Raw genomic sequence first — 114,326 nt, 5'->3', positions numbered from 1 at the left:
TATTGTAATCGCATGTAACCTAAATAGTAATTTTGCATAAGAATACACCTACATTTGGAAAGAGTCCTGTAGGACAACCATAGATCTACTGTATTCGAGCAATACAGCAATGCATGGGACCAAATAAAAACCAAAAGCAAGGAGTCCACAAGTAATTGATTGCTCGTGTTGATGTCCAGTGACACTTACTTAGGAAGATATATCGTATTGCAGCATTAGCAAAACGTAAAGAGATTTTTATTGTAAACTTCACCAGGAATCTACCAAGCACTACATGGATATCAAATACATTTCTTCTCTGACTAAAGCATTTCTCTGACAATGATAATAGGGCTTTAGTCATCACCCCATCCCAAGAGTCAATAGAGCTTTATGATTACCAGTAGCTTGAGCATCAGCGTGAGTGATACATTATTTTATGAAAATGACAATTAATATGATCAAAGAAGTTGCCAAAGAAGAGAAAAAAATAAAAGCCTTCACTGTAGTGACTGAAGCTCTCTCAAAACATATTTAAGAGAAGAGAGTATTTCAATGAGCTCAAAAGGTTTGTCTTTTAGCTCTGTTGCTGCGTGCATCTCCATTTGTCGTAGTGCAGCCATGTTGGTTATTTGTGAAAATTTAGAGCTTACCAGACATCTTTACCAGTGCACTACTGTCTTTGTAGCGTTCAGGTTCTTGTAGATGGTCCAGTATACAAGAAGGTCTGACATTTAAATTTTGGGGGATTAACCTCTAGCAATTCCTGGTAAGAAACTTTTTAACAACTCAACCTTGCCGCATCTGCACAGAAAGAGATCTTTCGAGACTTCCTTAAACACCTGAACAATTGTAATACAGCGGTTAATTTAGCAAAAAAAAAAGTATATTTTTCATTATAAATTTATACTTATATCGAATCTATACTTCAACGTCCAGCATGCTCTTAGTTTCACACATAACCTTGATGTTAGAATAGGTTAACCACCAAGAAAAGATAAAAAATTACCCGAAGAAAGTGTTACTTAGCTATCACAGTTGAAGATTAATCTCTTAAAATAACTCAAGTATTAATTTCAGCCTTAACTGTTACACTTCCGTCAGGGACCATCAGTGGCGTTTCTATGATTTTTCAGTTTTGGGGCGGAAATATTAATATTTTCATGTCGGTTGGAGTACCAAGATACAAAAATATTAAAAAATCGTAAAAGAATATATTTCAAATGTTGGGGGGATTTTGGGGGGCAGAGCTATTCATTCATGGTTTCCCACCTGCATTGAGGAAGGTAAGTCCTTTTTATTTTAATACATCTGTAGTGCACCGTAAACCAACCCTTTAATAAATATATTGATTCTGCTTCATCTTGTTCATACATTTCATAAAGAACGTTAATTTTGATTATTTAATTACTAGGTCCATACAGATTTGTTAACAGTCCCTCTTTCAACAGAGGTAGAGGTATTTCTGATGGTATTTAGAAATTAGTTAAAGACACACACATTTATTTTAAAATGCTTTACTAGAATAAATTTAAGGGAAACCAAAAGACGTATGGGAAAGGGTTGAGTGAAAGGAATTTAACACATTTATACGTAAACATAGCATTAATTCAAATTGTTTATCGGATCAAACACTGCTTTTCTCAAATAAATCCTCTCAATTACCTAGCGGTATATCTACGGTTTTATACTACTAGAAACCGGGTTTCATTACCCGTGGTGGGCAGAGTACAGATAGCCCTTTGTTTAGCCTTGTGCTGAACTATAAAGCAACAACTTAAATAAATTTAATTTTGCTCAGTACTAACCTAACATAATAATAATATTATCAACAAACTCATATATAAACTAATAAAATAATACAATATGAATATGAAGATTCAGTCGCTGCATGTTAGGAATCTATAGTACTTACAGCACGTGACCGTTTGTCGTAATCATTTCGAAATAATGACTAGATTATCAAATTTACTTGCTATAGATGAAGCATTGATATTATCAAAAAATAAATTTTGTCATCCCAAATAATAATTCACATTAAGAAGTCAGAGATGAAAGTAAGATTTCAAATGAACGCAGATCATGGGTTGGAAAATAGACCTATTTGAAATGGACATTACTTTTGAGATATTTGCTAATACTAATGAACAAAAGTTAAGTTATTTGAAAAAGCAAATATTTTCATTTCGAGAACATTTTTCAAAAGATTTGTCTTTTTCACTCACTTTTAATGATCTCTCCAATGGCTCAGCAATACGTCTGCGATTTTTAACAATAAAAAATCATGTTTCGATTCTCGTAATGGGCACATGAGAGATAACCCATTGTTTAGCTTTGCACCTAACAAAAGTATATAATTTTTAAGGGCGGGAACTTAGTTAGAAAGTGAGGGCTCTGAAAAGACTTGAACTGTTGCCAGAATTATTTTATGACTTTTAATTAATTATTATCATTTAATTTTAAATTTTCTCTGTTTTACTACCATTGATAAAAAAGCATAATTTGTCAGTTTGATATGTTTAACCAAAATCATCGAACACGCGCCCGATCTCGTGTCAACGGTGAACGTGAATATTAGGCCTAATGGCTCAAACTATACTTTTACAGTACATTCGCGTTTTTCAAATGTTGCGTTCACAGTATCTGATTCATGCGCTTATCCATAGGCCTACGAAACTTGCAATGTGAGCCAACGAGTAGTTGTAGCCAGTGACTGGCGTCAAAGGACGGAAACAAGAAACTTATTGGTTTAAAAGGTTGGAACATGCGATTTAACATAGTTTATTTTGGTATTGTTTCGAATTCGAGCAACTCCTACTAAAAGTCTGAGGGTCCCGGTTTCTAATCCTCGTCGCACTGAACATGCTCGCCCTTTCAGCCATGGGGGCGTTATAATGTGACTGTCAATCCCACTATTCGTTGGTAAAATAGTAGCCCAAGAGTTGGCGGTGGGTGGTGATGACTAGCTAACTGCCTTCCCTCTAGTCTTACACTGCTAAATTAGGGATGGCTAGCGTAGATAGCCTTCGTGTAGCTTTGCGCGAAATTAAAAAACAAACAAACAAACTTTCAGAAGTGAAAGGAAGAATTATTATGACATTAAGAATAACCCCACTACTGACTACTTATGGTTGAGTTTGCATGTCTGATGTGGGTCTGTGTTCAGTTGTGTTATTCGCAACCTGGGAGGGTCAGATACTGACTAGACTTTTTCCTTGCTTATTTACTGCTTTTGCTTTTACTAATAAATTGTATATAATCACTAGATCGAGGCTCAGACGTCAAGTTAAAGTACATTTATTCTATTACTCTCTTCAGGACTATGTGCATGAATGTTAAAGTGTTAATTTGATTTTGTAATAATACTTCATTCATGAGTGTATATTATGTTTCTTGACTGTTGTGAAAAGTAAATTGATGTAGTCTTGTTGATTTACAGGGTTTTTAATACTCACTGATGAAATCAGTAATATTGTTTTTGGCTGCTTCCATTATAAGATTTTCTGTATTTGTGAATAAAGTTACTAGTGCTTTTGTGATACATCTGGGTGCGAGATATATGATGGATGAGTATTCATTTTATTTGCTTTTTAGGTTAGGGTGTTTTTCATGGTTCTTTTCAGTTGTAGCTGTATTCCTTTGTTTGACTGAGATATTTGGTTATTATGTGGTTGTGTATGGATTGATATTACATAAGTATATGTAATTATGGTCTGTGTTGTTGGTGTCAATAGATGTGGTGTTTTTGTAATTGATTTTTTCTGTGTTGTTTGTTTCTATGTGTCGTGTATTTGTTTCTGTAGTTTGGATATCACGGTGTATGTTGCATTTCTATTTTGATGTACTTGTATTTTGGACATCCTTTGTAATTTGCGGTGTGATGTTGCTTACAATTACAACAAAACATTTTCGTGTTCCTTTGAGTAAATCGAATTACAATTGTCTCCACCACATCCTGGGAGGGATTTACAGACTACTGAATCATTCTTTGGTGGTTTTGGTTAATTCTGTGTTTTACAGATGCACCAACAATATTAATGTTTAGTCTTTATATTTTATTTTTCTATTGTCACGTACTCTACATCTTGCACCTTTACTTCTTATATATGTATACATATACTGCTAGCCAAAATCTTAAGGCCAATGAACATAAAAAGAAAATATACATTTTGCATTGTTAGACTCAACCACTTATTTCAGTAGAGCTTCGAAAGATGACAATAAGAATAGGGAAAATAAAAATAAAAAACTTTTTTGCATTTAATAGGGAAAATATGAACACTATGAAATTAGTCTAAATACTAGCTGGTCAAAAGTTTAAGACCATACCAAAAATAAGTCCTAAACAGGGTAGGAAATGCCCAACAAGAGGTCTCAGTAGTGAGTTGCACGGCCGTCAATGCGAATAACTTCAAATATTCGCTTTGGCATGGTCGATATAAGCGTTTGCAGAAGGCTGGCTGGAATGTTATTCCAAGTGGTGAAGATGGCTTCACTGTTTGGAATTGATGTCCATTTCTATAGACTTCCCTTGCCATCCACTCCCAAACATTCGCCATGAAAAAGTCCCTTGTCCTGCGGGCATTGTGGATTGCAGCATTTTTTTGCTGAAAGATCCAGTCATTTCCACACAAGCGAGGGCTTTGAGTCAATAAGGATGCTTTCTCCAATATGCCAGATCATGATCGAACCTCCTCTACTGTGTCGTGTAGAAAATGTCTCCGATGGGATATCCTTATCGTGTCAGTAACGTTGGAAGCCATCTGGACCATACAGGTTAAAGTTTTTCTCATCAGAGAACAAAACCTTCTTCCACTTTTCTACGTCCCATGTTTGGTGCTTCTCAGCAATGTTTAATCGAGTTGTTTCGTGGTGTGGAAGGATGCGTGGCTTTTGAAGATGTTTACGGATTTCAAAGCCTTTCTCTCGTAGATGCCGTCTTATTGTTCTTGAGCTGCATTCTGCGTCCGTAAGGGCCTTTAATCTGGTTTGACGATCGGCTGGAAATTTTCTTGGGCCGACCACTTGAAATTCTCGTTCCGTATCTCTCAGGGTCTTTTAAGAAATTTGCAACAGCAGTTTTGCTGCACCCAATCTCACCAGCGATGGCATGTTGAGAGAGACCTTGCTTTTGAAGCTCGACAATTCTGCCACGTTCAAACTCTGTCAACTTTTAGCCTTTGCCATGTTTTTACCCAATGTAATACAGGAGATGTCAGTGGGAGATGTTGACAACACTAATGCTTGAACATAAATGACTAAATTTCGTTACGTGTTTACCGATTAACGCTTCGTTTCAGTATGGTCTTAAACTTTTGACCAGCTGGTATTTAGGCTAATTTCATAGTGTTCACATTTTCCCTATTAAATGCTAAAAATGTTTTTATTTTTTATTTTCCCTTTTTTTATTGTCATATTTCGAAGTTCTACTCAAATAAGTGATTGAGTCTAACAACGCAAAATGCATATTTTTTCTTTTATGTTCATTGGCCTTAAGATTTTGGCCAGCAGTGTGTATATTCTAAGAACTCAGTTACGTTAAAAGTGACCTTTATAATAAGACTGAAAATTCTGTGGTAAAATATTTTTATCGCTGTAAATTATATATCTTACTATTTTTCCTTTTTCGTTTCAAAAAATAATATTAAAAATTGTACTTTGTATTGTTTTTAATGTGGTTTTTCACACGAGAAATCGATATTCTGATATTATGCTACAAAGAATCTTATAAATATTTATTGCAGAGTAGAGGATATAGTAAACCATTCGGCTAAATTCAACACAAATATTTATGTCAGCCTACCCTTTCGTCGCATAAAAGTACACGCAGCATGTGTTCCAATCTCTTCGGGACAGCTAGCACGTTTAGTCTAATTTGTAGAGGCAAAAATAGAATATTAACTTTTATGTAAAGGATTCATTATATTATTATGAAAGTCAGAACGAAAGGTCTAGAGATTGAAGAGCATAATAAGACTGGTGGTAAGTTATGTGATCTATTTTTATTAAAATATTTCGCTTATGTTTTCAGACTTTAGAGCCACGTATTTGTCCGTCAATCTGTTCGTGTCCCAGATGTTCAGATTTTCCAAATTATCATCAAAAATAGTATTTTATGTAATTATGTATTGTAGACTGTTATGTGGTAGTTTAGATTTTTCAAATTATCACGACTAGATTTTTTTCTGCCAGTGATACAATTCTTTCTTACGTATTTAGAACTACCAATAAGCTCATTGTTGCTTTATTAAATTACCCATGTAAGTCCAACCTGCAAATTTTACCACATTTTCTCATGTTATAGCATTAATTACCCTCGTCTCCGGTGGGGGGAAGGGGTATTGTAATCAGGTCGGTGTTTGTTTTCTCTCGCGTATCGCGAAAACTTGTATACCGATGTACACGAAAATCTAAAATTTGGAAGGCCAATGTGGGACACTCCTCCCCAAATGTGGCCCAAATATCGAAATGGAGCGGCGGAACGAGGACTGATTGTTCTTGTTGACACTACGATTATATTATTCATATTTTTCTTTTTTGTTATTAACGTTAACGTAGATTTATACTAAATCGAGAATGTATAACATAAAAATTATTTTAAGGATACTTTATTTTTTTGAGTAACGGGACAAATATCAACTTTAGTGAATTAGACATTGTGTTGACATTTCTTGTTTAATAGTTTATTTGAAGGTATATGGGTCAGACGTACCCTTTCAGCTAACATTTCCGGACTGCTAGTCTGAGGGTACATTTGGATCACATACTAATCGATAATATAAAAGTAACCCAAGAATTGACAGTGGATACTGTTAACTAACTGTCCTTATAGTCTATCATGTGAAAAGTGGACCATCTTTATGCACAGATAACACTTGTGTAGCTTTACGCGAAAAACCCTTAAATTATTCTATTTTTTGATAATATAAAACATTTTTAACATGAAGAATGCAAGGTTACAGCAGTTTTATATCTCGATAGAATCGTACAATACAACGTTAAAACAAAAGTTTTATGCTCGTGTGGGAGTTTCATGTATACTCAATGTTGCAATTTTCTATATGTTGTTTTGTAGTATTGTAAATATTATTTGTAACAGCAGACTTCAGCTCAAAGGATATTGTGTAAACTTACCGATGTGTCGAAGATTATATAGATATTGATGGTGATAACATTACTAGGATGTTTTAAGTACATCTATCCAGCTTTTTTTTGTAACAGAACAAAATGCAACATTTAATAACACTGTACTGTTTATCTGAATTCCGATATTGCGTATGCGGTGCTTAGAGAGAATTAAAATGATTTCTATGTACACGTTTCACGATCGTTGTACTGGCGGTTTATTGAAAATTTTCCTGTCGATGCTACTGTAAAATCCTCGGAAGCCGATCACATTCTTCGGGTCATATTATGGGCAACTGCTATACAACCCTGCGGGCACGCCATTACTGAAATATCTGTGTTTGTTGTTTTTGATCGCAAATGATGAAAAAGAAATGAATTCGAACATATATAAGTTTTAAACGATCCACTCGAGAAATAAACGAATTTTGATGGACAGTTTACGAAATACATATATAGCTGACAGCTGAGAATGTTGGGAACATTTTGTAATCTGCATTTTATAGCGACCTCAGCAAATCCTTTCCAAGTACTTTACATCTCTGGGTGGATATTTGTACAGTTCAGAATGAAGTTTTTATTGTATTGTGGTTACTGCGTTTATACTACCTATTAACACTGGAAATAATTCTTTTTAAAATTTCACTGCACTTAAGTGTTTTTATAGAAGGTTGTGATGTACAACATATTTTGTCTTTTTATCCTCTTAGCTTCTAGACAGTCTGTGGCAACTAGATGAGTGGGGAATATTCTGCTCTGTGGTTCATCGCCATTGAGATGCGGTCAGATAAGGATTGTTGTGGTAGTATGTGTTTTATTGTGTTTGGGACGTAATGAGGAGTATTAATAAGATCCTTAGGCGGCTGTTTCATTGGCTCTCGTTGATGCCACTATTCAATCAGTAGGGAAGAGAGATGCCACTGGTGGATGATGTTCGCCAACAGCAGCTGTTTTGTCAGTGAGCAAAATGGCAAAACCAAACTGGTGAAGGTAATGATCTGTGGTGTAGCTTGAGTCTCTCCAAGACGAGAGGCCCATTATTTGGATAATCATAGGCATTAATGGGACCAGTAGTCGTCCTGAACGATTTTATGAAGTAACATAAATACCATGACGTTTCATGTCTTAGGAACATTGGTCTAACACTTACTTGAATGTATGGATTCCTGTGCCGGCCTGCTTTTACATTAAGTACTGTTATGCCAGGTATAAAATATGAGTCTGAGAATGAGAGGCTTAAGCCAAGATCACAGGCATATGGAGAAAAGCAAAGTAGCTCTCACCTCTTGACTTCCAAGGAATAGATGAACGAGGACTTGAACTGTTTCTTCAAGCAATTTCAGTGCTTGGGACAAATGGACTGTGGAGCAGGTGATGCCAATACTTTACTCTAAATTTGAACTTGCAAGTCGTTGATGCTCTCAATTCTGGGATATAGTCACCACTGAAGTATATGAAGACTTGGACCTAGGAGAAACTAAGCTATCCATTGATAAACTTTGAGAGCTTTAATGTATATACAGATGATATGCACAAGAAAACATGAAAACATCCTAATGGACAAGTCTATAGAGGGATTCCTGAACAATCTTATACAGCAACGTCTAAGAATAAGAGATATTCTAACTTCCTCTGAGTCAGTGTCAGCTGCAATGATATTGGAAATGGTTACCTTGAATAAGTCTGAAGAAGGATAAATGCAGCTGCCGTGTTTGTCCTTATGCCAGACTATTCTGCACAAGTAAGTGATATTTGTTAGTTTCTGATTTTATAGAGGAAACCAATAGCTGCTAATACGTTTTGACATTGCGATACAGCAATATTAATATAGGCTACCGTGTTTCTGTCATGATGCTTACATTTATAATGCCTTCAACTGGATGTCACTTGGGAAGAAATAAACGAAGTACATATTTCGAGTATGGGAAGCTGAGTCACTGTTGGATGAACTGCTTTTACCTTGCCATACAACAAAATAGGTTGAACAGATAGTTTTGCTCAACCACTGCTTTTATTTCCACTCCAGAAAAATAATGTAAATTGAGTTGATGAGGTGCAGTAGACAGCTTGTACTGTAGGGTATGATGGCTCTCTGAATATTGGTACATCCCCATCAAAATATATGGGCGAGAAATAAAGTTCCTTGTTTACAAAGGAATAACCAGGACACTGGCAGGTCTTGCCAAGCATCAAATAGTCTGAGCAAAGCCAGCACTGCAATTAATAAAGAATTCGTTATTAGAAATGCTGACAGACTAAACGTGATTGGAAAAGCATATATCTAACTATATCTAGGTTTTGTGAGCCACATGGCAATTGTAATTATTGCTTCGGTTCAGGCATATACATTCTGCGAATCTTCTTCAGAAGTTAAAAGTAAGTTATGCCTGTGCATCCAGAGAACTGAGCTTTTGTAGAAAGACACCTTATTCTTGTTATAACTGACCCACAAAACAGTAGACAGAATGAGAGTACGAGGATGGAGAAATCATCATATCTCAGTATATGCAGGCCATATTTCATGGTTTACTATGAATAATGTCAACTGTGTTATCACTATGTAATGCAGCTGTATAACCAATGAATTGTTTGTTTTCAAGAAAGCAGGTAGCTTGGTGAGTGATCTGCCTGAATATGGATGCACTCTCATTGATGGCCTGCAATTATGAGCAGTTGGCCATTCATCTTCCAACGAGATTTGACACTAAGAAACATTAAGCAAAACAGCAGTCCCAGAGTCACATTCATCATGCTTGGTTCACAAACAAGCAGTAGACTGACGACATATCTGAGGTCACTGTTTGAGAACTATATAAGATGTCTGGCTTAAACTCAATGACTGGCTGTCAGTGAGCAGTTGGGTAAAAGTCTTATGTATTAGTGAGACTAGATGGTCGATTGAGTCAAACAAACATTGCTTGTCGCTATAGGATGTTAGTTCAAATAAATAACTGCTACAGAGCCTTCCCTGGAGCACTGGGAATGTCGTAAGCTCTCAGATAGAGTAGATATTAGATGATGTGATCATGCAACCCTTAGATTATCACAGATAAGAATGGCATATGCTGGTTCTGTTTCGATTTCTGATGGGAAAATGCTGATAGATGGTTGTCTGGATGCATTGGAAGGTCAAAAGTGGTTCACCATTCTATCTTCGCTTCTGCATATTGGCAGAAGCACCATATACCTGTGGTGGGCACAACGCAGATAGCCCATTGTGTGACTTTGTGATTAATTCCAATCAATCGCCAATATAGCAGTCAATCCCATTGTTTAGTGCTGGTTTTCCAATGCGTTTTACATTTAAGATTATTGTTTTTTGTTCAGTTCGTCTGTTCGTCGCACTTACTGTTGTAACAGGCAAAAACAAAATTACTCAGTATGATGCGATATATATATTGTTCCCATCGGTCGTGACGATATAAACATGTCGATAATTGGACAGTTACAGTGTAAAGTATACGAAACTAAAGCGTAATTATCTTTTGCTCAAGTGTTAAAAACTAAACTTGGAAATTGTAAAGTATTAAGTGCAATTCTTGATGACGAGAAACTTGAAATAAAAATGTATCTCAGAACGGCTGGTATGGGTATTAACACTTTTATTGAATGATAAGGAGAGAACAACATTTCGACCTTCCTACGTCATCTTCAGGTTTCTTAAGATACATTATTAAGTGTACTTTTTTTGATTTTAATATAACCAATTTGAGGAAGAATAAGTGTGAAGTTACAAGTCTATCATGGGGAAACCATTAGGTTCATGTAGGATCGTCCTTGAGAAGGTAAATATTATAACTTAATAAGATGTTCAACAAGAAGCATGACTTTTCTTTTAGGTGGTGGATATTATCACGTAGTAATTGAAACAAACAGGTGTTTATTAATTTGGTGCATAAACTACGTAAATGTTGGAAAATATTGATAAAAGTGAATGTGTGTATGAAGATTTCTGGTATATCTCGTTTGCATCCACAGTGGTACAGCGGTAAATCTTTAGGTTTGTAACATTAGAAACCAAGTTTCGATACCCGTAATGGGTACAGCACATATAGCCCATGGTGTTGGTTTGTACTGTACTTAACCATAAACAAACAAACGATCTAATTAGTTTAATACGAAAGGCTAACCCGAGTGCATGGTGCTCCAAAACGTGTACTGAAGTTGATAATAATAGTGTTATTATGGTTTCTATCGAGTGTTATTTTTTATTCAGTAAAAGTAATCCAAAGACCACTCAACTGATTGGTAGTGAGTTATTTATTTATTACGCGAATGTAACGTGTAAAGTCAACAAATTACGTTAGTTCATAGGCCTAACTCACAAATAAAACTTGACATTCACTTACATGATAAATTTTCTCTCGTATGTACAATACAGTCCAAAACTGGTTGAATGAAATACTGAATGATCGGTCATAAAACGGCAGCATTCACTAACTAACTTATCAGTTCACTCTGAATCATAGTTCACTAATTAAATTGCTTATGCTTTTAGGTATTACAATAGTATCCTCCAAACCTTCTGAAAAATTACACACGTTGGATGAGATCTAAACATTCAAGAAATCTCTAGATGGCATAAGTCATAATTACGTCATGCTACACTTAATCTAGTAAACAAAACATCTTTATAAAATATAAATTGAAATACTAAAAACATGATCCACAACTATAGTATGACAGTGCAGCAGTCTTAAGTTTTATATACAATTGATTATTGAAACGTCATTTACAAGAGCAAATCGTTTGACAAACCGCCGATACAGAGCGAGATTGTTTGTTTGTTTTGAATTTCGCACAAAGCTACTCGAGGGCTAATTGTGCTAGCCGTCCGTAATTTAGCAGTGTAAGACTAGAGGGAAGGCAGCTAGTCATTTCCACCCACCGCCAACTCTTGGGCTACTCTTTTACCAACGAATAGTGAGATTGACCGTCACATTATAACGCCTCACGGCGTGTAATTTTTATCAGTATTATTTATCTAGCATCATATAGTAATTTGGGTAAGGAATTTTAAATGGTATATTACTTATTTATTTTTAAAATTTGCTTTATTGATAAGCAAATTTCCCTCAATTAATTTTCTCATAATTCAGAAAAACTGATAAACAATAAGAATCTCCTGGACAAACTAACTTTGTAATATGAGTAGAAAACCTGTAAAACTTTTTAAAACTAGATTTAATTATGTGCAAGTATTAAAGCATATGAAATTTAAGAAATGCAACGAAATTATCTAAATTGATACATATTTAGTTTATGAATTATTAATGGAAGCTTGTTATATGTAGTTATGTGAAATATTATGTAGTATTTGTGTATGATAAAACAATAGATCAAAGCTACAGGCACGGGTGATTAAACAATGAAGAACGTTTTAATACATTCAGGACTTGTCGCTTACATTTTCTTGTTCGATGCCTGTGTAACAGTTAGCGGCCCAAAAATCGTAAAGGGAACATCCAAAAATATATAAATGTTCTTGGTTGGGGTTTTACGATACAAAGCACTAGGGCTATATTCGCATATGTTCTTGCTGTGATTTGCTTCTTTTGAATTTAGCACAAAGCTACACGAGGACTATCTGCGCTAGCCGTCCCTAATTTGGCAGTATAAGACAAGAGAGAAGGCAGCTAATTATCACTATCCACTGCCAGCTCTTGGGCTACTCTTTTACCAAGGAATAATGGGATTGACCGTCACATTATAACGCTCCCACGGCTGAAATGGCGAGCATATTTGGTGTAACGGGGATTCGAACCCGCGACTCTCGGATTACTAGTCCGAGTGCCTTAACCATCTGGATATGCTGGGTCCCACAACATCTGAAGGTAACCTATTCCTGAGGCCAGTCACCCAATTCGAAAAATAAAATTGTCTTAACTGAAGATGGCTTCTACGTTGCCAGAATATATACTGCTCAAAAAAATTAAAGGAACAAGTACATATTTCAGTATATTTTTGTCATAACTAAATTTATGTATGAAAAACATATCCGTTCGTCTACAAGTGTATTTTTAAGCTTGCGAGTGAAATTTGAAGCAACTCAAACGAAACTCACCCCACTCAACAAGAATAACACAACTCAAGGTACCCTATACAAGGTTGTTACATGAAACTATGCATTCTTCATTAATTGTCGAAACAAACACCACTCTTGCGGCTCGTTTTGTCAGTGTGTACCTTCATCTTGTATACTCAAGCAGTCAGGCGCCATCTGACAGAGAACGAGGTGGCCAGGGCGGTCCAGATGCTGGAGGATGGCACAGCGTGTCGGTGTGTCACCAAGCGTCTTCAGTCGATTTGGCAACGCGACCAGGAGACCAGGTCAAAGCCGTCATCGCTGCACAACAGCCAGAGAGGAGCGCTACATCGTGACTACCTCTGTGCGTGACAGGTTAGCTACGGCTCGGTCATTGCGAAATGACCTTCAGCATTCCACTGGAACCCGTGTGTCGACCTAAACAATTCGCAGTCGTCTGCAGGAAGGACGCCTTGGGGCCAGACGGCTTGCAAGAGGTATTATTCTGACAGCGCGACACAGTACAGCCAGGTTCTTGTTTGCTCATCAGCATCTGAACTGAGAACTTCGTCAATGGGCTACCGTGCTGTGGACAGACGAGAGCAGCTTCACTGTGTCTCGTGATTATGGACGTGCGAGAGTGTGTAGATGGCGAGGAGAGCGATTTTCTGTCTGTAACATTGTACATGTCGACGCTTATGGAGGAGGTTCTGTAATGGTCTGAGCAGGCATATGCCGTATGGACTTACTTATACTCGACAGGGGGTGCTCTGAACGCACGACGATATATAAAATAAAAATACTATGACAACACCTCGGGAAATCCCAGGTACCATTTTAAAAACTCTTTCCAACAGTTCAATGTCTTTCCTAAGGTAAGTAGCTCAAGACTGAAAACAATACTCCAATGACGTAATGAAATTTATATAACCAGTTGTTTTCAATTTTTCATAATGATTATTTTCTCAGGCTTTTAGAAAATCCAAAAACAATGAAAAATATCTTCATATCATGGGTACTTCGCATCGAAAAGATCAGGGTTCTAACTCACCCCCCCAATAAAAAACAACAAAAAAACCGCATTTCTGTATCCACTACTGACAGGCACGTGTTCAAGTACGTGACGTAGCTCTCGCATGCCTGACAGATTTCGTCATTTTCGTGCTACGTGCATTTCTAGTCTGTCAATAATATTATATTTAAGGGAAATTGTGTTTATGTCAGAAGAAAGAGAATGAAATCATTCTCTATCACCCCAGTTGGGACTGGACGTTTCTAGCGCCCCCTTGTTTAAACTGGAAACCTGCTGCGATTTTTGGTTTGGTTTTTGTGTATATGTCTCAGTGACGTTTTTTTTCTGTAATATGTTTTCAGATTTTTTTTAAACACCGAAAATCCATTGTTGATGTGGAAATGCATGTTCGTTTTTATATTTTTAACGTGGTGGTCTTAGAGCTGCAGCTCCACCAGCCACCGCCTTAATTAGTTTGGCATTGCTAACAGTGCTCGAGTTCAGTTTAGAATACGGTTTATTTCTGTTAAACTGCAGTTTATATGAATATTTTTTTCAGTCACAACAAATTTATTTGGTTTAATTTTGTTTCCCCAGTGGCAAAGCGGTATTTCTGGGGACTCGCACAGCTAGAAACCGGTTTTGGATATCTGTGATGGGCAGAGCAAAGATAGCCCATTGTGTGGCTTTGTGCTTAATTCCAAACAAACAAACAAACGTTTAACTTTGACAATAGTTCGTTGCCACTACTAAAACTATCAGCTACTGTTTCTTTGATTCTTCATAAATAAAGTATTCGTTTTTGCATGTCTATAAACCACTTTGTCTCTTTCAGTCCGTTTACGACATAGCACTAAACGTATCCTTTCACACACTAAATGTAAAAACAAAATCACTATACGAGTTCTTATACATCCTAGATCCGCGATACTGTTGGTAGCGGTCATAGGTAACTAAATGTTTGCCCTGTTTCTTCCGTGGCCCGGCATGGCTAGGGTGGGTTAAGGCGTTCGATTCGTAATCCGAGGGTCGCGGGTTCGAATCCCGATCGCACCAAACATGCTCGTCCTTTCAGCCGTGGGGGCATTATAAAGGCACGATGAATTCCACTATTCGTTGATAAAAGAGTAGCCCAAGAGTTGGCGGTGGGTGGTGATGACTAGCTGCCCTCCCTCTAGTCTTACACTGCTCGTGTAGCTTTGCTCGAAATTCAAAAACAAACAAACAGACTGTCTCTTCCGAATTGCAGATAAGCACTTGACTGAAGTGATGTACATGTGTAACGGCAGCGTACGTAAAATATATAAACATTTTGAATGTCGCACACAATACCCTGTACCCATGAATTGATTAATAATGTAAAGCGTAAGTGCTTCATCTCAGTAACTTAATGGTAATTAAGTCTGTCGGCTTATGATGTTAGAAAGCGGGCTTTGATTTTCATGGTGGGCGAAGCATTGTGTAGTTTTGCCCTTAACAACAAAACAGAATTTAAGTACTATCTTGAGGAAAGCTTACAAAAATCGGTGCAACTGCATATTTTAAAAAACTGGATTCTGTAAGAGTAGAAAAAAACAAGCTATTAAAAAAAATTCATTGCGATTAATTCTTCTAATGTTGTTTTTGACGAACAGCGTTCTATATTCTCAAGACGACTAGTATAGGTATTAAAACTTCAGTCACAGTAAAGTACAGAACAACGTTCCGGCCTTCTTAGGTCATCTTCAGGTTAACAAAAAGAGTTTGATAATACATTTTTACTTCAAGTGGGTTTCTCGTCATCATGAACAGCATTCTGTTTATTGCTTATGATAGCTGTAGTCTTGACGGGTGCAATGTAGAAGTGAACAGGTGTTTTCTCTGTAACACGCGTACACAATTTCATCTTGTACCAGACGTTTATACACTATATAAGAATAAGCGTAGCTACATTTTTACAGTACACTGCTACTTCGAATATTGCGTTCAACCAGTTTTAGTGTATTAGAACTGGACCAATCTGTTATTTACTGTGTTTTGACAAACCAGTAACAGGTAATGAAGCGTCTAGAAAATGAAGAGCTTAGTTCTCAAACGGCACTGACCGACAACAGGAATACAGAGCGAACAGAAGATTATGGTAAACAATGTTTTCCTTCTTAATTATAACAGCAGATAGCCAGATGTGGCTTTGGTAAAAAAAAAAGACACACACCCTTAATTATGAATATGTATTTAGATGATTATGTAATGATCCATATGTACAACAACAATTATTTATGTTTCACTTCAATTGTTTTTAGTAAACTTCTATGTATTGTTGTTTTTACTGCAATAAATAGCAAATTTACTGCAATAAATAGACGTAATGATTAAAGAGAACTTGTAATTATTTGCTAGTCAAAATGTAACATATTTTTGAAGCTCATTTTATGGTAATTTTTAGTTTTTTTAATCTTTTGTTCATACAGAAAAATTTGATTTTATCAAATTTCGTGTAAGAACCAAACCTTCTTTAGTACGCATATGTCTGGTGACGAAAGTGATGTTTGTTCAGCGGTTCGGCCCTAGGATATACGTATTTTCAGAATTAGGTTGATTTATTTATTGATTTTTACTGCCACTGTTAGGTAAAGATGGAAGGATTATATGAATTCCAGTCAATGTGTGCACTTGGGGTGAAAGTTTCAAAAACAAAGGATATAACCGAAGATAAAAACGGGACATAACCTTTGTGTTTATTGGATGGCTATAACTGATTGCATTTTCAGAGCTTATTTTTGTAATCCCACGTACGGCAAAGCGTTTATAAAATGCATAAAAAGTTTGTTTGTTTTGGAATTTCGCACAAAGCTACTCGAGGGCTATCTAGTCGTCCCTAATTTAGCAGTGTAAGACTAGAGGGAAGGCAGCTAGTCATCACCACCCACCACCAACTCTTGGGCTACTCTTTTACCAACGAATAGTGGGATTGACCGAACATTATAACGCCCCCACGGCTGGGAGGGCGAGCATGTTTGGCGCGACTCCGGCGCGAACCCGCGACCCTCAGATTACGAAGCGCACGCCTTAACGCGCTAGGCCATGCCAGGCCCTTTAAAATATAAATTAATTTCTAGTATGTGTGTTTGTGCTTTCTTATAGCAAAGCCACACCGGGATATCTGCTGAGCCCACCGAGGGGAATTGAACCCTGATTTTAGAGTTGCATAAAAAGTAAATCGATTTCAAATACAGAACAATATCCAACTATTACTATAATAATGATATGTAATTTTATTTTTTATAACAAAAAGTAAGTAAAAGAGTTTTGTTCAAAAATTGCCATTATTCAAAAAAGAACTTTGTAATTTTGTATGCAACCAATTTTATTTGTGCTTGAATTTTATTACTCGTGGGATATCGCAGAACATCGTGGGACATACAATTGCAATATGTTTAATGTCTAAGGATAGTCAATATTCTTGATGAAGAGAAACCCATTTGAAATAAAAATGTATCTCAGAATGGCTGGTGTGGGTATTAACACTTTTATTGATAAGCAGAGAACAACGTTTCTACCTTCCCAGCTCATCTTCAGGTTAACCTCTCTTTGGTAAAATATTATTCTGATAGATAATTATTATAAATGTTATATTAAAGTAAAATAAATTTTCTTGGAAATGTGTAAGTGCTGTATAAGTATCTTATAAAGAAGTTATCAAACAATATGTATAAATAATTTCATGAGGAATGAGCTATCTGGGAGTTATCCTGGTACTTAATGAATTTTGGAGATGCCTGTTTTATTCTTTCACCATGGATTAACATTCTGATGTCCTAAATTAAACTTCTAAGGCAAATACAGATTGTAAGTGAAGTCAGTAAGAGATGAAGTTGATATTTCTTCTTGTGTTTTAATAGGAAGAGGTTATTATATAAGTATTAGTATAATATTAATTAATTTTATGCTTTAAATGTTTTTCTCAACAGTAATTGTTGTTTATGTTTTCCATTTATTATGGTTTTTCTCTTCAGTATTAATTTGGATATTCTAGTGATAGTTAATTTACTTTAGAAAACTCAAAGTTCCATAAAAACTAGTAATGTGTTTTTGTAAATCTATATTTTGAACTTGCATTAATTTAGTGATATGTTTGTTTCATTTTATATGTAAGGTTTCTTATTTGTAGCTTTTAATAATTTTTATTCAACATTGGATACTACTCTGAGAAATAATTGTCAGTTTTTCTCTTCAGTAGCTTATATTTTTTTAATTTTGATGATTTTCAAAAGAAAATTTAATTATACACTTTGCAATTTAAATAAACACCCATTTGGAAATAACAACAAGAATTACTTATATCTAAAAATGATTATTTATTAATGTTCATGTGAATATAGTAATAATCCTGTTTTAATGTTAAAAACCCATAATTCACCATAGAAGCATCTTTTTTTTATATGTATTTGTGCATATATACAAATCGAAGCCAAAATGATCATAATGAGACTTTTTTGGTTTGTCCATTACCATTCCTTGCCATAGCCATTAAATCACAGTGGAAAATATCTGTGGTCTTAGCTTTCATAAGCACATCTATCAGATTGGCTTCAAATGCAAGTCTCAAAACTAGTTAGAAACTGTGGAGAATCAGTTCAACACTAGGAGTTGAGTGCTTAAGCCTACAGTGTCTCAATTCCTACTGTCTTTTGCTGTCTGCCACTTGTGGGAAGACATTCACTTTCAGTCTTTATACCATTCTGTATTTTTACAGTTTTAAGACTTCCAATGTCCACCCTTTCAGTAAGTATAACTTATTACAAAATAATGTTAACAAGGCAATTATTCAAATATTTAGATACAGAACTAACTTTCTGGTAGAAATAAACCACCCCATTTCTATTTTTGTAAGACTCTCAACCTCTTTATGTGAACAACCCCCATTATAGCTTATATATATACACACATGTTTGCTACTACATTAATCTTTTATTTGTTTAATATCTGACATATATATTTATGTGATATTTCTTGCCTTATGATTTTTGTAAATTTTTCACAGGAAAGTCTTTTGAATATGATCCTGAATTTAAGGGACCCATTAAAAATAGGTAAGTGACAAAATATCTAGATTATTTCTGGCTTTTTGCTTAGTATTATGGTATGCAGGTAGTGTTTCCCAACTCCCTTAGCTAATACAGAAATTCTGTATATATTGGATATGTAATCTTAATGTGGAGTATTGGTCAAGGAGACCATAAGCTATAACTAAATTATTAATTACTTGAAGTCAGTTAACTTGCAATTACATTGTAGGGAGGTTATAACAAATTTGTTGCTGGTACCATATTTGTTCTTGCAGTGCATCTGTTTTTCATTTGATGAGCATGTTTGCCTGTGATCTACTGAACTCTGGTGTTATTGAGTTGAAGTTTAGCATGTGCGAAAATGGTATTTTTAGGAGCTTATGGACTTATAAACTAAGAGGAATAATTAGGTGGTGAGGAGTAGGAGCTTTCAGGAGGTTGGTTCTCATAGAGAACAACAGAGGAAAAATGAAGTCCTGGTGGTGTTCTGTAATTAAGGGCAGTCAGCTATCCAGCTTCATGCTGGAATGATTATCACCATAGAAGAGAATGGAGGTAAATGATACTAGTGGTGTTACTTCTGTTGCATTATGTTTTAAAACAAGTATTTGCTTGTTTACATTACTGAAATGGAGTACCTATAGGCCCTTCAAAGATTGAAGTGGTTTGAAACTGGCCTCAATCCTTCATGAAATGAGAATCTTGCAGGTGCCTTAATTTCTTATCACATTAATAATTCTATATGACCAACTGTGCACCTTTTAAGTAGACCTAGGAGTTTAAATAAATGTTTCTGCATCCAAAACAAACTTTAATGAATGCCTCAGTGCCTGCGTATATCTGTGACAGGACTGTTGAATATCAGTATTGGAATTGAATTAAGTTATCACAGATGCAGGTTGGAGTTAAACATATGATGAACTGCTATATTTCCTTAATTAGGAAGGTGAGTTTGGAGAATTATTTTGTTTTTTTAGATTTTAATATAGTTATTAATTTACAACAATTAGTTCTGAAGTAAAAGTTTCCAACACACACACTTGTGTACCTAAGTTGTTTGTGCATCAAATAAACACTTTTTTTAGGTGTTTTACATTGTGTTCAATCTCTTTCTTTGCTTAAAACTCTGTTGAGGCAAGATAATTCAAATTTTTGCTCCACAACATATTTTCTTGCAAATCTTCCATTATTCTGCAGTTCCTAACAATTTGGTCAAAGTGAATCAGTAAACCTGACAATATCACAGTATGTTAAGCTTTGGTATTAAGTGAAGTGCTCCAACAGCATTGTCATATGGTACATGAGATCAGTGGTCAAGATACTGATATGCTTCTTTTACTAAAAGCCTGTAATATAGGGCCAGTAAAGAAAGATTGGTAAAAACATTGTTATTAATCTAATTGTGATGTAATATAACTCAAATTACTGCTGTGAAAATATCATGTTTTGTCAAGATAAGGCTATATACACCGTAATAATTGATATATTGTTATGACTGACATGAGTATTGGTTTGACTTAAAATTGGCTGAGGCTTTGTGGTATTGAGTGAAAGGTCTTGTTAGCAGTAACATGAGGAGCACAAAGTGCACTGTTCAAAATGCTCTCATGATTTTTCCAACAAGACACCTGCAGTACAGGTATGATAAAGAAATGCTTGATGACAGTTATTATCAGTAAAAAAGAAATCCAATAAAATATATACTTTGAAGCACTGTGATTGTGAAGAAATGTACATTTTCCGAAAGCTCTCAGATTATTATTATTATTTCTTGTGTTAATTTTTTCCTTCTGCTAATACTATATGTTTTTGAACATTATAAATGTTTACAATTATTATTATTAATATTACTAAGATGTAATCTTCCACAAACTACCAATCACTAGATAAAATTCACCCACATAAGTCATCATGTATCATTGGACCAATATAAATGTTTCTAAAATATTATTTCATTTTTTTGTTTCTCTTCCAGGAGCTGTACAGACATCATATGCCTGCTTTTGTTCCTTGCATTTTGGGGTGGTTGGATTGCTTTAGCAGTAATTGGTATGTACTAGATTCTTCAAATTTTAATGTAGTTAACGTTTTCGCTTTCTAAGAGCTTTCACAATTTAGTCAGTTTTGATTTACTGTTATATATCACTAAGAAAGACACAAAATGCAGTCAAAAGGCAAGAGATATTTATTTTTGTATTTTAAGGTGGTGTTTTTTTGTGTTAGTGTATACTATGTATAGTTTTACATGTATTTTTGTTTTGTAATCAAAAGAATTGTATTCAAATAATAGAATAACTGGTATATGTAAAATTCATTTTATGTTTACCAAACATAGTATATATTATGCATAGCTTTACATGTATTTTTATTTCCAAATCAAAACCTTGATATTCAAATAATAAAAATAACTGGTATATGCAAAATTATTTTATGTTTACCAACTCAGTATGAAGCATATGTTTGACTTTTTGTACAATATTCTAATAACTGAAAACAAAGGAAACTATTGAATGAAATACATTATATTTTTGAAAGCTTATTGATATGAACTATACAACTTCAAACATATTTTTGTGTACAAGTGATGTTGATATTATATGAACATGATTAAATAAAGATCATGAAATAGTGTAAAAAATAGTACAGGTTTGTTTAGGTCTAAGCATGGCCTGATGGATCATGGGCCAGCTTGGAATATCTTGGCTAGGAGATCAAAACTCCTCACACTTCAACTGTGGGGGTATTATAATGTGATGATCAATTGTACTATTCTTTGGTAAAAAGTAGCCTAAGGGTCTGGCAGTGGGTATATTGACTAATGATGCTTCTTCTAGTATGTCATTTCAAAATCAAGGATGGCTAAAACAGGTAATTCTGGAGTAGAGTTTATAGATCATCTCTATGTTCAGGCATCCACTTAACATTTAGGAGACAGTCATATTACTATAGTGACACTAGAGACAACCTTATACTGCAGATGTAAATATTTTACATTGCTGTTAATAGAAAATGGTTTGAACCATCTCCAAAACTTTCTTGAATGTTAAATCTTCCTTCTAAAACAATCTTATTTGGATTCTGTCATCACTTATACCACAAACTAGTCTGTCTCTCAGCTTTTGCATTAATTTTCTCAACTCTGCCATGTTACTCTGTAGCAATCTAATCATCTTTTTGGTTTCAGTGTAAAATTAATTATCGACAACTTACTCTATTTCCTTGACTTTCTTCTCCCCAGGCTTCTGAGAGCATAGCAATTTCTCATTAAACTATAGGTTTGAGCATCCAGTCCAGTTAGTAAAATAGCTTCCTTTTTACCACCATCGTTAATACCACTAACTGTAAAAATAAAATAAATAAAAGTGAGAATTCCGTAGTATTCTAACTAGCTTTGTGTTTTGGTATTAAAAGAAGTAACTGTTCCTACCTTGCTACCATTTCTATTCTCTGGGTGACCCCTGTCAGTAGTAGTATTTTTAGCTTCAGTAGACTTTTTTCTTTTGTTATTGAATAATTCAACTTGCTTGTCCCACCTAGAATATAAATCTTAAGTTACATTTATCCTTGTTACCACATGTTATATCATATCTGATTAATTCAAAGAGTTATTCTTTTGTGAGAATTAATTTTTATTGTGTATTCAGTACAGTGCAACTATTTCATCATTCTTTCACTCCTCAAAGACTAACACTTTGTTCTTTGTACTGCTACTTAGTGGTAATTTCTGTAAAGTGCCTTTAATGCTAGGACAAAATATTATATAGTTAAACTGAATATCTTGAGAATTGGTTAGTTTGCATGATCAAATCACATCTTGTATATTCAATAGCAAGATAATTAACTTCTTATTTTTTGGGTATTTAAGTAATCTCTGTGAAAATAATATGTACTAAATTAAAATTACTGCAGCTCTTTAACTACCATTACCTTTTGCATCAGAAGCTGTTTTGGAAAATATACTTTCAAAACAACTACATTATGGTGCTGCTAATTAGATTACATTCTTAGGTGTGTATACAAAAATCTCATTGAGTGTTTTATTGAGTGATAGTTTTAAAGCTATGAAACAACTTTCAGATAAATAAATTTTTTTCATCATTATAGCATTTCAACGAGGTGATCCAAAACAGTTGATTTTCCCTACAGATTGGCAAGGCCGAATATGTGGTGTAGGAGAAATGTCGTAAGTATAATTTTCTGATTTTTTGAAACTTACTTGAAGGTTATGTTGTTATTTTACAAATCATTTTCAGAATTTAAAAATAAAAACAATACATTTCTTTCCTAGTGTAGTATTTTCGGATAGCAGTGCTTTCCCTTAAGAATGACCAGATATGTCCACTGAATAAAAGATTTATCAGTTATTTACAGTGAAATAGTTCTGTATTCTGTAACTAGCTAGGCTTGTGAGAAATAAAAATAAAATGATGTGAATGAATAATGCTAATAATCTTTATATGAACAACACAGTAGCAATGTACTTTCCATAACATATTCCAGTCACCTTTACTGGAGAGTTGGCCCTGAGGTTGTTTCTTGCTCACTCAATTAAAATCTTGTACCACACTGAATAAATCTAATGCTTCATACTTAATTCATTGTCAGACTTACTTTGAGTGACTAGTACTACCCATGTGACTGGTCTTTCTAAGTGAAATGTGAGGCCATGACCCCTCACCATGGGATCACCCAGCTGAAAATGAGAAAAATAATTGTCTAACTTCATTTACTACAGATAACTTTGCAGGGTCTTTACCATAGGAAAACAGAAAGATACTATTCTAGTTGAATGAAACAAAATAATAGGTAGCTATAGCAAAAGTAACTTAATGACTGACTGGTTTGACCAACATGTTACTTAGCAACTGTATACTTGCACTAATAATTTCTGGAAAATTCCTTTATTAATAAAATAAAAGAGGTAGTGATCACTTGATATGCTCCATACATATAACGGTGGAAAACAAGTAAAATAATGAGTAAGAGATTTTTTGTGGTAATGTGATTAAGGTAATAAAATTGCTCAAAATATGTACATCTTATCAAATTTGACAGTTGGTGAAAGTGCACTGCCAGCATACTGATATTTTCAGACAGATATTTCTAAAATTCTGTATTTTGTATGCAAGTTATTCTAATTTGGATATATGTGTAAAAATGTTCAGAGAGTATTAACAAAATTTTAGAGCATTGGTGATAGTAAAGTAGAGTCTGTACAAAATTTTAACCATAGTTGATTATGTTGTATTCATTTTGAAAGTGTTAAACTTGTTGGTTTGGCACTGTTTACTTCTGTTCCAAGCCTGTGATTGATCAAACTACACACTATTCATAAAATATTCATTAATTTAAAAAAAAGTAAAATAGCTGTAAAACTTTGAAAGTAATTTTTTATAGTGGTTTAAAAGATTATTTCTCTTTAGTTGTGTTGTTTGAAATGTTTTAATCATAAGAATGTTTTCTCTCAGAGCTTTTAGAAAGGAATTGCTAATAAATAACATTTTGTTTAACAATTATAAGCTGAAAATCATTTTACTTGCACTGTGTTAGTCATTAAAATACTTTTCTTATTTATTGTAAAATAACCTATTATGTAGCACAATATACATGTAAAATTATTGTAAAAGTAGTTGAGATTTATAAAATATCATAGGACATGTATCATCTTCTCGTGATATTAAATTATGAACATCAGATATTAGAGATGCTAAAAATATTACTGTTTTAGTTACTGAAGTTTAATTAATTTTTTCTTGGAAAATGTTAGTTTTTATTATTATTACTTATTTATTTAGAGGTTTGACATTTGTTTTGACTAGAGCTATGATTATTTTGTGGTTTATTTATTAAATATTTGTATCATCAAAATAGTGGAAAGCCCTATCTCTATTTCTTTGACTTGACAAAGTGTATTGATCTTGGTTCAGTTTTACTGAGTGGCTGTCCAACACCTCAAGTAAGTAGTATCAATAGATTTTTTTAAATCTTATCATTAATTGTGAGCCAGTAATTAAAAAAAAAACAAATAAAAAAGACTTACTATATGTGTAAAATGGCTGGTAATGAAAACATGAAATGTTTTTAAAAGAATGTTTGATTAATTTCTCCCATAACATCCCCTAACTGATGCTTACTCTAAAATAGTTTATTAAGTACAAGAGAAAATCTAAAAATATTTCCCATAATACCTTAAGCCTTTGCAGATAGGTCACAGGTAAAGGCATGCCATTATGTTTGTTGACTTGTATTTAAAATTTTATTGAAGTACTATTTCATGAATCTACATCAGTAAGTTTGGTATCAAACTGTAGATTATAATTCATTATAATTATTATTCATTATTCAATTTATTAATTTTTTAAACGGAAATATTAAAAAAACACATTTAAATGCCAATTTTTGTGTGTCATTTGGTATACTGAATGCAGAACTACTTCAAATGAGATTTGTGTGATGTCAAAATACTAAGTCTAGTTTCATACAAATTAGGAACTAAAATTATCAACAATAACAAGCTAGAATATAAAAAATGAACCTTGTATATTTTCATTTTTCTGGGATATAGCTTATTTATAGTGTTAAACACAGTGGCCTCATTCATCTCTTTTCATTTTTGGAAATGGTCCCTTATATATATTTGTATATATGACATGTGAATAACCAGTCAGAAGCTGAGAATGTCTCCCTTGTGGCTTTCTCAGCCATTTTCATTGCTAGTATGCCATCTTGTTCTTTTGAAACAAGATTTCAAGGAGATGGGTTGCATCTTTAGTGTTTGAAGTCTCATATTTTTTAGACCAAAATATAGCTTGGTTACTAAACTTTATAAACTATATTTTAAATTCTTTGATAAAGTTATTTATGTTTTTTAGTTATTAAAATGTACATATAAAACCTACAAAAAATTATTTCATTTCACATCTTCCACATGCAAAATTTCATAAGGCTTAGCAAGCAGTGAGAAGCAGCAATCAGGTACAAAGGCTGTAGCTCAGTGGTTCCCAACCTTTCTTATGCCCTGCATCCCTAAAAAATTTTAGCATGTTCTTGCACCCCTCACAGTAATTATTTATTTAAGAATAAAGGTGAAGGTAGCCAAAAAAAATGTTATCTCGCACCCCTGGTTGGGAACCACTGCTGTAGTTGGAAGAGATAATTGTTTGTTTTACTTTTTTTATTATTATTATTCTATATTTTAAGAAAAATTTAATAACTTATTTCTCAATACTAATAATCTACATACATATGTAATATATAATAATTGAAATGTGAGTGTATATCACAAAACACTAGTCTACTAAAACATAGCAAAGACAGGTCACTTTGTAAAGACTAAAGGTCAGTTTTATATTATTGAATAAGCTAGCACAAGTGGAAATGTGCCATGTTCTAACTTCTGTACTGTTAGCCAGTCATGTCTGAAAGGTCAATATAATAAAAATAATAAATATATATAAATGTATAATGTTATGAGATTTAAACTATTTATTCCAAACATTTACAACTTTGTGTGATGCTCTGTTGTCATTCTAGAAAAAGAAGCATAATTTGTATTTATTTCTTAATAACTTATGGTAGTGGTTATGAGATAGGTCACTTCTACTAAATACATACAGAGATTCATAAGTGAAAATAACATAAAATATAAAGTTTTTCTCATAAAATATTTGATAACTGTTTGGACATTATAAAGATTTTTATGTGCAAAATTTCTGATGCATAAAAGTATTTTTAATCTTGAAGAGAAAATTACTTTGCATGATGGACAGGCAACATTCAAATAAGAAAAGCATGAAAAAAAGATTGCTTAACAAACCTTAATACTTAATAAAAATTATGATATTATGTGCATGAAAGTATTGTAATATTTACTGATAACATACCAGATTCTATAAACATACAATTATTAATTTAAAACTATAACAAGCACAAAATGGTTACAAGGCTGTTTCTAGAAAGAGTTAAGAGAACTATGTTTATTTATCTTGTATTCATGTTCAGATGAACATCAAGTTGTGGCTGGAATATATTTTTCATTAAGTAATATATTATAAAGTTATTTAACAAAACTAAAAGATTATTAAGGAAAATCTTTGTTCTTATACTGTGGTATACAACTTGGAATGTTTTACTGTGCAGCAGTTTATTTTTACAAACCTGAAGTGCTTTAAAACTTTAATGTCTTTTTCTTCAGAATTTCTTGTGGTTTGATTGAAAACACTAAATCTGGACAGTAAGATAACAGAAGATTTTCCTGAAAGAAAGCTGAGTGAGAATTAGAATTTGATTCCACTTGTTTCTACAAAGCTTTTTTCAGGCTTATATGTAACTCCATTAGCTAAAGCTCATTCAGGTGTCTCAGACACAAAATGTAATGTCAGGCTATTAAGAAAAATCTTTGTCCTTAACTCCAGTGAACCTTTATTAATGCTCTCTCTACCCGTATCAGTTGTTTTTAAATATATAATGTCAGATGGTTTGACTAATATATTTGAATTTGGAAGGTTGTACCCCCATAACTGAAAAAGTGATTTAGAAATTTACTTAATGCACTCTTCATATTTTATAAAGATCTAAAACTGACATAAGTGCCATAAAATACTGCAATAAATCAATTTTCAGAAATTGTTGAAAGCATGTTTTAGAAGGTATCTTTTGTCATGATTGGCTAGTAATTGATAATCCAATGATATGTAAACACCAAAATGCTTAGCTGCTTAAAATTTTGGTATTATTAAAATAAGATTTTGATCTATGCTTACATCATTATTGTTTCACATAATACAGGGTGTTCGGAAAGTTACTGTGCACTTATATGTTTATTGAGATGTGGAACGGGTGTATCTGGGAATTTTTCAGCAAATCGCTGTCACACCACATCTGTGTATCTACCACCTTCTCGGAATACGTGTTTGATGAGCCATACACGTTCTTCAGTTGTTAAAACCATATTGGGATCTAAATCTGAAATATAATAACATATGATTACAAAACTGCACAGTGACTTTTCAAACACCCTGTACATTCAATTTATTTTCATAGATATTTAGTTATAAATACATTTTGTTAATATAATCACCTAGTCAGTTAAATTTTTAACAACGTCCTTTTACTTTTTAACTGTTAGGTTAAGAGGATAATAACTATTTCTTAATATATGATCAGCAGAGCACATATTAATTTTTGTATCTGATTTAACTTTATATGTGTATAATAATGAATTCAAATTATTTAATTCTTACTCATATTCAGTGTAATATTTTAACATATTACAGTTCCTGTCTAAAACAGACTGGCATTATATCATAGCTGAGTGATTAATGCAATTTGCTGATTGATTAATTACAGGGCTCGTTGATCAATTGCATTAAATTAATCAAACTGTGCCTGAAAGAATGTACATTTGGACTTTATAAGGAGCTCACAAGTTTTTTTGAAAAATAAGCAGTGTGTTAGGTTATCATAACTGAATTTTTGATAATAATGCATAAGAAGAAATCATTAAAATACACCAATTTGAGTGAAACAGTGGTAAGTCTAAAGACTTGCAAGCTAAAATATGGGTTTGATTCCCTGTGATGAACACTGCAAATAGCCTAATGTGGACTTGCTATAAAACAAAGAAACACTATTCTGAAGTTTTGACATTAACAGCCACTCTGTTTAAAGTGCATTAGGACCAGAAAATTATTGGTACTAATTGTAAATAATAATAAGCTAATATTAGGTTGTCCAGAAATAAATTTTGGAATTCTCACAATAACATTTCAAAGCTGGATATTGAGTAACTTATCGTTGGTTGGTTGGTTTAATCCAACGTTTGTCACTTACAAGGTGTCTTAATTGTCTGCTATTTCAACTCTATTCAGAGTAAGCTTTGTAACCCCCAAGGCAGTATGGACAAGAAGGACTTTCACTTGATTTTACTCTACTACTCCAAACTTGGATGAAAAGCTACAGAAACTACACAGAACATCAACCAGGCAATCAGCCATAGATTTGTTACTGAATGTACACTTCAGCATTGGTTCCAGAGGTTTCTTCAAGGAGATGAAAGTCTTGAAGACCACAAAGGTCATGGAAGGAAGCCCTCTTTAGATGAAAACACATTAAGGGTAATAGTTGAGACAGACCCTTGCACAACAAATGTGAGCTTGCAGAAGAGCAACATACAAGCAAATCAAGCATTGCCAAGTACCTGAGTGTGATTGAAAGATGAAAAAGTTGGATTAGTGGGTTCTGCATGAGCTGGCTGAAAATAAACAAAATCAGCATTATGAGACCTGTCGAGGATGATGCTCCAAAAATTGAAAGAATTGTGAATCGATGTTCTGCCTTATCCACCTTATTCCTCATTTTTTTCAAGCACTTTGACAACTTTTTGAACAATAAATGCTTTCAAAACCAAGCAGCTGCAGAAGAATATTTTAGGGAGTTCATTGACCATAGAAACTCTGATTTATACAGCAGGGGCATAAACAGCATCATTACATGTTGGCAAAAGTGTGTTGAAGCAAATGGTGCTTACTTTGATTAAAGCAAGCTCTACAACACTGGTTGATATTTTTCCAAACTTCACAGTTCAAAAATGACATTTCTGGACAGCCTAATAGTAGTTCACTTTTATGTGTCCATCAAGCACAGTTAATTATATTAAGAATTAGTGTTGCAAGTTCTTTGCATGAACACAATAAATTTATGGAAGGTATGTTTGATTTTATTTTACAAAACAGTGATTTTACCAGGATTTATTGCATTTTATGTGAATATTTATAACTTTCCTAATGGTTTGAAAAAACAGACAATTCCAATCAAGCAAGATGAAACTACATGGCTAGCAGTTCCTTATTTATCTGTCTGTATTTTTTTACAATGCTCTCATTATGTTATTAAAATTTACAGCTTTGAATTTTAATTTTCTATTAGCAAATTTTACAGTATTGTATTTTATACATTATGGATAACTATGTTAGTGAGAAGGTAAATTTTTAAGAAAATATTTATTTTGTAATAGTTAACATACATTTTTAACTGGTTATTAGTTGAAACTGATACACACACACTCACAAACTTATGCATATTTATTGTCTTCAACATATAACTGTAAACTGTGGAGATCAGATTGCAAACTACTTTATTGAAGCTATAGATAAATTCCACTTTATTTGTCTGTTTTAGCTCAGTTTTGTCATCTAATGTATGAGTTCACAAACTTTCTTAGCACAAAGCTGCATAAACATTCCATATCATGACTGAACCCACTTACCTCAAACTCAGTGAATCATCAGATACTAAGTACTTTAATAGCATTGTGTATTTTGCATATTTACTAGAGCCTTCATGACACTGCTGTGGCTCCCCAGTTTGGGAATCCAGATTCTATTATACTGTTAATAAGTATCTTCCAACCTTTTATTACACTATATTGCCCACTATTACAAATCATCTTTTACATATCAGCTTAAGTGGCTTTTTTTATTTATTGTAATTCATTTTTATGCACAGCCCTCTAGTTTCATTATTAGTATGATATATGAATATGCAATTCATTTCTGTCTTTATGTAATACTGTAGTAGTGATTCTGTTTACTTACAGGTTTCACCAAAAATGTGGTTGAGAAAGTTAATTTTCTTCTAGTTGCTTTGTTTATTTCTTAGTCTTGAGTACTTAATACCTGTCCTGTCTAGAAGGATATAAACAGCAGTATTGTTCAGTGGTCATTCAGGTGATATTTTGTTGGAATGAGAATAACCAGCCACATGGGCAGCACTAGTATAAAAAAAAAGAAAAAAGTGAAGTTTTTTGTAAACTAAGGAATGAAGGAATGAGTCAGTCTGGTTTGCAGTCTTGAAAGTTAAGCAGTTTCAAGAGAGAGCCAGTAAAAGCAGAAGTTTGTCATTTAGGAAAAGCAAACACATGCATTGTGTTTAAATGTGTCATATTGAAACTTGTTTATTTTCTAATTGTCCTTGTATCCAGTCTTGCTATTTCTTTCAATATCAAAATTAATCAAAATTTAGAATTACTTTATAATCGGTATCATGACTGAATTGGTTGTTTCTAAGTGGACCAATCCCATCTTTCAAAGGTGAATTCAGTTTCACCTGAACATACTACAGAGGGAATAGGAAGGAGAAAATGTTTTGGTACCAGGACCATATTGTGGAGTGTGCTATATATTTTGAAGTGTGTGCTGATATTTACTCATATTCTCATGTGCTGTATGTTTAAACAAAAGACTTTACACTTTAAAAAAAAGAAGACATTTCACAAATAGAAGGACCCATGATTAAGAAGAAGAATTGGCTACCAAGGGGAAATGGTTGTTGAAGAAAGTGTTGGGTCCTCTCTTAGATGTAGAAGTTTTGTAGCTGGTGTAAAGATCTAGGACTTCTGTCCCACTACACCAAGTCAGAAGAGCCACTGGTGTCTGGTGCACTTAGAACATCTGTCCATACTCTTTTTCTGAAGATTAACCTTAGTATAGGGGAAGCTGGAAGAGTGAGGGTTTTAGCATAGTGCCACATCTTGTGAGTTTGAAATTGATTAGGGCTGTCTGTGTATGATTCTCAGATTTATTCTAGCTAAAGTGAGTCAACCCTTTCTTTGTTTGAAGGTGCTTAAGAACATTGCAGAGAGACTAGAGGTGCCAGTGTTGGATCTTGTCTGCCAACATGTATTAGCACACTAGCAAGTAAGATAGTGAATAGTGAAGTGGATAGACCATGGGGCAATGATTAACTTCTCTGAACTAGGATGCATACAACCATACAGAACCCGGAGCTATGAAGATTCATTGGGTGAACTGTCAAGTACATTTTATCATTCTACCATTAGAGCAGGAGCTTACCACTCATCAGAGTGTTTTGGTTCTTGAGAGCACTTAGAGTGCTGTGCTTATCATGTCAAAGACATCTCAGTCAGTTGATGACCTGAGAGCCATGAAGGAGAGGGGTCTGTCCATGGTCACAGTTCTCCATAAATGAGTTAAAGCAGGTCACCCCAACTACATTTGTGGTCACAGGAAAGGACAATTTTGAATTTTTTTTTAGTGTTTCAAGCACTTAACTGCATAGAATGGTTGGACTCAAGAACAAGCTGTATAATACCTGATTCCAAGTTTAAACAGTCAGTTCATCTTTAGACTCTATCAAGCATTTGAGTGAAGAGTAATTGTGGAATTGTAGAACTTTGAGATAATCATTACTGAGTTGTTCAATCCATTTGGCTAAATTGAAGGATCATAAGATGAATACCATGGAAATCTTAATTCTTTATATAAATAATTTGTGCTACCAACTTTGGGAAGTGCAACAAACAACTTGCACAAAAGAGTGTAGTGGTAAGCCCAGCTCTCTCAAGGCTGGATAAGTTTTATGTGCCAGTCAGAGTTGATACAAAAATGGCCAGAACACTGGTAGATGTTATGACACTTTAAGTGAAGATTTCTGAACAATCAACATGAACCTCCTTTTGGAAAATGAATATAAACAAGATATTAATGGGAGAGGTCATACTCTAACTATGTCTAGGAGATTTTGTTTACAAAAGGAAGGTACTTATAGCTGATCTTGGTTCTTGCATTGGTATCCTATCAGTCAGTTTTGCCTGTGCAACCAGATAACTGTTGTTCTGTAATAGAGTTATCCACTGTCAGCTTGATTGACCTCAGGAACAGAGGACTGCATGCTTATATTTAGGAGAGGATGTACTCCTATGTACATAAATGGTGTCCTGTGGTTTACTTCAGTGAATGTTTTACTTGTCAATGCCAGGTAACAAAGTTATAGAGTTACCAATGAAATATGCTATTTCTTGTTCCAAAAACAAGCAACATCAGCATGCACATTCTATGGGGATTGAAATCACTGTACTGTTTTGTAATTATGGATGGTCAGAAATCATTGACATGGTAATCAAAGTAACCAATGGTAGCAGTAATGTTAGAGTTGTATCTTTTCCACTGTATCCCAAAGTAAACACAAGGATGTCAACATATCTGAAGTTCCTAGTTGAGGATTATTCAGACTATTTAAATTCAATGAATCAACAGCAATTCACTGACTTGGCAGAAAAGAATGATACTTTTATTGGACTAGGTGGATGATTTGGTTAAGTAAAAGTCACATGTTACTTAGATACATGTGATGCATATCTAATGAAACAGTTGCAAACAAACTTCACTAGAGCACTAAGGATGCAGGCATCAGTGTGGTATAGCAGATGTGAAAGAATTAAAACAAACAGGCTTTAGAGAGTGCTTTGTAATCTTTTGTAGTGACTATCAGGCAGAAGAAAGATACAGCCATGCTGTCTGTTGATTAATAATATGTGAACATGGTAACTTGTATTAACTCATTTCAGTTATTGCAAACAGAAAAAATCTGCATTAAAAGGGGATTCATTGGTTCCACATACTAGCAAGTTAATTTGATGCCAAGAGCAGTCTTGAGACTGCTCTCTGAATAAGGAAGAGATTGTAAGAGTTTTAATTTTTAAAAGGAGCTTACAATAATGGGATTGCTTTGGGAGAAATGCATGATATATGTTGATGATATATCGTTTAGTTACATGTTTAAGTATGTGCCTAAGAACCTAAAAATGGTATTCCGTCATATAAAAAGGACAGGCATGAAACTGAGACTAAGAAAATGTTTGTTCATTCACATAGAAGTGGAATTTATTTTTTACACTACATAGGTGTTATCAAAAAATAAGCAACTCTACAATATTGGACTCTGCCTGTAACTGAGTGAGATGTCTGTAGTTTTGTGTTGTACATAAGGAGTGAGGAATATCAACAAGCGATACCAATCTGTGATATGTGCTTTAATAAAAGCCTCAGTGTTAGCAGTGGTAAGACAAGACATATGTCTTCAAAACACCACTGTCAGTAAAAGTGGAAATGAAGCAGTGCTGTTACACTAGTAAGATGAAATAGAGTGTATGGTTGCTTATCCTAATCATATATTCATGACTTGTGAATTCAGATACTATATGATGAAGAAAGAACAACTTGCAGTTGTGGTTTTCAAAAAGCAATTTTGGCTGTGTTTTTATTTGAAAAAGCTCACTGTTTGAGTGGATAGTGTGTTAATGAAGTGGTTGATGAACTTTGTAAACATTAAAGGGATAATAACATGCTGGATAATAGTGTTGCATGAGTATGATTTAATCATACATTATTGCCTTGGCCCACAATATGGAAACATAAATAGATTGTCATGCCAAGTGTGAAAAACCCTATCTATTTGTTGAATATCCTGATTCTGGACACCCTATGGCAGTTAAGATAATTTTTACCACAATGATGACAAGCCATATATATTAGGAGATTCCACTAGTGGGTGGATGCCACAGTTATAATTTTCAGAGCTCAGAAAGAGTAATTGACAGTGCTAGATGTAATATAAGTGGTCCTTGTTGTGCAGCTAGGTAAAGTATGATTGGTTGAAACTGAAGAATGTAGCATAGGTATGTCTGACCTGTGGCACCTATATAACTAGTTATGAGTACAGGAAGATGTGCTTTAACTTTGTTATTTGATGAATATGCAGTGGCTTTCAGCTTGTGTTTTAGCTTTTGGTCCTCAGAGAATGAGAAAATTTTACACACACCTAACAGCAAAGACTGGATGGATCCAAGGTGTTGCATCTATTTATGCTAACATTTGACAGTGGTTCTTATAGCTGCTTATGAGTCAAGACATTCAGTACACCTACAGTACATTTTTGGATGCGGAGAAGACACGCACTTTGCCTTGTCACCTACAGTTTGATAGTTTAAAGAAATGGTTATCAGACTTTCAAGTATATGCCTGTTAAGTTTGTTAACCCTGACTGAACCAGCAGGGACAAACACTTTTATCATGATATTATATCATTCAACTGAACAACATATTGACATTTATTATGGCTGAAAAGTGTTGCTCCCTGTAGAAATTATGTATAGTTCTTCATCTAGAATGGGTGTTCTCCAGTATTCACAAAAATGTGTAGAATGGTTTAGATGTGCAGTTGTTGATGCACACACATAAACAACAGCTAAGAAAGGCAACAGTTCAACACTAAAGATGCCATAATAGATGGGGTAGAATAGATATACAAAAGTGGAGATTAGGCTGGGCCAGATTCTGGAGGCAGTTGTTAGGTACTAAAAACAATTCAGCTCAAAAGTTGTTACAATCCTTCCTTTCTAGCTATTGTGTGGTACTGTATGCTACACGTTACATGATTACCTCTTGAATTCAAAGTTTAGTAAGTTCAATGATTAAAAGATTAATGGCATAGAAAAGGCTTTCTTACCCTTCCTGTCTAAGCTATCAAGATATTTTCTACTCATCAGGTATGAGCTACACTAGTTGAGTAACACCCAAAAGCATGTAATATGTGCAAGTCAGCTGCATTCCATACCTGTATGATGAAATACTTTGACCACACTTGGAAAAAAAGTAAATGACAATAAAACCATTGTTTTATCCCACTACAAATCCAAAAGTAAATGAGGAAGTAGATGAAATTACTTATCTAGCTATTCAGAGTAAGTCAGATTAGGAAGTGTTGGATATAGAGGTGAAGTCTGCAGAACAAGCAACAGTGAATGTCAAGTTGACATGACTGGGATTAAAACTGATTATTATTCAGCCAGGACAGTTGTGGTAGTGATCCCAGTAAGAATATTAATCCTGACTTACAAGAATTTTAGTTTGACTGAATTTTGCCTCGTCTCTACCCATTTTTATACAAGATTTTATTTCCTCTGCTTATAAAAGTGCAGAGATGGCCTTTCATTGATCAAAAGAGATAAGGCTATTAGTGCTAAGAGAGAGTAATATTTCACACAGTGATGTAATTACAAGAAAAGGAAACCAATATTTTTGTGCAAATTTCAGACTTAGCTTTCTTTATGATGGTTCTGCAGAGATTTAGTTAGGAGGAAGAAAAGCCTAAAATTTAGTGAATGATCCAGTAGAGGCAATCATTTAATTGTTTACTCAGATATGCACACTTGTGTTTTATTGTGTTTGTAACAAAGCTTGCTCTCATTGCCCTTAAAAATGTGTCCAATCTGTATTTTTCACATAAAATAATAAAAACTCAGCTGAGCTTTCAGATTTAGGTAACTTAGCAAATTTCCTGTGTAAATTTTCTGTTACTAGCAAATCTCTCCTATACTTCTTGAGAAATCAGATTATCTAAGAATACTACAACATTACCATAGTTACAGTATTAACCTTCTCTTATATGTGTATTCTTTAAATATTCAATAGAATTCATGCTTGAATAAAGTTTAACAAAATTACTCTAATTATTAATATGAAAAGCATGTAACAGAAACTGTACTTACTAGAAAGCAGTCTTGGTTGTTATAAGAAGACATAGTTATGGCTGACCCTCTGTATATATTGGAGTAATATATAACGTTTCATGATGTAACTGGTCATTCATAGATTTATGAGATGTAATAACTAACTGAAGTTCAACCTTAGTGTTTATATGTTTCAATTACAAGGAAGTTCTTGTTTGTGTTGTGCATATGAACTGCATTAAACTTTTGGTAGTCACAGTAATTGCAACTAAACAGTGCATGAGCTATTCTTTGTGGAAGATTCTCAGAATATTTATCAGGAATTTCATTACATGTACATAATCATTCTCCACTGGCCAAGGATGACTTGGTGGATGAGGCTTTGCTCATTACAAGAGGAGGTGGATAGTAGGGTCCATGTGGCTAAATTGTGTAAAAAGCATCAAAGCTGATACTCAACTTGTAACTGGAAGAAGATCTTTAAGAAAAGATGTTAGTGAATTATAACAGCTGAAAGTAATGATTGGCATCACCTAATTCAGTATGGCTCATAGGTATAAACCAGTTTTGCACTTTTTAACCCATTCTTGACCAACTTTGCTGGAGGATGTTTGTGTAATTTTCAAAGAGCGTGTTGTCTATTGTTACAGGAATGGTAACAGAGGGCAGTACAGCTAAAAAGTATTTGCCAAGCATAGACCTAACAAGGCTTGTGCATTAAGACGTTCATGGGTTTCAGGAATATCTCTTCTATTATAGCATGAATCTCATAAAAATGTCATTTGACCAAGATAATGGTAGTTTGTAGAGGAGAGTAGTGGTTGTAATTGGACATTTATGACTCTTCTTCATCTTACTTAACTAGCTGACCTTTTGACCAGTTGAAATTTATCTGTCCTTACATTTTTAATCCAGACTTTTACTCTCTCTTAAGTTCAGGTTCTTGAGCAATTTGGCTATGTTATTTTCAATTATCTATTGGTGTTTTTCCATACTGTGAGTTAAATCCTTCATTCATTAGTTACTGCAAAAGGATAAAATTTTAGTGATAATGATCAGTATGCCCTGGGCTCTTTCTTCACCAAGGAGCTCATATTGGAGGCCTACCCCAAAACACAAGTGCTGGATTGATGTTTGACATGGTAGGACCAGTGAATGAAGATATTAGATGTGATACTCACCATTGCATTTATTATAATGGATTGTGCTGTGTATATTGTTTGGCTAGTTCTAAGGATTCCCTTGGGTAGGCTGCCTCTTTCAAACATGCTGGACAATGAATAGAAAGGCCATGTTGAATGCCCCAATAATGATAACAGTAGAACCTGCAAACCATGATATTGCTATTGGAATCTAGTAAAGCAGGAATCCAAATGGATGTTTTAACACTGAAATCTTCTCCTAAGGTGTCCTATTGAAAAGTTTTTAACAATGACAAAATGAAGAAAACAGATGCTTACTCATTTCTAGCAGGGACATTATACTTCAAAGCCCCAGAAAAACCATCTTGGAGATTCTAGTGGCCAGTGCCATCAAAGTCCATCAAGATACTGTGTTCTCAACACCTGCTCCATCATGTTCCATGATGACAGGAACCAGTGCTTGAAAAAAGAGGAAGCAGTATGATTAATGAAATATTTGAAGCTGAATATTGTATTTCTTGTTCATTTGTATTTTTATTTATTATTATTATAAAAGTAACAAAAATATGAAAATTAAAAGTTTATTAGGTTATATATGATTAGGTAAGGTAATGAAAAAAATCTTCATGAGTTATACTCACGAGTCTCTTATACATTACGTAATTTGCTGCATTAATGTGAATTGCACATTCAATAAATTTTTATCATGTTAAAGGGTTTTTGCTTGTAATTTATTGTTAGTGTTTTGCAGTGTGTGTATGCTTCTTTGTTAAAGAGTTTCTTTTGTATTATGTATTTTTTTGGTTAATGATATTGATTGTATTGAGTATGTATATGGTAAAGGTTTTTTCATGTGCATTATATTATATAGCATTTTATTCTTTAACACAGTTTCATTATCATGTTAATATATCATAAAGAGTTAAAGAGTTTCTTTTGACTATGATTTCATTGTGTATTATGTTGTATTTCAAGTCATAATTCTGTGTTGTTTATAGATTATATTCTTTGGTTAAAGTATGACTTTTTTTGTTAAACAGTTGTGATGTATGCATGTTATGTGTTTTTATGGAGAGGGAAAGCTAACAAACCAATTTAAAATCTGTTAGTTTGAATGTTAAAATTAATTGTTAGCTTGAAGACAAGCCTGAAGTATGGAAGAGAATAAAGTATGATATATCTATATGCATATTACTTTCTATCTTCTTGTAGTTGTATTGCATTATTAGTGAATTTATTCTGCATATATGCAGCTTCCAGGTAATACATGTGTGAGAAAAAACAGTAAATTGATTTCATTTTGTTATTCTGAAGTAGATAATACCCATTTTGCTCAGATGAGGGGGTAGGGGAGAGGCATTGCTTCAGTACTGCATTGACCTTATATCATCTGTTTTGGAATAAGACTGACTGATTTCCTGACTAGTACTAATCACACTGGGTAAATGTTTCATTTCTTTCAAACTAATGTCCTCTAGTACAGAATAACCAGTGTTAAGAAAGAGCACTGAAAGCAGCAATTTATCTTGTATTAAAAAGCAAGCACACAGTTTTTTATTATTTAGTCTATTATAGTATATTATTGTTCATTTCACTCTTTACTATGTGCCCAGTCTTGCTACTTCATAGAATATCATGACTTTCTTATTCAGAGCATTCCTTCATGAGTGGTATCTTGACCAAATCACCTATTATAACTATTCTATTGCTGTAAGTCTAACTAAGTTTTACTTAAATATACCACAAGAGCAATTTTTTCATATAACCATTTGCAGGCAGCAAATGTTGGCTCAGATGTGGTTTACAACTATTTTATTAATTTTAATATTCAAATTCATGTTAATACTAACCACATAAGATTTTTGTAACTATGCTATCAACATGTTGCTGTACTTGTTGATCTTAGTTTTCCAAATACCTCTGTTTTAAGGATGAATTTTATTACTCTGACACTGCAATTTATGCCTTCTTTTTTTTTTTTGTTACACTTTTTGATATTGCCTTATTTGCATGATTTAAATATTCATTAAAAGTAGTAGATATGTTGATACATGATTGATGTATAGGTTGAAATTAGCACAACTCTTGTTGTTTATAACTGTACATTTTTAGTAAAATTAAAAAAAATGTTTTCATGTTACAAAATAATAATGTTACATATATATATATAGATAATAATAACTGAAAAATTACAAGAAAACCTTTAGTTTATTTACTCAATCAGTATTGTTAACCACAAATGCTTCTCAGTTGCATAGAGATATGTCTGCAGACTTACTCATTATAAACTGGGTTTCAATATCTTTGGTGGGCAGAGCACAGATAGTCTGTTGTCTAGCTTTGTGCTTACCATAAAAATCAAGCAATAATCACAAATTTATATATGATATTAAAGTAATTTGGTTTATGCGGAGGTTTGAACTTACAGCTTTGATTTATATAGTATCAGTAAATTAGGAAAATTTCAAACACAACAACATTGACACTTGAAACTGTAAGAAATTGTGTTTGTATACCCTGTATTAGGTGTGTACCAGTGAATGTCCCAACAGGACATTTACCTCATTGATAGCGACAGATGAAATAAGCATCAAGAGTGAAATGATATGTATAGATGATTCTCAAAAGGACAAACAGGTATGGTACTTAAAACACTTGTTTGTCTTGTTTTATTAGTGCATCCTGTATTAAATATTTTGTACTGTTATTTTCCATATTTAAACTGTGTAGAAATACTAAATTGTTTGCAAGGGCTATTAACTCAACTGTAAGAGTAACTATAAACTAGGATTATAAACAATGGAGATGGCCAGAATAATGAAGAAAAAATAGGGTTAAGAGAGGATATAGTGTGGGAACAAAGTGCAAAAGTGATTGTAATGGTTGGGTAAACTGTTACTATTGTAATGTTAGAAGTGTAATAAATAAAATTGGTGACTTTACAGCACTGGCTTGCACAGAGGATTTTGATGTAATAAAAATAATTGAAATCTGGCTAAATCTAGATATATGTGATGAAAAAATTTCTTTTAAAATACAGGATTACATATAGGTCATTTAGTAAGAATAGGGTGCTAGGAATAAGTTGAAAATATCAAAGTTAATGGCAGTGAGGTTGATTCTGTTTAGATTTCTGTTAACTCTTTTGTCCCTGGTAGTCTTTATTGTGCATCACAAAGTTTGTGTGTTACATTCAAACTTTTATTAACCTACTTTTTGTTCATGCTATACCAATTAGTATAGCATAATAATTTGCGACCAATCTACATTTTAATAGAATATAAGTTCTTAGTTCTTAATTCTACAAGAAAATATTTTTAAAAATCCTGAATTCCCCTATTATGACATGTGTGACATATTTTCTGTAGGCATTTTGCCTTCTCTATTTTTTCCACCACTCATGGAAAGAATAAGAAATAAAAATAAATTGCTCACTATATAATCATTATTGCTCAGATAAACAATAATTTTTATAGTCTTCAGTGGAAAATCAGACCCTTTGTGCCATGTCCACCTGTCTTTCAGGATAAGTTGTCAGTTCTGTCTTGCTTTTAATTATATTGCATATAACAGATAGAAAGTCAAGGTTTTTGTATTTCAAATGATGTATTGCATAATGCTGTGTTATGAACAGATAATAGTTTTGCTAAGAATACAAGCAGTATTCCAATGCGAAGTTTAATAACTAGCTCAGATGAATTTGTAGCAGCTCTTGTCGCATAATTAGAAAGCCAGAAAAATTGTGAGAGTTAGGGGAAATTGTCTACTTTTTTGCATGTTATTAGTCTATGTTTTTTGGTGCATTATTAATTAAACAAAAATTATTAATGCATTACTATCATTAGTATAAAAAGTAGGCTTAAATATCCTTGACATCGATGGAAAAAAAAAGATTTTTAAGAACTTTATTTCTTGTTTTTCTTGTTTATTCTTTACTTATTATTATAAATATAAGTAAAATGTAAAAATAAGATTAGATTAGGTAAAATAAATCATCATAAAAATGCTTCACAAGGCAAGCATGTAAGCAAGAAGGGGGTTATGTAATTCAGTGGCTAGACATGATTGAAAGGGCAATCAAAAGGATGATAAAACAATAAAATTTAATTATAATTAGATTTGTACTGTTACGAGCTCAAAGCTGCTTAAAATAAATAAACATAGTTTTGTGTTACAATTCGAAGTCACTCTAGAAGAAAAAAAATTGTTTTAATTTTTTTTATGGTCACCAAATTGGTCAAATTGACCAATTCCATTCTAAGTTAAGGTAGAGAAAATAACAGATAAGATATAAAGGTTTACTGAAAAAAATATTTGAAATGCATTCAGATGTTTAAAGGAAATTTCAAATTTTTGAGATGGGAAGAGTATTTTTAATTTTAACACAAATTCACACAGTTTAATCAATCAAATACTTAATATATTTATGCACAAATCTTTATTTTAGCTTATTAAAATACTTCACTAAAAAAATATGATTTTCTGGATGTGAAAAACTTTTAATGTTAACTGAAAGACTGCTAAATTTTGTGAAAATTACACACTGTATTGGAAGTTAGAAGTATTAAATCTATCAATTATTTTAATGAATACATAGAGGTCACAAGGTTAGCCAAATTGATCAAGCTCATGTTGAAAGAGTTAATGAGTAGAAGGAGAAGAGACTTTTAATTGGAATTTGTTTCTGATCATCAGAAGAAAAGAATGAAATTAATGGGAAATTCTACATGGATAAAGTAATAACTATGAGAGATTTTAATTTCTGATTAAGAGATTGAGAAATGCTAGAGATAAGTTTTTAAAAAACCATTCAGTTTTGTTTTTTTTCAAATAGGAATGTACTAGGGAATAGTGCTCGTGTGGGGAAGATACTAAGAATTGTGTTATTTCAGATTTATTGTTAACTTTTATTGAAAAAATAGTTGATAGGTTAGATGCTGAGGAACATCAGGGTACAATTGGTCATTATTCATTTAGTTTTGATGTTTTTTCTGCATACATAAATAAGGAATATGGAGATTTGGGTTACAAATTTAAGAAAAAAAGAATAATATTGAAGAGATGAGACATAAGAATTATGTGTGGGGAATTGTGCAACTGAATTAGTGGAAATTATTGATCAAATGTGGAAACATTTTAAGAATAAATGTTTAACTGCTCAAAATAAGCATGTTCCTTACAGAAAAGAAAAAAGAATAGTTTCAAGTAAAAACATGGCCCACAAATTTTATAAAGGATAAAATTAAAGGAAATCTTACAAATATAAGAAGTTTAGAGTTATTGTAATGATGAAAAAAAAAGAGTTAAAATATAAAAATAAGTGGTAAGAATTTCTTCAAATACATTCAGAGTAAGCAATCTGTTATGCTTGGAGTAGGGCCTTATAACCCTTAAATGGTGGCCATCATCAATTTATGAGGCTACCTACAACATTCATGTTGTTTAAGGGCTGAAAAATCACACTGAAAGACTGATATCTTATGATTATGAGATGGTTGAATTGTTAATTTCTATTTTTTCTTTTTTTTAGTTTTTATATAAGGAGGTTTTAAAGCAAAATTTTTCAACTTGAACAGTAGTTGCATGAAAACAATGTTGATCTATTAATTCTGAGGTAATTTTATAGAATAATAAAGCATATGAGCCACATAATATTTATGTAAGGGTTATGGAAGAGGTTAAGGATTGGATATGCATCATATCAGTTTTTAGAAATGTTATGAAGAGTAATATTTCAAACACAAACAGCACAGGTAACAAAAATACATATAAATAAACAAAATTTGTATTCACAAAAAGTGTCAGTTACCAACCTGGTAAGCTTCTAATTGTTTGAACTCAAACTATGGTTGGAAAGAGTTTGCCCAGAATGCTCATATTGTACACAGATTCAAGAAGGAATACTTATCTGCGCAGGACAAAGTGCTGAGAAAGAAGTGTGTTGTACCCCATTTTCCTGTAATATCATAATGTTGTATCTCACAATCTTTAGGCTACCTGTGTCCATGCCTATTTCAAATAACATACACAAAGAAAGAACTTCCAACTTGTACCAAACTGTATTAAATGGACTTGCTCTGCCCTATAAACATCTGTGAGACTACCATTGTGATATTTAACCTTTACAAAGATGTCATTAACTGTGTCAAAATTTGGAAAAAAAATATCTGATTATGTGTCACTACAGCTGTATTTTAAGTTATTTATTGATGAGTGAAATTAATAGTTATTTTAGTTCTGAAATCCGAAGATAACTCCTTAAAAATTTAGTTGATGTCATTATATATATTTCTTTCTAAAATTAATGTAACTTCAATTTTCTTCCAATAGACTGTTAGAGAATTGGTTTTCAGTGGAAACTGTGCACCTTTCTACTTGAAAAGTAAACCACGTAAGTTTTGCCATAGTTACTGCACTTCCAAATTGTCTGTATTACATATGCTAATGCATTGTAAGTTTTGACTGCAGTAAGCTTATGCTTTGACATTGTCTTATCTTAAGCTTATTTTATGTCAGTTTGTAAAGTCATCTACTGTTGTATAAAAATGAACTGTATCAGAGTACAGACACAGTGTGATAGCTTAAATTGTGAGTGGTTGTTACCCAATAAACAATGCAACATATCTTAATGCCTCTAAAAGTACAGGCAGTCATACTTGATCCCACCAGTAATATTGTGAATTTAATCATGACTTTCGACACAGAAATTCCATGTGGTAAAAATGTAAAAATTAAATCTCTGGCCGATGAAGGCTACTTCATGCAACAGCTTGAGGAAATATTTCATATTTTAGTTAGAACTCTCTAGAAGCTCTGAAGTGATTTTAAGTAACTTAGGATATGGTGTTTTATGAGACCCTCTTTATGTTTCATCTTTAGGCAACGATGTAGCAAAATGTTCCCATACATTGATATTTAAATAGATAAGTGTACAAAAAAATTGTCTTAGTGATGAGTAATTGAACCTAATGTTCAATAAAAAAAATGATTATTTGAAATTACGCATTCATTCTGAACAACTGTTAGCCTGAACTGGCAACGCTGCATGGTAATGGTAGAGGTCAGATTGTAAACTACTTTATAGAAATTATAGAAATCAATTCTGCTTCAGTTTACTCATCTAAGTTTCTGTTATATTGTAAGTAATAGTCTTTTGACTTTTTGGTAGATTAGATTACCAACCTTTAGGACTGAGTTTTATATGGTACTTCAAATACCCTTGTTATTATTATTTTTATAACTTTTTATTTACAGTCTTCTACATATTTTATTAAAAGTAACTTCTTTCATATAACTGTTTGCAGGTAGCAAATGTTAGCTTGAATGTGGAAGTATCACTGCTCTTTTAAGATTCAAGTTTTTGTCAATTTTATTTACCTACAAGTCCTTTAAGAAGAGACTACATCTGATGGACACAGCATTTCTCACTCTTTTTGGTGTTACTCTTGCAAATTTCTCTGATTGCAGAATATATTTTGTTATTGTAATACTGTAATTTATACCTTGATTTCAATAGTTGTTAAAGATATGACACATAACAAGAGGTCCACTTAAAACAACAGTTTGAAATGTGGGAAGTAATAAAGAACATTTGAGACTAATGATACGTATTCATACATTTATAAATCCTGTAGTATAAAAGGTAAGATGTGATGTTTTTTACAAAATAATAGTCTGTTGTGCAGCTCATTTACATTTTTATTTTGTATAATAATATATTGTACTGATGATATAATGACTACTTAGTTTTAATTACTCATTTGTATTGTTTGTGCATTTACTTGTGATTTTTTAATAGAGTATGTTGTGAATGTTCACATTTATATAATCATTAAAATTCCAGGTTTTTGTATTAATATGAAATTACCATATTTATGTATGTATCTTTATATGCATGACTGATATATGAACAAAAAACACTTCAGGATTTTAAACTCCATAATTCAACTATTCCTTCAAGTACTCCTTTATATAAAGGTACATATGAGAAAGCAGGAGAACTGTGACTAATCCTCAGTGAGAGCACTCCCCTTTAAAGCAAAAAAGATCCACTGTAAGGCAGTAAAATGTCAAAAGTGTGTGATGAGCAGGCCTGGTAGGCTAGCCGTTAAGAGTTTTAGCTATTACCATCAGTCACAAGTTATTTATATTAAATTTAGAAATGCAGTGGTGAGTGGAACACATAAGCACTAACTCGAGGAAGCTTGCAGTTAAAGTAAAGAATGTGACTCTGAGACTAACATTCACACAATAAAACACTTAATATACTTTTCAGAATACTCTCTATAACAATAAATGTGGAGAATAACTTTGAATAGACTAACAAAATTCTTTCAGTTTAACTAACAAATGCTCTTTAAATATGCTTTCAATAATATTCTAAATCATTACACCGTATCAACTCAACTGTATTTTCAATGTTATTCGATGCTAGGGAAGAAGGCAATAAGTTACAGAGAGCTTAGGCAAGAAATTTTGGGCAAATTTGTCAATAGGGTAGACATGATTCTTCCATCTGCCTTGGAGACTCTGATAACTGTGGCTGCATCAATTTGACAATAACTCCTGACTACCACTTGGTGGCAACTCAGTTTTGAACTTGCAATAATTGGGTGGCAGCTTCTGATGATTTGATGATAACCAACCTTCAAGCTTCAGACACAAGATTTAATATAAACTCTTTCTGGTATTCTTACAATTTTCCAAATAAGGTACACAACTACCCAAAAGTAGATCTGATACTTAATTGGTTGTTTTTCCTTGATTTTTTCACAGTTCTCAAAGCAAGAACCAAAACTATTGGTTATTGGTTGAAGATAAAACTTAGTAAAGTGGCAGCTTTCTTACTTATATTCATACACACACTTTTGAAATGTATACTACATCAAAGTTCCAACTTATTTCTTTTCTTGGCAACTTTGTGCAAGATAATGTAAACATTCACCATAGCTTTCTCAGTCTCTCTAATGAGACTTCCATAACCCTTCTGATGACCTAGATAGCTTCATTTGCAGTTAGCACGAACAGTAATGTTTCTCGTATATTTCTCTTCTTAATTGTTGTTATATAACACTATGTAACGAAATTTTTACTCTTTCTTGTTCCTGGGCAGAAAGTGTTATTTCCCAATTACTTGTGCCTAAAGTGAATGGAAAAGACCTATTTTTCTCTTCAAACTTTGGTTTTGTGATCTGGGAGCATATAACAAAAACATGATGGGAGACTATATTTGGGGGCTGATACGTGAAAGTGATTTACATTACAGTTGCAAATCTTGAAAACCTCACTTCTAAACATTTTTGTATAATTTTAGTATAAATACATGTAAATCTTGGTTCATATTTTGTTTTATTTAGATCTTATGCAAATGAAAATGTGCAAATTTGCCAGTTTTTACATAGAAAATAGGTAAATTTCTAAATTTCATAATCCAGGTCACAAAAGCAAAGTTTGAAGGGAATAATGGCCATTTTGTGTACTTTTACAACATAAGCAATTAAGAAATAACATGTACTATCCAAGAACAAAATTTGTATTACATAGTGTAATCAATTTCTTATGCTTTTGTGAAGATGTGTCTCACTTCTCCTGACTGCATATATTTGTTGAATACTTGAAGAATTTGAAATGCCCAGAATTGCTACAAGTGTATGACAGAATGATGTTTCAATGTCAGTGACTGTCAGACTTCCCAAGTAGTTGCATAGTCAGAGGAAAAACTAGAAAATGGAGTGGAAACTCCAAAGGAATGTTTTTGTTATGATTAGAACCATGAAACTGATTTCTTACTAAGTGCATGCTCCAAGCACATCAAAGACTTAGAAAATGTATTGTATTTTATTCAAAAATATAATCCAAAGTCCAAAAGAGAAGAGATCCTTGGTGCAGTCCTTCCTAACAGCTGAGTTAATTTTTTCCTTTCTGGATAAAATCTAGAGTATTAAAATCATAGTTAGACATTTGCAGTAAACCAGAATCATAAAAATTGTATTTTTTATAACTGTTTTAATATGTCATTGTTATAAGTGTAATGTTTTCGTGGTATATCTTTCATCTTGTATTTTTTTTATTATTATGATCAAAATCTATATTATGTGAATAAACTTATCTGTTTTATAGAGAAGTTTTTGCAGTTTTTTTAGACTGCCAATAATATAGTTTAAGAAGAAAAGCATATTGATTAAACAGCTGTTTAATTTTGATAAAATAGCATATAACATTATTTAGAATATAAAAACATAGATTGTGAATCTGGTACACTGAAAGATTTTTGTTTTCATATGCTCATATACACTTGACTGACATTTTTCTAACTCTTTTGAATATGCTATTTTTAGTGGCAGGAAGGTGTGTTCCAGATATATTTATGTCTTCTCAAGGAGACACTGATGAGGAGTTGGCTAATAATATAATCCAGGATGTCAATGGCAAAAACATATCTGGTGATGAAATGACGTTGGCAAAAGAGTATGTTATTTTTAGAGAAATGCAAAAAGTAATGATGAAAATTTCCCAAACCAACCTTTTAGTAATTTCTTAGACATATTAATGGAAAGTTGTAATTGTTTTGTTCAAGATGCAAAACATTTGAAATCATGTAACCCAGTATAAGATTTTTAAATGTACTTTTATTTTTTTTGTACTGTACTGTCTTGATCTCTTGGTAACTTGTCAAGTTTTTTGTAGAGCTGTTATATAATGAAAAATATACAAATGAAACTTATGTTCTTGTTTTGTCGATGCCAGTCGGCTGCATAGACTTCAGTGAATCAAACTATTACACAATTTTTACACACTTAATTATATATAAGTAATCCTAGTAAAATGTATGGTAAAACAGTTTATTAGTTTCTGATTTTAAAGTGTTTTCTTTGTCCATCGCACATTATATACCTCACATTCAATTATTTTTCCTTATTTTTCTGGAAGTTTCATTGTGCTGTAGGCCTTCAAATATGCTTTATGTGGAAGAGCCACAGAGTAAAGATAGTAAACATTTCTAATATAGGCAGTGATAACAATTTATCATGAATATTTTTATATTTGTGTTTATTATTAACAAAACTAGTCATTTGAGAGATGAGTGGATTTAATTTTTTTAATAAAATGTGTTTATATATTCTGTTTAATTATACCTTAATTTGTGAAAGATTAAAATATTTGAGTTAAACCTGAACAGATTTTAAGTTTCTGTATATGAAAGATCTGGAACATTTCTGCTAAATAGGAAGTTGATTTTTGTATGAAAGTTCTATTCAGTAAATATATACTTTCAATATTCATTCATAACACAATAAGATTACAAATAATAATCCTATTTGTTTGTAATTTTCAGTATTACAGTGGATGGGTAGCATTATAAAATGCAAGTCCTATTACACAGCAGGCAAATCATATTTGTAACCAAAGTCTAATATTTTGATACTCAATAAATATATGCTCTAAATATTCATTCAGCTCAGTATAAGATGTAAAAAATGCCCCCCAGTAGCTCAGCAGAATGCCTGCGGACTTACAGTGCTAAAACCCAGGTTTTGGTACCTATGGTGGGCAGAGCACAAATAGCCCATTGTGTAGCTTTGTGCTTAGTTCAAAACAACAAGAATATGTAAAATAATATTTCTGTTTTTTACTATTTATAAAAAAGAATAGAGAGATCACAGATAACATTAATTATCTCCAACCTTTATGTAGGTCGATTAATACATTGTTGTTGGGGATTATAATCTTATAATCATAATAAAAACTAAAATATAGGATATTTATTATGCTAAATTTTGATATACAATTGATAAAATGAATCTACTTCTGAACTTTTATATGGCTTTGTTTGATAAGTAGTTCTTTTGTTAGATCTCTAGAAACAATGTTAAATGCCCGAGAAATTGGAGAAAAAATATTTCAAGACTTTACCGCAGGCTGGTGGTTAATGTTAGTGTAAGTATCTCCCTTAGCAATTAATAGTAAAGGATTATGTTTGAAGCTTATAAGTTTCAAATGTATGTTACAGTGAAGTTACAGGCTTTTTTTGAGGTGGAGCTAGTGTTCTCTGCAGTGATTTGAAACATTTTGAATAACAAGAATGAAAAAGCATTTGTGTTACTCCAGTCTTCACATTAGAGCAGATAGAAATAAAGTACAGACTGTGAAAAATTTAGTATGCAAAAGAATTATGAATTGTTCAATGCTACATGATTTAACATGTACATTTTAAATTTTAGAAATTCAAAAAGAAGACATTTTGTTCAGTTTTGTTAAAATTTCTCTTTGTTGCCTCTAAATTTCCTTTCCATATATGTGTTATTACATATGTTTCTGTTCAGTAGAATGTTCTGAATGTTATTTTGTTTTGGACTTTGGTATCTGATTTAAGCTGTAATGATTAATTACAGTTATATGATGTGATTATGTAGAGTATGCATTTATACAGTATTGTGTGGTTAAGTATATTTATTTAAGTATTTTTTGTGACACTTCATATTAGTATTTTAAAACTTAAAATTGTAATTTTTAATATTTTACTTCTATGCAATGAATAAAAAAATGTATACTATTCTATACTTGTAAGAACAACCAAGCCTTGGGTTCACTTTTCAGATGCTTACTGATTTCAATGGTAGAAGTATTCTTGTGGATTCTATTGATGAAGTATTTTGCTGGTGTTATGGTGTGGGTTAGTTTACTTTGTATCACTGGATTGTTAAGTTTTGGTAAGTGAGAAACTAAAGCAACACTAAATTCTATTTATAGGTTCTAGGAAAAAAACAAATCCAGCTAACATGATTTCATTTTGATATGTTTTAGATTGATATCTATTTTTCTTATCTTGCATGTAGCTAATTGATTTTAATGAAAAGCAGATGTCATAATATATTTATTGTGATAATTCTATATGTACTAAACCTTAAGTATCAACAGACGTTTGTGCGTAAGCTGTCTGTAATATGTAAAGGTCTTAACTCACACATGTGCTACTACTGATAAGAGAGAGGGGTGTGATTATAATTACAGTAGTTTTGTGACCTACCTGTACATCCACGATGGTTTAACTGTTGATTGATCAACTTTTATTCTTCAGTTCTTTTTGTTTTTACTTTAAAATATTTTTCTTTCACTGTGCCTTCAACAACATGCATCGTCTCTTTCAATTCACTTGTGACAAATCACTTACTCAACCTGTTACAGTCAGATCTTCAAACTAATAATTTTTTGCAGAGATTGGTGGATGTTTATAAGATGTAATTATTCAAATAAGAGTTCATGAATTTATATTAATATTGAAAAACTATTTTTAAGGTGTGCATGGACATTATTTTTATGAGAAGATATCTACTACTATACTGAATTAGCTTGTTGGCTTTCAAATAAATGATATTTTAAAGAAGTGTGCATTGTAGATGGCCTACATATACTTATAGTATTATCAGATTAATTGTTAACATTTTATGCAACTGGCTTTTTGTTAGATTGCTTGTAGAAAGGAAATAGTTGTGTTTTCTATACAGATAAACATGAGTTAATTGTTGGGTAATGTAGTTGGTTCAGTTAATTACTGGAGCTTTGATCAGAAATATCTATTTTGAAGTAGTAGTGTATCTTTGAATAATGAAAATGAATGATGTAAAGAAACTGGACACAAAGTGAAAAATGAAATGAATGATATTTATTAAAACAGACTTAATACACCCAGTGTGTGTGTATTTGTTTTTATGTATTTGAGAAGATCATTAGTGGATCTTCCATCTTCACCATTAAACTGCACCCATGTTCTAGGTTGTTTAAATGCAATGTTTCTTAACCATGGGTGAAATTTATATGGGTGAAAATAGCAAAGGGACAGATGTTGTTCATGTAAAATGAACTTATAGCTTTCTGTATCATGTTTTATATCAGAATTACAAATATACAGAATAAATAGTAGATTTAAAGTAATTAATAGTACAAGAAGGTATTATAATAATATGGTATATTCATATACCAAAATTACACTTTTTTATGATGTTTAAACCACTTGTGTGGCCACCATCAGGAAACTCAGATGCACTCATATGTAACTTTTACCATATCATTGCTGTGTAACCAAAAATATCATAAACATTTAAAAACAAAATAAACAGCAAATTTATTTTTATTCAAAAAATGAGCACTAAAACAAAGGGTCACATAAGGATGATTTTTCAGACACTTTCAACAATCGAAGCATCTACAAGTATGATTGAGACAGCACTCAAATTTCTAAATTGGAATAGAATACCTATGTAGTATTTCACAAAATAGATACAGTTACCAGATGAGAGCTACACGAGTGGCCAAAACATTAGAAGAATGTTAAAATAAATGTTTTATTCAGTAGCTATATTTTTGGGCTTTTATGTGCAAGAACAGGTTAAATGAAAGATTAAAAACTTGTACATAAGAAAAGCAGGTGAAAAATGTGCTTGCAGATCATGTAATATTAGAAATGTACTGTAACCTGTTTTAACATACAGGACACACTAGTTAACATTTACTTAACTTCAGAAATTTAGTCTTCACTATTTGATAATTAACATGGCAGTACAATGAAATTAAAAATATATAATTATTATGTAAATCAGCAACACCAAATACCTTAAAATCATATTTTATGATAAGAGCAAATAACAAATAACCATTTTTATATGTTTTGTAAGAAATAACAGTATTTTTCTGTAAAAAAAGTTTAATTATTGTTATTGTTTTTTGATATTTATGAAGATTATTTTCCTTTGTTAACTAAGTATGTGAAATAAAGGTTAAACTAAATCTCCTAAACTGGTTTAAAAATTCTTGTTGGTGTTTGTCACTTTGGACTATCTTCTGAATCCATCTCAGTTAATCAAACCCTGAATTTTAGCATTGTAAGTCTGTAGACATACTACTGTCCCACAGGGCACTTTGGTTTGTGGCAGAAAGCTTTGTAGCATTGTATTTTTAATATTACAGGTACATGTTGTGTACTGTTTAAAATAACACGAGTAACTCTTTCTCTACTGTTACCGTATTTTGCAGTTCCATGTTCAAATTTGTATAAATTGCATCTTCTTTCTTTCAACCATTGCTTTCTTTTGAGTCTGAACAAGAGATCATGCAATGTGGTGCTCTTATATGTATACCTTGATACCCTTAATATGAAAATTGATGCATTTAAAAAACAGTAACCTGAAAATGCTGTGTAATTTAATATCAAAAAAAGACAAAAAAAAAAAAAGTCATCATCTGATATTTGGTAAATGTAGGATCGGCATTTCAGTGTTTTTTTTTTGTTTTTTTTTCTTGTACTGAAAAAGGATAATAGTGTATCTAAATACATAAAATGGGTGATGTTACTAATTAGGGCATATTAGATTTGAGGGTAGATTTGTAGAGATCCTGATAAGTAATAAAATTGAATTGGGTATACACACAAATCATGCTTGGTATATTGCTGGCACACAAAAATATAGCTAATATAAAGGAAACAAATATACTAATTTTATAAAGGAAAGTGGATATTATTATGTGCATAACCTAGCTAGCTATAGTGATGTAGAAAGTTTTAATCCAACAAAAATGATTGAAACAAGAAAGTTAAACTACAAAAATTGAGTTACTAAAATTTGAAAAATTTTATCCCTACTTAGGTTCAGACTAACATAATTACAGTGATTTGCCAAAGTATAAATAAATGTTTATAAACTATAAGTGACTTTTTTCTCTTTTTTTACTTTCTTGTTTCAGTACTTTATGTAGCATTGTTACTGTGGTTATCTAGGTAATGTATATATTGATCCTTACTTGTCTTTATAAAATTAAAAAAACTTTTTGTTATAACTTGTTTATCATAATTTTAAATTTGAGGCTGTACTATAAGAACTCACAACTTTGTAAGACTTATAGATATTTTATAAATAGTCTATTATATGAATATATCACCCTGAGTCAATTAAAGAAAATAAAGTGAATATGAGACTCATTGTGACTGAAAACATCTTTAAATGTTTCACTTTCTTTGTTACAGTATGTTATTACAGTGTAAAGAAGTATCTGGAACTAAGTGATTCCACAGCATCAGATGCTGATTTTACTTTCACAACTAATGTGGAGTCTTATCTAGCCCTACGGAAAACTTGGTTGGCCATTGGTAGGTGCTTGTTTTAGTAATATTATATATGTGCCTTTTAAATTCAGGAATTGGATTGGCTGAAAGAGTTTTTCTCCTATAACTTACAGATTTTTTATATACATAAATGAATTAGATTATAATCAAAATTCATGCTGGGTATTATAATCCATTAAACATTTCAAAATTAGCACTGTTCTCAGCCAACAAATATGTTTATTTACATGTACCTCACTATATTAGTGGACAAGATTGTCAATTGTTAGTTAACATTACACACAATTTACAGATGAGATGATGATCAACCAATTGCCTGAATAAATATATGTGGTAATAGGTTGTCAGAATACAACTTTTTGGTGGGAAAAGTAAATTCAATGTGAAATAATGTTAAAAAGTACACATGGACTCTTTTCACACACAAAATGAAAACCATGTTCAACAGCAATATTTATTGTAAATGCCAATCCATATTAAGTGAAAAGATGTTAACTTTAATATGGTATATGTACATCAAGAAGTTGTAGTAATAATAATAATTCATTAATTTAATTTACTAATAATAATGCAAGTGAATTCCAAATAATTGTCCAAAAATTGATTTTTATGAAGTTTCTAAAATGGAGATTGAAACATATCTTTAATTTTTAATTGGGTGATTGAGAAATAAGAATACAAAGAGTAATAAATAATAGTAACTGTAATAGTCAAATAATATGCATATAAGGATGATCATAAACAATAAAAATCAACAGTATGCAAGTACATTGATAGGCAAATAGAAAGATAAATAGATAAGGACACAGTCTGTAAGCTTGGTTAATCAAAACCTTAATGAATTAATAATTCACTATTTGTGTTAGTTCTGCTTATTATTAAGATGTATTATAAATTTGAATGCATTTGTATACATATTAATGTATATTTTTTTAGTTACTAAAAATGAGAGAGATTCATAAGAATATGTTTTAATCTTTTCAGCCTTAATTTCGGGAATAGTTTTGCTGATACTACTGCTGATGGTAATTGCTCTTCGTACACGTATTAGGATCGCCATTTCATTGATTAAAGAAAGTAGTAGGTAGGGTTATGTAAATGTAGATGGGAAATGTTAACTAAAGTAGGTATTTACAATGAAAAGGTTTATCTTTTTTTCTCAAGTTAATGAAATAAAATAATTTAATGAATGTATGTGTACATAGTTTTAGAAAGGTAAATGTACATGCAAAAGGGCCCCATTGTGATGCAGTGGTATGTCCTCAGACTTATAATGCTGGAATTATCAAATGTAAAAAATATAACTCAAAATAATACAAGCTACTTTAACAAGTTAATGTATAGCTGGCATTCCCTTGGATTTCAGTACTACTTCACATAAATGTAAATGAAGTCTGTGCAGGTACTTCTGATTGATTGACTACTGTTCTTCTCTGAGTACTTCAAAAAGGTCATCTTCCATGTTTGGCTTGAAATCTTTCATTGATCAGTTTAACCCAGCCCATAAACTTTTAATCAGATTGATATCAGGTGATTGATCTGGCCATTCCATAACATCAATTCTTTTATTTCTAAGACATCTTTTAATAACTCCACAATTGAAGAGAAACTTGTTTGATCATTTTGTAGGCTAATTGTAATAAGAAGATCTAAGAAACTACAGCAGGTGCACAACACTGTTTGTGAGAAAAATGTAACTAAAATCGTGAAAAGTTCAGGTGTTTACGAAAACCAGTGTTAAAATTTGGATTTGAGATCATATTTGAATAGATCTCATAAAGTGCATTCTAAAAACATATAGTTTTACATATTTTTCTGTAATCTAGTAAAACATATAATAAAATAACAATTTTAAGGAGATTCATTTTTTTTTGTCTACCTCCTGCATATGTTTAAATTGTTTGATAAAAACTGAATTTTAAAGTAGTTCTCAACCTCATTAAAATTCACAGGGGGCTTCTTTCATTGAATCCATGCCTGCTGGGATAGCTCTTTCTGGAAAAACTAATGTCTTAATTCATATTCATTAACTTTTCAATGTTATTAAAAACAAGGGATATCACCATATTGAACATTTTAATGATTTGAGTGTATGAGTATTTCATAGCAGACAGAGCTGTTACATACCCTTCCAAAACAAAATCAGCTTTTTGTGGGATCACATTATATGTGAAATGCAAAATAATATCAAAATGTAGTTCTGATACATTGTATTCCACAGTGACTTTACATTAACTGTGATTTTCAGATTACTTACTAATTTGCATATACTCAGAATTACTTTAATATAATGTACTCAGTTCTGCATTTTTCTTGTTTAGACTTATTGTTATGTAATTATTTTCCTAGATTTTGTGTGACAAAAATAAATATTTTTACATTTCAGTAATGCAAATATATTTATAAAATGCATGTGGTTTAGCTGTTAATGTAAGAATATGTCATAGATGGTGCAGATACAAAACGAAATTTGTACTTGCATAGTCATTTACTAGTTTTGTGCAATGAGTGAATAATGTCAAAGGCTTAGGAATATGACTAATGGTTGTAACGTTGCTATAGTTTGTAATGAAATAAAAGGAACTAAATTAAATTTGTTATTTGAACTTTTTTCTATGATATGGAAGTTTTAAACAAATTACTAAAATGAAAATTAAAAGTATCTAATAGTCTTTATTTTTAAAATTAAATGTTTAATCTTCTAATTGTAATAACAAGTTTACCATGCAGTTATTAAGTATCAACCAGTGCTAAACTAATTTAGTAAATTATTACTGTCAATTTTTACACATGGATGAGATTTTTTACCTGTTGTCACAGGTGTCTGTGACTTGTTGATAATAAATTTCATTGATAAACAGCCTTTGGTTTTCAAATAATATATTAAAATAAGTCAAATGTTTATTACACAGTTGTATCCAGAGTTTTAAATAATTGTCTTCTTTTCATCAAAGTCCACACAGGCTGATTCAGTTACTTTGGAACACAACTTGACAAAACAAATTATTCTTTCATACTCTGTTATTACAATACACTCTATGATAATTCCACTTCAAACATTGTCACTATATGCTTTTTATGACTAAACTTACAATTATGTAGTCTAGATCTAATTTATTATTAAACAGAAGTTTATATACATGCTTATACTACAACAGAGGTGTAGAAAGTTCCACACACACACAGTACTAGATATTATGATGCAATAATACTCAGTTACAACGAGAAAAACTCAGATAACAGGAAATTTCTTAGTACTCAGTAATGCATGGAATGCCAAGAAGGCATGTTAAAGAATTCTTATTTGTACTTGAAAGGTACAAATAACTTCTTTAACTTTACACTAGCACTGCTATTAACAGTTAGGTATAAAATGGAGTTTGGCTTTCTAAGACTGCAACAGTAGTCATTGAAAATTCATCCAAGCTAGGCATTAACTTTCTCACAGGAAAGCTGTTCTTACTCTGAGTTAAACTGGCATTTAACCATTCAGAACATAATGTTTTACAGCACGTCATTTAATAGATGAAACAACTTGTAAGATTGTATATTGAGAAACATACTTAACATTTATAACTATATGAACATTATAAACACAGGTATATGCACATCTGTATATATTTCTGTTATTTTGTTGTCCAACAAATATATTTATGATTTTTTTTATGAAGTAGTTTAATAATGCAATATTTTATGGATAATTAATAGAAGGCTTTTAGTTGAGATTACAGTATATTTGAATTGGACATGCTCATGACCTTAATTTTTGTTATATTGAATTAGAATATATAATTTTGTTTTTTGTGCATGTGCGATAGTTAGATACATATTTTTTTCTTACTGTTCAATTTAATATTTACGTTGCTAATGTATTTCTGTAAAATAATTAATTTATCCAATCCATCTTCCTTCTCTCTTATTTTTCTACCAGAGCTATAAGTAGCATGATTTCATCTTTATTTTTCCCATTGATACCATACTTACTTCAGTTCTGCTTGTTTATTTTCTGGGGTGCTGTAGCCATGTATCCTTTTTCATTTTCCACGTTGTATATGTGTATATGGTAAATTAACATTAAAACTTAAGTAAACAGATTATGTTCTTTATAAACATTACATTTAAACTCCTCTATCATATAAATGTAGATTATTTTTTTAAAACAGAGGTATGTTTATAGCAAGTACCAGCATTATCATACACTATCATATAATGAAAAAAAATCACCTGCAGCTTAACTCATAAAGAAAACAAATGGGTTCCTTTCAAAATTAATTAAAAAAGAAAGTATAACATTTTAACAATTTATACATGTACATGATACATATATGACATTTGCAGTAAGTTTACTACCACAGATCTGGCTTCTTAACCATAAACAACAAGGTCTATCGCTTCATCTGGAAAAGCAGTATATAGAAATGTGGATCAACATAATGGATCATCTTTGCAAGACAGTCCTACTTGTGATCCTAAGGTAATTTTTACTCAAACTGCATTTCATTTACAATTTTTAGATATAACTTAACCACTAATTGAAGTATAATATTTAGTAGAATGGATTAATGAAGATATTGTAAATTATGTTGATGTATATTACTTGTATCATTAAATGTTTTCAAGGTTTTCATAATTCTGTCAAATAGTTTCTTGTTTACTTGTATAGCTGTCATTTTGTCACAAATTCATCAGTTATTCTCTACAGTAAAACCATATCCTATTAATGTGCTATTGATGAGCATATATTACCACATGCACAGATATAAAATTAAGGACACTGAAACAGTTCTTTATAAATGATTTATGTTTCCTTTACTTGGTTGCAGGGTGCACTGCTTATACAGAAGTCTTTGAATTATGAAATGGTCATGGTCATTGCAGGGGGGGGTGGCATTTGACCCTCCCTAGAAAATAAGAAACATAATTCTTTCTTTATTCGTTTTTCAAGTATATGTATATGAATTTACAAGGCTTTTATTCACTCCACAAGTTCACACTACTTATTACACCTAATTTTAAATTATAATAAAAGTTCTCAGGTTTGTCAGCAGTTTTACTTAAAATCTCTAGATATCTGCAGTATTTTGGGCCAACCAAATTTTACTATTATGGAGTGTATATTGCTGCAAATCTCTAGTATGGTTTAAACTAATCTCACAAATATTAAACCCATCAAAGCTGAGTATGGGAGCTTGTTTATTCTCTTCACTGTATGTGCAAAACTTTGAAGGTGGGTCCATTGTTCTTTGATTTTGCCTCCATCTCCCCTTCTTTAAAACAATTTCTGCAGACACCCCTGGAAATAGTGTCTACTTTATCTATAATCATCATTAGTAAATAGGACTTGACATAAGTTATGAAAATATTCTTGATTTCAGTTCTTTAATTATGCTAGAATATCTATACATTACAATATTTTAATGGACAAAACTCAATAAATTCACTGATATAATTAACAAAATGATATATATCTTTACCCAATTTGTAAGTACAACATTTTAGTAGCTACACAATGTCAAAAATTCCATTACATTTGAAAACTGTCAGTGGTAACATTTACTGGTGATTATACATGTTTATGAAGTGAAATGTTATTAATTATAAAAAGTATGACACTACCTCTACCAAATGCATTTTAAATCATGTGTTGGACAATCAGATACCAGATTTACATAAAAATGAACTGAGCTGGGTGACTGTCAGAAGTAAAATATTGTAAGTCCAATTCTCTATGTATTAAGTTTTTTAATGGTTAAGTCTCATGTCTCATACTTGAAGGTAGGTATGTGTACGTGTGCATGTTACAATTCAAATGTTTGCATATAACACATACTGAGTACTAGAGCATCTAGAATGTCTAAAATAATAGTTTTTGATTTAGATTTACCTTTCTGTCACAAGATGCTATAATGCTACTCATTTTCCCATGTTTAAATTCTTACTTTGTTTTTTCTCAGACCAGTGAATTTTTTTTCTCTTTATTAGGATTTTAAAGAGATCACTACTGACATACATTGTGTTTTTTCTGCCTATGAAAGTGAATCAAACCTTCTTCGTGCCCAGATCTATAATGTTTTTGGTTTGTTTTGGGGAATTTTTTTCATTATTGGTGTTTGTCAACTGTCCCTTGCCATTGCCTTTGCTACCTATTACTGGACATTTAACAAACCAAAAAACATACCTTCCTTTGCTGTTGCAAGTGGTGTTGGGACGTGCTTACGGTGAGCTTTATTTTAAACTTATTTTTTATACAGTGTTTGTACTTATATATTGTCATGCATTCATATAAATAAAGTAAGACTGTTAAAACATTTTGTTGAATCACAGGTAAATAAATGTAATAAGAAACTGTAATTGAAATATATAGACAGGATGGTTATGCACTATAGGTATCTAGAATAGCCAGTATAATGACCTAGGTGATGTACCGGTTACATATTTAGCTTAAATGTGAAAGGAATTGCAGGAAATTTATTCTATTGGTCTTTGTAATTGGCATTTGGTAGTTCCACTGTTGCAACTCCTTAATGTTGCCATTACAATTTTCAACTGCAGTATTCATTGTTACAGTAGACTAGTTGCTGTGTATTAAAATGATAAACCTGCATCTACAGAAAACCTTTCAACCACTAGTTAGTAGTAGAGCATGAGTGTCAGATGTGATGAAAATGGCAGCTCATAACCCAATCCCCTACAAAGGTTTTTACTGGAAGTTGGGGATGGGACACAATACAGTCCTTGCCTGAAAGTGACATCTTGAACAGTTTATGCTGTTGACTTTCTGGCATGAGATGTGCATGGAACAACTTATGATAACATTACATACATGATCAATGTGCATGTTGCTAAGTCCTTTAATTTTCATGCTTAAAGAAGAATGACCCCAGGATGAAGTCAATGATCAAATCACATGATATGGTGATATTTGGGGAAAACAAGATTTAAAAAAATTATTCTGTATGTGATCTTTGTATTTTCAGTGGTCCAAATAACAGAATTACAGCCATGAAGAGTAAAATTGGCCTCATCTGTCCATAGGGCACATTACAACCAATTTTTATTAACAGCAACAAGTGCCCCAAGTTGCACATTTTTAATGTTGGAGCATGCTTGATAGTGTTTAGGAAAGACTCCTCATTGCTGACCATTGGGAACTGTAGATGCCACATCCTAGGCATTCCTTGCACTGTCAGTGAATTCTAGAAAAAGGGTTTCATTAATATGTAAGCACCTTGTTAATATTGCCCATTGATAGTTTTGGGTGCCACAGTCTCAGATGATTGGATATATTTCCTCTTTCTTGGAACTTTGTAATTAGTCTGCTGACAATGAAAATTGTATGTAGTGTACATGTTATGTTTAGTGGTACAGCTGCACATAATCTGCTTATAAATATACAGTCAGAGGTTGGGGTCATAGTATAGAAAGAAATTACCAATAATGTACATGTATAATTTTTTACTCAAACAAAAAAGAAAATTATATAGTTTATGGTGCAGAGGCAATACAAGACTGTTTGAATGATATCTTGATGTAAAACTATGTGTCTGTACATAGTCGAATAATAGCCAAAATTCTAATTATTTAGAGCTATATTACACTGATTCAGATAGTTTATTAGGAAACTTAATTGACCATAAAAAGTCATTTTGTACAAATTTGTAGTAATAGCCTAAACATGTACTTAGAATTTCCAACTGACAGGAAATTACTCATAATAACCTGATGTGAAATTTTAAAAATTCTTAAATATTTAAAACAACAGTGCAAATAAGTAAATGTCTTAAAATACCAAGTAGCAACAACTAGAAAGTTTACAATTTATAGATCTTGTTATACATATGTGTCAGAAAATTTTGTAAAGTAATGTATAAATTTTGGTTTTGTGTGTGTGTGTATATATCATCTAAACCTTTCCTCATTACTGATCATTGTAAACTAGTCTAACATGCAACATCCTTGATCAATATGTCATGTGGAAAAAGTAATTTTGTTTAGTTTACATGGTAAGTCTGCACTTTATCACTCTCCTAATTGCGTGTTAAATGTAAAAAGAAACACGTGTTAAATGTAAAAAGCCTTTGAAGTACTCAAAATAAAATTAGTTTTAATTTTTTCCAAAACGTATGTGATAAATTGGTATCATTTGATAATGTTATTCCAAATGTATACAATATACAGTACTTTCCAAAATTTTTTCTTAATGCAGTTGTGACTAAATAAGTAGACCAAGAATTATGCATAGAGAATTTATAAGTTGTAGGATAGACATTCAAATGCTCATTCCAAGGTGTATGATTTTAGTTCTGATTTATGTAGTCAACTTGCTTTGATCAGAAGTTAATAGCATTGGTCCATTATGAATCTTCAGGACAAAGGCTTTTTGAACTGTCAGTGAAGCATCAAGGTGTTTGAGGGTTTAAAAAGGAAAAAAGTTATACCATTTTTTTCAGCATATGAACTGTATGTGATTCCTTTAGCAATGTTAAAGTAGGAAATTGAAATAAATGTTCAGTGTGAAGAATACCCCATATTTCTTTCATGGATTTATTAAGATTGGTAATTAGTTAAGCTTGAATCTCTAATTGAAGGCACTTATTATGTTTACCATACCCCCCACAGTAGATAAGTAATCCAGTGTAGCTTTGGTTTCATATAAGCATATTTCTTCTTAATTTCTCCATTGTGAATACAAAACCAAAGATGTATGATTAATGTATTGCTTATGTAAAACTTGTTGCCTATTGGTTGTTAACCTTCATCAGTTTCTAGCATTTAGATCATAACTTTTATACTTAATATTTTTTTTTATTTCTCATAGCATAAAGATTTTTTTTCTTCATAGGTACCATCTTGGTTCTGTTGCTTTTGGATCCCTGTTGATTGCTGTTCTACGAGTAATTCGTGTCATTTTAGAATATATAGATCAGAAGTTGAGAAAGTATGACAACAAAGTGGTCAAAGTTCTTATGTGGTAAAAATAAAGTTTTCTTTTTTGTTTATAGTTGATCAAAACTTGACACCAAAATCTGACTTGCTGATCACTTCAGAGAATAGCATAGTATTATTGCTATTATCTCTTCTGAGATTTGACAAAAATATTTGTTGACAGTTTACTTCCTACTTGTACATATTTAAACAAAGAGGTCTCAAAAGTAAACCACTTTTTGAATTATCTGTACATGTACAACTAGATTGTTACTCTTTTTCAAAATGGTTACTAAATAAAGAAGCTATTTTGTTAAGTGCATTTAGAGAGTTAAAATGTTTTCTATACAGTAGTGTGCAAAAGTGTTAGGACAAAATATTGTACCATTCTTAGCATTTTATGGGACTAATTCTTCAATGCCATTAGAGAATGTAAATTTAAACATTGTGATAATACTTCACTGATCACTGTTAACAACTGAATAAGCCAAGGTGAGAATACTTATCATTCTTTAGAATTCCCATATACTTGTAACAAGGTTTCTACTTGAGTGAACATACTGATCACATTTAGGGTCTGAAATAACTTTTATGGTATCCCATGTAGTGTCTTAACTAATATTGTCAGAAACTAGCAAGGAGCTAGCATATGATAAAAGAAATGAAGATAATAGCACTCCATAAATAAACTTTGATAAAAACCGTGTTTAATACTATATATTAAGTTTTGTTGTCATGCTACAGGCCATAGAGCAAAGGAAATTGTCAGTAGAACAGAAAGTTCACATAAAAGCTTTGTGATGCTGGTTGGATTCTCTGACAAACTGATACAGACTTAAAATGTTACCAAAACACTGTCAAGCTTACCCTAAATTGTTAGACCAATACAGGTAAATTTTAACAATGATACTGATGTTAAGTATCTTTGTTTATGCAGCCTTTAAGACAGAAGGAAGAATGCTTCTGATTTTAAGCATGAGATAAATAACCATGTACCAAATGACAGAAAAGTGTCCAGATCTATAGTACCAAGAAGACTTTATAAGAATGGAATATTTGGTCATGTAGCAGTTTAAAGAACTTTAACTCAATCTCCAAATACTGTCAAGAGATTGAACTTTGCTAAAAAAGCACAAAAACTGGACTGTTGATAATTGGAGATGGTGTTATGGGCAGATTAGTCCAAGTTTGAAACATTTGATTTAAAGGTGTAGGTTGATCATGTAGCTGAAGAAAGATACCTCAATTCATAACACCTACAGTTATGACAGAAAGTGTTCATACCCCTGCATCCCGAGTAGTTTTTTGCTCATAACTTAAAAAGTATCACGATTAGGCTAATAGACATATAGTATATTATAAATATTATACTAACACACATCTACATAAATTTTTATGTAAATTAAACGACAAATAAACTGTTTATAAACAAATAACCAAAAACAGGAGGAGCAGAAAGTGTTCATACATTTCAGAACGTGTGAAAAAACTGATATTCCCGTAAAGATATTGTTTAGTTTGGTGAATAAACTACATTAGACCATTCCTGCACTAGACACTTGGTTCATAATTATTGAAATTTAGCCAGCAAAAAATGTACTTTTGGCAATTTAGCGCCATCTGTCATTATCTGCTTGGTCATCATGGCAAACAGGAAACAACTGTTCAATGATTTAAAAAAAACGAATTATTGTAAAATACAAGTCTCGTGTGTCTCTTTCTGGTATTGCTACACAACTTAATGTACCGAAATCTACTGTTCAAAACATAATTGCCATGTTTAAGCTTACAGGATCAACTGCTAACCTCCCTCGTTCCGGACACCCCACCAAAATTCCAGAGAGAACCAAGAGGAAGGTTCTCAGAGAAGTTAGTAGGAACCCTCATTTAACACGTAATGACATGCAGAAACTGGGGTTGAAGTAAGCACCTCTACAGTTACAAACATGTTACGCTCTTCTGGGTTCAAAGCATGCCATCCTCGTAGAACTCCATATTTAAAGCCTGTTCATTTAGAAGCACGATTGAGGTATACAAGAAAGCATGTAGATAAACCCTTTACCTATTGGAAGAGTATTCTTTGGTCAGATGAGACTAAAATCGAGCTTTTCGGCCACAATGATGTTCCCAATATTTTCCGTAAGAAGGGGAACGAAATCTTCCAAAGGACACCATTGCTACAGTTAAACACGGAAGTGGCTCGATCATGCTATGGGGTTTCTTCAGCTCTTCTGGTATAGGCAGCCTTCACCGCATCAACGGAATCATGAAAAAAGAAGAGTACGTTGATATATTAGGCACTTATATCAAGAATGATGCTCAAAACTTGCGGCTTGGGCGTCGTTGGATCTTCCAGCACGACAATGACCCTAAGCACACATCGAAATATGTGCAATCCTGGTTGCAGAGGAACCATATAAGTGTTCTGGAGTGGCCATCGCAGTCACCTGATCTCAGCTCAATTGAAAACGTTTGGCATGAGTTGAAGACCAGGGTTCATCAGCGTCATCCGAAAAACTTGCAAGAGTTGGAGGCCTTCTGTAAAAAAGAATGGAAGAAAATACCAGTCGAGTACTATGAAACGATCATGGAGGGCTGTGAGGAGAGATTGTGCCAAGTAATTCACCTGAAAAGCTACACGACTGACCATTAAAGTAGATGCACGAACACTTTCTGCCCCTCCTATGTTTGGTTATTTGTTTATAAACAGTTTATTTGTCGTTCAATTTACACAAAAATTGATGTAGATGTGTGTCAATATAATATTTATAACATACCTTACTTTCATTATCCTAATCATGATACTTTTTAAGTTATGAGGAAAAACCTACTCACGTCGCAGGGGTACAAACACCTTCTGTCGTAACTGTATTATGGAGCTTGGAGGAAGCAGTGTAATGGTTTGAAAGTGTTTTTCTGCTGAGGCAACAGGAGATATTTGCAAAATAAATGGGATAATGGACAGATGCTGATATGTTATGGTATACCCAGGAGTTTGCATATTGTTGGTAATGGATTCTACCACCAAGAAGATAATGACACCAAATACTCATCCAACTGATGCAGAAATTATTTAGTTAAGTAAAAAGCTACTGGAATCATTCAAATGATGCAATGACCCCCACGAACCCTCAGTCCCAACCCAAATGAGCATATCTGGGATTTGATATTTCAAAAGCTTAACAAATCAAACATTACTTCCAAAGATACTTTATGACAGTGTATTAAAGTTAAGTTGGAGTAAAATCCCAATGGACACTTTTATTAAATATGTTGTAATAATGCCTGAAAATCTGTCTGCAGTGAGTAATGCAAAAGGAGGATACATAAAATATTAACTGTTTGCTGAACTCAAGCACTTCCATCAAGTTTTTGTTGTACTAAGTATGAAGATTGGTAAAATTGTGATGTTTCACCTGTGATTAACTTTTCATTAGTCTTTGAAAGTAGCTTGAAATCTAATTTTTGACTTTGTTGTAACACTTTTGCACAGTATACTGTATATGCACCTAATTTGTGTATTTGTTATCATTTCTCAATGTTTCTTTCAGGATTTTTTGTAGTAAAACAATTTTCAAACATACTTGACATAGTCTGTATTCTCATGTGTTTTACAGTCAAGCATAAGAAATAATATATATATATGATATTTGTTAATAAACTCTAATAAAAGAGGCTTGAAATCTGTTACTGAAAGTGAGAAATATTACATGCCTACTTTTAAATATTTACAATGTACAGCAAATAAATTTAAATGTAGATCATCTCATGATTCTAAAACTTCTGTATTGATATGTCTGTTTTGTAATTTTACATTTATTTTGCCACTTGCTTACATATACTTTTATTCACAGCCTCTGCAAATGCTGCTTCTGGTGCCTTGAAAATCTTGTTAAGTTTATCAGCAGAAATGCTTACATTATGGTAGGTTTGACAGCTTAATTTACAATATAATAGTGAATGATTAATGGACCATGTTAAATATTTCACATACATTTAAACTCAGAATTTTATTTCTTATAATATTAAATTACATATTATATCTGTATGTTTTAGATGAAATTATTGATAAATACTTCTGTTACTGTGGTATTTTTAGGTCAAACTGATCTTCCCTAAGACTTGTTGACAAAATAGGTCTGCAAAATAATTCATTATCTGCTGGCTGGGTTTGTGAGAAATAGACACTTAACTTGAATTTACAATCAGAAAATTAGCCTTTTTTAAAAACATAATGCAGTGAAAATATATATTTTACTTGCTACAATGGATATGATGTTTACTTAGGAATTACATTTGAAGACTCAGGCTATAAACAATAATTCTGGTGACCTCTTGTTTCATACTAAATAAATCTTGTCACTTACTTAAATTGTTAATGCTAGACTTGTGTAGAATGACTTACACTACCTGATTGACTTACTGCTTCTAATGACACATGAGAGAGAGGTCACTGTGTTACAAGAGCATTTGACTATCAAATGAAAATATCTAATTTTACACACTATGACATTGTAACTTTCTTATGGGATGATAAATGGTGGTATTCTAGGTCAATGTCACAAAACAATAGGTATCTAGATCGAAAAGAACTTAGCAACCTTCTTGATCAATATGTCATGTGTATATTGTGCAAATTTGAAAATTTCTCTATTAATACATTGTTTACTCATCTACCACATTATTAAAAACAAGTTTCTTATTGGGTATTACTGTTCATATTAACAGGATGTACAAGAATGTGATTTGTTGATGCTCACAAAATTATTTCCAGTACAAAAGATAACACAGCAAAATTTAAAAAATAATCTCTCACTAAAACTTTGATCTTTGGGGCAGGTTTATTGTATTATATAATTTAAATGTCTTGGACTCAGAATTGCAGAAATAGTTCACTTTTATGAAAAGCAATTTCACTGTTTATGATTTAAATATGTAAAAGACTTTTAAGGCTTTAGCAGTAGTATTTTACACAAGACAAAAGGTATATATTCCATTTGCTGCCTTACCAAATGTAAGACCTCAGGATGAAATGAACACTGTTTTTCAAAAAAAAGAAACAAATGCTTGTTAAAGAAAATTATTATTGGATAATTCATTAATTGAAGAGTTAATTATTTTTTCATATCATGGTTGACTAAGAACAATAAAACATGAAGATATAAAGGATGCATATTTCCTCAGTCTGTCAGTTTTCCAAGGTTAAGAAAAATTTACTTCGATTGACAATCAACCTAATTATTATCAGTGAAATATGAAAAGAACTACACATTCTTAAATTGTGTGCTATAAAAGAGTGGTTATGTACATATTTTTCCAAGCACTAACACACTCATGACAATTCACTACCTGTGGCTTTTAGACAAATAAAATTAGTGGATGAGTGACTCAACTGTAGTTCAGTATTGAAGCCCAACTGGATCTCATAGGAGCATTATACTGTCTAAGATTTTATAAAAAAATGTATTAAATGTCCTAAGTCACCTCATCATTTTAGATATAACTAATATGTTGAAAGAGCAAAAAAAAGCTTCAAAATGAGCAGGTTTCATCTCGCATATTTAATAATAATGAATTGAAAGCACATATGACATCAAAGGTATTCAAAAGAAGGTAAACAGTTGTATGTAATATATATAACAGATAAAATAAAAATCAAACTGTCATTTATGGATTTAGTTGTTTACTTTACAGAAAGTTGTTAACATAATACTACTGTGATAATCTAAACAGTTTAAAATTAACACCAAAGTTTAATCTAAACAGTTTAAAATTAACACCAAAGTTAGTTGAAGTAAGTTTTGTCACTCACCACTCCATATTATGAGTAATTACATGTATAATACATATAAAAAAAAGAGACTTTTCTTTCATATACTAATTTTAAAACTGAGTTTCATGAGCAAGCAAAGCCAGAATTTCTGATGATGCTTGTCTACTGTACTACATATGTGAACAATAGACCTATAATTTTAAATCTTGCTTTTCTACTTTTGATACATTTTCAAGTTTATATATATATATATATATATATAATTTATATACAAAGTATGTATGCTATTTTGAAAAATATTCTGTGATATGTAAAGAGAAATAGCTCTTTGTATTATTTTCAAATATATTCTAAATTCTCTTATTGGGCATATTTTTTTTTTTTATAATTGTAGATCGGTATTTATGGTAAGAATTTTTGCACCAGTGCCAAAGATGCATTTTTTCTCCTAATGCGTAACATTGCTAGGTAAGTAACTGCATTATTATAGTAGAATTTATTGAAATTTCCAAGTCAAAAGTATCAGTGATATATGATTAGAAATGAGCACTGTGAACAGTAAAGTAAATTATCCTATAAGGCATAATTAGTTGCCAGACAAATATCGGATATTTTAATTTATTAAATATTGTTAAACATTTATATTGATAGCAAAGATAATAAATTGAAATCACTTTATCATTTAATGTACACAAAATAGTGCTGATTCACTAGCTAATATTCTGTAATACACAATTATGTGTCAAATGACAACTCTAGCATTTGGTCCACACAACACCTTTAACATTTTGTTTATGTCGTAACCATTAGTGAGATATGACTAACTTTCTGATCACAGAGTACTTATATTAAAGTGTGAAAGTAATTTGATGTAGAATTTTGATAATATTGGAATTTGTATAATATTTTTCCAAAATGTTCTTAAGTTGTTAACAACAAAAAACTAACATAGTATAATGTGAACATTTATAGTTTTGGAGACAGTAAGAAATGTGTATTCCCAACTCTTGATTAATCATATCGTATATTTGTAGTGTATACAGTCATGTGAAAAAGTTAGAACACCCTATGAAAGCCTGTGCATTTTTGTAACATTTTTGGATATATAGATATTTAATCTGAATTTCAACAATACTGAGATATTATAGGAATATAACTAAACAATTAAAACTGAAGAAAAGACTTTTCAAGACATTCTGTAAATGTAATTCTACAAAAATGCATATTCTAACTGAGGAAAAAGTTAGGACACCCTACCCCCTAATAGCTAGTGTTACCCCCTTTGGCTGAAATAACTGCAGTGAGACGTTTCTTGTAGCCATCTACCGGTCTCTGATATCAATCAGAAGAAAGTTTGCCCCACTCCTCAATGCAGAATTCTTTCAGCTGTGAGATGTTTGAGGTGTTTCTTGCATGCACAGCCCATTTCAAGTCACCCCACAGCATCTCAATGGGATTAAGATCTGGGCTTTGACTCGGCCATTCCAGGACTCTCCATTTCTTAGTTTTTAGGCAGTCCTTGGTGGATTTCCTGGTATGTTTTGGGTCATTGTCGTGTTGCAGGGTCCAGTTCCACTTCAGCTTTAATTTTCATACAGATGGTCTCACATGATTCTCAATCACCCTCTGATACACAGTAGAATTCATGAGTGGATTCTATGATTGTGAGCTGTCCAGGTCCTGCTGTAGCAAAGCAGCCCCAAACTATGACACTTCCACCTCCATGCTTCACAGTTGGTATAAGGTTCTTTTCCTGGAATGCTCTTATTTGATTTATGCCAAATATATCCTCTGTTCTGGTGTCCAGATAATTCAAATTTGGACTCATCTGTCCAAAGAACATTATTCCAGAAGTCCTGGTCTTTGTCAACATTCACTCTGGCCTTGATGTTTTCTCTTAGAGAGCAAAGATTTCCTCCTTGTACACCTCCCATGCAAGTTAAACTTGTGCAGTTTCTTTCTGGTTGTAGAGGCATGCACTTGCACATCTACAGCAGCCACAGCCTGCTGTAGGTCCTGTGATGACATGTTAGGGTGTTTGGAGACCTCTTTTAGCATCTTGCGGTCTGCTCTCGGGGTGAACTTGCTTGGACGACCAGACCTGAACATGTTGACAGTTGTTTGAAAGCCCTCCACTTGTTGACTATTTTCCGGACAGTGGAATGGCTGATTTCAAAATCTTTCGGGATCTTTTTAAATCCCTTATGGGACTCATAAGCTGCTATAATTTTCTTTCGGAAGGCCTCAGGCAGCTCTTTTGTTCTCACCATGGTGCTTACTCTCACTTCAACAGTTAGGAGCACACCAGACTAAATGTCTGAGGTCTAAATAGGGCAAGCCTCATTCAAAATGCTGAGTAACGATCTTCTAATCATGTGCACCTGGTGTGATACACCTGTGTGTGAGTTGAGCCATTTTAATTGGGAATAAATGTGGGGGTGTCCTAACATTTTCCTCAGTTAGAATATGCATTTTTGTAGAATTACATTTACAGAAGATCTTGAAAAGTCTTTTCTTCAGTTTTAATTGTTTAGTTATATTCCTGTAATCTCTCAGTATTGTTAAAATTGAGATTAAATATCTACATATCCAAAAAATACACAGGCTTTCATAGGGTGTCCTAACTTTTTCACATGACTGTATATGTTTGGAAAGTTAGTAGTGGTTGGTTAACTATTTTGTATATTGGTGTACTCTATATAATTGAGTAACTGTACACAGTCTTTGAGACTTATTTGAAAAATTCCTCACTTATTAAACACGATATTTACTCTTCAACAAACCTCTGGATGCAAAACCAAATACATCATCAGGTAACTTCCAGGAAGCATAAATCAGAAAAGTTGTTCTTATAAACAGTTTTATGCATAGATATCTAAGTAATCTTACAAAATTTTGAATGTAGAGAGCTGGGGAAACATTGAGAACTAGCAATCAGATTAAGTGAAATGAGTAAAGAGACATATGGAGTTGAACATGATTTTTATCATTAATATTAGATCTATTGAATGAATCTACATGTAAACAAAGAATATACAAAAAAGTTTTGTAATAATGTTGATCTGTTTTTCTTGTATCACAGGGTTGTTGTTCTGGATAAGGTGGTGGATTTTTTACTGTTTCTTGGAAAACTGGTGACTGTTGGTACAACAAGTATGTGTTTTTATTCTTGTTTTTAAAGAGTAAAAATGCAGTAACAGATGTTGATATTTTTTCATAAGTTCATTTTCACTTCAAATGAAAATGCAATATTTCTAAAATAATTGCAACAATGTTTTTTAACAGGAATTGTTATTGTCATTGAGAATGTAGATATGGAAGAAACACCAGCTCTAAGCAGCTACCAAAGGCTTAAACAGTAACTCAAGTTTTGTCCACTGTCTACTAAAAATACATCATCTCAAAGACCACACAACAGGAAGTGTATATACAAAATCAATTTGTCTTTTGTGTTTTCAGTTCTTACATTGCATCTAGCATGTTTCAAAACTTCATGTTAAACTAGTTTCTTTGTTTTGACTTCATAGACTTTACAAATTTTAAAGTGGTACTTAAACAATGTTTATAATGATAAAAAAGTCAGAGTGAAAACTTGTTTTAGATCTTCCAAGTGTGTGAACATAATTTTGTTTCATGCCAAACATCACAAATTTTACTCCTTAGTATTTAATGAATACACACAAGTACCGAATAGCATTATCACTAAATTTATGCAGTCTCTTTATGAGCACATACAACTGAAAACCTGAGGGAATGCTATTGGTAGGAAAAACAAGTCATTTCCATATCTTTTAAATATGTTCAAATATCTCCAGTCAGCAGTACATTCTTTTAAAGACTCACAATATACTATAGTTTGAGTTATTTAAGTGAAAAGAAATTTACTATGAATCATCTATATTGCAGGGATAATAGTGTGGGAATTATAAGCCAATGCTATAATTTCTTGGTTTCTAATTGACTGCACTTAAAGGCAAATTTAATAAATTAAAAAACAATTCATGTATATGAAATTAACTTTTGTAAGCCTATCAGTAAGATAGTGAATTACTGATTTATTCATGTACCTTTATCATTTTTCAAGTATCCATTTATAAGGTTTTTAAAATAGTTCTTATAAAGTTATATCTCATACTTGTTTTTCAGATTACCATCTAATTTTCATCAAATGTATGACATACTTCTATAAATAAATAGATAAGTACATTAAAACATCTTACTTTTGATTTTAAACTTTTTACAAAATATTTAAAAGCTGTGCAATGTTCTATGCAAATATAGTTTGAGCTAAACATATGTCTTGGTATAAAATGTCAAGGGTTAATTATAATCTGGTATTTCTTAACATACAAACCTTGTTAAAACAAGCTTTGAGAATTACTGTGTGCATAAGTGATTCTTAAAAACAGTTATTTTGTAGGCTACATTTTCCTGTTTGAAGTGATACATAATAAAAAAATTACTTTTGAAATTATTACTAGCTATTGCTGCCTTCTATTTCTTCTCTGGAAGGATCCATTTTCTGAAAGATTATGTGCCCTCTTTGAACTACTACTTGTTGCCAGTAATAGTAAGTAATTTATAAATTTAATTAAAGATATTAAATTTAATTGTGAAAACAGAACTTTGTAACACAGATTATTATTAAAATCTAACAGAATAAAAATGTGTATCTAAATTTTTGTCAGACACTTATTAGTTTAATATAATCACAATTTAAGTAAAAATATAGTATATACATCCAACAGTTAATGGTAAATATCACCTTTACAAAGATTTATGGTTTACTTGTCATTTTGGTTGAAATATGTAAAGCAAAAAAGGACAGTTATAGAAAGGCTATTGTTAAATATTGAGGGTTCTCAAAAAGGTTTGTTGCTCAGAAAAAGACATTGTTAAATGACAGAAATGGTAACTGCTGTGTTTGAAAGTTCAGTATGTTTTTCTTTTAATTAGTAGTGCATATAATTTATTTAATGTTGCACATCTAAACCATGATTAAGTTAAAAAGAACACTTCAGCCCATCAAAAAATTCTTCTTATACGTAAAAGAAATCCATGATATTGAAGTTTTATGTGCTGTATTATTTTACAAGTTCAAACCCCTGTCGCCCCAAACATGCTCACCTTGGTGTAAATATTCTTAGCTAACAAAATTACCAGCTAGCCCCATACTAGTTGGGATTAACTTCATTATGGTGGAGAAAAAATATATTACAAATATAGTTGTGGCTTTCACATAGCACACATAAAAACACAAGCTTTAAAAATATAGTTTTATTAGTTAAATTACTGTAAGTAACAGCCATTTGATTCATTAAATTAGTTTTGCCAAAAAAAGGTATTAGAAAGTAGGATCAAGTACAACTGTGCTACAAAACATTACTAAATGAAATACAACTTACACTGAAATTGTATAAGATGCCAACAGTGTATATATGTATATTTTTATTTAATATTGATTAGGTTACCTTTATGTATGATTTTTTCAAAGTCAGGTAGTTGCTGTAAAGCAGTAATGTATTTTTTGTTCCAGACTGTAGCAGTTGGATCTTATCTAATAGCCTCTTGTTTCTTCAGTGTCTATAGTATGGCAGTGGATACTTTATTTCTCTGTTTCTGTAAGTAACTTTATACTTTCCAAATTCTGTAACCCATTCTGAGAGTTACAGCATAACACCTCTTACTAAAATAAAAACCTGTTCCTTTAGAATTGCCCTTTTGACATGTAGCCAGTATGCAAATATATACTGAGTTATACTATTCTTACTAATAACTATCTCCAGATTTTACATTGATAAAATAAGCAAATTATTAGATTTATAGTAATTGTACTAATTATTAAATACCTATAATCCATTTTGCTATTGTGAAAATGTAGATGTCCAAATATTGGCTTCCATCTTGAAAGGGATCACATGACATTAGTATATTTTCTGTTTTTCAAATGATACTTTCAGTAGTTTTAACTTAAAACCCCTATGATTAGTGTGTGTGTGTGTGTTTGTAAGTCTTTTGTACATGTACCCTAATTTCTTTAAGGAGTTAAAAGGAGTCTATTAACAAGTTACAGTATATACAGAATACATTTATGATATTTAAAGATATTTCTGTGTGGTAGATATAGTTTACAATGTATTTGTTTATACATCAAAATATTAATTTTATACATATTTGCCTGCTTTTTAAATTCAAATGGTGTTTTAATAAAATAAGACATGCTTTATTGAAACATACAGTGACTGATGAAACTATTTATTTAGTGGATGACTGTGAAAGAAATGATGGATCTGCAGAAAAACCTTACTACATGCCACGTGAACTGATGAAAATACTTGGAAAGAAAAACAAATTCAAGGACCCAGAGTAAAAAAAATTCCACAGATTTTACAATCTCTCTTATTTTGTTTAAGCTTAGGTAGTTAAAACTTTAATATAAATATATATTTTAAATATAAATACTCAGGTGCTACTAAAGTTAATAATGCTGTCTTATGGTATTAAAAGTGTAACTTCATACACAAAAGCAATGTGGCCTTTATGATAATTGATTGTAATATTTAATATTTAAAGGATACTTTTGTCTTGGGGTCAGGGCATGTGAAGTATTGTTTTCTTATCTAGTAACTGAATTGTAATTGTAAATTTTAAAATAGGTATAACAACTTTCATTCTAAATACCTTTAACAAATAAGCTGTTTTCATTAAATGTTGTAAGTCTTTGTTTCATGTAAATTTAAAAGATTATAAAGTATAATATATTTGTTAATATACTAGTCAAGCAAACTGTGATGTATTTATTACTAAAGCCATTTAGGTAATTTTTGTGGATCTTTGTAGCAAGATATTCTTATCTTAATTATATTTAGGCTACCAAAACAACCTTTAGTTACAGTTTGAACTTATTAAAGAAAAAACATTTGAGGCAAGTATGTACTACAAATTGGAAGTTATAGGAGATTAATTTTCTTATCAGATACATTACTATGACATGGATATATATGCAAAGTATCTAATGAAATATATAACTTAAACATTTTTAAACTTCTTAGATATTCCATTTTGTAACTAAGCAAACTAGTGTAGAAAATTTACAGTCATATATTTAAAACTTTTTTTCAGTAATAATCAATGGTTTTATTGTTGCATTAGATATCATATAAATACAGTTGTTTTTCTTTATTATGGTTTATGTTCACATAAAGTTATGCAAGTTAAAAAGGGATTCAAAACTATTTCTATGTAATAAATACAGATGTAAAGTAAAAGATCTGACTTGTTCTAAAATCTCCTGAACTGCTTCTTGAATTTCTCAAAATGGAAGTCGTCTGTTGCTTTCTCATCTTCTCCCATTTTAGAATTTTTCTTAACTAAAAAAGAAATGTATACTTACTACACATACTGCCAAAGGACAGTTGTTGAGAGACTTAAAAACTAACATAAAATATGTTAAGAGGCCCCAGTGTACTGACTAAGGTCCTCAATTATTGCCAATTATTTTTATAGCTACCCCTTATGGTAGAAGGATGCATACAAAAAAGAATAAAATCTTATTAGGACACTTGGATGGAGTACTGGAACAAATGTACTACATTTGGTCTTGGTAGTCTGAGTGAGAAGAGAGAGTGGGAAAGACTAAACCTGATGTCAGATCCTAGTTCACCAAATTTTAACACCTATTCTTAAACCTCCTAGGAGGAGGGGAGCTATGTCACCTAGATAAGGATATTCACCTGCCAGGCCATTTGCTTGGTAAAAACATTCTCAGTGACCTTGTAAATCAAAATATAAAAAAAAAAAAACAGGTTCAATTGCTACATACTAACTAATAGTAAGTTTACGAGCACCAGTCCCAAAAAAAATCCATGTTTTAATTTCTGGTAGCTCGGCTGGGCAGAGGTGATCTTTTAATACAGCTATTCTTACATACTAAAAGTTCAAAAAGAAGGTCAGGTAAAAAACAGATCTAAAAGGCCTCTGTCACCAATGGTAGTAAACTACTTGATTCTCAAAATTAAACTCGAGAACAAGATACCCTAACATAAAAAACAAAATTGATAAAAAGTATCTTGAAAGGAAAATATCAAAAAACTCTTATTCAAACAAACAGCTGTATATATTTTTAAATATGCTAGAAATTGCCAGGAAAAATTATGCTTTTTCCTGTATAGTATAGTAAGTATAAAAAGTATAGTAAAGAGAACAGAAACCTGAAATTGTGATCATTTATGTCAAGTGAATGATTACAGAAAAATATTTTATCTACTGTTCATAGAAAACACCTTACTTTTGAACAGATGTGAATTTTCTGCTTCATTTATATTTACAACTGGCTGTCGTAACTTCTCTTTTGACAATTTAGCTTTGGACTCTGCACTTTCTTCTATGTTAACTGCAGTGATTGGAAGAAAAATATAATAATGCATCATGAGTATCTGATTAGCATAAAAACAACATACCACAGAAAAAAATATTTGAAGCACAAAGTTATCAGTTGAAAAATAAATTTAAAATATCGTATAGTGTTAGGTTTTTAAATTGAGAGCTATAATAATACTTAGTTCTTGTCTCTCCTGAAAATGTGGGCAAATTTCATTTCAATAGATGTAAACATACTTTAATAGACATTTTGTACAATGAAAGTTTTGAAGATGTTATAAGGAAAGGCCATACAGTATTAAGTTTATTTACTAAAAGTGTTAAGTATAATAAATGTTAACTCAAACTAAAGTGAAAATCATACACAAGTTAGTGTTAATTTATATCTCCACCATATATAGGCACGACTAATGTTAAGCCTAAGACATGTGAACAAATTTCAATGTCTGATTAGAATTATTTTATGTTATTCTAGAAGTACTGCTCCAATATAGATACTAATTTCACCTCAACTGTTTTGCAGGTCTGCTAGTTTATAACACTGAAAAGTCAACAGAGATTTTGAACTGAATGAAAGAGTATAGTATAGATAAGTTTAAAAGTACTAAGTTTTTCTTTTCATTTTAATAAACAGCTGTAGTGCAGCTTGATATTTGCTACTCCATGTTGCCATCAAAGCTAATACTATTCTTCAACTCTGTGTTCAGTTTAACTTTTTTCCAGTGACAACTATCAAGTGCAGGTTTGTATTCAGGAAAAATTATTTTATTTACACTCCGATAAGTTCATTTTTTTTAGTTTACCTAAACCAACCAGACTGGTGTAGACATTGCAAACAAAGCTGAGTTAACAATGTAATCTACAGTATTTTCCATCTCCTTGGACAATGCACTAATAACATCTTAATAACTTTCATACCATGGTTTTAATGTATGAATGTTAAATATCTTCTCTAGTTAATTTGTAAAGCCCTATCCACACTGAACATCATATTAAAACTACCAGGTAAAAGTGCTAACATTTTCCATCCAACCAGCAAAGTATGATTTTTAACTGAACCACCATAGTGTCTTTTCCATTTTCTTTTACATTCCTTTGATAAGTGAACAAGCTTATTCAATCTATCTTTCACCCCAACAAATAGCTAATACTTGCCCTCGTTAGGCTCTTCCAAACATGGTCCTCTGAGCTACTTATTTATATGCAAGTAATATACATGGAAAGTGCTCATCTTTAACATCACAACGTGTCTTGGTGATCCATTTAGCCTGGTTGTTCTCGAATTGACAAGTTTGTGAATTTGCAAACCATAATGAAGCTCCTCTTTAAAGACCACTTGAAATTAGTTCCTTGAAAATACCAAGACTAAAAAAATAATTCTATCAAAGCTCCTGAAACCATTTCTGCTTCCTGGCTGTTCAAATAAATGGCATCAGAATATCTACTAGTGTATCATAGATGACTAAAATATGCTTATAAAAAAAATTACTGATGAAATCAAGTACATTTTCTTGTAACAGTCATCCATCATTAGGGCATTCACAAAAGATACTTCCTTTTAGCAATATGAAACCACATTCTGTAAATGTACCTGGCCAAAATAAATGCTATCTATGATTTTCCATAGTATGTCATGAGCTATTGAAAGTAACAGACACTTCCATCACTTTGCTACTATATAAAGTGCTTCATCAAATATACACTTCCTGTCTCATACATGAAATGTGACATATTTCATCACACAGAGTTGCTAAGATCTCAGATTTTGTAGATAGGTATCCTTGTTCTGTTCCTGTTTTAGTTACTCTCTGTTTCCAACTGTTTTTCCACTGAGTTGACAAGCCTGTACCTCTTCAACCCATACTCTTCTTGTGTTGACTCTGATTGAATAGTTTAACTCACCTCTTGTTCTATCAAGCCTTTCATACCTAATAACAGGTTCAGAGACATCAAATTAAGCCTGCTTTCCAACAAATCATTCAAAATTATAAGGCAAAAGCCTCCCAAAAGTAAATGTAAATACTGACACATACATAGTGTGAAACAACTTTTTACAATGAAACTAAAGGAGCTTCAAGTTCTTGTATTATATACAGTACTGGCATGTAAGCTGTTAAAAATGACAAAGCAAGTACTACTAGTATACCCTAACCTCACATTTCAGAGCTAAATTAAATGAATAAATTTTGCTTGATGAAAGTGACATAAAAGTGCAGTCAAAACAACTGTTTTTAAATTCCTTTTTGAACCAATCAAAATTAAGATCATTCACAAAATGAATTTGTGGTATATTTCACAGAATAATTATTGATAAAAATTTTAACAACTTAGTGCATTTTGGGAACATTATGTTCCTGCAATGGCTTTTATGTCACATTACTTATCAACAAAAATAATATAACTTTATATTTTTGTTAGTCCATGTACCGAAATGTATAAACTTGAAAAATATTTGTCAATTTCTTAATATAGTCTCAAGTGATTAAATAGGTTCATTTTTTAATACAAATATTGGTGACATAGCAGAAAATAGCTTATTCTTGATGACAAGAAACCCAGGTGAAATAAAAATGTATTTCAGAACAGCTAGCATGGGTATTAACACTTACTGATAAGCAGAGAACAATGTTTCAACCTTCACAGGTCATCTTCATGTTATGAGATTGTGGAGGGTATTGTAGTTGGATGTTGTTTTCTACTTATCAGTAAAAGTATTAATAACCATACCAGGCATTCAGAGATACAAAATATAGCTTAATTCAGAAAATAATTTATTTTAAGAATTGAATCAATATTTTTATGCACCTGGTTCTAAACTATGTGATCCCACACTAAGTCTTTACTTCAGGCATTATAATTATAATGGGCAGACAGTAATTGAACTATTTTCTCTGGATAAACATATTTTAGCTTTTATAATTCCTATTTCGAGAAATAGGTTTTTATATAGGTTAGGTTAGAGGTAACAGTAGTAACTGTAATTAAAACACAACTTCATCATTCAGACCAGTTCTGTAGGCCTGAAATGATAAAACACCAATACATCAAACTTTGAACTTACACCTATTATGTTGGACAAAGTTAACAGCCATGTTTGTTGGCACAAATGATGTGCCTGTTTCTTTCTTTGCCATTCGTTCTTTCAACATTTTAAGTTTGGATTCTTCTGTTGCTTCAATGTTCCTTATTCTTTCTCTACAAAATGATAGAAAGTGTTATTTAGTTGTACATAAATCAGGAAAATATTACAAAACAAAAAAGATGATTTATAGGTACTTCCTATAAAGTTTAGAAATTGGCAAGGTTAATAAAGAAATGTTATTAGCTATATGGAGTCTCAATATTTATTCTGTTTGAAGTAAATTAAGGTGGTCACATTAAATCAAAGTGGTGTTTAACACAAAATTATACAAATGTGTATAAAAAGTGTAGAAAGTAGAGTTTCAAGATTAACAATGATTTAAAAAATTAAATTTTCTTTTTTAAATCTTACACATATCACCCCTTTATGGGCTGGAGGAGGGCACTAACATGCTATAACTTTCACTCTCACAATGAAAATACTAAAGTTAGTAAATAACTTCTACTTTCAGATTTAGAAAGATTATACAATTTTATTTATTTTTTTACTTTGTGAAAATTATTTCTTTTGTCTCAGAATTTAAGTTCATTCATTGTTCTTCAGATGATTTTATATAGCCAGTCAGTTACAGTTTGCTTTCATTCTTCACTTCATGGTTTATAACTGTCACCTCTTCTGCTCATAAAATAAAATGTATCAATAACATCAGTTCAAGCTAGGCAACAGTATTCTTGGTTGAGTTCAATTTCTACCTAATGTGTATAGTTTCTTTTACTTACCTACATTGTTTAAATACGATATAAACTTAGCAGCAATACTAAACACGTTAAGAATTTATGCCACAATCAAGTCATCAGAATATTTTGCACTTGCCATATTCTCTAAACCTAATGATACTTACCTGAAGTTTTGTTATAGAAGACAATTTCCATAGCTTTACAAAAAACATAATGTGAAAGCATTTTCAAGAATTAAAAAAAAGTCTAAAAGAAAATATAAAAACATTCTCATATATAAGTGGTTTGTTACCAAATCTTCTGAAACTCCTGAGAATTCCATTTTGCTTCTTTACAGGAGTTGTACATAATTTTTCTACAAAACCACAAATTATTTCTTACACATTGAATAGAACAGATTAAAAATTATTTAATTCAATCATATTTAAACTTTACATGTAGGTAATTTCAAAGCAGAGTTTCAGAAGTAGGTTTTCTAATTACATTCTGAGTATCATAAAAGGGTGTGAATGAGGCAGATATGGTACTAATAAAATCAGAGAAAAAAAAAACACTCCTGAGAAATGTATTCTCAGCAAATGATAATAAATTATCAAGCATAAGCCTATGCTTTGAAATGGGCAAAAAACTTCTAAATAAAACTGATAAGTTCATTGTTTACAGTCAAGATTCCTAGGAGCTGTGTAGGAACAACTTTTTAACTTCCACAATCCGCAACCACCCATTCAAATGATAGTACAAAGAAATGTGCCAATCTAAGCAAACTGGAACTCCTCAATGCAACAGCTGCCTCAGGCAGGGGAGTAACTCAGAGGGAGAATCTTCACCCCAATCATCATCATCCTTTGAATGAAAGAGACAGGGGGAATATACAAATTGAAGCAGTTGACAATTCCATATCATAAGGGTAAGGGTACAAGGTAAAAAAATAATATACAGATGAGCAATGCCAGGGAATGAAACAAAGAAGAGCATGTTCTGAACAATAAAGGTGGGAAATGGATGGAGGAGAAACAAAAGTAGGAAGAATGGCTTGTGAGTCACCAACATTTTAAGTATGAAAGTTCAAACTGGAAAAAAAAAATGATGAGGAGATCAACCAACCTGAACCTGATGTAACTGGAACTAGCCAGTCCAGTACTATCTGAGAAAGTCCATTAACAAAGCCCGAGGATGAGGAACCAAAAAAAAAAAAAAAAGTAGCAAATGCATAAATCAAGTAAATCACAACAAAAAAATAAATAAATGAGCATAACTGAAAACACCTGCACTCAATCACTGCCTGAGAGAAGTGTTAAATTGATACAATCAAATAGAGGATCACATGCATGAGGAGTGTGTGTCACACTTCTATTGATGAGGTTGTTGCATGATCATTCACATTCAAGACACAGTTGAACTACATCGTGGTATGAGGGTGTTTAAGACTTATAGGCGTGTGAAAAAGTTGCATGTAGAGGGCAGCACTTATCAAAAAGTGTTATATGTGAATGGAGGTAATGCACTGTATCAGAAATAAAACTGAGAATTCACTTATATAAAATGCCACTTCATATTATGATAAAGAAAAATATATTTAGTCAACCTGTACAGAAGCTATGAATGTGGTAAAAAGTATAATTGTTTTTATACACATAGGGTATGATGACACTACCACTGTTTGATTTAAAAAAAATAAACAGGTTTTCAACTCACTATAATGGTACATTTTCACAGCCATACCTGGGTTACATATAGGAGTTTATTTTACCAAAATTTTAACCCCTTTCCTATAATTGATGAGTGTAAATTTTGCTAATTATTCCAGATTGTAAAATCTTTTCAACATTAATAACCATACATTAAGAATAAACTGAGACTAAAGTAACTGACAGAATCTTGCTAAAATTGATAGCCCTATCTCAGCAATTACAGTTAGCCCCATGTTATCCAGAGTTTTATTATGAACTAAAAATACTGATAAGGAACTGATACATCCTCACGTGTTACTCCTACAAAGATAACCTTCTATCCATGGGGAAAAGTTTGAAACATTCTTATTCACACATTATTATAAAATTACACCATAAACACTGTACAAAAATTACAAAGTGATACCTACTCTATACCCAAGTCAACTTCAGGGATACCAGATAACATCTGATTAGACAACATCTCTTCTGACTGCTTGGATGAGGATTGTCTCAGATGCTCAGGAACCTGGAAAAGCACATCATCTGAGAGCTGAGTATCTTCTCTGGAAAATAAAAAAACATATTAAACCTTTGAAGTCACTTTTAAAGTTTTTATAATAATAAATAATAATAAGTTATTCACAACACAATATTGCTGTTTCAAATAGTTTTAGTTTAAAAATGTTCTTATGTAAGCAATGATAAAATACTTTATCATGTTAAAAAATGTAGCTTTTCCTTTACTCGTATTCTACCTATTATAACAATGACATACTTTCTTCTCTCTCTGTTAACATCTTTCTTCTCCACACCTTTACGTTTTGCTAATTCTTCGTCAATGTACTTCATCCTGTAATAGAAAACAACTTGTTTCATTCGAATAACTCCAACATATTTTCTAACTTGAAGGTACTTATGTAGAATTTTACGCAGACTTTTCTTTACACTAAAATACTTTTATCTTCATGCTTTTGGTCCTCTTAACAGAGTCTTTATCAGGCAAAAATATATAATTTTACATATTACATGGTATGAGTCTTAAGAAACAACTCAAAGTGTTACTTAATCTAAAAATGTAAACTTAAGACAACATAAACTCCTATGATGAATAAAATGGAATAAATTATACTCATCATAACAATTAATTACAAACCAATAATGTTACTTATTATATGAAGAGAAAGCAGTCTGACTATGTTAAACTGTTCTGCAATGTTCCCAATATAAAGTTAAACACCTTTTATGATGTCTAGTTGGATTTCTAAACCGTTATAAAATTACTACAGATTTAATCATAATGAAAATTATCATTTATTACTATCTGGAGAAACTCTACAACAGAAGAATTTATCAAAATACATACATTCTCCTTACTTCTATAGAATTTTTCTTAAGTTAATATAAGGAATACGTGTATATTACAAGGGCAAAGATAGGAGAAGTTAATGCTTAGTTTGTGCATTTCAAATGTAAGATTGCTTATCAATTATTACCTCCCTGAAATGGAAAATCAGAAATTACAGTTGAAGCTGAAAAATAAGTACAAGTATTATATGTCTAAAATAACCTCAACTTGGATTCAGATTTGTTCATTCTCAACAGAGATTTTTTATCATATCAAATTATTTTTCTTGGTCATAAATCATTGAAAAGTAGTTGAGTTAAACTTTCTTCAAATGAATTTCTGTTTTAATTAATCAATTAAAAATGCTATGAAACAAGTTAAAAATCTCTGGATAATAAGATATATCTTCTTTTTTTTTCATACGTTGTTACGATTGCTTATGTAAAATTATGAGTAATGTATTACTTGCAGTATGTATTCTTGTTTTAGTGTAGACAGATGGCAGTCATTATACAATTTACTAAAAGTGGGTTTTGATAAGAGATGCCTACATCACCAACTCACATATCTGCATCTTCGTCTCTTCGATTTGTCTCCACTGAAAAAGTGTGTCCCAGATTCACTACATCCAGGTCTTTGTCTTCCACTCTGTAAATTTACAAATGTACAATGACACAGTAGAAACCTAACAGTTTAAAGTGATAGTTACATAGTTAGAGTAAGAACATATCGCATGGCAGCAAATTCTAATATGAACAATATAAGCTGAAAAATGTTTATCATAAGCTAATAAAACATCACACAGCCATAAAAATGTGTAAAGTGTTAACACAACAGTCATATCCTAATTAAAAAAAATCTAGAAATTGTATACATAAAATATGTAAATATGTGTACTTTCTTTTCAAAAACAGAACTTATAGCTTCAGTAATCAAAATAACAATTCACTACTTGACACAAAGACTTATCTTCATGCTTCTCTGGAACTTGGAAAAAGAAAGTCATACCCTTTAAGAACTTTTTGCCATGAGAGTTTTTAACACATATTCACACAAAATTGCAAGTTTTCTTGGCTAGCAACAATTAAACTTCATAATCTACTTTTATCTTTAAAAAGTACCTCATCTAATGATCTTTAATCCTTCCAAATTGATATTAATATGAAAATGGAAAAAAAAAAACATTCCTGTTATGTACACAATAATATGCCCATTTATGAGAGTACAGATTTGTTTGCTATTCATTTAGGTTTCAGACATAGCTCTTATCCAATGTATACATTGTTTTATTAACAATAAAAGAAAACAAAAGATTCCTTATCAAAATTTTATGTAAATTATAAAATTAAAGTTTCTTCTTTTTTACAATGTCTGTAGCACAACTATGGAGTAAATGCCTAATAACCAGAGTGCACAACTAATTTTTTTCCTACCTATTTGTTTTTATATTCTTCATGTTTACTATCCCTCCAGATTTCAATTTAAAAGGGTCATCCTGAAAAAAAAAAGTAAATTGGCAAATTAAGTTGTGCAACCATTTTTTAATTTCTGAAAATTTTTGATAATTAATATTTTGTTTGTCAATGTTTTGCAAAAAAGAAAACTTTATTTACTGACCATTTTACAGATTTTCTATAGTTACATTAAACTGCTAATTTTCATAAAATTTATCACAGTAATTTGTTTTTTTAATTTGTAATACTCTAAAAATGTTAAAACTACTGAAAATAGTGAAACAACTCTAATACTAAGCCACCCATAATTTTTCACTCCTGACTAGCTTATTGGCATTTTGTAGAATGATGCTTGTGCTAAATCACTGGGAATCATGACTATATTGTGTCAAGCTACAATGTCAATCTGTCACAATACCTTTAAAACTCTGGGGGTCATTAAAGGTTCTAGAGGTTGTTTTGTTTCAGGGTAAACATCTCCAGTTGCCACAACTGTAGCTTACTCTTTTGCTTCATCATATGGCTTGATGTGGCTACCTCTAACCATATCACCACTGAAACTACCTTCATGAAAGAAGGAATGTTCCTCAGACTTAGCGATGCTAAATGGGTTTGCTCAGTAACCCCCCTTCCCCACACACACACACACACAATAAATTTGTCAATGAGCACAATATCACAACCATCAAAAGGTATAGCAGGCAATGTCTTTTTATTTAATCTCCTTGAACTGTCTGCACAGATGGCCAAGTTGTCTTGGAGGTCCTTACTTTCAAGCTTTGAACTTGGTCTTAAACTTTACTGAACCAGAAATTAAATAGGTAGATTAAGAAGTACAAACACATTCTTCAGTTACCAAAGGTAATGAAGCTTCATCTTTTGTGTCATCTAGTTGCTAGAATCACAAAAAACAAGAACAAGAGGAAAACCAAGGAAGAGAGCTAAAATGTTCCTAGGGGCCAAAGGTCATGTCATTGTGTTTGTTGACTTGCATTCAAAATTTTATTGAACTACTATTTTATGAACTTATATTAATTTTTGGTATCAAATTGTAGATTATTATTCAAATTTAAGTATTATACATTATTCAATTTCTTAATTTAAAAGTAAATATTAAAATAAATACACTTAAACATCAATTTTTGTGTGTCACATGATATAATGAATGCAGCAGTGATTCACAATGGATGTTTGTAATGTCAAAATACAAAATCTATAGTTTCCTTCAAATCAGGAACTCGAATTACCATTATTAACAAGCTATAATATAAAATAATAATCTCCTATCTTTTCTGTTTGTGGAGATATTGCTCATGTAGTGTGTTTGATTCAATACATACACAAGTGTATATAACATGTGAATAATCAAGTGAAAGCTCAGAATGTCCTCCTTGTGGTTTTCTCAGACATTTTCATGTGTCAGGACTCCATTTTATTCTTTTCAAACAAAATTTCAATGAGATAGGTTGTGTCTTTAGTCTGTTTAAAATTTAATATTTTTTTAGACAAATACAGTTTAATTACTAAACATAAACAATTATTATAAAATTCTAAGGTACTGATATGATAATTTACAATTTTTTGCTATTTAAATTTATATATAGAACCTAAAAAGATTATTTCATTTCACATCCTCCACATGTGAAATGTCATAAGGTTTAGTAAATTATGAGAAGCAGCAATTGAGTACAAAGGTTGTAATTAGAAGAGATAATTGATTACTTCTTTATTTAAGAAAAATAAGTTTAAGAACTTGTTTCTAAAAAGTTATGATGTACATATACATATAATGCATAATAATTTAAATATGACTGTATTTTACAAAATACTAGTCCACTAAAACACAGCCAAGACAGGTCACTTTGTTACTATATTATTGGATATGGTAACATAAGTGCATGTGTGCCTCGTCATTATAACTTCATGTCAACCAAGCATGGCTGAAAGGTCAATATAATAAAAATAATAATTATATATAATTGTATACTGTTACGAGATTTAAGCTATTTAGACTAAACAATTGTATTTTTGTGTCATAACTTGTAGTCATTCTAGAACAAAAAAAACAACAAAACAATTTAAATATATTTCCTAATTTTTTAAGGTTAGTCAAATTGACAGACCCCTATATAGTTAGGGTAGAGAAAATAACAGACAAAATATAAAGCTTTAGCAAAAACAAACATTTGAAATTTGTTTAGGAGGTTTTAGAGATTATGCAAGTAATTTGAGATTTCTGGGACAAAGGATGGTTTTTAATGAAGAACTGAAAATCACTTCACACTCAGACTAGTAGTGAAAGAGACTCAATACTTTTACATACAAATCTTTACTAAAAAATACTTAAAAAAGATCTGAATTTTTGTTTAAAAAATGAGACATCCAAAAATTGCATGTAAATTTAAAAAACTATTATGTAAATATACCCAAACAAAAGTATATTCTGTACTGGTTACAGAAAGGTAAAATTCAAAGGTGATTTTAATCATTACAGTTGAAAACCAGTAATATATTATGCACTAAATACTAAAAAGCTAGTGGAACTATGTAAACAATATTTACATAAGTACTTTTAATGAGTTTCAGGTTAGGAATAACTGATTTTGTTACCGAAGATAAAGCAGTAGGAGGTTATGACATTGATAATCAGTAAAAGATGATGAAAAAGCTGTGCACCACCATGACAGCAGATGACATTATAATACAATGTCACTATTTCACTCGAGGTTAGCTCAGTTACACAAATTATTCGACCAATCAATATAATCAACTATCTATGAGCATCAATTACATGAATTAGTGGCATAAAATAAATTATTACTCAAAATTACAATTAAACTAATTAATGATGCTGGCATTTAATTGATTAGTATGTTTCATTAATTGTGCAGTTACAGTGTGCAACAAATTATCACTATTCTGTAAATGGAAAAAAATAACATCTATATGTGTATTATTTTTATCATAGGACCTGCTTTGCATTGTAGTTTATCATGCAGGGCTCCTTTAATTCTCTCTCAAAACTAAAATGAATGATATACGTTATAAATAGCTAAAAACATTATTGAAGGTAAGAATCTACAACTGATGATTTAATGCACTTATCATCCTAGGTTTTAATCTTCTTGGGTATTGACTTAATAATACATACTGCATCGAAAAGAACGATTAAAAAAAAACAACAGTAGGTTTGAAATGTTACAGACATGTTAAGTACACTGAATTAACTGATACACATTTTACTATTTTTCAAATGCACTTAAATCTTAGAAAACAGAAGTATGTTAGTTACATTTATTAACTGTTGTTGAGATTTCATGATACTCAAGTAAGTGTATTTGTTGTCAGAGGCAAAAATTTTGATTACTGATACACAGGAAAAGCGTAGAACCACAATACAAAATAAACCATGAGTACAAGATATTCAAACGTGTGAACAAATTCATTATTATAAAAACTTGTTTCCATAAGATCTTTCTAATATAAACATGTAACTAACTAAAGAACTGCTACATACCTCAACAGATTTTTCTGCACAAACCTTCTTTCCACCAGTTATCCCAAGCACACTAATAAAAGAAATAATGCATATGCCAATGAGTCAAAAATCTTGTTTGAAAATACTTTAATACCACAGCTGTCCAAGCATATATGTGTAATGAAACTTTGTAGAATGGACAGCAACTGCCTGTTGTGAAGACACAAGTGTAGAGGACAACATTTCAAAAGTTTTCGCCTTTCACCTTCAGGTCAGTGAGTGTGCAAGATGTTGTTGGCCTTTTATAGTGTCCTGGTGGGTTGTGGAGAGCGTGTTATCATTGGTTGGATCCATACACATACATATATATTTGGACAACTGTAGTATTAAAAACAACTAACTTCTACAAGGAATTAAAGCAGTTTTAATTCAAAATGCCATATTTGGCTTCACCTATAATATAATATCAGTTGGCTTAGTTGTTCTTTTACACAGTAAATGATCTTTGCTTATGGTTTTAACTGTGACTAAGCTATACTTAAATGTTTCACAAGAAAAATTATGCAGAGTAAATAAGCTTATATATATGCAAATACTAAACTTTTGAGCCTGAACAATAACTAGTCAGCAATCGTGATAACCTGAAAGTCACTTGCTATATTGGTTATTCAGTGTTTATTAGCACAAAGCAACAAGGCTATCTGTGCCAAACAACTGGTAAAAATCATAAAATGTCCACAACACCTGTTGAGAACATCTAATAGTGGCACTCAGTTGACTCTAGCCCCAGAGGACCAGCTGACTTTCTCTGAGGGTCTACTTCAGGGCTTCCTGTCTACAGAAATTCAAGGCCAAAGTGGTATGTTGGAGTTAAACCCTCAACCACCAGAATCTTCTCCTCCCCTTCATGGGTCACCACACACAAACAAGTGGGTGAATGTTCAGATCCTCAAGGAGGTAAACTGAAAATACATAACCTACCTTGCTATACCCCCTCACCACAAACACGAATCCACCTCGAGGGGTATCTGCTATATATTTAGTTGACTCTAACCAGATATTTAGTCCCATGGGCTGATTAATATTTTAAACATTTTCTTGTTTTACCTTATCAAACATGCATTTCTATACTTTTTTCCAGAAAAACCACACACAAATTTTCATTTTGTGAAAGTGTTTTCTTTATTTTAATTTCTCAAATAGAGCCCCTAGCTTTCTGGAGATTCTTGCCCCATTCTTCAAAACTGTGATAAATTCCTATGATGTCTGTTATGAGCAAGTGGTTCTTTCCTAAAATGTAAATGGTAAGATTGATCCAATCAAAGTGTGACAAATACTAAAATGGTAACCTCAAAACACATTATTTTGTATGCTTATCTAAATTAACATAAAAATTATACACATTCCAAGAGTGATATAACTATAAACTGTTGTTTTCAATTGAAAAGTGTGTTTAATGTTACACATTTATACACACACACACATATTTGCATTTGAGTCTTTCTTTCAATATTCCAAACTGCAACTGATAAAATTTTATATACACACACACATGCACGCACACATACATGTTTTTGGATGGACCAGTTATAATTGTTGGAAAGAACTGATTAGACATTTTGTAAATCTTTGACCCTGACATACTCATGCATCTTTTTCTTCACAATCTTAGAAGAAATTGAATTGTTCTGACAAATTCTTGATGACAAGAAACCCACTTGAAATAAAAATGTATCTCAGAACAGCTGGTATGGGTATTAACACTTTTATTGATAAGGAGAGAACGACGTTTCGACCTTCTTTTTTAAACTGAAGATGACCTAGGAAGGTTGAAACGTTGTTCTTTCCTTATCAATAAAAGTGTTAATACCCATACCAGCCATTTTGAGATACACTGTTCTGACAAATGTACTTAAAGATTTACTTTTAACCATTTCTGACTAAAAAGTGTAAAACACTATGTTGTTATGACAGATTCTGTCCAATTGCATATTATACTCTGACACTAATTAACTAGCCATATTGGGAAGAACTGAAATATGTTTTATCAAAGCTTAACTAGAAATTAATTCCCTCAATCATTGCTAAAAGTTTGTTTTGAATTTTGTGCAAAGTTACACGAGAGCTATCTGCACTAGCCATCCATAATTTAGCTGTGTAAGACTAGAAGGAATGCAGGTAGTTATCACCAACCACTGCTAACTCTTGGATTACTCTTTTACCAGCAAACAGTGGAGATAACCAGCGTATTTTAACATCCACATAGCATGTTTGGTGTGCTGAAGATTCACATATGTGATCCTGAGATTATGAGTCAAGTGCCCAAACCACATGGCCATGTCACGCCCATTAATAGTCTGTAGCAGTATGATACAGTAAAACCTTTCTAAGACACAACTGCATAGGACCAAGTAAAATTTCCAGCTTAGACATAGTGAACATGCATTTCCTTAAACATATATAGTTTTTGAGCAGAACATTATACTTGTTCAACTCAAGGGAAGTAAGATGTTTGTGAATAAAGTTAATATACTGTTTATGCTGTATTTATTAGAATAAGAACAAAAATAGGCATTCAAAATATACATAAGTACACAAAATATTAATCATATTTATTTGAAGAAAGTGTCCAATTTCAACTGTTTTTTTAATGAGCTTTCCTGTGCAGTTAAAAGAGAACACCATTTCTACCGCCTTTTCATGAAGTTAATTTTGCCCTTTCATTTTTGCATACAATTTGATAGTGTTAATATAACGTAATACTTGTGATAAAGTAGCAATTTATATTTCCTCACAATCTCTTAAAATTAGGGAAGATAAGAATTTATCTTTTTTGTAAGAATTATTTAAAGAGTAAAATTTTGCACTTGAAAGGCAAATATATTTCTACAAGTCATGAATCTAATTTAACTACAAAAATAATGACAGCAGGAAAAAGAACTGAATGTAATAAATCAATATATTTACTGTAACAAAATGTCCAAGAATTTATTAATATTTAAACAAATTATTAATTAAACAAAAGTTTATTAATATTTAAAGAAATTATTAATTAAATAAATTAATATTTAATCAAAATCCTACTTGTTGATAGATGAGGTAGGTGAAAGATTGTTTTCCATCCGCGTTACGCAGATTCCGCCATAGAGAGGGCCTTTTATAAGAGAAATCTTAGGATAATGCTGCAAACTTTTGACATTTCTGGCTTGTATAGGTTTCCGCCCTATGCAGTTTCCGGCTTAGACAGGTTTTACTGTATTATATATAACATACTTTTAGAAGAAAGATACACATAATGTTTTAGTCTTCTACAGTGTTTAGATTAAATAAACACTAGCAGTATGTCATAACCATATGGAACTTTACAGTAAAAGGTACTGAACTAATCAGTAACACTGTGCAACGTATTTCCAAGATTGCAAAGTTTTATCACTACTCATTCTATTTTGTGGTACCTACCTTACACCATGAGGGCGTTTTCTCAGACTCTGTATAATTTTTGTATCTTCTAGTACTGATCTAAAAGTAAACACACATATAACAGTTGGCAAAAAGTTCGTACATTTAAATAAACTTTAAATGTATTCCATTCATTATAATAGTTTTCCAACATTTTACTGTGTGTGTACATCAATAGTCTTCTCTTGTCTTTAATACACAAACAAAATCAAAGTAGGTTTTAAAAAAATACAGGGTGTTCGGAAAGTCACTGTATACTTATATATTTATTAATAGATATGTTTTAATATAAAATACAGGAGGTAAATATGAGTGACAATTAGAAACAATGTTGAAAGTGACCTCCGATGGCATCAATACAGGCTTGGATCCTTCTTATTTTGTTTCTAAACACCGTTATCAGTTGCTGGCTTGAAACAGACTGAATGAATGCTGACTATAAAACTGCACAGTGACTTTCCAAACACCCTGTGTTATAAAAATATATACACACATATAATTTGCATGTACATCTGCATATATAATCATCCAATGTTTCTATGCACTTAAAGCAAAAATAGAGCCAAAATACTGTGCAAATTTTTCACAAATCTGTCTTGTTAGTCAAATTCATAGTGTGTACTATACATTTTGATGATAGTGGAACTCAAAACATCCTAGTCTTTTTATATGAAACATATTAATAAACACAAAGTGTTCTTCAAACCAAAACTGGTATCTTGTTCAAATCATTAGTCATGATACTAAGAGGTTAAACTGAATTATCTTTTAGTTAATCAAAAATAATAACAAGACATCAAATGACTATCTCGGTTACAGGTACAATAATATCTGAAAATAATGATTTCAGTTAGTTGATTATTTTTAGGGCTTTAATCGATTTAATCAAAATTTTGATTAGTTGGTTATTTTACACAACACTAATTGATATAGTCAGTACTCATAGATAGCCAATTACAAGAATTAACCGAGTTACTCAAATCTGTGATTAGCAGAAGCAAATGTTAATCTCTGAAATGTAACTAAAATTACAAAATTTAAATGGAAAGGTTTTTTCTTTCACAATGTAAAACTGCAAAACAGACATCCATTAATATTACTGTTTAAAGCATTTCCTAAATGAATACGCTTTAATAGTGTTCAGAAACTTTAAATTCTGATTTTTGGAAAAAAACTTACAAAACTTGTTGAGAAAAATCACTTACAATCATTTTTTTCAAAAAACAGTAAAGAAATTATTGATGATATTGAAAAGGTATAATAAGTCTATATTCAGGTTCCATTAAGACTAATTCATTAAGTCCATGTTAGTATATCACAGGTGAAAGGAGACAAACTTCATACAGGTTCAGAAAAAATATCCAACTTAAGACTCTTAGAATTTCTTTAATTTGACGGGATTTTCAATATCTTGACAACTTCTTAATAACTAAATTTAGCTGTCAACTTCTGTTAACTACATAAACATATATGCACTAAATCTTAAAATAACAGAATATAAATTAGTAAGTGAATTTCCATATCACCAAGTCTATTGTCACCTAAGTATTTATATCATAATGAACCTAATTATGCTATAACTTAGTATAAATGTTGGTCCCTAAATAAAGTATCTTGTAAATTATAAAACAGTACTTCCAATTTTAACAAGCTATAATTTCACCACAAGCACAAACCTACTCAAGTGACTGAACAATTAAAAACTTGATGTTTACCTATGTAATGGCAAAGAACGCACGAAACTGTAGGGCACAAGAATTGAAACATTTTCTACAATAACCAGGTCAACAATACTTTCCTCAGTCTTACACGAAAAATTTGTGAATCATAAACAAATGTTTTTGGGTCAGGATGCCTTTTCTCTGGTGGTTTTAACTTTTATGGGCTATCATTTCTTATATTTACATCAATAATTTGGTTATGCTGACATTAGTGGAAACACAACCAAATAATCGATGCAAATATAAGAAATATTGGGCATAAATTACGTGCAATGCTGGCACAGCTTACAAGCTAAGTTTAACAACATTCACAAGTATGCTGTAGTCTATTTGCACTAATTACGCGCAAAAGTTCCCCACGAAAATATTTTATTTTATTAGTTACCTAATTTCACTGGAATCTTCTTCTTCCCGATTATCATCACTACCAGAAAATCTACGTCTCCTTATATTTCTGTTCCGTTTCTTAAATTTTACAACTTCTGCGTCTTCGTTCTTTTCCTCCATTTTAAATTAAAATGATGATTTTCGATTGATTAATGAACCTCAATATTAACTATAACAGAAAAACAACAACAAAAAACAAATATATATATTAAGATTATGATTTCCCTAAGACTTATCAGCTTTTATTTATGACAATAAATCAATATATATATTAAAATTATAATTTACCTAAAACTTATCAGGTTTTATTTATTGCAGTAAATAAATATATTTATATCTTAGAGCATTAGTGATTTTATTTTATAAGAATATCTGATTTGAAAATAACTGAAATATTTCGAGAATATTTTAGCACGATAATCCCATCCAGAAAAATAATTATTTTGGTATGAAATATGGGCTATATTATAAAGTGTGAATTGTCGATCACGTAAGATAGCGAAATAAAAGCGTGATCTCTTCGTGAAGTAAAGGAAAGTTCAAACTCCTATGGAAGTAGTCACTAATAATTCGCAGAAAGTTGACCCTGCATAGGCCTTACTTCTGTTGTGAATTTTTCGTTTTTTTGTTTCTGCTGTTCAATGACTCAGCGATAAGTACATTGACGGAATGATAACGCTGAAAATCTATTTTCGATACCCGTAGTAGTCATAGCAAAGATGACCCATTATGTAGCTTTGGGCTTTATAACAAACAAAATAAAGTAATGTTAACAACAATGATTTTCTAGTTTTAACAGTTATCACTATTAAATGGTGAACGTTCGAAACATTTCGTTGGGTAATTTCATAGTTCAATAAACTAGAAGGATGCTCAGACCCCAGTCACTTAACGTTGATCATAATTCAACCATAATAAAGTAGAAAAATGTATCCGCATGTCCATCTTCATCAACAGACTGGGACCATTTTTGACAGGGCAATGAAAAATACTATTCTACATATTTCAACCAAGTTTCATCAAAACCCAATTATTTGTACTGAGTTATAGAACAAAGAGTAGTGTGAAAAATCAATCCTTATGTTATCGAATAAGGATTTTATTTTTTTTATTTCCGTGATCTTGATTCTCCAAACACTAATTACTGCTAAGTTGGGCAATACTCCAAGTACATAGAAACATTTGTCCAAATCCATTCAGCTGTTTTCGGAAAGTCTTACTGACAAACACACGAAGGATGAAACCATAATTCCATCGCCTTTGGTGGCAAAGGTCTGGGTTTGGAGTGTTTTGAACTTCGCGCAAAGCTACACGAGGGATATCTGCGCTAGCCATCCCTAAGTTAGCAGTGTAAGACTAGAGATAAGACAGCTAGTCATCACCACCCACCGCCAGCTCTTGGGCTACTCTTTTACCAACGAATATTGGGATTGATTGTTACATTATAATGCCCCCACGGCTGAAAGTGCGAGCATGTTTGTATGACGGGGATTCGAACCCGTGACCTTCAAATTACGAGTCGAGCGCCATTTTTTATTATTATTATTCAAAAACCCTCATAGAGGGAGTATGTACAAAATGAATGATTTGGCATGTCCTATATAATACATCATACAATTACACAATGTAACCAAAACAAAAGGAAATGCAAGATTTTACAATATTACATTATTTATCCACAAAATTATAATAGTGAAAATTAACAATTATATATAATTCAATTGGAATAACATGCAAGAAAATAAATTCACTCTTTTAGGTGTGACAGAACAAATATCGTTGAATTACATAACTAAATGTGCCTTAGATCTCTTAGAGGCTGTACATTATACTGGCATAAAAAACTACCAAAAACAATTTATATTAAACATTGGCACAATTCATAACCTTGATTGTTCTGTATAAGCAAATGTCCTTGAGTTTCAAAAATAAAATAAAATGCTGGTAAGTCATGTTGTATCAAATAACACTGACAATCAACATAAATTCTGTATTTCAGACGAGATTTATAATAATTAATTAAATGTTTCTTAGCATTTCGAAATAATTTAGCACCCCTTGCAGTATAAATAACCGCACGTACTAAAGAGGTTAACATTCGCAATAACGTTTTTGCACAGCCAACCATTCCCGATAATTATCCAATTAAGAATCCACAGCCTTTATCTCTGCCTGTTAAGTTTCTTCCAATTATTGTACTTACTAATGTAAAAACTAGTTTCCATAAATCTCGCGCCTCGTGTCACTGATAAAACAGATGAGCAACACTCTTTAAAGATTGACCACAGAGAGAATACATTCCAGAATCAGAGACAGGCATATGAACTAATTTAACATTGGTAGTAATAGCATGATGGCACAACAAGTAATCAGTTTCATATATTTCATAGCCTACAAAAGTATCAAATGTATGTAGCAATATCTGCTTCCAATCCTCTTGAACTACCATGGATGACCAGAAATAAAGTTCTTGATTTCGCCGACTAAAAATTCCCTTTAGACATTAAGTAAAAACCTTAAAAGGGACATCAGCCATTTTCTGTAGCTCACTCTTAAAGGAATTATAAAAATACAACTCAAGAGTATAGAGACAATTACCTTTAGGTAAAAGTTCAACCACATGTTCTCTCCAGAGAGGCGATAAACTCGAAAAAAAGCCATTTAAAACGCTTTAAAACAAAGCGTGAACTTATATCTGCGTTACAATCCACTATTTGTTCCAAAACTACATCCTCACGTAAAAACCGAAGAATAATCTGTTATAGCAGATGTCGAACCTGTTTTATTCTAGCGGCAATAAATTCCCGGAAAAAGAAAGGTTTGCTAGTAGCATATTTACACTATGGTTGTCCACCAAATTAATACCACCATTCTTCGTATCACCAATTACTTTACTATACTTCTTTTTATGAATACCATTATTCCAAATAAAACAAAGCATTTCCTTGTGAAGCCTATCACATGTCACATCGTTCATATCTACAACTTATAATGGATACCACGAATGAGATGCAGCCAAAAAATTAAACACTAAAGCCTTTTCCCTCAGTTATATGCACTAAATAGCCAATGGTATGTGCAAGTCCCTTCTAATTAGTGGATTTGGCTATTTTAGCCACACCCATTGCTAACAAGTACATAAAATCAAGCATACAGCCATGCGATCTCCATAGATAAATATTGGCCATAAAATGGGTCGTACTGGAGAACTCAGTGTCTTTCCACGTCACTCTGTCATAGGATGCCACCTTTCCAACAAGTCAGTTCGACAAATTTCTGCCCTGCTAGAGCTGCCCAAGTCAACTGTAAGTGCTGTTTTTGTGAAGTGGAAACGTCTAGAAGAAACAACAGCTCAGCCACGAAGCGGTAGGCCACATAAGCTCACGGAACGGGACCACCGAGTGCTGAAGCGTATAAAAATCGTCTTTTCCCAGTTGCAACGCTCACTATCGAGTTCTCAACTGCCTCTGGAAACAATATCAGCACAAGAACTGTTCGTTGGGAGCTTTATGAAATGGGTTTTCTTGGCCTAAGATCACCATGTGCAATGCCACGCGTCGGCTGGAGCGGTGTAAAGCACATTGCCATTGGACTCTGGAGCAGTGGAAGTGCGTTCTCTGGAGTGATGAATCACGCTTCACTATCTGGCAGTTTGACGGACGAATCTGGGTTTGACGGATGCCAGGAGAACGCTACTTGCCTGAATGCATAGTGTTAACTGTAAAGTTTTGTGGATGAGTAATAATGGTATGGGTCTATTTTTTATGGTTTGGGCTAGGCTCTTTAGTTTCAATGAAGGGAAATCTTAATGCTACAGCATACAATGACATTCTATAGAATTGTGTACTTCCAACTTTTTGACAACAGTTTGGGGAAGGCTCTTTTTTGTTTCAGAATGACAGTGCCCCCGTGAACAGAGCGAGGTCCATAACGATATGGTTTGCCGAGGTTGGCGTGGAATAACTTAACTGGCTTGCTCAGAGCCCTGATTTCAAACCCATCGAACACCTTTGAGATGAATTGAAACGCTGACTGCGACCCAGGCCTTCTCGCTCAACATCAGTGCCCGACTTCACTAATGCTCTTGTAGCTGAATAAGAACGAATTCCTGCAGCCATGATTCCAAAATCTAGTGGAAAGCCTTCCCAGAAGAGTGGAGGCTGTTTTCGTAGCAAAGGGGGGACCAACTCCATATTACTGCCCATGGATTTGAAATAAGATGTTCAAAAGCACGTATGGGTGTGATGGTCGGGTGTCTGCATACTTTTGGCCATGTAGTGTATCTCTGTAGCGCCAAGAAACCAAAACCTTATCAAAACGTGACATCACCTTCGATCAGTGCAAATTATACATAATCTAATTCTCCGGATGAAATTTGATGTCCAAGACCCTCATGGGACCATTGGAGATACAAATGTGATTTATGAGTAGATCACCTTGGCCAGCCCAATCTCCCATCCACAAACTCATAATTTTTAAAAAAATGTATCTGGCTACTAGACCCTCTTACAAACAAATGAAACACCTCTAATACGTGGGAAACAGCTGTAACCTCGCTCAGTGTAATGAAATATTATCAGCCTGTTGATATAAAAAACTCGTACTTTTATTAACAGGAATACCCTGTACTTTGACCCTTGTATAAGCACAGCATGAAGTGGTTCCTCATATAATATGTACAAAAGGGGCTGACAGTGGCAACCCTGATGAATACCCCTATTGACAAAAAATGCATTAGTGAAAAAAAAACTGTTTTTGTCACACAAAAGAAATTTGAATAAAATATACGAATCCACTGAATAAACTGTTCACCAAATCCGAATCGACGTAACAAATAAGGATAGTCAATTCTGTCAAAAGCCTTCATCTGATCTAATTTCAACAGGACACCCCTTCCGTGATGTGTCCCAAGATAATCTATAAGAAGCTTCAACGTAACAGGTATCGATATAACAACTTTTCTCGGTACATAACCCGTTTGATCAATGGATACCAAATGAGACACAACACGAGATAAACGACTGGTTAAAATCCTCGACAATATTTTGTAATCTGTATTTAAAAGTGTGATAGGCCGACTATTTTCTATATAACGACGATCTCCACCCTTCGGAAGGGGAACAATAATACCTTGTTTCATACTATTAATCAACTCATGGCGAGAAAACAAAATATTCAGAATAATAACAAATTCCCCCTGAAAACATTGAAAAAAACACCGAAAAAATTCCGATGCAAAGCTATCAGATCCAGGAGACTTGCTCGTCGACATTTATAGTAACACCTTTTGTACTTCCTTGAGTGTAATCTCTCCCTCACATGAAATCTCTCCCCGTTCAGATTCATTCAACGTAAGTGACACATAAAAAAAGAGATCCTCTACATCATGAGGGTGTTACACCTTCTGATCTATACAGGGCAGAATAATAATCATATAAAACCTTTCCTGTATCCACACGTCCGTGTACTAATCTGTCACAAGTATTTAAAAAATTACGAATTTCTGTTTTCCATGATCTGTGCTTTGCAATGACTAAGAAATACTTGGTACTTCGTTCCAACTTTTCAAACCATTGTATATGGGCTCTTCCAAATCTAATGATTTCAGCTCAAGCTCTAGGTCATTCAACTTCTGCTTCGAAACGGTAGGGTAACGTTCCAACAATCGTTATTCTTTTGCATGTGTCAACATCTTCTTTCGAGCTCGAATAGCTTCCGCTCATTTCTTGGAAAAATTACGAGTCATCTGTGTAATTGCATTTTTCATTTGCACATACCATGGAATTTTGTCAATAGAGTAAGTATGCCATAGTTTACATCTAGCAATGAGCTTATTGACACATATTGGTCATAAGACAACAAAGCGTTATTGAAATGCCAATATTCTCTTTTCCGTGGTACCCTACTAAAATCCAAAACAACACTTAACAACCCATTATCACTTCAAGGAAACCAGCATTTTGAAAAATCGACAAGAAACTTTTGCATTGAGTTACTTAGAAGATCTTTGTCGATATATGATTGATACATTTCACCTTTGATAAATTTCCTCCACGCATACAGACGCCCATCACCAAGTAACATACGACACACATCCAGCAAAGAAAATTCGTTAACTGAAGAGGAAAAACTCTCCCGACTAACATCTCTAGAATACAAAACAGACAATTTATCAATACTTATATCCAGAACGACATTAAAGTCACCAACTAAAACCACGTTACTAGAACTCGGCAATAAAGAATTAACACTTCCAAAAATGCTCACGATCATAAATTGCTGGCGGTGCATAAACTGCATACAGACAAAAGGGTATTACGTCATAATAATTACATTTAATCGCCAACAGATTTGGTTTTTGGATTTCGCGCAAAGCTAAACGAGGTCTATCTGCGCTAGCCGTCCCTACATTTGCAATGTAAGACTAGAGGGAAGGCAATTAGTCATCACCACCCACCGCCAACTCTTGGGCTACTCTTTAACCAATGAATAGTGGGACTGAGCGTCACATTATAACGCCCCCATGGCTGAAAGTGCGAGCATGTTTGGTGCCACGGGGATTCGAACCCGCGATCCTCAGATTACGAGTCGAACGCCTTAACCCATCCGGCCTATATTGCCAACAGTCTACCATTATGATCAGAATAATGTAGTGATACATCTTCAGCATACTTATGCTATGTACTAATATTTCTACACCCTGTCTTCCCTCAGCAGAATAAGAAAAAGAAAGAGGCCCCTTTCATAACCTGATAAGACCCCATACGTGACTATATTGAAAAAAATGGTCGTTTGTAAATAAATAATATCATATGAAATCAGGAAAAAACCCGACATACTTCCTTAATTTACTATAATTACGCAAACCATTACCATTTATACTACTTATTTTACAATTAGTGCCCGGCATGGCCGAGCGCGTTAGGCGTGCGACTCGTAATCCGAGGGTCGCGGGTTCGCATCCCAGTCGCGCTAAACATGCTCGCCCTTTCAGCCGTGGGCGCGTTATAATATTACGGTCAATCCCACTATTTGTTGGTACAAGAGTAGCCCAAGAGTTGGAGGTGGGTGATGATGACTAGCTGCCTTCCCTCTAGTCTTACACTGCAAAATTAGGGACGGCTCAGGTTTCTCCTCCTGGTTGGGGGTTGTGCAGTAGGCTAACAATCTGCTCACTTAAAATACCAGCCTGTTAATGAATCCGCAAGCGATTGCGGCCCTATGTTCCTTCATGGAAGTGAGTGGCAAAATAATAATAAATAAATAATTTTACAATTAGAAATAAACATAAAACTTATGATGTTTCCTTACTCTTCGAGTCGCAGGCACGTGTCTTGACAGAACGACCAGACAAATCGTCAGATAAGCGGGCGGACATATCCTTGGCTACTATTTTTTGCATATTTCCACTGCCTGGAGAAAGTATGGGCTAATGCTGTCTTTTCACGAAGAATATCAGCTATAGTCAACGGAGGAAAATCGGGGTCATACCTCGGTGGTTCACTATGCGAGCGTTCCATACTACCATGAGAAATCTCGCGACAGCTATCTGGAATTGATAGTATGCCAACTTCCTATCGAGCGTCATCAACTGATTTTTTGCTGGACACTACATTTTAAGGCTCCTTACTTTCAGATAAAACTGTGTCGGAGGTGAGCTGTCCACGTGCCCATGTTTGCGGTATCGAAAACATACTAACTGAGGGCAATTCGCATATAAGTGTGTATCATTTGAACACATATTTATTACATACTCCTCATTGGTTGTCGTGATTTGTCTTAATAAAAATACCCTTCCCAAGGGGATCAATAACCTTAATAACGTAAGGCAAAGAGGGACAAGCGCTGGCAAATGAAACACGTATGTATCGTATGCCTAAATAAATACCTGATTCCCTCTTCCAAGCTATAGCTCCTTTTACAGTACAGTCAAATTCGTTTAATTCATTTAAAATAGCGTTATAATGTGACGGTCAATCCCACTATTCGTTGGTAAAAGAGTAGCCCAAGAGTTGGCGGTGGGTGGTGATGACTAGCTGCCTTCCCTCTAGTCTTACACTGCTAAATTAGGGACGGCTAGCACAGGTAGCCCTCGAGTAGCTTTGTGCGAAATTCCAAAACAAACAAACAAAACAATCATTTAAAATAAGTTCGTCCGAAATATATTCCAACACTCCCATGAAAGAAACAGTTACTGTTTCATTTGCCACTCCAGATACTAAAAACCATTACCATTAATATTTGAACCGTGATCGATATACATCCACATCATTCATTACCACAAAAGTTACTTCATATCCTCCTAGTCGAGGTACTGAAGACGAAATTGAGGCTTCGTCATATTGCTGAGGTACTGCATGTAACACATCTCCGTGACTAACCTCAGATATTTTCACGAAAACAGTGCTTTGAATAATTTCCATATTTTTTCCCATCTTTCTGCTTGATACACCTGGCAGCTCACACATTATAAAACTTAACTAAACTCGAATCAAACGATAAAAAAGTTGAAAAAATTTCGCTATTACTTGAATCGAAGGAGCTCTAAAAACACGTCCTTACTCTTCAACGAGAACCAATGTTTTCAACAAAAGGTATGTTTTGAATTTCACACAAATGCCATCTGCAATAAGCGTCACTAGTTTATGAGAGAAGAGAATAATCATTACCACTCAAAGCCAACTCTTGCGTTATTCTTTTACTGACGAATTGTGGTATTAACCACACGTTATAAGCTCCTACGGCTGAAAAGGCGAGCATATTTGGGTGACTGGGATTCGAACCCACCATCCTCATATTACAAATCAATTGCCCCTAACCATGTGGACATGCCAGACCGGTGGCGGAGGTAATAATGAAATTGTTCTTTGTCTAAATTCCACCTGAAATGTGCCACAAGTAGAAAAACATTTATATTTACAATTCACTGAAGAAGTAGTATCATGACCTAATGAATCATACCAGCAAATAAATACATTAAGACTCAGAACACGTTTATTTGAATGACGAAGATATCTCATAAATGCTAGTAATAAGGATCAAAGACTGCTAAAAATAGGGTGTAAAATAATTATTTAGAATCCGTCGACGTTTAACTGGTGTTAATAAAATCATTTCGATGATGCCGTCTTTAAGTTGAAGTAACGACTGCAAATCTTAAACAATTTTTTTATATCCAGTTTTAAACTATCTGTAATTTATTTATTATTAGGACAGATATGCTTGTTTCAAAAATTTCGCGTGAAACTACACAAAGGCTACCTGCATACAACTGTCTCTACTTCTGAATTAATGGGCTAAAAGAAAAGCAGTTCTTTGATATTTTTTTTTAAAGAAAAGCTTTTGCCACTGTTCCCACGGCCATATCGATCATTGACTTTCTTTGGGAGTGTACCATTCACATACTCTTGATTGGACAGTGCCTCACAAAAAAAAAAAGTAGCTTGGTCGTATTATTTATCAACAGTTTTGCACAAAATTTCATTATTTTTTTCAAAGAAATTATTAAATCCTTTTATTTGCGTGTTTCAGAATTTAGTTTAAAGCTACGCAAAGGATATCTACACGTAAGTTTGTTTTGAATTTCGCACAAAGCTACACGAAAGCTATCTACTCTATCCGTCCATAATTTAACAATGTCAGACTAGAGGGAAGGCAGCTAGTCATCACTACCCACCGCCAACTCTTGGGCTACTCTTCTACCAACGAATAATGGAATTAACCGTCACATTATAACGTTCCCACGGCTGAAAGGGCGAGCGTGTTTGGTGTGACAGGGATTCGAACACGCGACCCTCGGATTACGAGTCGAGTGTTTTAACCACCTGGCCATACTGGGCAGGGCACATAAGTGTTCCAGATTCTGAACTTATAGATTAGAGGAGAGACATTTACTCAACAACATTTAAAACCAATTCTTGGGTTATATTTATCTGATGACTAATGGGGTAGCTCACCAAAAATGAGGAATCCAGCCTTTTTTAAAGTGCACTTTTATTAAGCAAAGTTAAAAAGATGGTAGATATATGAACTAAAAAGTTAGAAGTTATTTTAAAGTCTTATAATCAATTGTACCTACGCCATTCGCACGACAGTAGTAATCAAGTTAGAACTACTCAGAAGATAAGTATATAGTTTATTTGTTGTTAAGCACAAAGCTACCCAATGGGCTATCTGTGCTAAGCTCAGCGCGGTTATCGAATATCCAATTTCAGCGTTAGAAGCCCTAATAGGTACCACTAAGCCACTGAAAGACCTGGTGTATAAAAAAAGTGGAAGCAAATAGTACTGTACGAAAGTGGATAAAATAATATGTTAAACATCCAAACTAACTTAAATTTCTATTTCTTTTCACTAAATAAATATTTCTTGTATATATTTATAAGTGATGATTATATTGTCTTCTGTCATTTATTTTTAACGTGATTTATTGATTTTGTCTTCACTGTGTGATTATTAAGGGTTAAAGAAAAGAGTAGCGTTTCACACAATGTGTGAAAACAGCGAATCCCAGTGTTTAATATAAGAATTATGAGTGTTTTACTGATGTATAAAATTAATTTAAAAACGTTTTGATTACAGTGGTATTTTAGATTCAAATATCACTGATAGGTTTTTTTAAAAATTGTTATTCATGAAACGTTGAAACTTATGTGCCATTAACAGGAAGGAGTACTTTGTTTGGATAACAGAATAGGTCAAGCAACCAAATAGGCCCACTAGTGGCACAGCAATATGCTTGCGGACTAGCACTGCTAGAAACATGGTTTCAATACACGTTGTGGGCAGAGCACAGGTCGCCCATTGTATAGCTTTATGCTTAATTCCAAACAACGCAGGCCCGGCATGGCCAGGTGGTTAAGGCACTCATCCTTTTCACCTTTTCAGCCGTGAGAGCGTTATAATGTGACGGTTATTCCCACTATTCGTTGGTAAAAGAGTAGCCCAAGAGTTGGCGGTGGGTGGTGATGACTAGCTGCCTTGCCTCTTGTCTTACACTTCTAGATTAGGGACGGCTAGTGTAGATAGCCCCCGACTAGCTTTGCACGAAATTGTCAGGTGGTTGAGGCTCTAGACTCATAATCCCAGGGTCGCGGGTTCGAATCCCCGTCACACCAAACATGCTCACCTTTTCAGCTGTGAGGGCGTTATAATGTGACGGTTATTCCCACTATTCGTTGGTAAAAGAGTAGCCCAAGAGTTGGCGGTGAGTGGTGATTACTAGCTGCCTTCCCTCTTGTCTTACACTTCTAAATTATGGACGGCTAGTATAGATAGCCCCCGACTAGCTTTGCACGAAATTCAAACCAAACAAACTACATAACATTTTATTTATTTTTTCATTTGTTTAATAAACATCTAAGTTTTTTGACATTTAGTTGTAGAGAAAATTGGTAACTAAATGTTACCAAGGATTTCAACGAGGTAGTGTTCCAGCTAAGCCTTACGTTACCTTTATGTATTAGGCCTAATGCTTAAAGCAGAGTGCAAATAATCCCACTATAACTGACATTAAGAGTCGGATAATATTTAGTTACATGTGTATAATTGTGAACGCATAGCATTTAGGTTACGCAATTAAAGAAAGTAATATTTACATACTTTATTACAACATAAGTAGAAAAATAAGAATGTAAATAAGTTTTAAAATCTTGTATAGTGAATCAGCAATTAAAATACCGAAATATCTTCCAGTTTCTTTTGGGGGCATTTTCACAGTAGAAATAACATGCAAGCATTGTCAGTGTTGTATATAATGAAATATTACAAAACAGAATTTTCTTTACATCCGTCGTTTTTGATGGGCTGTACACTGGTACCCACATACTCTTCATTTAATCCTGGTATAACTTGAAATTAAGAAGCATAATTAGGTTTTGTCACAGCGACATTTGATGGTAGTATCGTAGCCACTATTTTTTTTTAACCTACAAATCACACGGGCAAAAACAAAACTTTAAGGAAACTCAAGAGCTATTTTGTTCATTCGTTGATAAGAGAATCAATCACAGTTCGGAGTTTTTTGGGTTTAATTTAGTATCGTCAATAGATGGTGCTATTGTTCTTCTTTTCAGGCTTTTCGTCAGAACATTAGACAATCGTTTTGACTGTTGATTGGCAAGTTAAACTTATTTTTAACAACGCAGGTTGGTTTTCTGAGTTAAAACAAACTTATAAGCTTTTCACGAAAAAATATCTTTTACGCTAGACTTTCTAGGTTATAAAACTCAATATAATTATCAACAGAAAATAATAGTATTATTTATTTATTGTTTTGATTATATAAATAGTTTGTATGTTTGTTTTTCAATTCCGCGCAAAGCTACACGAGGGCTATTTGCGCTAGCCGTCCCTACTTTAGCAGTGTAAGACTAGAGACGAAGGCAGCTAGTCATCACCACTCACCTCCAACTCTTGGATTAATATTTTACCAACGAATAGTAGGATTGACCATCACATTATAACGTCCCCCACGGCTAAAAGGGCGAACATGTTTGGTGGGACGGGGATACGAACCTGCGAAATAGTTTGTTTCGGACAGAATCTTATGATGAAGGAAAAAATTCAAATATTGTATGAATGTCTTTTTTACTACTGTGTGAGGAACGTGAAACGCGCGCACACATTTTTCTAGCAGGGTTGACACAAAGCTAGGCACTGTTAAACAGTTAAATAACACTCATTTTCAAATTAGTTTATCGTATACTTTTGTATAACTCAGTATTTTGTATGATCAAGATTACTGTGGTTTTAAGTAACATTGAAAAAAACACGACTTTATTAGTAGTTAATTACCGAACGTATTGGCATAAATATCAATAAATGTAATTCGTAGAGTGAAGCAAATTAGTTAGTTTGGTATAAAAATTGTGAAACGAAAACAATGTAAAGATTGTTTTTCGCGCAAAGCTACTCAATTGGCTATCTGTGCTATCCGTCCCTAATTTAGCAGTGTATAAGTAGAGGGAAGGCAACTAGTCATCACCACCCACCGCCAACTCTTGGACTACTCTTTTACCAACATATAGTGGGATTGACCGTCACTTTATAACGCCCCAACGGCTGAAACACACTTTCATATTTTACTACATTATAAATGCATTTTGCCCGGCATGGCCGAGCGCGTAAGGCGTGCGACTCGTAATCTGAGGGTCGCGGGTTCGCATCCGCATCGCGCTAAACATGCTCGCCCTCCCAGCCGTGGGGGCGTTATTATGTTACGGTCAATCCCACTATTCGTTGGTAAAAGAGTAGCCCAAGAGTTGGCGGTGGGTGGTGATGACTAGCTGCCTTCCCTCTAGTCTTATACTGCAAAATTAGGGACGGCTAAGGTTTCTCCTCCTGTGTTGGGGGTTGTGCAGTAGGCTAACAATCTGCTCACTTAAAAAACCAGCCTGTTAATGGATCCGCGAGTGATTGCGGCCCTATGTTCCTTCAGGGAATCGAGAGGCATAATAATAAATGATAAAATAATAAATACATTTATCGCTTTTGTGCTGTTTATTCAAGTTGTTTACTTATTAATAACTCTTCAGTAACAGCTAATGTGGCTAGGGCGCTAGACTCGCAATCTGAGGGTTGCAGATTCGAATCCCCGTGGCACCAAACATGCTCGCTCTTTCAGTCGTGGGGGCGTTATAATGTGATGGCCAATCCCACTGTTAGCTATTAAGAAAATGGCCCAAGAGTTGGTGGAGATGACCAGCTACTTTCCCTCTAGCCTTATACTGCTAAATTATGGACAGATAGCGCAGTTAGCCATCGTGTAGCTTTTTGCGAAATTAAAAAAAGAGTCAATGTTTTAATACCGACAGTACTGAAACGTTTAGAAAAAAAGTAAACAGGTGAATTGGTTTAGGATGTAACATTTATTGTTTTTGTTATGCGATGGTAACCAGGTTATATAGCTTCTATTGCACAACTCTAAAAAAAAAAAAAGGAAGATTTTTGATTTTCCGATTCTTCAAATGTGGTTTTGGCAATTTAATTTTGCGTTCTTGCACTGAATTTTGTCATTTTATTCTCTGGTTTGCTCGCTATTGTTTGCTGATCAACATTTCAGAATTTATTGAGTTACTAGTGTTTCACGATTATTTTCTGGTCAATGTTGGTGGTACTGATTACCTTGTGCTCACGGAATGAAATGTTTTATTTTTGTGTAGTAACGTTTCTTAGCATACATTCACGTGTATGTGTGACGTTTCTTAGCATACATTCACGTGTATGTGTGGCTTCTGAGGTTTAACAGGTTTGATTCTTAATTATTTACCCATGCCACATTACACATTAATTTTTTAACATGTTGGAGAGTCTTTTAAAACAAGGGTAAGTGTCAATTTTATTTGTTTTACAGTAATTCAGTTTTTTCTTGATTTCTCTTTGTGGATACTCGTTGGTTAGCAGACTCTGAGTGTAATGTTATTCCTTACAATTCCAGAACTGCAAGTGTCGGAACATCGCCTGAAAACAACACCAAAATAATCAGTTGAAAAAATCCAGTTAGTGAATCGTGATTAATAACGAAATGAATGTCTTACAGCCAAAACATTATTGTTAGTGATTAGTAATTAATAACGAAATTAGAGACTTGTAGCAAAAACAGCACAGTTAGTGAGATCCAATTAAGAACAGAGACTAGCAGCTAAAACTGTACAGTTTATGAGTAATAAATATATAGCGTAACTAGATATGAGGCATCACTGAATATGAGAATGGCAGAGAATAAGTTGAAAACCAACCACGTTTATAGTTATTTTAAATTAACCAATCATGTTGTGTGTAACTTCCCTAAGCTAAATGTACAAGGGTTAAGAGGTTTAATGAAGAAGTAATCATTGAATTAATGTTTCTTTTCTTTTTACAGGTAAGTAAAAATTTAGTAAGACTAAAAGTGTTAGTCCAAGGTTAGGCCTCACCAACAAGTTTCTCAAATTACTGAATAAAAACCTCTTGGAAGTTTGCAATGAACAGAAGAAATGGTTAGGAAACTTTTGTACCGAAATTAGTTTTTAAAACTTTGCTTAAGGTATAACAAATAACAGTAAACTTAAAATTAAAAGAATAATTTCATAAATGTTCGCACAGAAAGTTTTCAGAAAAGATAAACAACTAATTAGTGATTGATTAAAAACAGGGATTATCCAACTTAAGATAAAAGTTTAATGTTTTTTCATTAGTGTCCATGTCTAGAAATCTCTGTCGACTCGGGTTTTGTATATTGAAATTTCAAAATTGCTTCATATATTTTAAAGTGTTTGACTAAAGCGCTACCTATAAAAATGATTTTATTGATGATAATTTTCCACACGGAATTCTGGTTATATATTGAGTTCATGTCCTGAGGGAACTAGTAAAAAAAAGACACAAAAAACATATTTTTTTACATTCTTGCATTGGTGTCTTTATTTTAATCCTCCGTCAAAACTATTTTAGTCCAGTTTTATTCTTTAACTTTGCCAACAAGAAATGTGCAAACATCAATATGTATATATATATGCATGTAATATTTATTGTTTTGACACTTTTATAGTTCGGCATGACCAGGTGGGTTAAGGCGTTCGACTCGTAATCTGAGGGTCGCGGGTTTGAATCCCAGTCGCACCAAACATGCTCACCCTTTTAACCGTGGGGGCGTTATAATTCGACGGTTAATCCCACTGTCCGTTGGCAAAAGAGTAGCCCAAGAGTTGGCGGTGGGTGGTTGATGACTAACTGCCTTCCCTCTAATCTTACACTGCGAAATTAGGGACGGCTAGCGCAGATAGCCCTCGTATAGCTTTGCGCGAAATTTAAAAAAACAAACACTTTTATACTACGATTAAATTATACTGGTTGGTTTAAATTTAAACGCTTTTATCATTTCATAAAACCTTCACCCCGTTTTTTTTTTTAATTTAAGACTTGTTTCCTTGTTTTTATTTGTTTCGACACAAATGAGTTTTGTTGTGAACTTAAGCGGTGATAGAGGTCGTGATCGTAATTCCAAAAAGTAAATAGTGAAGTTGGGCTCTCTTTTTTTTTTTTCGGAATCAAATGCTCATGCTTTATTAATCTAGCACTGATTCTATTGCTCTACAACAAATCTCGGATGTAAGAAATGGTTTCACATGCAGAAAATCCTTAGATTTTCGTGGTGAGAAAAGGTCATGTGACAAAATTAATTATGACAGTCAGTAGACGCTGTAAGTTTAACCTTTGTAACATTCCACCGATTTTGGTTTTCAAATTGCTCTGTTACTTTTGTTTAGTGGCACGAAGATATGTCTGCGTACTCACAACGCTAGAAACCGGGTTTCGATAGCTGTGATGGACTGAATACAGATATTCAAATGTGTAGTTTTGTGTATAAGTACAAACAAATTGTTACTTTTTTATTTTTTTGGATGGAAGGTGATGTTTTAGTTAATTTCTTATTATGTTTAGATCATATCAAGTAGAAATTCTCCAAAGCAGCAACACTAATATTCTTACATTTATCGTAAGTCTCATAGATATGACGAACAGTAATTCGATATAAATGTTTATGTTATGCATCCCAGGTTCAGTACATGCATGTGTGTTTTCTTATAGTAAAGCCACACCGGGTTACCTGCTGAGTCCACCTAGGGGAATGGAAGCTCTGATTTTAGCGTTGTAACTCCTTAAACTTACCGCTGTACCAGTGGGGAACTGGTTCGGTACATAGCGCCAGAATGGACATCGACATACAGTGGTTGAGTTTGTTATTTTAAAACAATTTTGAGGCCTCATCACTTTGTTAGTTTTCATACCAACACATCTGGTCATACTCTATCTGATGACCGTGCTCCCTGACGGTAGTCCTGCACTGTAGTTTGTATAAAAAATTCTCAATCGTCAGGCTGTTTTGTCTAAAACGCACACACTCGTCTTCACTATTTCAATTGTTTGTCTGGTCGTGAAGAAATCCTTAGGCACTGCATACGGTGACATGATCAGTTTATCTTTTACGAAATTGTTTTAAAACTCGTTTGATTCTCCAACTGCTTGAAGAAACATTTCATGGGAGCGGTTAGTGTATACATGTATACATGAACTTTGTCGACTTTTCTAGATGAACTTTCTTCTTGATTATATTGCTCACAGTTGTCTTGGGCCCATGGACGGCTTTTACTATCGACACTTTTGTGATTGTGGATGTTTACCTGTTGCACAATGCCGTAAGTTGCTTACTTCGGCTGGGGTACGACTTGTTGCACGTTTCTTTCTGGGTGGTCCAGATACATTATGTTGATCTATATTCTTTTGTTTTCCAATGCCATTAAGTACAAAGGATGTCCCTGGTATGTAAAAAGGCAAAAATACAAAACTCTATAAAGAACGTTTTCTTTAGAGAGAAAGATATTTGTGACTTGGGTATATAAATATTTTGCATGAGAAAAGATTGTCACATAACCTTTCTAAATTGAATAAATTTTTGCGGCATCCAATTATCTATGTAAAGACAATCAATGTCAAAATGTAGTTTTGATACACGTGTTACAATTGTGACTTTATATCGGCTGTTATAACGTGACATGCAGATGTGCGTATTGAAAATAGTTTGAGTGTAATGTACTTAACCTTCTGTATATACCTGCATTATTTTTTGGTTAAGGAATATAGCAGTGAAGTTCTTGAAAAAAATAGCTTCAGTGTTTTAGGCTTCTTAAAACATCCGATAATTTTTTTTTTGTTTTCCATTGCCCAATATGACAACTAATTAGGCCCGGCATGGCCAGATGGTTAAGGCACTCGACTCGTAATTCGAGAGTCGCGAGTACGAATTTCCAGCACACCAAACATGCTTGCAGTTTCAGCCGTGGGGGCGTTATAATGTTACGTTTAATCCCACTATTCGTTGGTAAAAGAGTAGCCCAAAAGTTGGCGGTGGGTGGTGATGACTAGCTGCCTTCCCTCTGGTCTTACACTGCTAAATTAGGGACGGCTAACGCAGATAGCCCTCGAGTAGCTTTGTGCGAAATTCACAACGAACCAAACAGCTAATTATGTTTTTTTCGAGAACCTGACCCTCCAGGGTATGAACATTTCTTACCCAAACACCGAGAGAGAGACATGTTTCTTTATAACTTAGCTCTATCTGTCAGTGAGACATTAACGTTTAAGTTAGTGAAACTGGAGTCAAGGAACTTATCCGTGTTAAAATATTTTCCAACTGAACTGTACAGTTTTGAAGGAACGAAGATTTTCCTTTTACGAAAAAGTCCTGTTTCCTTTTCTTAAATAATCCTTCGTTAACTTTTAAAGAAAGGGTGAAATGTAGGACGAGTCTATTTCCGGAGCATAAAAAAGTTAAACACTTATCGGATTTAAGAGAAAATAAAAGCAGCATTATCAGATAGTCTCTTGAACCTCTATTTGTCATTTAAGATGTGTTAAAATCAGAAAGCCAGAAGCTTTGGTGAAAGTATACACCTACGAAGCTACTGTCCTCGAAATAGGCCACTATGGAAACAAGAGTTCTAAGTCGTTAAGTACACGTGCTGAACAATCCTTTCGCAGTCACTAGGGTATGCTGTTTACAAGGCCAAAGCTAAGGCCATTTAAAACACAGAAGATACAGTCACTTTTCTTGGCGCTCTATGTACACTACAGCCTGTTAAACACGTCGGCCTTCCGTGCGTAGGTATCCTGTTTGACGTGTTTCTATGACTACACAAGCAACGAGGCGAGGTCATGAGCCCTCGGGCGGTGTACTACGCGCTCTCATTTCCAGTGGGGTTAACGGCTTAGTGACCTACTTCCGCAAGGCCAGTTCCCCTTCCTGATGCCATTGTTCTATGGGTTAGATTTCTTCCTCTCTCTTCTTTCGCAGGCCACTGAACTCTTACTGACTCCTATAGTTTAACTATGACCGGAACCCTTTCGGTTAACATAAATATTTCGATAGTTTACCTGGCAATTGAAAACATTGACCCATGTTATGAAACTTTAAAGGCCTTGGCAGATAATAAGCAAGTAAATCAAACTACGATAGAAACTATGTTAACCTTGGCTAAGCTGCAAATCGAACTATGTTAGAAACTGCATATACTTAACCTTGGTTAATACACAACGTAGCTGTTAGCCTCGACAAAGGACTTTAACCTCACTGTTAAGTTGTACCTGCCCAAAAGAAATCATGTTCAGTAACACCTTGACCGACATAATGTTTTATATAAACATATAACACCATCATCCACGTGAATGGTTTATAAATGCAGTGGTTATAACTAGTACGATCATGCTTTACAGTAAACACAAACCTCGCCATATCAGCTGCGATGATTCTGATGTGGGTTTTGTCAGTTTCGTTTGACCTACTTTTCAGCTCTATTAAGAGTGTGGAAAATTAAAAACAGAAAACAAAACGCGATATTTCATAGCTTCGTCTTAGTATTACATTCTTATTCTGAGAGATGGCCAGTCTTCAGATTTTAAAAACTCAAATGGTTTGTTTTGTTTGTAATTAGGCACAAAGCTGTACAATGGGCTATTTCTGCTCTGCCCACCACAGATATCGAAGCCCGGTTTCTAAAGAATAAACTTTTCAAATGTATCTCTGAACAGGATAGTGGTAGTCGCCACCATTTATCATTCGCTTGAACATACTTTTCAAAACTAATATTATATATCAGTCATACCAACACGCACCCACTTATCAGAACCACTAGTCACTATCTACTGCTCACACGCACACATTTCTGAGTATCGTGACAAACTTAGTCCATAGAAATATAAAAGGGCATATTATGATATTTTAAACGTGTTTCAAACTATGATAAACCTTAGAATTACACTTATTGCAAGACACCACTAGAGACGTCTCGTGAGTTCTATCTGTTGCTATTTGCTTTGTACGCCATACGGATCGTACCTCAAAATTTCAGCGTTATAAACCTCATTGTTCATCATCGAGTGATGAGTCGCTTAGAAAGAAACGTATAATTGAAGTTTGAAGATTTAGGGCAAAGTTTCGTATTGTTTCGTCGTGATCAACTTCGTTATCAGAAAGTCGATCGTGTTCCACCAGAGAAAATTGTCCAAGACTTTTTTTTTTAATGCTATTAACCTTTTGATTACGAACATGAAAACGTTATGAACCTGTGGTTAATCCCACATCTTTGTTAACATGCATATACGCTTTCGCACAGCTCCGCC

General features: G+C 32.7%; 2 protein-coding genes across 5 annotated transcripts; one reads left to right on the top strand and one right to left on the bottom strand.

Moving 5' to 3' along the window:
* The first annotated feature begins 5,801 nt into the window (after positions 1-5,801).
* On the top strand, positions 5,802-75,741 carry LOC143230828 (choline transporter-like protein 2). 3 transcript variants are annotated; one of them, XM_076465042.1, is made up of 22 exons: positions 5,802-5,961; positions 19,165-19,213; positions 21,165-21,238; positions 23,294-23,372; positions 25,061-25,145; positions 40,166-40,276; positions 43,970-44,030; positions 47,977-48,106; positions 49,493-49,576; positions 50,237-50,349; positions 53,658-53,780; positions 54,741-54,840; positions 57,688-57,780; positions 58,140-58,230; positions 59,739-59,974; positions 62,599-62,727; positions 66,536-66,605; positions 68,849-68,922; positions 71,537-71,607; positions 72,936-73,024; positions 73,991-74,075; positions 74,718-75,741. In XM_076465042.1, the coding sequence occupies exons 1-22, from the start codon at positions 5,910-5,912 to the stop codon at positions 74,822-74,824; spliced, it is 2,106 nt and encodes a 701-aa protein (XP_076321157.1). In that variant the 5' UTR covers positions 5,802-5,909; the 3' UTR covers positions 74,825-75,741. The 3 variants fall into 3 exon arrangements, with proteins under 3 accessions (XP_076321157.1, XP_076321156.1, XP_076321158.1); XM_076465041.1 differs by lacking the exon at positions 5,802-5,961 and adding an exon at positions 16,045-16,260; XM_076465043.1 differs by lacking the exon at positions 5,802-5,961 and adding an exon at positions 17,867-17,969.
* LOC143230829 (splicing factor C9orf78) lies at positions 75,567-94,364 on the bottom strand. Of its 2 annotated transcripts, XM_076465044.1 has the most exons (10): positions 94,168-94,364; positions 92,062-92,121; positions 88,642-88,693; positions 85,104-85,165; positions 84,235-84,318; positions 83,101-83,175; positions 82,754-82,888; positions 79,895-80,028; positions 76,742-76,846; positions 75,567-75,824 (listed from the first exon to the last, which is right to left on the bottom strand). In XM_076465044.1, the coding sequence occupies exons 1-10, from the start codon at positions 94,287-94,289 to the stop codon at positions 75,736-75,738; spliced, it is 918 nt and encodes a 305-aa protein (XP_076321159.1). In that variant the 5' UTR covers positions 94,290-94,364; the 3' UTR covers positions 75,567-75,735. The 2 variants fall into 2 exon arrangements, with proteins under 2 accessions (XP_076321159.1, XP_076321160.1); XM_076465045.1 differs by lacking the exons at positions 92,062-92,121; positions 94,168-94,364 and adding an exon at positions 91,687-91,837.
* Between the last annotated feature and the right edge of the window lie 19,962 nt (positions 94,365-114,326).

Source organism: Tachypleus tridentatus, chromosome 10 (genome assembly GCF_004210375.1).
Source record: "Tachypleus tridentatus isolate NWPU-2018 chromosome 10, ASM421037v1, whole genome shotgun sequence".
Classification (NCBI taxonomy): Eukaryota; Metazoa; Arthropoda; class Merostomata; order Xiphosura; family Limulidae; genus Tachypleus; species Tachypleus tridentatus.
Note: the sequence above shows the minus strand (reverse complement) of the source record. Positions and strands in the feature narration are given on the sequence as shown.

Coding starts and splice junctions, on each gene's coding strand:
- LOC143230828 (XM_076465041.1), top strand. CDS start 16,179: ATGAAGCGTCTAGAAAATGAAGAGCTTAGTTCTCAAACGGCACTGACC. Junction 57,781..58,139: donor TTCTGGGGTGCTGTAGCCAT/GTATCCTTTTTC, acceptor ATAAACAACAAG/GTCTATCGCTTCATCTGGAA. Junction 62,728..66,535: donor GTGGTCAAAGTTCTTATGTG/GTAAAAATAAAG, acceptor TTTTATTCACAG/CCTCTGCAAATGCTGCTTCT.
- LOC143230829 (XM_076465044.1), bottom strand. CDS start 94,289: ATGGAGGAAAAGAACGAAGACGCAGAAGTTGTAAAATTTAAGAAACGG. Junction 85,166..88,641: donor GTGCAGAAAAATCTGTTGAG/GTATGTAGCAGT, acceptor TTTTTTTTTCAG/GATGACCCTTTTAAATTGAA. Junction 75,825..76,741: donor AAATTCACATCTGTTCAAAA/GTAAGGTGTTTT, acceptor TTTCTTTTTTAG/TTAAGAAAAATTCTAAAATG.